Source organism: Gymnoscopelus braueri, assembly GCF_963280865.1.
Source record: "Gymnoscopelus braueri genome assembly, chromosome: 3".
Classification (NCBI taxonomy): domain Eukaryota; kingdom Metazoa; phylum Chordata; class Actinopteri; order Myctophiformes; family Myctophidae; genus Gymnoscopelus; species Gymnoscopelus braueri.
The window spans coordinates 43,557,858-43,671,880 of record NC_137612.1 but is presented as its reverse complement, the minus strand read 5'-3'; the positions used below and the strand labels follow the sequence as shown (position 1 = coordinate 43,671,880).

Sequence of the window (114,023 nt, the reverse complement as noted above, 5' to 3'; positions counted from 1 at the left end):
CGAGGCGGAAGTTTACATGTCAGAGGGCCCCGGTGTTACACCGTCTACACTCCCGATGTTGGGCGAAAGTTCCGTTCCGGGTAACAACAACATCGCTGAAGGGTTCCGCTACCACGTCACTCAGAGCGACGGCGTCTCCGGTTCCTATGGGAACGGGCACGTGCTCCAAAGAGGTGACGTCATCAGTAGCCCCCTCCGTCCCACGAGCCCAGCTAACGCTAACAGGCAGAGCTGCAGGGCGGATGTTGACATCATGGAAGGCTTCCGTGCCCAGTCACGTGACTTCCTCATGCCCGAAGAACGGACCAACGCTACCGCTGCTGCCCCTTGTGGACGCCTCTTTGATGGTCCCTGCGGTCAGATCAGAGGCGTCACCGGTTCCCATGGGAACGGGAGCACGCTCCATGGAGCAGGTGACGTCAGCAGCCCCCACCAACCCCACGAATCCCCTCGCTCGGTGCTTGGATCAATGGAAAGCTTGCAAACCGAACCCCTGGGTGCTACGCACCGTGCAGAGGGGCTACACGTTGCAATTTTCCAGCCAACCTCCGCTAACAGACAAAGTATTGTTCTCTCGAGCGTCGGGCCAAGCGGTCATGACGCTGAGAGAGGAGGTTTTGTCTCTCCTGAGCAAGGGAGCGATCAGAGAATTATCTCCGACTCAGAACCGGATGGGGTTCTATTCGGAATATTTCCTGGTGAAAAAGAAGGGGGGGGCGTGAGACCTATTCTGAATCTGAAGGGCCTGAACAGATTTCTGAAGGTCTTCAATTTTCGAATGCTGACAACGGCAACGTTGCTACGCTCAATACGACAGGGGGATTGGTGGACGAGCATAGATCTCAAGGATGCCTATTTTCACGTCCCAATATACCCTCCGCACCGGAAGTTCCTGCGCTTTGGCTACGAAGTTAAAGTGTACGAGTACATGGTGCTTCCATTTGGCATGTCACTGAGCCCTCGGGTTTTCGTGAAATGCACAGAAGCGGCCATAACTCCATTGAGGCAGCAGGGTCTCCGTCTGGCGACGTACATCGACGACTGGCTGCTGGCCGCAGGGTCGACGGAGGAGGTGATCCGGTTGGGCAGATTCCACATGAGACCTTTTCAGAAGTGGATGCGGGATCTGAAGATCCCGCACACCATGGGCTCTCGGAAGGTGGTAGTGTCTCCAAGGGAAGACACTCCGACCGTGGTCACAAGCGACCTTCCTGTCAGAAGGGGTCAGGATGGGCGCTGTGGTGTCACGGAAGGTTATTACCACGGACGCCAGCCTCTCAGGATCGGGGGCTGTCCACGAAGGCTACTCAGCCAGGGGGACGTGGGACTCCGTTCTGAAGGAGGCCCACATCAATTACCTGGAGCTGCTGGCTGTCTTCCTCGCTCTCAAGCACTTCGAGAGCCGCATCGTGGGGTGTCATGTCCTGGTCAGGACGGACAATACCACAACGATGTGCTATGTCAACAAACAAGGAGGCTTGGGTTCCCTTGTGTTGGAAAAATTGGCGCGCGAGCTGACACTTTGGAGCGTGTCGCGCCTGGCTTCGCTGCGCGCCTCCCATGTGCCGGGCCTCCTGAACAGCGGGGCGGACCTGCTGTCCAGGGGCGGACTTCGGTACGGGGAGTGGTCACTCAACCCGCAGGTCGCGGACCTGATTTGGGCCCGGTTCGGCCGGGCTCAGGTCGACTTGTTTGCATCCAGAGAGAACGCGAAATGCTCACAGTTCTTCTCGATGGGGAACAGGGACCTCTCCTTGGGAGTGGACGCCTTGGCACACAGATGGCCGAACGTACTACTGTATGCTTTCCCGCCTCTGGAGCTGATCCCTCCGACGTTGGAGAAGATCAGGCTTCAGGGCCTGACAGTTCTGCTGGTGGCCCCGGCGTGGGACGTGTGGAGGTCGGAGATTACTCCCCTCCTTTACGGCAAACCGTGGCCTCTCCCTCTGTTCAGAGACCTTCTGAGACAGGGAGGGAACGAGGTGTTCCACGAGAACCCCCAGGAACTAGACCTGTGGGTCTGGCCCGTGAAAGGGCGAGCTTGAGCTCGCAGGGGCTGCCCCCTGATGTGGTAGCCACCATACAGGGGGCCAGGGCCGTTTCCACGAGACTGCAGTATGACGTCAGGTGGAACATGTTTGTGTCCTGGTGCTTGGAGCAGTCACCATCTGTGGTGGCTTTCCGGGCGCCTGTGGGCAGCATCCTGGTTTTCCTACAAGACAGGCTGAACCAGAATTTGGCCTTCTCCAGCATCAAGGTGTACCTGGCGGCCATTTCCGCTTGCCACGAGGGGTTCGATGGCGAGACGGTGGGTCATCATCCGCTGGTGCTCCGTTTTATGACCGGTGCTAGGCGGGCCAGGCCGGTTAACAGGCCTTTGTTCCCAAAGTGGGACCTTGCAGTGGTGCTGGATGCACTCTGCCGTCCTCCTTTTGAACCTTTTGAGACTGCAGATCTGAGGATAGTGAGTCTCAAAACGGTCCTTCTAGTGGCTCTGTGTACGGCCAAACATGTCAGTGACATGCAGGCGCTCTCGGTGAGCCCGGACTGCATGTGGTTCTCAGACGACGGCAAGAGGGTTTTGCTGAAACCCAACTTGGCGTTTGTGTCTAAGACTGGCATGGTGGCTAGGGTCCCAGTTGAGTTGGTGGCCGTTCACGTCGGTGGTGGATAAGCGGTTGCACTGTCTCTGTCCGGTAAGGGCACTGAAACTTTACTGCCAGATGACAGCGACCGGACGTGGGTCGCCTCAGCTGTTCGTCTCTTTTGGTCAGTCTAACCAAAGGAAGGCGGTGGCTAAACCGACCTTGTCCAAATGGATCGTGGAAGCGATCAGGTTGGCCTATGAGAGTAGTGGGTCTGCAGTCCCGGAGGGATTGAGGGCCCACTCTACTCGGGGTGTTGCTGCATCTTGGGCCCTTTACAAAGGGGTGTCGATGCAGGAGATATGCTCTGCGGCGAACTGGTCGTCTCCTTCGACCCTTGCAGCCTTTTACAGCTTGGACGTGGCGGCATCTGCGATGGCGCGCACGGTCTTGGGTGTTACGGCTGGCTCAAGCCAGGAGAGTAATGTGCAAGCCTAGGGGCATGCTTCTCTTCCTGCTTGTTCTTCCTCTTAGGCCTCCCTGGACCGGCTAGGCTGGGTCCGGGGGAGAGGAGGTCCTGGTTCTCATGTCACTATGGGGAAAACTGGGGTCTGTCCATTAGATGCATGAGGCAGACTGTGTGGTCTGTCAGGGCCTTTTCCTTCTGGAACCTTTTCCGCATCCTGGCCCGGAGGGCCAGGGGCGCCCATGTGGCCGAGGTCTCGCCTGGGGGGCGGGTCCTGGGGCCGAGGGCGTGCGGATGGGTAGGGTCTAGGGCATGTGGCTCCCCAGGGGGCGTGCATGTGTCCCATAAGTAAGTATACTACGAAGGAGAGACATAACAACTAGGGGTTACGTATGTAACCGCAGTTTTATTATCTCCGTAAGTAGTATACTTACCAAAAACCCCTTCTGTGCGCATTTGTGGCGTGCAGAGGTGAAGTTTTTAGAGGGCGTATCCCAGTGACGCGAGGGGTTTTATACCCCTTCCGGAATACCGGATTTGCGTCACATGACCCTATCCAATAGGATTGCAACGGGAGTCCATGTATTGTGCTCTGTGCATCGCCAGGGGGCGATGTTATCCCATAAGTAAGTATACTACTTACGGAGATAATAAAACTGGGGTTACATACGTAACCCCTAGTTTTGTTTTTATTACAGATTGTGCCTGTGTACTGTTGACCGCTGTTCTTTTAACCTTTTTGTTTTTATGCTTTATGTTGCTACCTTTTTATCATTATTTGAGCACTGTTAGTGAGATCCAGTGCTACAGCTGCGGCTTTAAACGTATAAACAAACTGTCCAACCAACCACAGGTTTAATTCGGCTACGGCCTGAGACAGATACTTGGCTAATAGTTATACTGCAGATTGGCACTTAATTGATTGCTGTCTCCTTTGAGGTGTTCATGGCTTTTGGCCTTTTTGAGTGTACATTTGCAGTGATCTTTAATGCCAAATTACACATGGCTCTGAGTGTTTATATCTTGCTGATTTGCAGTGTTTACTTGTGTGTGCAGACTTCAATAAGTAGGCCTACATTTCAGTGCAACTATTTGGCCAAGCTTTTGTCTCTTTAGTAGCCCTATGCACTTTACTGGTTGACATGTGGAAATAGTTTTTAATCATTAAATATACCAATACATTGTACTTTCTCTTATGTGAATAAATATATTTTTGCATTCCAAACCGACCATAATTTGTTCACTTAAACGGAAAACTTACCTTTGGGGATGTTTACTGGATATAATAACATGTACCTCGGGTCTCCCACCCTGTAATTGGGAGTGGCGTAGTCACACTGTGTATGAAGGAGTACTTGGTGACTCCGTCTGGTTACATATAGTTCGGAGAGATTGGGCTACCCATTGAAACACCTTGTTTTTGGAGATAGAACTCATTATCGAAATTGAAGAAAAGAAAATGTAAGGACCACACAAGTCCATGATCAGGTCTGTAGGAGGACTGAGTCTCTCTTGACTCCATGTCATATTTGAGGGCTTCTAAACCTTGGTGAGGTACATTCATATATAGGCTGGTTACGCAGCATACAATGTTACCATAATGAGTATAGCAACTGCGCGCGTGCGTCAGTGCGTGACACAGACATTCACTCCACGTGGAGTGAATGTCTGTGTCACGCATTGACACGCTCGCGCACACATACACACGCAAGCACGCACGCGCACACAGAGACACAGAGACACAGAGAGAGAGAGAGACGCAGCCTGTGCTTTGCTCTGTGTCTGAGGGATTGACAGGCCTCCCTCACAGGCCTCCCTCACACAGTTAAAACAAGTGTTTTGTGGCAGCCTTGTGCCTTATCTGTGTTTTATCAGAATGCGCCTCCATTTCCCACAATGTTTTGCAGGAAGTGGGCATTCTTCCAGAGAACTTAAAATTACGTAATGTCTGCTGTGTAGTCTTTTCAGAGTTATTGACAGGCTTTTTGCTGCTGCTTGGTAACACGAAAACTATGTTACGGAGACGAAGAAGGGCTTTGGTGTTGGCGCTGTTGCTGGCGAGGAGAAAGAGGAGAGGCGGCAGAGAGAACTTGAAGTGGCCAGGAGAATGAGGGAGGAGGAGGGAGCGTGAAGTTGCCAGGAGAATGAGGGAGGAAGAGAGGGAGCGTGAAGTGGCCAGGAGAGAGGAGGAGGAGAGAGCCGGGAGGGTGGTTGAAGTGGCCCGGAGGAGGAGGAGGATTTGGGTAGATCCTCTCTTCCAAGTTAGGAAATAACTTGGGGACTTCCATCAACTTGTTTCTGAGCTACGGAGGAATGAACTTCTGTCTGTCTGTCTGTCTGTCTGTCTGTCTGTCTGTCTGTCTGTCTTTGGTTGAATATTGACACACATTTATCTCCTAAATCTTCCAGGTTTAAATCATGATATCTCCATGTCATGTTTAGACCTGAAGTCTGCTTGATCTGTTAATGTTCATAAGTCAATCGTTTATAACCAGTGGTGGAAAGTATCATCATCATTTTAAATAGGATTTTTAGGTGTTTCCAAAATATTATGTCTCTTTTTTCAACGTTGATGATTAAAGGGTATTGGCCTAATTCTGCTCTGCATGCATTGTTAGGAGTCTACTTCTGGAACCGGAGGATTCTCTTACAAAACTCTGCATGCAGGATTTTGATTGGATGTTTTTCCATCGTGTTTTGTGAGACGACCCCAAACTTCCAAACTGCCATTTAGTGCAATAGGTTCAATCACTGATTGGAATATTTTTTATAAAATCAGTTTAATTGATTTAACCATAAAATAGCCACAGAAAGCTTGGCCAAATCTCCCCCCTCAAATGTAAAATGTAAATATCAAATGTGCATGCCTCTACCCCTTCGGACCCCACTTTGACAGCCAATGGCATAAAATATATCTCAAAGTACAGGGGAAGTACAGGGGAATTCAGAACTCGAACTGGATTATCTCTCTCTCTCTCTCTCTCTCTGTCTGTCTGTCTGTCTGTCTGTCTGTCTGCATCAATTCATCATCCCAATAAAAAACGTGCAACTACACACTTCAGAAACCATGCCTCGAATATATTGAACACATTTCAAACATTTTTCCAGTTTTGTTTGAGTAGGGCTTTTAATGCAAAACAGTAAGTACTGTAAGTAAGTTTTAACTGTGTGGCTGATGTTGACAAAGGACAACTCCTTAACACTGGTCCTTTAAACTGGTTTGTATGCCAGAGAAAAGGGTCGTAGTGTGGGAAAGAGCAGGTTTGTCAATTGTCATTGTAGTATCAGATCTTGTTTTATTAACTCTATGCAGGGCCGGATTACCCATAGGCCGTTGGGGGCGAGTGCCCTGGGGCACCAGCCAATGGGGGCACCCCAAAAAAAAAAAAACGATTTCGGCGCGTGGGCGCGCGGGGGGCACCTCAACTTGAGGTCGCCCTGGGGCACCACATAGTGCTAATCCGGCCCTGACTCTATGTATCAGATCAACACAAGTCACACAGCACAGATGCATTGCATTAGACCAGTGGTTCTCAACCTTTTCAGGCCATGAACTGGGGACCCCCCACCTTCATAAGCACTTGGAATGTAGGAGTTGAGGCATTCAATTTAGTTTGACTATAGGTCCCACTGAAATATTGTGGAAAATAGCTGATCTACAAGCTCACAACGCCTCGCAATTTGACCAATGTTTGGCCAGTTTTTATAGTACAGTTTGTTTATTACTTTTGATGCAGTAATGGTCTTTTTATTTTAATTCTTTTTTTTTTAAAAGGTCTTAAAAGTCCTTAAATTGTCTCTTCACTGTCATCTGGGGATCCCTCCCAAATCTTGTGGGGACCCACCTGGGGGTCCCAACCCACAGGTTGAGAACCACTGCAGTAGACCAGTATGTGTTTTATGCAAAAGGCTCAACGCAGAAAGACAGCAACCTAAAGGAATTGAATACACAGGACCGGGTCCTGAGGACCCCCAATGGAAACAAGCCATAGTGCATTCTCGGGTTTAATCCTTTTTTTGCATCCCTTTTTAAAGAACTGTATACGTTCTGTGCTTCTTTTTTGCAAACTGCTAAATAAAGTATTCAATCAATCAATCAATCAATGTCATTAGTCATTGTCAGACGTGCAACAACAGCTGGGCCAAGAAGACAGCAATGCGCCATGCGGCAACAGCCAACAGCAGGTGAGAAACACAAGTTCAATTCTAATGCAGGAAAATGTGAACAGCTGAAACAGAACTCAAACTTAAAGGGATAGTTCACCTTCACCCCCAAAATGACTTTTTTCCCCTATCGATTACACAACCCATAGAGACTTGACATCATGGAGATTTTTTTGTTTTTGCCGCATTCGTAAGCCAATTATTTGATGACCAGTGGCGGTTCCAGTAGGAGACTGTCAACTTTGAGTCTCCTTCTTGACCACTTTGGTAGAGGTTTGGGTTGTGTAGTTACCTTGGCATGATGTAACTCCAAGGTGGACAAGAATTTCTCCATTGATTTTGGAAACACCAATGCTCTGCATTGACTTACATTGCACGGTAAAACAGCTCTCAAAGGCACTCTTTTAGCACATAAACGAACGCAAACAATGTTAATTCAGACAATATAGAACATCACAAAACCCACGGTTTGTTTTTCTTAATAAAAAAAAAACAGTACTGGGCTGGGTTGTGTGATGTTCTACAATGTCTGAATCAGTGTTGTTCGTGTTCATTTACGTGCTAAAAGAGTGACTTTGAGAGCTATTTTATTGTACTATGTAAGTCAATGAGGAGCTTATTTTTGAATTATCAATTTCTAATCAATGGAGCAATTATTTTTGATTCTGTGTCCTCCTTTGGAGTTACATCATGGCAAAATACAACCCAAACCTCTACCAAAGTGGTCTTGCCCTTTAAACGCTGTACAAACATGCAAGCCTGGGTGGCTATATCTGCCTGCACCCTGATGCCCCCTGGTGGCCAAATGAGCACACACCAGCCTTACAATAGAGGTGGGCTTTTAAATAATAAATGTGTATTATATAATTTACAAGTAGAATAATAAAACATGTTGTCTACCCAATACTTTATTTGTTATTTATTATGCAGCAATTGATATGTTTCCCCCGTGTATAAATTGAAACACCCCAACATAAATGATGTAGTTTCCAGACAACTTCTGGTAAATTGTCAACCAGAAATTGTCTCTACTGGTTGTTTCCCGGAAGACAACTTCTGGGACATTAGAAGTGATGTAACAAAACAAAAATTAGCAGACAACATTGGAACGGGAACACAAGCTGTTAATTATCTTTGTGTGATGATCTCTCACTCCTGATTGGATAAAAATCGTATCCTGACCTGAAAATGTATTTACTGTTTGCTAAAGAGATGGATAGACGGGGAGACCCCTGTTAGTGAACACACACTCTATAACAATGATTACTATCACAATATAGAGCTTTGTCTTTTTATAGCAAATCATGTACATTACGCATGTACATTACTTTCAAAGCAAATAATATATTTTGTAAAATATTTTTGAATAAAATGCAACACTCCATATTTGCTGATTTTTTTTTTTTTGTAATCATACACTCAAACAAATAATGCTCAAGTTCACAAACATTTTCATAGAACCTAAAGCAAAGGAATGTGTTTTTATATGAGTCTATTTCAGCAGTATGTGATCTTAATATAAATGCTATATTTGCTATCATAGATGTGAGCGACATCACCCGGCACAAAGTTAATGTCCATACATTATGGAACAGCACCACCAAAATAAATTGTAATATATTGTAATATATTGTAATAAACAATACATAATTGTCACTATCGGGCAGAAACCTTGTATATCCAAAACTGTGACTTCAGGAAAAAATAAACGGATGGATCCAATGCAGTCTCAAGGTCTTTTTAATACTTTTCAGTGGGTTTTTGCGCTTACATTTTTCTAAAATAAAAATAAAATAGGTCTACAAGCTGAGTTTGTAGGTTGGCAATTTTTTGCTACTTTTGTGCTAAGAAGTAGGGCGTTAATTTATAAAAAAAACACATACGATTTCTGCCCTTCTAGCATAGATGTGAGCGACATCACATGGCACAAAGTTCATACATTATGGAACAACTTAAAAATAAACTGTAATAAACGATACAAATGTCAACCATTAAATGATGAAAACACAAGTCGTACTTCCAAAACCTTTAGACTTCTGACAGTATTAAGATACAATACTAAAGTGTTCAATAGCTAGCCTGATTGTTATGTGGAGCTAGCCTGACATTGGCCAGACTCAAAACGAGGATTCACTCTCACGTTCCTCCCCGTGGAGGAGGAACTTGTGAGTGAATCCACGTTATCAGTATGGCAATGCCAGGCTAAGGCTAATGTGGAGCATCTGGAAGCACAACTTTAACATGTACATGTCAAATACATGCATTACGTGTTAATGTGATAATAAAGGGATAGTTCACCCCCAAAATGACTTTTTTCCTATTGATTACCTATTGATTTGTCACATTCCTAAGCCAATAATATGATGACCGGCGTAGGCTCCGGTATCTACATCTTCAAAAACAAAAAAGTCTGTGAATTCAAGGCTTCATGGGGTGTGTAATTGATGGAAAATAAGATTTGTTTGGGTGAACTATCCCTTTTAATGTGTTAAAATCATGTTACTAAGGTTGATTTAAACATCTCTGATACCAGGGTGACATCATGACCGAAGCCAGTCAATCACCTTGTGAATTTTATATTTCTATACAGTCAATGGTGCAAACTTTATAGGCCTTGGACATTTTAAATTAAATATTTACATTGATTAAATTCTTCTAACCACTAATAAGACTGGCCATGGAAGGTTTGTTAAAGGCTTATGTTAAAAGCCCTGATGAAGCAGCTTGTCTGGAGTCCATCCAATAGTGGAGCATATTCCACTATTCTATAGCTTAATAGTCTACACTTCTACTGTATAAAAGAATGTTCTCCAACAGATCTTCAAGCTAACAATGATGCTTTGTTAAAGTGAAGATCGGAGAGTGACAGCATCATGCAATGGAAAAGTGGAAATAAAGATTTGAGTTCATTAAAGGTTGTTGCTTAATCTATTCTGTTGATTAGATAAGAATGTGGAGCTACTGGAATTAATATGGACAATAATACTTGCGACATGAAATCTGTGCTACATACATCATAACTACTCCTTATGGTATAATGTCAATGTCGAGGGGGAAACCTTGTACGTCCAAAACCGTTACTTTTCAGGCAATGTAAAAAAAATAAAAAATAAAAAACCTGTGTTTCAATAGATGTATTATTATTTAGTCACAAGCTCTTGTTAATACTTTTATTTGTTCAATATTTATAAAACACACAGACACACTTAACCACCTTCAACCTTGCCTCTGTATTTCGGGTATGTCATTAAAGACGAAAATCGACTTTTGCTCAACGCTGTTATATGACGATGTAGGGCATTAATTTACAAAAAAACATAAAAAAGTTGAAATATGGAGATACAAGGTTTCTGCCCTACGGTGACAAAATATAACATAAAGCCCAACGTTTACACTTTGACTTCGATGCCGTGCTGCTTTAGGAGGTCATGAAGTTTACTGTTCTCTTGTTCCTAGGAGACAAAAGAGAGAAGAAACATACTTTATTAAAGAGCACGTATTGCAACAAAGTTAAAAAATAAGACAGCTGAATCAAAGATACTTCACACAGACCTTCAAATCAGATAATTAATCAATGTAATTAAGTACAGATATACAGTATTCTAGCCTGGAAACCAGACGAATTTGCCAGTGCAAAAAAAAAAAAAAAATCCCTTAGTGATATTAGTCTGGCCATGACAGGCTAACAGTATTATACTGTTAAAATACTACTTAATGCTAGAAATGTGGAATCTGGAAAGGTTTTTCATGCAAGTTACACAGTCCAGGTGAAATATGAGGTGAGTATAAATAATGATTTGTTTTTATCATTGATTGCTTTAAAATAAACTCACCAGCTTATCAGTGCGTTCTTGCAGCTCGGTGACTCTTTTGACAAGGTGGTCGTAACTTTCCTTCAGCTTGTGGACCTTCTGGTCAGAACGGTTCTTCACCGACACCAGGACACCTGTTATCACAAAATAAACACTTTGGTATGACACACATATAGATTATTTGCACGATATTCAGTTAAGTTTAGCAACACTTAACTGCACTGCACTTAACATAGCAACATAGCCTACTACATGAATTAAAAAACTATGAAGTGTATTTAAAACAGAAAAGTGCACTAGAGCAGTGGTGCCCAAACTGGGGGTCAGGATCAGACCATTAGGAGGCAATCCTAAAGCATCCCAGCCCTAACGGCAGCATGAACTCACTGTTGACAATCCTGGCCACCCTCCAGAGTCGCAGCAGAATGAGCAGGCCCATCCCATCGACGGCGTCCTCATGAGCGATGGAAACAATGTCCAACACGAACGATATGACCACGATCAGCCCGTCAAACACCTCAAACTTATGCTGGAAGAACTCCAGGCGGAAGGTGAAGAGCTTCCCTATCAGCTCCACCACGAAGAATGTGAGCACCGCCAGACTGAGGTAGTGAAACACCTGGACCAAAGAAAAGTGCATTTAACAGTTAATCAAGGAAATGTATAACCACTTGAACCCTAGCATCCATATTCTGGGGTGAACATTCGGCAAAAATAGCCGATCTACAAGTTTGCGACATGTTGTGAACTTGTAGATATGCAATTTTCGGCAAAGATATTCATTGTAGAGTGTAAACAGGAGGGGGCTTAGTATAGAGCATAGGGAGACTCTGGTCAACTAAGTATACAGGGTTTAAGTGGCTACACCTACAACCCAGGGGATGTAAGTGATATTCATGTGTTAGAATAAGTGTTAAATAGCTCTATTTCATGATACTAATCATTGCTGTAGACTAGAGTGTTTGTTCAGCAACTGGGGTATTCTGTCTCTCCAGCTCTTTAGTAAACAGAAAAAGCATGTTCAGGTCGGGATACCAATTTTATCCAATCAGGAGAGAGAACTCATACAGTATAGTCAGTCAGTGTCATGTCACAGGCCTGTCACAGGGATGGTTGTCATATCAGGCCCCTCTCACAGCACTGTGTGACAGTCAGCCCCTGTCAGAGGGCTTTCAGGCCCTGTGACAGGGCTGGTTACATGTCACTATGGTAACATGGTACCATGACGGGCCTGTGACCGGGCCATGACATCCCTGTGACAGGGTTGGTAACCTGTTACCACGGCCAGTGACAGGGCCGTGACAACCCTGCCATGCAGTGCTGTGAGAGGGGCCTGATGTGACAGGGCCTGACACCCATACAATTCTACTTATAATCATAACAGGCTATTTTACTGGGTAGTAGGATAATCATATGCCAGTCCATGTTAATGTAAAAACTGATATTTGGAGATCGATTAGATCAGATTAGATTAGATTAGATTTCTAAATCATATAAGCAACACAATACACAATAAAAAATAAAGCTTACATTATAATTAAGTGTGAGGGGCGGTAAGGGACCTGGTTATTGGATAGGGGCACTGGCCCAAAAAAGGTTGAGAAACTGCTCTTTGCAATGATTACTATCACAATATAGAGCTTTAACCTTATAACAACAAAATGCAATTACTTCTCTCTGTCGGTTCAGACGTAACACCAACATGTTGTAGCTTTAACATCAAATCATGTATGTAAAAGGTTGAGAACCAGAGTGTAACATCATGTATGTAAAAGGTTGAGAACCAGAGTGTAACATCATGTATGTAAAGTAAACAGAGTGTAGGTTGACCTCAGCTGCCTCATGGCCATGCTCCAGCTCCAGGATTTCTATGTCGATCAGAAGCTCCACCAGCACAAACACAGCGTCCAGGATGACCAGAATGACCACCAAAATCTGAAATAAAACAGAAAATATACCACCTTAAAATACAACACAACTATACCATATGTAAAGACCACCTTAACCACTTAAACCCCAGCATCCGTATTGTGGGGAATGCTGAAAATAGCCCATCGACAAGCTTACAACGCGTCGCAGCAACAGAAAACAGAAAAGACACTAGCATAGAGCCCTGAGAGGGACTCCTCTCAACCATATGGGGTTTAAGTGGTTAAAATACGTAGAACAAACATTTACAACATAAATGTACTTCTCCCTCGGTCTGTACTAACTGAACAAGTAAAATTATGCAAATCACAAAAAAAACACAAGAACATAAGTTATTAGTCACATTAATATTAATATACTACAGTATGTGTAAAACACAAGTCATTAATCACATAAGTATAAAACATGTTAATAGTTTTTTTTTAATCAGGTTTAATTATACTTACTACTAAAATTGGGACTTATCTGCTCCATAATTGCAGATACCAAAGTCATCAAGAAAGTCAAATAATGGCCGATTTATCTCATTGTATTTATTTAGCACATGGTAGTGTATCATAATACAATACAAAGTCCAAATAAATAATATCTAATTAAGTAATACATAAATGGGTGAAAAGGAGCAGGAAGAAGACATTTCTGCCCCCATAACACATTATGTGGTTAGTATGTTGTTCATATTATGTATATAAGTGGTTAGTGTGTTGTACTATGTACGTAAGTACATATTCTGTACTCTGCACATACTTTTGCACACTAAAAGTGACTAAATGTCCTCTTAGGAATTGAATTTAATGAATTCAATTGTCTCATCTTAGCTCCTCACAGAGGAAGGAATCTTGTGAAAGTATGTTTCCATCACCACTTCAGAGGATGTCCACATACTTAAGGTTTCAAAAAAGGTTTAAATGCTGCGACACTCCACTTTCAACATGTATTTTTATGTCACAAGACATTACAACAAATGTGTGGCTTTTCTGTGTTAATACTGACAAGACCCAAGCAGCCGAAACGTGTCTGTGTCATGACTGCTGCTGTGCTAAATACAATTAAATTTAAAAAAAATGGTGAGGATTGTTCCTTAAATCAGTGGTTCTCAGAAGTGGGGGCCTTGGAGGGGTTCCAGGGGGAATGTTTGATGCTATATTTCTTAATAGGCTATAGCATCAAAACCACTTTAACCCTACATCATACATACATAATTTTATAGTTTGGCTATTCAAAAAATATTTAATAGTTTCAAGATTTTTAAAAATGTTGAAAGAATTTGAAGAATTGTAACAGTTTAGAAGTATTCTCTTCTGGGGGTCCCTGGCACCAAATATTTTCAGAAGGCGGGTCTGCATCCAAATCCAATAATTATTATCCAATAATCAATTAAGAGCTGAGGGAGCGCTGTGTGAGTCTGTGATTATCAGGAACTGAAACGGGTATTCTTTGGAGAGGGTTCAATTATAGGTCAAGATTTTTAAGTTTTGTTTATTTATCTATGCCTAGCAACTAAGCCATGGATAAATAAAGGCTTTTTAACGTAACTGAACGGAGTGCCTTGGATTCTTTTTAAGTTCACCGACTGACTATCTCACTTAGCCTGGTTCCAGACCATAGACCCCACCCACTCTCTGAGTGGACTGCTCCTCTTGGTCTGGTGTCATAATATGAGCCTATGGATTTTCACGGTTGAAGAAAAACCTGTCAAATCAGAGTCGGAGGTGGGGGTGGGTCTAACGACAAGCCAATCAGCGAATATCTGCTAAAGCAAGCTGTGCGATGACGTCAGATGTAGGCGGATCCGTGGATCTCTTGTGATTGGTTTAGGGAAATTTTAATCCTCTCCCTCTTGCAATCGCCGACACAGCAGCCAATGTCAGACTGAAGCTCCACACAGCTTCAGGCTGATAATCAGGCTATATCTCACTCTGATGCCTACACAAAAGGAAGGAACTTAAAAACCTTGACCTATTATCCAAAAACAATAACACGGTAGGCGTCCAGGCACTTTTTCAGATGTAAAGAGGGAAGGACACAACGTTGGCCAATAGTAGGGGTGCAACAGTTAATCGAACTAATCGATTACATTGATATATATACATGAATAAATACAAATGTATTAAAAAAACATGCTTCTCGATTATTTGATTAATCCATTTAGACCTGAGGCCGATTCTAAAACGTCTTCTAAATCCTAACCTAAGTTCTCTGGAAAAACTTCAATTTATAATAGCGTATAGGTTTAACAGGTCTAAATGGGTTAATCATAAAAGTAATCAATAGAATAATCACTGAGAACATAATCGATAGTTGCAGCCCTATGAAGGGAGTATAGTGTACCTGGAACCGGTCAGCGGTGAAGAGTCTTTTGAGAGCATCTCTGAAGGTCAGTTTGACAGGGAACTGGCCTGTGGCTGAAGCCAGCTCATCACTGACCACATGCAGCTCCTCTTCCTCCCATTTCCCTGGCTGTTGATCGCCCACCGTGGTGAAATGCCTCAAATACTTGTCCATGATGTACACCTCTGTATACTGTACACCTTATACTGAGAGAGAGTGAGTGAGTGAGTGAGTGAGTGAGTGAGTCAGACAGACAGACAGACAGACAGACAGACAGACAGACAGACATGCAAACCTATTGGCTCCCTCCCAGAGAGGCTATGATTACAAGGTTACAAATGGTATGGTATGGTATTACAGGGAGGTTCATAACAATCCACCCATTACATGTAGAGATGCAGTATATAGTGTGGAATTGGATTCCATGGAGGGTGACTTGTCTGTGATGTTGGTGATGTCTCTCATTTAACCACTTGAAACCTAGCATCCCTATTCTGGGGCAAACGTTTGGTGAAAATTGCAGATCTACAAACTCACAGTTTTTCCTGTGCTTTTCATGGATGAAACACTATCTGATACTATGTCTTGTCTTCAACAAAACATCATCATTTGCAATATGTTTGGACCTGAGTGTGCAGCTACTAGTGCAAAATGTGTGTTTTTTTAAATACATAAATACACGTTTCACCATTTAGTTGATTTAAACATTAATTAGGCCTACCTAATTTATTATATTCACAATCATCTCATCATTTATCAAATATGAATGTAATGTAAGTAATGTTTTAGATGGAAAAAAGGTGTATTACATACATACATACATACATACATACATACATACATACATACATACATACATACATACATACATAGGCATTGTTTAAAAGTAATGATGTAAATGTAGGCCTACCATAGTGTATGTCAACTTACTTGCAGCAGTGTTGAGTGTCTGGTAGTCAGTCAGCTGTGCGATTTGGAAGAGTTCTGTATTTCAGCATTTCAGTGCAGATTTCTCCATGTGTTGAACAATCCGGTTACTTCTCCTTTTGAAGAGAAATCCTCCTGCATGTGAACAAACCAAACCCAACATAAAAAGAAAACTTTAATCATCTTAAAGTGTCTAGAACTACATCTACAATGTTTAAGAAAATATAGTTTAGTGTAGATCAATCATGTTCATGTCAAGGACCCCCAAATAGATTATTAGGCCGTGGACCGCCGTCTGAAAAGATTTTGTAAGAGAGAAGATTTGTGAAATTTATGGAATTGTTCAGAATGTTTCAAGACCTTTCAAAATCTTACAAAAATAGGCTATATTGAATACTAGCCTAAGTATAAAATAAGGTTAAAGTAGATTAAAAGATTGTACTGCTATATTAACTAATTTAGCTTTGGACCCCCTGTAATCACCTCAAGGACCCCTGGGGGTACCCGCGACTCTTTGAGAACCACTGGAGTAGATTGCAGACTGGTTTCAAGTCAAATGGGTGACAATTTAAAAATGTATATATAAATGTATATATATATTTCTATTTTATCATAATTTGAACAGACGAACATCAAAGCAGTTACAAAAATGTGTATTTAGACTGTACAGATTGGTTACCTGAGAGCCACTGAGCCGTAGATTATGTCAGTGCTTCTCAGTGTGGGGTCCAGAAGGTCCCTATAGCTAAATGACTGATAGTTAATCTTCACCATTATTACATACAAACATATACTGTAGAAAACAACAACTAGAGAACACAGACTACAACAATGTCTATTGATAAGACTTCCACTGTTATCTCTATACCTATTAGCAGGCCTAGATAGATAGGTAGGTACAGGTAGAGTAGATAGATAGATAGATAGATAGATAGATAGATAGATAGATAGATAGATAGAGTACACACACAGACAGACAGACAGACAGACAGACAGACAGACAGACAGACAGATAGACAGACAGACAGCTCTATAACTACAGTACATAGACAATAAAGGCATTCTGGACCAAATCATGTCTAACAAACAATATGTTCTCAGATTGGATTCCCAGAGATAAACATCTATCGTGGTCTATTGCATATCAAATAGGGAGCCTTTTAACTTAAAAGGGTTGAGAATAACTTGGCTGAGGAGGCAACAAAGACAGTAGATGTGGTCATACAACTTCTGTATTCATTTCATTTTCCATTTATTTGAGCAAGGTAAGGTAGCAATCAGTCAGAAAATTACTTACTCAATACCTCAAGGTCTTGCATATGCACTGCAGAAGATAAAGTAACTAAGTATATTTACTTGAGTACTGTACTTAAGTACAATTTGGAGGTATTTTTACTTTACTGGAGTAGTTTTAGTTACCGTTTTCGGTACTTTTACTTCTACTGCACCACTACAGCTCAGAGGGAAATATTGTACTTTTACTCCACTACAATTATTTGAAAACTTTACGTTACTTTGTAGATTTTGATTATTAATTATTACAAAACATACCCACTTCAGCCCTATATGTATTTGGCCATTTGAAAATAGCAGATCAACAAGCTCACATGCCATGCATAGTGAGCTTGTAGATCGGCTATTTTCAAAAGATGTTTTATACATTTTGAACTTGAGTACTTTCTACTTTTGGTACTTTAAGTACGTTTTGATACCAATACTTTTGTACTTTTTACTCAAGTAAAACTTTTAATTCCAGACTTTTACTTTTAACAGAGTGTTTCTACATTGCAGTATTGATACTTTTACTTAAGTAAAACATGCGAGTACTTTTTCCACCACTGTCAACAAGGCAAATAGAACTCATGTGAACTCGTGATCATAACAGTGATTTCTGCCTGCAAAGCATTTTCTGACACTGTCTCTTTTTAGCACATATACATTATAATAATAAAAGATAGCAGCACCAACCACGCTACATCTCTTCTTTGCGCTTGTGTGCAAATGATCAAAGTCGCACATTATAGCGGCTCACCTTTATTTATTCCAAGATCTCTTGGTTTTTAGTTAGAATAAACACACTGCAAACTCCGCCTCTGAGGCGAGGAGTAACTAGTGTTGCCATATTTTGTGAGACAAATAAGCAACCAGGTCTGGGAAAACAAGCCCAAAAGGAGCGACTTAACCACATGAGATGAAAAATAAATCTAGATCTACAAGCTCACAACGCGTCACGATGCAAAAACTCTTGCAATAAAATGCAGAATATTTAACACAAATGCTCCCTGGCACAAAACATTTTCATGAAAATATTTGAGAACCACTGGTTTTAATAATAATTAAAACATTTGGAAGAAAATTTGGAAGTACACGTTAGAAACAAGCCCAAAAAAACACAACCCGCAACTAGCAATATTTACAAGGAATTTTACAGAAAAAGAAGCCCAAAGTCGCTTATAATAAGCCGACATGGCAATCCTTGTCCAAACTAGCATTTCCTAAGTTGAGACAGAGATCCTCCACTTTCCTGTTCTTTCCCTCTGCGTGAACATACAACATCCAGCCACTAGATAGCGTACACCGGTTTGTACGCCTCTTGTTTTGATATGTCTGCACATCTTACGTATAATGACGCATGGCATGTTTGTTATGGCTTAGGGCTGAAGTGGTTACTGTGTTTTTTAATAATCTAAATCTACAAAGTAACTAGTACCTAAAGTTTTCATATACTTAAAGGAGTAAAAAATACAATATTTTCCTGCCAATAGGGCTGAGCCCAATTGGCAGGTCTGCAGAGGTGGACGAAGTACTCGACCCCAGTACTTGAGTAAGAGTACAGATACTCCTTGGTCAAATTCACTCCATTATAAGTAAAAGTAGCTCAGTCAAAATGTTACTCAAGTAAGAGTAAAAAAGTAATTGTTTTTAAATATACTTAAGTATTCCAAAGTACATGCTTTGAAAAATACTTAATACAAGTCAAAGTAAAAGTAGAAGTACATTTCTTAATTTTGATATCAATGAATTGCTGTAATGTTTTCACAATGAATTTAAAGGACCTTGTAACTCTTGTTTCAGAGAAGTACTGTAACTCTCTGAAACCACCGGCACTGCATGCACTGATGTGCTTGCTTGTAGATGTTATACAAAGCCTTCAGAAACACCTATAAAAACATAGAAATGACTGAGGAACCAGAACTAAATACTTTTACTCCTACACACCCATACAAGATGTAACAAAGAGGCGAGCGGAGGGGGAAGCCAGAAACACGGCTAGTGTGAGAGCAGAAGTAAGGCCAATTGCATTTTAGGGAAGAAAAAAAACAGCCACCCTAAAGGCCAAACCGCACCAATGCAACTAGTCGCAACTCCTTGCAACAAAACTGTTTTAAAGGAGAAATCCGGACATTTTAAGTGTTATCTTTGATGTGTCGCTTATCACTCACCATCCTTGAAAGGGACGTTGAGTTATTTCAGAGAGTCCTGTGTCGTCATTTTTTCGACCCCCTCCGTTGGCATAATGGGAGCGCGTGCCTAAGAGAAATTCGTCTATTATAACCGATGCAAAGTTATTTTTTGGGCGGTGAAACCGCCCCTATAAGTGAGATTTGGAAAAATGTACATTCTCCTGCGCTGTGATCTGGGCCCAGGAAATTAGTAGAATTATCCTGCGCTGTGATTGGCCAATCACAGTCTATTCAGGACTGTGATTTGCCAGTGTCACATGACACATGTGCATAGCCCTATATAAGCAACCATAACTTGGAAAAAAACCAAGTATTTGTTTTTTTCCAAGTTATGGTTTCGTCCATCATAAAGAGTGTTTCAATAAATGTATTTATCTTTTGTACATGATTGGTTGACTCCATTCAGTATTGTGATTAGCTAGCAAGACACCGCCCACTTCACACAGGGTGTGATTTTTTCTCTACTACTACTCATTGTAGAGTCTCATGATACTCAAACATGCACTGAAAGTTCCTGAGAGGCTAATGCTAATGCCGAACAAGCTAACGCTGGTTGCTTGTTTCTCTCCCAGAACCTGGCAACTCGGTGTTGCCAGGGAGAGAAATAAGCAAACAGCGTTAGCTAGTTCGGCATTAGCATTAGCTTCTCAGGAACTTTCAGTGCATGTTTGAGTATCATGAGACTCTACAATGAGTAGTAGTAGAGAAAAAAGATCACACCCTGTGTGAAGTGGGCGGTGTCTTGCTAGCTAATCACGATACTGAATGGAGTCAACCAATCATGTACAAAAGATAAATACATTTATTGAAACACTCTTTATGATGGACGAAACCATAACTTTAAAAAAACAAATTTATGTTTTTTTTTAAGTTATGGTTTCTTATATAGGGCTATGCACATGTGTCATGTGACACTGGCCAATCACAGTCCTGAATAGATTGTGATTGGCCAATCACAGCGCAGGATAATTGTACAAATTTCCAAACCTCACTTATAGGGGCGGTTTCACTGCCCAAGATAATTGTACAAATTTCCAAACCTCACTTATAGGGGCGGTTTCACCGCCCAAAAATAACTTTGCATCGGTTATAATAGACAAATTTCTCTTAGGCACGCGCTCCCATTATGCCAACGGAGGGGGTCGAAAAAATTACGACACGGGACTCTCTGAAATAACTCAACGTCCCTTTCAAGGATGGTGAGTGATAAGCGACACATCAAAGATAACACTTAAAATGTCCGGATTTCTCCTTTAAGGTTAACCACACTGATGCAACTCCTTGCAACTGCCATTGGGGTTAATGGTTGCAAGTAGTTGCAAGTAGTTGCATGTTGCAACTCCTTGCAACATGCATAACATGCAACTCCTTGCAACATGCATGGCGAAACATTGTTGTGCATGTGGAGTGGGCTTAAAAGTACTCAGTACTTTATAGCCTTCCTAGAAATATACTCGAGTAAAAGTAAAATATTTGTCTTGGAAATGTACTCAAGTAAGAGTAATACGTATCAAAAAAATCTAATACTCAAGTAAAGTACAGATCCTCAGAATCTGTACTCAAGTACAGTACTCAAGTACATTTACTCCGTTACTGTCCACCACTGCAGGTCTGTAACTGTTGCACGCTGCTTCTGGCTAATTTGACTGTGGGGGCTACACTTAAAAAACTGAGAAAGGTGCAGCTAGCACATGATGCTATCAATGAATGATAACCCACCTTTTGGAGTTAAAGAGTCCTGAGCAGATGTATTGCAAACTGTGGCCATAACATTGAAGTAGGCTAAGTCTTTGAGAAACACTGCATTACACCAAATCTCTTCCCTGAAAACAGCCAATCTATTGGCTGTAGTTTGGAAGTAGACCTAAATCTACTAAATCTTTTCAAAGAAACTTCAAAATTGTTCAAAATAGAAAATAGAAGATCTAGAAGTTCCTATACATGTCGTGATGCAACACATTGTGAGCTTGATCTGCTATTAATATCAGTAATCTGTCTGTCTGTGTCTGTTTCTCGATATGACCAAATATGGACATGACTGACGATTGTGGGATATATAGTTATTATTGCTGGCATCAGTGTTTATTCTGTCTAATGATGTCATAATGCCATGAAACTGCTTGTTAAAAAGTATTGTCAAATAAATAAAACAACGTCTTTTCTTTAACGTAATGATTTTTCATCTACGTGGTTTTTCATTCATTGATTGAATACTTTGTTAGTCAGAAATGTAAACAGCATGATGGTACAGTAAGACATCAAAGCTAAAACGACAACACAACAAAGTCCTGTGGACTTGTTTCCATTGTGGTCCTATGTATTGTGGAAGAAGTTGCCCCCAGTGACAACTGGAAGAGGAGAACATCCCGTTGAGGTTCCCTCCTAGCGCTACGACCACTGTACAGCTCAACTTCCTTCCTGCAAAGTGCTTTATTTTATGCCTTTGTTGTTGACACCCACATGTTTCAAGCCCAAGGTTTCTGGGACTGTTCCAGAGGCAAGGTGCAACCACTCAGCCTGTGTCTTGGGGAAGATCACATACTGTAGTATATTATTTGGAGGATACAACTGCACTGGATTCACCAATGACATTTACAAGTTGGACACCACCACAACGGTCTTGGTCTTTAATTAACACCAGAGGGCTCTCGTTCTTCTGCTACTACGATGTCTATTCTGTCTTACATTCTGCCTGTTTTAAAGATATACCTGCTCGGTTTGAAGGTGCTGCTAGCACAACTGTTTAGCAGACCCTTCAAGTTGCCAGCAATGCCCAGACAAGATGGCAAGGTTGCCATCGTGACAGGAGGATCCAAGGGGATCGGCTATGAGGTGGTCCGCCACATGGCCAGCCTGGGGGCCCACGTTATCATAGGTGGCACGGACGAGAGAGAGGGGCTTACGGCAGTGAGAAGAATCTGCGAGGAGCACAAAGAGGCCAACGTGGAGTTCCAGAAGCTGGACCTAGCCTCTTTGCGGTCTGTCCACCGATTTGTTCAGGGTTTCAAGGGGCGGGACCTGCCGCTGCACGTCCTGGTCAACAACGCGGCAGTCATGCTCGTTCCCCAGGGTCGTACGGAGGACGGGTTCGAGTGGCACCTGGGGGTCAACTACCTGGGTCACTTCCTGTTGACCCGGCTGCTCTTGGGAAAGCTGAGGGATTGTGGGAAACGCAGTTCTCGCTCCCGCGTCGTCACCATCTCCTCCTCGGCTCACCGTGTCGGGGAGGTCAGGCTGGATGACCTAAACGGCGGTCGGTGCTACTCAGCCCACGCAGCCTACTGTCAGAGTAAGCTGGCACTTCTGTTCTTTGCCACACACCTGCAGGGGCGGCTGGAGCGCGAGGGATCAGCGGTGAGCTCGTGTGCCGTGGACCCGGGCGTGGTGGACACTGCTCTTTACCGCCACCTCTGGCCGCCCCTGCGCCTGGTGCAGAGTGCTGCGGCGCGGCTGCTGTTCAGGACCCCCGCGGAGGGGGCTACCACGGTGCTGTACTGCGCCCTGGCGGAGGAGGAGAGGGGGGGAGGGGGCTACTGGGCCAACGGGCGCAGGGAGATGACATTACCGCCGACCCTCGACCTCCGGCTGCAGCAGAGCTTGTGGGACGCCAGCTGCAGACTAGTGGGTGTGGCCCAGGATTAAGAGAAGAGTCAGCAGGACCAGGAGGCAGGTCCTGAGTCAACAGTAGACTAAAACAACGATTCCCAACCTGTTGGCCGCGTTGGCCAATGGCCATGAGGATATTGAAAGTGGGCCACCAAAAAAATCACTAAGAGTTTTATTGATAATATAACATAAAAAATTTAAAACAAATATTTATTTAATTTTTTCTTAAAACCTTGAACAATGGGTTTTCATTGTGATACCGATAAATAGGAACTTATGCATTAGTTCCACTGATCCACACCGGAACGCAATCAATTGTTTGATTATTAAAATAGAATCTGAAAATGCTCTGGAAATGCACGCAACCCACCGACCTGTAGCTGAATGGGTGCTGTGCTAATGGTCAGATGCATGGGTCACATCCCTCTCCTCTCTCCCCAACACACGAACGTATGACGGTGCCGCAGCCGGATGCCTCCGCAAGTCTGCATACATTGATGTTCACAACACACAACTGCTTTGTGTTTATAGGAAACCAAACCCAAGTACTATTATTAATTGTTGAGTAGATAGCACATCTTACAGGATTTACAAAACAAAATACATTCACAATTTCACACTTGGCAGCTCCTGTCAGGAATGAGTGGCAAGAAGGACCCAAAAGCAGCCGAGTAGGAATGCAGGATAAAGTATTTATTAAAGGGGCCACACCATGAATTTCATTTTTTTGGGGGGGGGGTATTTTTTGGGCTCCCCAGTGTCTCTTGTACCCCCAAAAATATTTTTTTTTAACATTCAGTCATTCATTCTCATTTCAGAGATTTTCAGAATGGGCGTGTCTGAACAGGCCATTTCAGAATGGCAATGCAAGTGACATCACTTGCCTTGCCATTGCATTGATGATGGCCAGACAGAATTGCTCAGTAGCCCCCCCTGCCCAAAAGGACGTTTTGGTATTGCAGCTGAAAGTGCTGTATAAGCCAGAGACAATTGACTTGGGATGAGTATATCTGAGTGATGATTTAGGCTCAAACCTTTTGAAAAAGGTTTGAGGGACATACACCATATGATATTAAATATCTTTTTTTTTTTTTTTAATTCATGGTGTAGATCCTTTAAGCCAAACAGGCTGGTTCACAAAGGGAGGTAAGTATTGCAACTTCAGAATGGCTAACTGCTACACAGACTCTCCTAAACGATGGTCTACGGACCAACAAGAATACAGTGCAAACACAGGACTTAAATAGACAGGGGACTCACAGGACGCAGGTGAACTCAACAAACAAATCAACACAGGATAGGCTAACAGGCAACGAGCACAGGTGACTAGGGTTACAATAATTACAGGAGGTGAGACAAGACAGGAAACAGCAAACAAGGCCCGAACGATACAACAGAATAGTGGCCTAAACAGGCTTAAAGAACAGCCCTAAAGAGTCCAACACCATATAAGGGCAGTCAAAGTCCAAGGGCTGCGGAGCGTGACAGTACCAAGGCTACAGATAGGGCTGGGAATGGGGCTAACGACAGGGTTGGGAATGGGGCTAACGACAGGGTTAGGAATGGGGCTTACCACAGGGCTGGGAACAAACCTTGGGTCGGGGACAGCCGGCCAGAGTTCAGACAGATTGTTGGCAGGATTGGCCGACCCGAGTTCAGACAACGTCGGCGGGGACAGCCGACGCAGGAGAAGACGTAACGTCGCTCTGCAACAGGAGCACCTCAGCGTTGCTGGGTAGCAGCAGTGGAGACTTGCCGTCACCGCCACTGGACAGCAGTGGAGCCTCATAATCGCTGGGCAGTGAAGAGCGTTGGCGCGATCGGTGACGATGCCGCCCCCTCGCCCGGTTCCCCCTGAAGATGGCATTCATTAAGCTCGTTTCCGCACATATTTTGTACTTATGGGCATTTACGCACCTTTACGCATTAAGAGTCTGATTAATCAAAATTGTCTGTGGATTGTGACGGACGTACACTCTTTCTCACGTCTGCTCGGAGGCAGACTTACTGTACATGGGACCAAAGCTTGCGTAGATGTTAGGGTTAATAGAAGGCCATTCTTTATGCAAAATCATTTCAATAGTGCCAAATCGCAAATAAAATATTTATGTTTTGATTTTGTCAACACAAGACAAGAAAAAATATGTCTTTTAAACGATCTATCGCTTGGATGTACGTATATTATAGACATGATACAAATTCAAACAGATTTTTATTTATTTATCAGTTGCATTTAGAGCTGAATTATTAGGTCCCTGGTGTTTGCAACTGTCGGCCACAGTTTCACTTGGTAGTGAGAATATACTATCATGCCTTAATGTCGCAGAGGCTGTCGTGGTATTAATTTATGATATATTGATCACATGAATAGCCTAATAAGTCTCCACATGAAGTAAAGGTGAGCAATCTTCAGTAGAAAAGGCTTATATAATATCCTTTGCACGTTTTATCAGCATTTGGTCGTGTGGTTAAACTTTGTAAATTTCTTATTCCCATAGGACATAGCCGTGGCGGCCATTTTGTGGTGCCACAGATATAAAACCCATACATTTTTTCCCATATAGATATTTATTTTCTTTAATCAATCTTTGCAAATGTATCATAGGCCTAACTTTGTCCAAATCAATACTTTCAGCTAGGACTTTGCTCTCTCTCTCTTTCTCTCTCTCTCTGTCTCTCAGCGAGTGTCTATTTGCCATGTGTGCGACCCACATGAATAAATAACTTTCAATGCTCAACAATAAAGCACCAGTACATTACATACATCATACAGTTTTACAGTAAAATAAATATGATGGAAAAAACAAATAGGAATCCAGAGTAATCCATAAGTGCCATTAGTGAATGGATTTGTTGTTTAAAATGCATTTAACACTTGCAAACATTGAGTGCACACATTGTTGGCGTCAAGATCAGTTCTTTCCACCAAGCTATGCTCTTGTACTACAGGGTATAAATGAGTCAAGGCACTGTTTCTCAACATCGGGTCCAGGGGTCCAAATGTACGCTTGCAGGTCTGTAACTGAGAGTGTGCCAGTGCCAGGCAAGAGGAGAAGAGGAAGGCCTAAGAGGAGGTTTATGGGAGTGGTGGTGAGAGAGGACATGCAGGTGGCAAGCGAGGAAGATGCTTAAAGTTATCACTAAAGAAATTCAATCAATCAAGGAGATCATTGTGGAGTGTTTATTTCATCACTGGGAGGCGTTCAAGGAGATCACTTTGTGTATATTTCAGCACTGGGAGGTGTTCAAGGAGATCACAGAAGTATTTATCTTGGTGCCAGCTCTGGTAGGGCTGAAGGGTAACCTGGAGATGACACTGGCCTCCAGACTGTCAACAGCAGTGAGTGAACACACACACACGCACACGCGCGCACGCGAGCGCACACACAGGCCAACGTGGAGATTTAATCCCCCCATCTGATCATTGGTCTGCCCCATGGGACGTGCCCTAAAGACCGACCTTGGCTAACGGAGGCATGTATGCCAGAACCACCATAACTGGCTCCTTTCCACATTAGCCATGATTATGATCAATAAATGTATAATAATATTGAGTATAATTACTACTAATATCTTCTGCTGAATTTACCTCCCCAATAATTGTCTTCCTACCATATGAACTACCAGGCCAACACAGGACAGCTGGATGAGCCTTTGCGGATGGTAGGCAGTAATCTGGCCCTCGTTCAGGCACATTTGGATACTCAGCACTCAGTCATTTAAACCTTAGTTGTCCCCCATGGCTCTATAGATCCTCTAGTACAGTGGTTCTGAAACATTTTAATGTCAAGGATCCCCACAATATGTATTTATTTGGCCATGGACTTGGCCGCAATTTGCGGGCCGCGGCAGTCAGTGGGCCCATTTAAAGCATCATCATCAGACCCCCCCTCAAATGTATTTTGGCTAAAATCGTCATCAAGAGCTGGCAAAAAAAAAGGAAATTCCTGCTACGGCAGCACTGACAACAATGTAGCCTAATCACGAACGGAATTAGAGGCTACAAAAAATTTAGCTAAAAAACGTTAAGAAAAAGAGAAAGATGGACCAGGCAATCTCTTAATTGTCCAAATTAGGTGCATATTTCGTTTAGCTTCATCACCTGTTGCAACTCCAGATGAGCCTGATGTTACGATTAATCCCCACTATGTTACGTTACCTTCATCTGGGTCAGGGAGCCACATGACAGGTCATGACATTGTTACTAGTAAATTGAAGTTCAATAGACCAATTATTTGTTTACCAACATTGAGACTGGATGCACAGGTGATTGTTTCACGCAATCAATTCTCAACCTGTTGTTTCGGGGTGCGCTGGTTTCAGCACACCCCAACCCCCTCTTGTGTGTTGGCTGGTGAGGCGCGTCCTAGCGAGACCTGATAGAATGGGTTTCATTGCGCGCATACTGGTTGCACGCATACTGGTTCTTATCAGTGTGACGTCGTCTGTTAAGGGGTCTATATATCTGTCCAGTCTACTGACTGTATATCATGCCCAAATAGTGGTGAGTAGTATGAAATTGAAATTCTATTTGTACTTGTAGCCTACTTTAACTGTTGGGCTGCCGTGCCATTTACAGTTTGGCTACTGCTCATTAGTTGGAGTGAGTCCATGGTGCTGAACTCCTTCTGAAATGCTTTGAATTTGTGAGAGAAAACGGTAGTAGCCTAGGCTAGTGCTCGTCTGAAGCAGCGGGACTGTAGCTATACAGCATAGTGTGTTTTTTTTTGTGCCTTCAGTTTGGGGGGCCCGTTCATGCGCTCTGCAAAAGAACATTTCTAAAGCGTTCACGGCACACCCATCTGACCACTTAACATAGCAGCCGTTAACCACTTTACACAGAGCATGTTTATTTTAATGATCAATCAATCGATTTGAGGACAGGGAAGCATATAGGAAGCAACATAGATGACAGGGATGCACGATAGGAAGCACCATAGAAGACAGGGAAGCACCATAGGAAGCACCATAGAAGACAGGGAAGTACCATCAGGAAGCACCATAGATGACAGGGAAGCACCATAGGAAGCACCATAGAAGACAGAAAAGCACCCTAGGAAGCACCATAGAAGACAGGAAAGCACCATAGGAAGCACCATGGAAGACAGGGAAGCACCATAGGAAGCACCAAAGAAGACAGGGAAGCACCATAGGAAGCACCATAGAAGACAGGGGAGCACCATAGGAGACAGGGGAGCACCATAGGAAGCACCATGGAAGACAGGGAAGCACCATAGGAAGCACCAAAGAAGACAGGGAAGCACCATAGGAAGCACCATAGATGACAGGGAAGCACCATAGGAAGCAACATAAGACAGGGAAGCACCATAGTTGACAGGGAAGCACCATAGTTGACAGGGAAGCACCATAGAATACAGGGAAGCACCATAGATGACAGGGAAGCACCATAGGAAGCAACATAGATGTTTACGTTATACAGTAGACGTAATGCACATCATTATTGCCAGACCCAAGGGGTCGGGCTTACATGAGGCTTTGTACCTGTTTGGTCCATACATGGGCATGGTCACTTTGTCCTCCGGCCCCAGCCAAAAAAGTCTGTCCCCCTTCGTCCATACATGGGCATAGACACAGGCTGACACGTCATGTGATGTCCGGTGACGTAGTGCTCTGATCTTATAAAGTACTTATTCTGGGTCTGGCAGAACCAGGTCTCCTGGTCTTGTTATCTATACATGTTGATTTTATAACTGATTGGATGACATCACAGATTAGAATGTTGGTTTAGGAGACCAGGGGCCTGTTTCTCGACAGCAGAATTAAACTAGAAAATGTGCTCCTCGGAGCACAAGTCTCCGCCAGCAGACCCGTGCTATTTTAATATCACGGGTCGTCTTGGTAGAACGGGTCGTCTTGGTAGAATGCGCATGGTTTTGGTGTTCTGCAGGGGCGACTGAATATGTAGTGTCTGCATCTAAAAAATGTTCTTCTTGAAGCAATGTGTCATATGGGAGTCCTCGTAATTGACTGGTTTGTTCAAATGCTTGTCTGTCTTCTTCATCTTCATTGTCTTGAACAGTTTCAGCAGTTGATTGGTGTGTTTGATCTATGTCAGTTTTTTCTAGTGCTACATAATGTATTTGATCAAGGTGGCCAATTGTTACAGTATTAAGACTTCGGCCTTGTTGTGGGATCAATTCAACTCTATAGTCCTCTTCTGTGTTACTGTTGTAGATGAGTATGCTTTCTTAGCTTTGGCCTTCTGCGCCTTTGCTTGACCAATGTTAGGTGTTCTCAGAGGGACACAAGCACGGACGGATGATTTGTACTGGAAGGTACTGTTCCAATCAAGACTGATTGATCCTGTCTTACCTCACTTCAAAAGTCATAAATGGCCTTTTGAAGTGACACACCTATTTATAGGATTTTATTTCGTCATGCGTCCCTCTAGCCAATCAAAGGCATTGGTGTCAACATATTGACACGTGTCACGTGGAGCTTGACCAATGTTAGCTTGGCTAGGGGCCATGCTAACACACGGCGGGACGAAGCGAAAACATACTCTCCACCTCCGGCGGAGACAATAAGCCTGGATTTAAGACAAATCCAGGATAGCTCTTATCAAAATGAATGTTCTCCCCAGGATACTATATCCTTTACAAATGATTCCTGTATTGTTGACAAATAAGGTTATCAAGGTACTTGAGGGCTGGTTAAGCTCCTTCGTCTGGAATAAGAGAAAGCCTAGGATTAAGATGGCCAAACTCCAAATGGCTGGCGTTGATGGTGGTTTGGATCTGCCCAATATAAGGGCGGATTCAGACTATAGTCCCGGGTGCGCACCCCGGACCACATGTTGTGGTAGTGTGAATGTACAGTAGCGTACCGTTCCCCGTAACGCATCACCGTACCGTACCCGAAACCACCTGGGGAGGTAGTCTCGGGTCCGATTGCTGCGCACTCGGGAGCGGAACGCTGCAATGTGAATCCATCCGTACCGACAGGAGGAAGTGGACTGCTAATCATATATCATTTATATATTTTTATAATGACGCATTATTTTAGCTGGGTTATACCTTCTCATAGTTCTACTTGAATGTTGACAAGAAATAATAATCCCGCTAGTGTTTTAGTAGCACGAGCCGTGGAAAAACATAAACAAAAAACACGTAGTAGTGAACGTGTATATAAGGATAAATATACCAAGGAATAGTCTGTGACGTCAATGCTAAAATACCAAGGATGCATCAGTGACGTCACGATCATATTGATAATAACAGAGGCGCGAGAGACGACGTTACATTTTGAGGTTTCAAAGAACAACGCACACACTGCTTTGGTTGTGTATTGTTGTTCTGTTATTATTATAACTCAAGACAACGTCAGGAACACAGTCAAACTTTATTATTCACTCTGCACAATGTGAATGCTGGCCAGCTGAGAGAGGCCAATTGTACTCGGGAACGGTTCAAATCAATCGGACCCAGTCTGAATCCGCCCTAAGGCTCTATCAGCTGGCTGCACACCTTAAATCAGATCCTTCTTCAATTTGGCTTGATATTGAATCATCACAGTCCACTTGCCCTCTTTGGAACGTATTATTTGTTAAGGACTTTAAGTCTATAAAAAAAAAAAGCTCTAACCCCATCACGTTATGTTCAGTCAAGGCTTGGAGGTCTATTCGCACTATCGAGGGCTGTGCTGATTTACAGTAACTTCTCCCCTTGAACCAGTTGTGGGTAACCCTGACTTTAAACCAGGTCATTTGGATGGAGGCTTTAGGGTCTGGCATCTACAGGGTATGACTAAACTTGGTGACTTATTTGAAGGCCAGACCTTGTTATCTTTTGCACAGCTGCAGCAGCGATTCAAGTATTTGCAAATTGGACAGTTTATCACCAAGGACACCACACTGTTAACCAATAGCTCTGCTTCACAGGTGGAAAGGGTCCTATCTATGAAAGAAAACACATCTCTATAATCAGTAACATGTTGGTGATAGGCTACTTATTGTCCAGTGTTGGGCTATATTACTTAGGAGAGTAATATGTTACTTATTACTTATTACTCCTTTGAAAAGTAATAATATTATATTACTTATTACTTGGAATCAAGAGTAATATATTACGTATTACTTTATATTACTTTCCCCGCGCCCCCTGCAAAAGAAAAGACGTGTACAGTTTTTTGCCTTTTAGAACTGAATCCAATTTAATGGAACAATAGAAAACAGTCAACAGTCTTTATCCTTTTAAGTATTTTACTGCTGCAAATTCCATATTTGGAATTGGAACAATAATTATCCTTACAGGAACAACATCAATCTGAACTGCACACACTGGCTGCAGCCTCTCAAAAACTGAAACAATAAAGTAAACTTTTTGAACATTTCTTAACCTTTTCAACATATCTTACACCAGTCAATATTAATTAGCCAAAGTGCAAGGGGGGAGGAGAGAGGAGAGGAGATATAGAGCAGTGGTTCTCAAACATTTTCATGTCAAGGACCTCCAAATTGACACATATTAGTCCGCGGATCCCCATTTCAAAAGATATGCCAGGGACCCCCATAAGAGAAGATTTTTTACGGCTCTAGCAGTGATTCTCAACCATTTTAATTTCAAGGACCCCCAGTTTGACATGCATTAGGGCTACAGACCCCCATTTAATGGCATTTCTATCACTTGGACCGCAATTTATATTGTAAAATCTATGTAAATTTACAAATGGAACCAAATGGACTCGTTAGGGTCCATTTGGTTCCATTTGTACACTCTCAGAGTTACAGACCCATAAGGGTCCATTTGGTGCCTATAATCTATCATTTAGCTGGGGACCCCCTGGAACTCCCTCAAGGTCCCCGGACCCCACTTTGAGAACCAATGATATAGAGGAGAGAAGAGGAGAGGAACACTGTTTCCTCTCCTCATCAGCAGTTCGTTTCCCCGACCACCAGACAAGTGACGCAGGGGGACTTCTGAAAGGGCCATGCCGAAAATAGGTTGCTTTATTCGGATACAATGGGTGTCTGCCTGCCCCTGCCGGTTCTCTGAATTTTTATTTTTAAATAGGCTCTGTCATGATTAATTGACCATATATATGAAGTTAAACAACTAAATTCTATCCGAACGATATCTTATAAGTAAATTCCGTGCCTCAAAATAGAAGTTTGAGAGCTTTTTGAAGTTGAAGACGGCGGAGGAAAAACACGACGCAGCGGTCGCATACGGGTCATGCGCTACGTCATAACTGTGCGCAGGCTGCGTGCTAAAAAGAACTGATCTGCAAGCTAAAAAGCATCTCTGTTGACATAGGTTGATAGCTTGTAGATCTACTCTATTTTTGCATGATGCGACAACTTGCCTCTACGAGAGATGGAGAGAGAGAGTAAATGAATGAATGAGCAACAAAAAAGACGCTTGTCATCAGTAACGAGTAACGAGGCCTTTTTTGACCGAGTAATATGGTATTATATTACCGTTTTGAATAATACCTTACTTTACTCGTTACTGGGAAAAGTAATAATATTACAGTAATATATTATTATTAATTCTACCCAACACTGCTTATGTCTATCAAATATGGTTTTATTGAAAGGCAATCAGAGGTTAGAGCTCATGATTCAAGCCTCGGGTAGCTATAGTGTCCGACTTCGTTTTCAGCCAAATACGCACGCATTCAGGCTTGGTTATTTCAGTTGTTAGCCTACTTTGTAACATTGCTTCCACTGCCTATATAATGTAATGGCTGTTAGTTGAAAAACAAACTCCCTTGTGACTGTTACCTTGTCGTGGTAAGGAAGCTTGTCTACCTCAGTGAACCCTGAGAGCTACGCCGGTGGGAGGAAACTCCTGACAGGTTTTATCAAACTGGACAGGTCCTGGGCGAGGGATCAGACAAAACACAGTCAAACAACTTCTCTTGACAGAGCCTTTTGAGGAACCCAATAGATTTCAATGAGAAAATGTATCATTTAAAGATCCACATGGCGGGCGGCGGTCATCCTGAAAAATCTGCCATCTTGAAATTTCAAGTGGCTGTGGGCAGTTTCTTGTCAAGTGACTTACAGAGACTGCTCATACCAATGTTCATACTTGTATCACCAAATATACCATTATATCACTTAACTGCTCCATTAAGGTGTCGGCCATCTTGAAAAATGTCCGCCATCTTGAAATTTCAATTGGCTCGGACAATATTCTTGTCAAGTGACCCATGGAGACTGCTCATGCCAATGTTCACGCTTGTATCATCAACTGAAAGATTCTAACGAAAATAAGCACTTGCCGCTCCGCTATTGGTGGAGTTACCTGTTTTAGCAGAAAGTTTGAGGATCCAATGGAGTTAGCTGGTTTAGTCAAAAGCACTTTTTAATGCTTTTCATTGGTTCAATATTTGTTTTACCAACACAGACGTGAAGGGTGTTCAATGGCCCTGATTTATGGGGGGAAAAATAGTTTTTGCCGGACAGCAACATTACAGTCATTTAGCAGACGCTTTTATCCAAAGCGACTTACAATAAGTGCATTCAACATAGGTAGGGAACAAAACTACTAATCACCAGAAGTCTTAAGTGCATTTCCTGCAAAAACAAGCAACCAAGAGTATACCTAGAGCTAAGGTAAAAGTGCAATATATCAGCTACCTACTTTCTTAAACAGATGAGACAAAATAGCAAAATCAAATGAGCACGAGCTAAAACAAATAAGTGTATCGACTAAACAAGATCCAATAAAACAATACAAAAATAAAACAAGAGTTCGTACAACTAGTTAACAACAAGTAGGCCAGGCAAAGAGGAAGGGTAGTGTTTCCTGAAGAGGTGGGTTTTCAGCCTGCGGCGAAAGATGGGCAGTGACTCTGCTGTCCTGACATCAGTGGGAAGTTCATTCCACCACTGTGGGGCCAGAACAGAAAAAAGTCGTGACCGTGTCGATCGACCAGAAGGACCCTTGAGTGACGAGGCAATCAGTCGCCCCGAGGTGGCAGACCGAAGTGGCAACGACATATAGGTTAGATTTATGGGCTCGGGTTAGAATTATTAAGAACACAGTTGTCATTTTTATTTCATTATTATTATTAGAGGGGAGAAATCGCTTTGCCAGGTTCCTAGCTCACAGTGAAATGCAAATGATCCCATTAACTTGAACAATGACGGGCTCCAGGTGGTCTGGAGGTGTGAAGACCTCTCTGGCTGGGGGAGAAAGGGTGAGAGCGGTCAATTTAGCCGGAAAATAACGTCAGGTTATGATGGTGCCTAATTTCATATTTAGAAAACGTTCCAGATGAAAAAACAAAACAGATGATTTGAATCGAATATTTAGGAAACGTCATGGAAGGGGAACCTTCTGAGAGCTTCATGAGCAAAGATAATCCACTTCAAAATCTCAAAATCGAGTATTATAGCACCACCAGCAGTCGATTTTTGCAAAACACATTTTTGGAACAAAATGCCTCAAATCCTGAATGCAGCGTCCGATTGCTGTGAAAGGCCTAAGAAGAAATGGCACCCTTTTCACATTGGCCTATTATTCCTAGTTAACATTGATCTTCCTTGGTAACATCTTCAGAGGGACACTATCATCGTCAGTATAAACAGATGGAAAGAGTATGTCAGTGAAAGTGTATGTGTACATGAGTAGGTGTGTGTTAGCATCAGGATCAGAGAAGGACAGCTTTCCTCTGTTCCAGTCCAGTTGGACCTCTAGGGTTTCTGCTTCACTGAGAGAACAGGGATATCCCCTGGTCTGGATCTTGCCGTGTATGCACCATCACGTAAGTGTAGTGTCCAGTATTGACCCCTATTGTGTCCCTTCCTCTGATTATAACCTTCCGCCACACCTACACAGCAGTTTCTATTTTCTCCAACCTCAACATCCCAGCTGTGAGTCCCTGAGTTAAAGCCCTCAGAACCAAAGACACAGTACCAGTAGTCAAACCTCTCTGGGTTGTCAGGAAGCCTCTGTTCCTCTCCACATCTCACACTGGTCAGATCATCAGACAGGTGCAGTCCGCGACGAGCAGTGTTGGGGTCCAGAATCACAGGGGTGTAAAAGACAATGTCCTTCATCTTGTCCCATACACTGAAGGTCAGGTTGCCCAGGTGTTTGACTTCATCTATCAGTGCTGCTGAGTCCATCTGTGGGCCCTGCAGTGTGAGCTGAACTCTTTCCACTGTGGTCTTGTAATTCTGCAGAGATGAGATGTGTTCAGCTCTCAGCTCCTCCTCTATGGCTCTGTTTGTGTATGCAATGGTTGATATCTGTCTGTTCAGGCCCTCAATCTTCTCCATCATCAACTGACTCTTCTGCTGCTCTTCTTCCCTCAGTGCAGTGATCCTAGCCTCCTCTTCCTTTTGTAGAAACTGATGAAACTTCTTAAACTGTTCCTTCATCTGCCTCTCTGTGTTCTGGGTCTGGATTTTAATGTGTTCTGCTGCTTGGTCACATCTTGTTATAAGTCTATTAAAGATCTTCAGTTTCCCCTCTAAGAGCTTCAAAGAATCAGGGACTTCCTTGTGATCTATTTCCCTGTGTTTCTCCTCTAAAAAGGTCTCACACAGGTTCTTCAGCACTAGAACACAGGGCGGATCATCAATTGAAACTATTTTACTACAAACTGGACACGTCTTTATTTCCTTCATTTCCAGCCATTCCTGCTCATTCCTTTCCAGCCATTCCTGAAGACAGGTTTTACAAAGGCTGTGGCTACATGGCAGGAGAAGAGGTTCTTTAAATATTTCATGACAATAAGGACAGGAGAAATCCTCTTCGGTAAAAGACAAATAAAAAGCCATTTAGTCTCTGAATGAAGCTACAAGCCACTCAAGACAGGGAAGTCAGTCGTGGTAACACTGCCTTGTCTTGGATATCGCAGGAGAAGTCAGAGCTGGTAACAAAAAACTTAATTTAACACGGCCTCCTCAAGAATGCCCCCTTGAGTTTATTTCCACCTGGGTCTTATTGTATCCAAGTTGTAACTGTTTCGCTTATCTGTGTTAATATGGAGGCGATGATGTTGCAGTGATGTAAATTCAGTTGCACTGGCATCTGCATGGCAACTCTGACATCATCAATATGATATCATATTGACATCCAAATATGTATCAGATATTTGGTGGAGCGGCGGGATTGAGCATCTGACTTTATCAATTAAAAAAAAAAAAAAATCATACTGTTCAGTTTAGTGCAGCGATTCCCAACCTGTGGGACCAAATAATTGGTCAAATACTAAGATGTTATTGACAATATAACTGTAAAGAACATTCAGGGCATATTTGCCAGTATTAGCCATAGAAGGATAACACCGCAAGGGGAATCATGGCAGGATGCCCAGAAACCTATATATAAGGGGATGAATGACTCATTCAGTCCCGACCTCCAGCCTAAACCATCACATATCAGTTTCCCTACTTCGCATAAAGGCTTTCGGAAAGAAAAAGGAGGTGGGGGGGGTGGTCGCCTGTCTAAGGGATAACTGAAGAATACCTCCATCTCCTGAAAGGTGCATTTTCAGGGCTGTTTTAAAGGAAGCCAGTGAACAAATTTTTTAAGGGATGGGGTCAGGGCATTCCACACTTGGGTGACATTGCTGTAGAAGGCGAATTTACCCATATTTGTTCTATAGGTGGGTGTTACCAGATGGTTGTTTATGCTCCCTCTAGTATTGTGGCTATGGGTGTCGCTAATTTTTTGGAGGTATTTAGTCAGATATGCTAGGGTATTGAGTTGACTATTTTGAAAGCCAATCCCATTTTTTATTGTTTAACCGTGGGTCATGGGCCCCAGGCCGAGAAGTAGTCGAATCAGTTTGTTTTGGAAGGTTTGAAGCCTAGTCTTTAGTGACATTGAGATGTTGGAGTACCAGGAGGTGCAAGCATAGTCAAAGAGGGTCTGAATGAGGGCTCCGGAAAAGGTCCTGAGAGTAGGAGAGGAAATTCTGCCCATAAATCTTGTTATTTGATTTACTTATTTGATCACCTTTGTTGCCATGCTTTCACCTGTCAGGTATTTGTCAAGAATACAGCCCAAATAGGTAATCTCTTCTTTACTAGAGATTAGTATCATCGATTTTGACCTTGAAATCACCACGCCTCTGCTTTTGATATCCCCCATTCATTTTTATGTCCGGTGGCGATATGTTTTATCCCCCCCCTCCAATATTTTCTTTCCCAAAAACAAAGAAAAGGAAAGTAGCAGATCTACCAAAATCAGACCTTGTAGGTCTGCTATTTAAGATATTTGTCATACGTTGAAGTATATAGTGGTTAAGAACATGACCCCCCCACCCCCACTTTTTTTATACTGTTGTAAGTTAAGCATAACAATTCTTAGATGTTATTGTTCTACAGGTGGTGGTCTTACTGTAGATGGTTGAGTGGGTGTGGTGTTGTCTTATTGCTCTACAGGTGGTGGTCTTACTGTAGATGGTTGAGTGGGTGTGGTGTTGTCTTATTGCTCTACAGGTGGTGGTCTTACTGTCACATGGAAATAAAGACAACTTTTGAACCTTGGGTGTCGTCTGTACAATAATTGATTGATTGTTACAGGAGGATATTTTGTGCAGCAGCCGAACTGGAAAAAAGGCACAGGTAACAGACTTCACATTATTTCAAACAAAAACAATGTAAAACATTGTGAAACAACTGATTTTAAGGATAATTTGTGACTTGCAGCAAATGGATGGTCATCCCGTGATGGTCGCACACTTACAGGGACAGATAAAAGTGCTGTAATCAGATTTGGGTCAAACATGAATTACACATACAGTATTCAGTCTCAATCTTCAAATAGCGAACAATACCCCTTTGCTGTGACAATGACAATGTACCATGGCCTAGAGTGACTTATTGCCTCATGTATTGGTGTTTTGTCTATCATATTTCAGACTCATACTGTATGAGTGGTAGGCCACATTTGTTCCTATAAAACAGGTCACTTCATATAAAACCTCCACTGGCTTGCTTACTTACTAAAAACGAAAACACTTTTGACCGGCATGCTTTCTCCAGAGGAGCTTTACATCTGGATTGGAAATGTATCCGAACGTGTGTTTACATTTTTCGTGTGTCGACCATAGTCTTTACATTCTCAGTAAAGAAAGAGATACGATACGATAATACTTTATTGTCAGTTCATACTGAAATTGTCTTGCGACCCAGCAGCCATGTATGCAACAATAAACAGTACACACATTTTACATGACACAAGAAAACAAAACAAAATACATACATAAAGACATACAAAGACAAGAGCAATGTCCACCTCTCAGCCTACCCCTGGCCTACAACTCCTGATTAAGCCTAAATGTCGTCTGATGGACAAAGGACCTCTTCAGTTTGACCTTATTGTATGTAGGAACACTGTATCTCCTTCCTGAAACCTATATTCTCCATACAAAGCATGGCTAGTGTTTGAAGTGATATTCCTTGCCAACCTTATCATACTGTCATTATACGTAGATGTATAGAGCCTCTGAAGTGGTTGTCCAACAATCTTTGAACAAATGTTCAGTTGCTGCAGCAGTTGAGACTTCAAGGCTACAGACAGACATCCATACCAGGTGGTACTACAGTACTGAAGAACACTCATAATAACAGAAGTGAAAAACAAAAGAAGAATCTGTCTACTAGCACCAAAAGATCTCAGACGGCGAAGGAAATAGACTCTTTGCTTTGTCTTCTTACCCACTGATTCAATCTGGTCTTTCCATGACAGAAGGTGGTCAATTACTACTCCTAGGTATGTATACGAACATACCTGGTTGATCTGTTCACTATGATCTGTGTATCTCTAGTGGGGCACCAAAAACAATCTCCTCTGTCTTTTTTGTGTTAATGATAAGAGCGTTGTTATCACTCCACTCCACCACCTTATTTACTCTGTGTTGGTGCAGTCCAGGATCACTGGAACTATCCAAAAGAGAAATCAAAACTGTATCATCAGAGTACTTTAGAATGTATTGGTCTGGTTTGTCAGTGCGACATTCAGACAGACATTCCTCAGTACGACAGCTGTCAGTATAAAGGGTGAAAAGTACAGCTGAGCTTACACAACCCTGGGGAGCACCAACATTAGTAGTTAATGCTGCGGAGAGGGTTCTGTTCACTTTCACCCTCTGTACTCTGTTAGTAAGGAAGGAAGCATACCAGTGAATTAAGTATGGATTCAGTTCCAGCTGTACCATCTTTGACACCAGAATATCAGACTGTATTGTATTGAAAGCTGAAGAGAAGTCTAAGAACAGCACCCTTGCATGATTCTTATTAGACTTATCTAGGTGTTTTGTAATGAAGTGGACCAGTGTGACAACCGCATCCTCTGTACCGCAACCTTTCTTATAAGCAAACTGACAGGGGTCGAATTTGTCTTTAGTTATACTTACAAGATGTTGCAACAGTATTCCTTCCAGTGATTTCATGATCACTGAAGTGAGAGCTATGGGTCTATAATCCTTATGTTCTTTTGGACATTGGATTTTGGGTAGTGGTTTTATGTGTGAGGTTTTCCAACACAGAGGAATTGTGTGTGTGTCTACAGAGGTTTGAAATATTGGTTGCCACACAGGAGCCAACTCAGATGCGAAGTTTTTGAGGAGAAAAGCACTGCACCCGTCCGGCCCATTAGCTTTCCTTGTGTTAGTACACCAAAACACTTTTCTGACATCCTCTTCAGTGATGATAATTCTGTCTGAGGGGGCAGGTGTTACAGCCTTAAGTATTTCAGTGCACTTAGAGGAATCGCCTAATGATTCGAATCTGTCAAAGAAAGTATTTAGGTCATTAGAAAAGCCAAGTTCATTATCTGTCCCAATAGGTTTGGTTGGGGATGACATTCCTGTCATGGATTTCATAGTATCCCACGCCTTTTTGTGATTTTTGGCTTTGAACGCATCCTCTAGTCTAGATGCTGTCTATGTGTCAATTTTGCCTGCCTCATTTTGGTTTTTAGCTTTCTTTCCGTCAATTTAAGTGCACCGAAGTCTTTGTTTATGAAGGCTATTTTCCTTTCATTTATTACATCTTTTATGTCCTTGGTCACATATGATTTATTGTTCGGATAGATTTTGTAGGAACAACCAGCTGTACACAAAAATTAATATAATCATTTGTAACAGTGGTTATTTCGTCCAATGAACCATCTCTAAAGGTGTCCCAATCTGTACAGTCCAGGCATGCTTTTAGTTGTTCCTTGCTTTCATTTGTCCATGTCATAACTACTTTCTTCTACAGCTTTCCTCTCTTCAGTTTTGACTTATAAACTGGAGTCATGCACACAACATTATGATCAGAGGTCAATATAGGCGGCCCAACCGTGGCAACATATGCGTTTGGAATGTTCACATAACACTTGAGATGTACATGTACATGTCAGTATCAAAACGTTCAGTATCTGGACGAGTTCCAACCTCATGTAAACTTGAGGTAGACTGGCATGGAGTAATTAAAGAGGTGAAAGTCCATGCGGTAGAGGTTATAAAGCTTCTTCTGGTAGAAGGGGCTGAGGTTGTGGAAGAACCGCGCCGCCATGTCTCCTGTAGTCCTGGAGCCTTTGGAAGAGACGGGGAAGGAGACCTTGTGCTCGACACCGGCTAGCTGCAGAACGTAGCGCGCGTCCTGCTCCAGGGTCTCGTACCTGCCCACCACGTCGTAGTGAATGAGGCACGGGTGACACAACGAGTGTACCTGTAATGGAAAAAATATATATTTCCTCTCTGTGTGAAGAAAGAAACAAAGTTAATTCTAAAAAGAAAATCAGTGCAGCAGCGCTTAACAGCCTGGCTATGGGTTGCTAGCACAAAGCTGCTAAGCTCCTCTCCGACCTCATTAAATCTGCAGACTGGTAAAGTAAGCTCCATTTTTTATTGCGCTCCAATGTTTCGATCAGTTAGATCTTCATCAGGAACCAGTTCTCGAAACATTGCTAGCGCAATAGGAACAGTGGAGCTTACTGGGAGGATGTTTAAACAACTGAGTGACACCTTTGACTTACGCACACAGTAGAATACAAGGTTTAAATGGACTGAATACAGACAAAGATACGAAGTAATGTCAGCATCAAATATTTCCCTCACATACCCGCTCCCAGTGCTCATTGAAAGGCTCTTCGCGCTGCGTGGCCGGGTCCACCAGATAGTAGACAAACTCCTCAAAGGTAACGCTGTCGCCCCTCTCCAGGGCTTCTGGCTGCGGGTGTGGTCTGTGCCGGTGGATTATCTTTGCACCGTAGCGCTTGTGAAACGCTGTGTTGTAGCTCTGCGTGAACTTGTTGCGGTACGCTGACACCAGACGCTCAAAGGGATCACGCACAAACACAAACTTTAAGTAGGAGTGCAGGCGGAGGTTGATCTGAGTGGTTGAGTATTCGGACAAGGTGCGGAGGTTCCCTGCAACGTGGGCCTTGTTTGCAGGGATGGCCAACGGGTCTTGGTGGGGCGCAGAAACACCGGTCAGCACCATCAGAACACGTTTCCAGTTGGTGCAAGCTACCTTTGGTACGTAACAGTATAACAACCCATGCTGGTCGTCCACTATGACATGCTTCAGGTCCTCAGGGAGAAGAATGTGGCGTTTACGTGTGTATGAGCGGCACGCTTCCTCCAACGACTCCCTCCGACCTTCGTGAATCGCCTGCACAGACGATTCAGCCTGTAGACATTAAGAAAGGAGAATAAACAGACAACATTGTGCATCCATAATGAATACATTGACTTATTATTAAATACATGTATTAAAATGTACAACCTCTGTTGTTGGTCAGTTATTATTAAATAAAAATAAGAAACGCAAATATAGAAAGGCATGCCCTATCAACCCTTTTGGGTTGTGTTGTGTGTAATTGCGTGTGTATGAAAATGCATGGAGCATAGATAGATGTTGATTAGACAACTGGATATCCGAATTACTCGACGACGAGCACCACACCGCGCCTCCTTGCTGCTGCGCACACCCAGTTTGAAGTATGTCGGTCCCATATATGCACATGACCATATACTGTATGGGCATAACTCTGTATCTGTTAGTCCTTGTCCCTTTTATGCCCACATATGGACATCGCTGATGTCATCAGTATATGCCCATATGGGCATTCCCCCTTTTGTGCCCATATACGGAGCTGTTTGCACCTGATGCCATGATGACACATGGAGGTTAGACAACACACTCCATATTTGGGTGTAGCTGCATTGGGAACTCCTTATATGGTTGTGGCTGAGTCATAGTGACATGACTGTGACGACGACGTAGTGACATGAGCGTGACGACGCGGTCCGCTGGCCGTCCGGCCGGGTCCTCCCTTAAACATATTTTAAGATAAGATTGGAATTGCATGCTGAGGGCCGTGGCCTCTATTGCACACCTTCAAAAATGTTGCACTGTCTATCGTACAAGCTCTATTATCTCCGCAGCTTCCTTGTTTCCAGATGGCTTTAACCCACGACTGGTACAGCCCTGGGACTGGCGGAGATCTGTGCTCCGAGGAGCACACTTTACCAGTATGTTTATATGTTTTATTGGCTGTGCTCCTGCATTTCTCTCTTACTGTTGTTGTTGCTGCTATGACACCTGCATTTCCCCCTGGGGATCAATAAAGGTTTATCTTATCTTATTTGTGTTCAGTTGATGTGTCCATGTCTACAATAAAGACTTGGACTTTGTTGTTTGCACTCAGTGTGGGGTCTGGAGACCCACAGGGGTCCTTGAGGGGGTTCCAGGGGGTCCCCAGCAAAATGGGGAACAGTTTAAATACTTAAGCCTATTCAAATCTTCGGCTTTCGAAAATAGCCCATCTACAAGCTCACAACGCATAGCATTGTGATGTGTTGTGAGCTTGTAGATCGGCTATTTTCGAACAATGTTGACAAATCATGACAAATATTCTCTTATGAGGGTCCCTGGCACACAATCTTTTCAGATGAGGGTCTTCAGCCAAACACATATCAATCTGTATGTCCTTGACGTGAAAATGTTTGAGAATCGCTGGTCTGCAGGAGACTGACCTGATGATGAGCATCATAAAGGGTCTGTAATGGACTCCTCCTGGATTTGTGACCGCTGCTTATTTCTTTGACTGGTTCCAACGCTAAGGAGACAAGAATCTGAATCATTTATATAGTCACATCACAGGTTTACAGGTGTAAATCAGTGGGAGAAATTTGGCTTTGTGCAAGCTCCATCATTTCGTTGTTTTCAGGAAAAGAAAAGAAACGTGGTCGAAGAAAAATCTATTATATCTACATTATGTACACATATCGCATAAAAAGCAGCAGGTATGTACATGAGGTTAGACAAAAAACATTAATCTGTTAAACACCTGGACACAGAGAGGCACTGGAGCGCTAAATGGAAACATCTGTTGAATCAGTCAATGCAGTGTTTCCCAAACATAGAGTCTGCAACCCATTTTTTGTCACAGATTTAATGGATCACAAGTATCTCATTTTCTAACCTTTCTTAAAGGAGAATTTTGGACTAAGTTTTTCTTACCTTTTCTATTACGTTATGATATCTTAGTACAGTAGAATGGTACAGTAGAAACATTTCATAACTCGATCCCGGGTCCGCCACAGCTTAAAACGTTCGCGGATAGGCCTTGCGTTAGATCGCATATTTTAACTCTTTGACTGCCCTTGACGCGATAACGCGTCAATTGCTACTTTGTCCAGTTGGCCGTCGACGCGTTTGACGCGCTGGACGCGCGTTCATTGTTTAATCTCTGATCGCGCTATGCTGCTTAATATTCAATGTTATTTTCGAGTTCCACTTACTTCACCCACATCTGCATCCGGTTTCATGACCTGGGTTCCGTTTCCGGTTTTTGATTTTTTTCCCCCGGTCATTTTCGTCCAGGATAGGTAAACAAACGGTTTTTCACACGATATAACAGACAAACGGACAGGTTCTCTTCTATAATCTATGGTCTGGGTGACGATCAGTCATCGCCGTCGTGTATCACATCGTAATTTTGGACGATCAAAACAATCTGGGACTACGTCACATCCGTTTTCATGTTTTTCCCTGTCTAATCTCCCAAGAAGGGTGACAGTGACCCAACGACCTGATCAAGCTGTCATGTGCTGCTCTCTAGTGGCGGATTTGTGCTGTGCCTTTAAATTATGTGTCTTTGAATTATTTTCATGAAAAAAATTCAAAATATAAAAATAAAAAAACACGAAAATTGCTGGCACTGGGGGAGTACTTTATGAAAATACTCTGGCAGTCAAAGTTTAATAGCTTTTTTTTTTCTTTTTTTGTGTGAGATCTGACGTTCATAGTGACAAAACACTATGCAACCAACAAAAAAAAAAAACTTGAGATTTCAATCTCGTCTAGTGCAACTTCTGTTTTTTTGGGTTTTTTTTGACAGTGTTCTGTCACTATGAACGTCAGATCTAAAAAAAAAAAAAAGCTATTAAAATATGCGATCTAACGCAAGGCCTATCCGCGCACGTTTTAAGCTGTGGCGGACCCGGGATCGAGTTATGAAAATGTTCTACTGTACCATTCATCCTAAGATATCATAACGTCATAGAAAAGGAATGGCTTAGTATAAACCCGTTGGTGACTCTGGTAAATGAAGTATAGGGTTTAAGTGGTTAATGTTCCACATTATAAGAAACACTGTCTGAATATCCCAAATTTAAAACATTACACTTGCTTCACCATAAAGTTTTTTTTTAATATCCAGCATAGCTAAATGTGTTACTTTCAGGAAATACTTTTTTTTTTTACTTAGAGTGTGCAAATGTAACCATAACGGTCAAATGTATACACTTTCAGAGTTAAATGAACACATTTTACAGTGAAGCAGAATGAAATGGAGCTGGAAGGCTTTTAGGCTGCAGCTATAATGTGGTCTTGAATGAAGCTATTATGTGTGGCAGAATGTTTGACTGTGATTAGTATACATACAAAGTTCAGGATTGTGTGTCATTTGATTCCCAGTGACATACACTGAAAATGTCAATTAATCGTTTTATTTTTATTTTTATTGGGGTCCCCCAGGAGTCTTTACAAGATCGTCTGGTTCTTCCAAATCTCTTTGCCGAAAATAGCAGATCTACAGGGTCTATATAGATATGGTTCAAATGAAGTGCATGCACACGCACACGCACACGCACACGCACACGCACACGCACACGCACACGCACACACACACACACACACACACATCCCAAGTTGTCGAAACCCTCCAACAAACAGTCCGTGGGTATAATGTCCTAGGCTGGACCACCAGAGGAAACAAAGTTCTTAGCATTGCACTGATGCTTGGTGTTAAAGCGCTCTCTGTAGTCGTTCTCGTGGGCCTGGAAGACACACACACACACACACACACACACACACACACACACACACACACACACACACACACACACACACACACACAACACACATTTGACACCCCCCCTGGTCATTCAGGGGTGGGGATATATTCCTATCTTTGCTTCTGGTCAGACTGAATTAAATACATGCATTTAAAAAAAATAGATGAATAAATGTATAAATTAACCGTAATAATAATAATAATAACAATAATAATAACAATTTCCCTCCAAAAAACATAAACATGAAAAATAGCAGATGTTATCATTAGTTGTTATTTGAACTGATTCCTTTATTGATTTATTGATTGATTGAATACATTATTAGCAGTTTGCAAGAAAAAGCACAGGAAAGTACAGTTCAATACAAGGTCTGTTAAGAGGATTATACCCAAGAAAGCGCTATGGCTTGTTTCCATTGGGGTCCTGTGTACTCAATTCATCGAAAGATTAACTCACCTGCTGTCTGATCGCTGTGGAAATAGATGATCATGACCAAACATCCCACACACAGCATGGACACAACCAGCCGAGTCACTTTAGATCTCCTCATCCTTGAAGCTCAGCAAAGTACATTTAAATCCACATGTGTCAGAGACAATCTAGCAAGCATTGTCTGTTTCTGCTTGGAAGGACTGATGACCTTTGGTCTAACTTTGAAAAGCCTATACATCATTACATATCTGGTCCATGGTAAGAAGCTCCCAACGGAAAATAAAACAACAATATAATCCTCAGTCCGCAATATAGAAATAGATTGACTATACAATCCTGGGTCAGAGTGGTAAGAATAACTGTTTATGTGTCCATTTAGTTGCATTTGTACGCTGTCGTGGTTAAATGAACACAGAGGGTGTAGGTCCATGAACCAGCAGTCAGTAGGGGAAAAGATCAAGAGGGGAGGCGGGGGTCTTGTATTTCCTAATGTTTTTTTTGTTAACTCTTTACTACCTTCAACTTGGTGCAAGGCAGACAGCAATGATGGGTTTTAGCACCTCCTAGTGTCAGACCAAAATACGGCCACAAGTCTTTACATCTGAGGTAGTCTACTAATAGGCGGCCATATATGACGACTACATCTGACTAAATAAAACTCTAACTTAAATGTAGTTGGTATAGCCTACCTTCATATACCAGGGCCAGGATGGCCATGACATGACGATGGCAAATTGATTGATTGATTGATTGAAAATTTTATTAGGCAAAATAATGTAAAACAACACAGTTACATTTATAATGCTTTTGTCTAAAAGGTCGGGCCAAAAAAGTCCTTGCGGACTTGTTTCCGTTGGGGTCCTTGAATTAATTTCATAGACATATATAGTAGCAACCAAACAGTTCAAAAATCAACATGAAAATACAGATAATACAGAAAAAATACCACTATTTACAAAAAAAAAGCATGAAAAAATAAAAAAATATATATGTACAAAAAAAAAGGTGGGGGGGGGGTGGAAAAATAAAAATTATATACAAAAAAAGCATGAGGAAATACAAAATATGTACAAAAAAGAGGAGGGGGGGGGTCGTCTGTCTACAGGGAAACTGGTACTAGCTCCTCTTTCGGCCTCCAGAAAGATGAGTTTTTAGGGCTGTTTTGAATGAGCCCAGCGAACTGCATTTTTTGAGGGATGGGGTTAGACTATTCCATTCCTTGGTGGCTGTGCTATAGAAGGAGAATTTGCCCATGTTTGTTTTATGGGTGGGTGGTACCAGATTATTGTTTACGCTCCCTAGTTTCGTGGCTGTGGGTGTCACTAACTTTTTCGAGGTATTTATACAGATATGCGGGTATGGGGGGCATTTCGGGCAAATCTGCATTTACAATTTTAAAGACCAGACCCATTTTTTGTTGTTTAACCCTGTCTTCCACCCTGAGCCAGCCTAGGCTGGCAAAGTGAGTGGGAGAGAGGTGGGTCATGGGCCCCAGTCCGAGAAGTAGTCGGATCAGTTTGTTTTGGGAGGTTTGAAGCTTAGTCTTCAGTGACACTGAGGTGTTGGAGTACCAAGAGGAGCTAGCATAGTCAAAAAGGGGCTGAATCAGGGCCCCTGAGAGGGTCCTGAGGGCCTGACCGCAAGACCGCAAGGACTTTCATGAACGACCTGTTAAAAGGAATTATCCTTATCCTTATCCTGAGGGTTGACAAAAGAGGAAACTCTGCCCATAAATCTGGTTCTCTGGTTTACTCCTTTGACCACCTTTGTTGCCATGCTTTCACCTGTCAGGTATTTGTCAAGAATACATCCCAAATAGGTAATCTCTTCTTTGCTAGTGATGATTGTGTCATCTACTTTGACCTTGAAGTCATTTACCTTCATTTTACTGAGGGAATGTTTGGTCCCAAAAAGAGATGTTAAAGGGATATTTCACTTTCAAAAAAACTTTTGGTCATTTTATCATCTACTCAGGCCTTTGTGAGCCCCCCAGACAGTTTTTAAGTTGCTCGATTCAGTATTTATATATCTGATTAAATTTTTGGGCGTTGGGCGGTGAAACCGCCCCTATAAGTGAGATTTGGAAAAATGTACAAATACTTTGGCCAGTGAAACCGGCCCTGAAAGTGAAGTTTGGAAATTAGTAGAATTATCCTGCGCTGTGATTGGCCAATCACAATCTATTCAGGACTGTGATTGGCCAGTGTCACATGACACATGTGCATAGCCCTATATAAGCAACCATAACTCGAAAAAAACCAAAACTTTGTTTTTTTCGAGTTATGGTTTCGTCCATCATAAAGAGTGTTTCAATAAATGTATTTATCTTTTGTACATGATTGGTTGACTCCATTCAGTATTGTGATTAGCTAGCAAGACACCGCCCACTTCACACAGGGTGTGATTTTTTATTAGACACGCCCCCTTCCTATACAAACGCATTGTAACTTCAAACTCCATTTTAACCATGTTAGATTTGTCGAAAACACCCGTCCTTGGTTCTGGTGACTCACCCTGCCCTCCTAATGCGTGAGGGGGCCGTGTTTTTCCGATATTTTTTTTCATTTATTTTATTTTATTTTTTTATTGTATTTTATTGTTTTTATTTTCCCCAAAAAAGCTGTTGTGTTCTAAAAACACACTGCCAATGGTAAATTACTTTAAAATAGTACTTTTCCAGTGGTCTGTTCTACCGGTATACGCTATATACGCAGTATGACTTAAGTACTTGACTTAAACCCTTTTGCTCTTTGGGGAGCATAGGTCATTTATGAATTTCCTCCAGCTAGTTCGGTGTTGGGCGATCTTCTCTGCTTCCTTCCAAGATGTTCCTTTTTCCCTGAGTTCCGCCTCGACAGACCTTTTCCAGCTGTTTCTGGGTCTTCCTGGTTTTCTTTTCCCCTGAGGGTTCCATGTTAAGGCCTGCCTGGTTATGTTGGAGGATGGTTTCCTCAGGGTGTGCCCAATCCAGCCCCATTTCCTGCGTTTAATTTCGGTTTCAATTTGTTCTTGTTGTGTGGTTTGCCAGAGCTCTTCATTTGTGATGGTGTTAGGCCAGTAAATTGCCAGGATGTGTCATATGCATCTGTTGATGAATGTTTACAGTTTGTTTGATGTTGCTTTAGTGGTTCTCCATGTTTCCGCCCCGTAGAGTAGAACTGACTTGACGTTGGAGTTGAAGATGCAGAGTTAGATTTTTGTGATTTTTGGGTCACTCGACAGAGACTGCCCTCCTGGCAGTGACGGAGTCGCTCCATGCCGCTAGAGCAAACTCTCTCTCCTCCGTCCTGATACTCCTGGACCTGTCTGCAGCGTTCGACAAGGTGAACCATCAGATCCTCCTCTCCACCCTCGAGGGGATGGGCTCAGGCTCTGCACTCTCCCTGTTTGCATCCTACCTGATGGGTCGCTCCTACCAGGTGATGCTGAGAGGGTCTGTGTCAGAACCACACAGGCTCACTACTGGGGTTCCCCAAGGCTCGGTTCTGGGTCCTCTTCTTTTCTCTCTCTACACTACATCTCTTGGTGCTGTCATCCACTCCCATGGCTTTTCCTACCACTGCTATGCCGATGACACCCAGCTGATCCTCTCATTCCCCCCCTCTGACACACAAGTGGAGGCACGCATTGCTGCTTGTCTGGCTGACATCTCGGAGTGGATGTCGACGAACCACCTGAAGCTCAACCTGGACAAGACCGAGCTGATGTTCCTCTCGGGGAAGGGCTGTCCGCACCGAGACATGGCCATCACCATTGATAATGCTGTGGTGACGTCAACTCGGACTGCGACGAATCTGGGTGTGACCTTGGACGATCAACTGTCGTTCTCGGCTAACATCGCATCAGTGACACGGTCCTGCAGATTCCTCCTCTACAACATCAGGAGGATTCGCCCCTTCCTCACGGAGAAGGCAGCCCAGGTGCTCATCCAGGCTCTTGTCATCTCCCGCCTGGACTACTGCAACTCCCTCCTTGCTGGTGCTCCGGCATCAGCCATCAGACCTCTGGAGCTTGTTCAGAAAGCTGCGGCTCGTCTGGTGTTCAACCGCCCCAAGTTCTCCCACACAACTATCCTTCTCCGTTCTCTGCACTGGCTCCCCGTAGCGGCTCGCATTCAGTTTAAAACCCTGGTGCTAGCCTAGGCTATAGGGCAGTGAAAGGAACAGCTCCTTCTTACCTCCGGGCTATGGTCGATGCCTACACCCCTGCCCGACCACTTCGGTCTGCCACCTCGGGGCGACTGATTGCCTCGTCACTCAAGGGTCCTTCTGGTCGATCGACACGGTCACGACTTTTTTCTGTTCTGGCCCCACAGTGGTGGAATGAACTTCCCACTGATGTCAGGACAGCAGAGTCACTGCCCATCTTTCGCCGCAGGCTGAAAACCCACCTCTTCAGGAAACACTACCCTTCCTCTTTGCCTGGCCTACTTGTTGTTAATTAGTTGTACGAACTCTTGTTTTATTTTTGTATTGTTTTATTGGATCTTGTTTAGTCGATACACTTATTTGTTTTAGCTCGTGCTCATTTGATTTTGCTATTTTGTCTCATCTGTTTAAGAAAGTAGGTAGCTGATATATTGCACTTTTACCTTAGCGCTAGGTATACTCTTGGTTGCTTGTTTTTGCAGGAAATGCACTTAAGACTTCTGGTGATTAGTAGTTTTGTTCCCTACCTATGTTGAATGCACTTATTGTAAGTCGCTTTGGATAAAAGCGTCTGCTAAATGACTGTAATGCAATGTAATGTGGAGATGTGCTTTGAGTTCCATACTTGCCTTAGTATTAAAAATGCTGTTCTAGCCTTCCCTATTCTTGCTTATATGTCGTTGTATTGTCGCTGCCTCCGTCCTTCCCATTATTGGGCCTCATTCAGCAACGGTACTTAAGAGGAAATTTCTTCTTAAACCCACTTAAGAAGTTTTTAAGAAGATTTTGGTATTCTCCAATGTTTTCTTAGCTGTGATCTGTTCTTAGGTAAGAACAGAATCTACCCACACTTTCTTAAGAAGATATTTTTTCTTAGACCCATTTAGGGCGCGCTCCCACCAAGAGTTGGCTGGCCGCTGTTAAACGCAGGTTGTGGGCGGCCACAGTTTTTAGCAGCCAGCGGATTCTAAAAAAACGCTGTGACGCTCTTGTCACTCACTTTCAGGACCGTCCCCGTAGCCCGCACCGCTTGCTGCCTTGTGCTTCCTGAGTCTTGGGACGGTCCGCCTTCGACTCACCCGATTGGACAGAGGGAGAAAATCAGCGCCTGCCTCCAGCAGTTTTATGCTTAGTCGCGGAGAGCAGATAAACGCAAGGTCTGCGCGACAAGCGGAAAAAACTGCTCTTGCGTGAATCAACGCATTTGCATTGACAATGCATTGGCAGATTCTGCAAACAGCGGCCAGCCAAGTCTTGGTGGGAGCGCGCCCTTAACACATTGACCGCCGGGCCCGTAGTTCTACGGGCCGTTAAATCCAACGGTTAAGCGCCGATCCCGTAGCCTACGGGCTGTGGTGCTTTTTTTTTTTTTTCTAGGGGGACCATTTTCAGTGTAACACCACCCGATGTCGACCGGAAGTGCGATCACGTTTTTTGTTTCCCGTCTGTCTCCATTCTAAGTCGTACACAAAAAACCCTGTAAAAGCCCCTGTAAACATGTAGTTTTTCATCCTCGCATTTCCCATGTTAACATAAACGATCAGAACTCAAACATGGCGGCTCCGTTTGACACGTGGTTTGGACTGGTAGACGCAGGGAGATGTCCGCGATGTTTACAAACAGTGCACAGCTCAATCTTAAGGATTTTAACAAGATCTATGGCGACGTGAAAAAAACAAAAAACAACAATAAAACGTTGGCACTGGTGAGTACATTATGAGATTAACCTCTGGCGGTCAATGTGTTAAGAGGTTTTTAAGAAGATTTTGGTATACTCCAATGTTTTCTTAGCTGTGATCTGTTCTCAGGTAAGAACAGAATCTACACACACTGATGAGCACTCTTAGGCTGGCCTTTGAGTTCTTAAGTGTGACATATTTGTGCAAAAATTATTAATTCTCGAAGTTTCTTCAATTCTACAGTTGTATAATATAGGATTTAAATTACAATAATATTTTTTATCATATCTTTAGAGTAGTGGTTCTCAAAGTGTGGTCTGGGGACCCCCAGGGGTCCTTCAGGGAGTTTCAGGGGGTCCACAGCAAACGAAGAACAGTTTAATCACTTTAACCCTATTTTATACTTTGTTTGAAAATAGCCGATCTACAAGCTCACAACACGTCCCATTACTGGCCATTTTGAGCTTGTAGATCGGCTATTTTCGAGACATTTTGATAAATCTTGAAACATTTTCCCTGGCAGAAAATATTTTCAGGTGGGGGTCTGCAGCCAAATGCATGTCAATTTGGGGGTCCTTGACATGAAAATGTTTGAGACGGGTCTGAAATTACAATCTAACCCAAACGGACCCGGTTGAGTTGAAGCCCAAGCCCCATACCTACCCCATAACCCCCCACCCAACCCACCCTCATCACCCCCCATACCCCCACCCCCATATCCCCGACATTCGCCACACCCCCATTTTCCAGTCCCCTTCCTACCTGAAAGCCCCCCTATACCCACCCGTCATACCCATCCCCATACCCCCCACATAGCCCCCTACACCCCTCCTTGCACCACCATATCACCCACCACACCCCTATTTCCACCCCATTACATACCAAGCAGCTGCTACATTAAAGACCCTCCATATCCACCCACCAGCTTTCAGTAATAAAATGTTTTATATCCACTACTAACGCTACTTCTGAACATGAAATATGGATAACATTTTTAACAGCTAATTTCAGCAAATGTACATTGATGTCTAGTGGTGATATGTTGATTAATGTGAGAGAAATAATAAAATACATTAATTTATTAAATAAAATAATTTGCTGTTCACTTCAGAAGTACCTCCACAGAACTATTAATTTATTTATTTTTATGTTTGGAGTCTGGTGTTCCACCATCTGTAGACTTATAGTTTAGGTATTCTTTACTTCATTCTCTCAATTGTATTTCTGTGTGTGATTTCCTGTGATTTCTGTGTGCAGCAATCACACACAGGTGTGACTGCAGGCAGAGCCATGCAGTCATGCCTTATATGGGGATTGGTGGGGCGGTGAACTGGCACACCCCTTCAAGTTACGAGGATTGTGATTCATCATCATCAAGAACATAGTTACGAACAATTCTGCCTTTTAAGAACGTTTCATGAATCGGACTCAACTTCTCTTAGGAATTCACTTAGGAAGAAATGTAAGAGGAAACATTAGGAACTTATTGCTGCATGAGGCCCATTGCTTCCCAGGTAGGTGTTTGTGTCCACCTCCTCTAGTGCCTCTCCATCCAGGTTAATAGCATTGTTTGTTTTGTGGTCTATAGTCATCACCTTGGTTTTGGTTTTGTTCATATGAAGTCCTGTAGTGTCTGCTGTTATGGCAGACACTACATGCTGTTACGCAGTATATAGCGTAATACTCTCACTTCCCAATGCCGAAACCCTGGTCCATGCTTTCATCACTTCAAGAATAAACTACTGTAATGCCCTCTTCTCAGGTTTACCATCAACAGAAACGAATGGCCTTAGACTAGTTCAAAATGCAGCAGCTAGTACTAAGTAGAAAAAGGAAATTCGATCACATCACACCAACACTCATAGCACTACACTGGCTGCCGATACAGGCCAGAGCCGACTTCAAGGTCCAATCCTGACCTATAAAGCCTTAAATGGACTTGCTCCATCCTACATGTACAGTTTAGTAGAACCTTACATCCCTGGACGACCACTACACTCCCAGGATGCTGGTCTCCTCACAGTCACAAAATATAATAAACTAACAGTTGGGGGCAGAGCATTCACACACCGTGCCCCCTATCCAGTGGCGTAACGGAGGGGCAGCAAGCGATGCGGTGTGGGGGGGCCACCAGCAGGGGGGGCCCCGCCTCCGCTGATACAAATATTTTTACAGCAAAAAAAAAGAAAAAAGTTGATTTATATTGGTCAAATAGAACCGAATTAGACCCGAATTAGACCGAATTAGACCCAAATTAGACCAGAAGTTTTTCTCCCGCGATTCTGCGTTACGCCACTGCCCCTATCTCTGGAATGCTCTCCCTCCAGCTGTTAGAGATGCCGACTCTTTGGACATTTTTTAATCTAAGCTAAAAACTCATATTTTTTCCCCCCTAGTTTCATTGAATTCATTGCTATGACCACTGTTTAAAACCGCCTGCCTGTCCTCCCTTAAGCCAATTTTAATATAGGCCCTGCAGGGATTAATAATTAGTCCCGCAGGGGTTCTCAAACTTTGTTATCACGACCCCATTTTATGGGGAACCCCACACTTTATTTATAGTGCAATTTGAAAGTGGGAATAAAGAATATCTTAAAATGAATGCATACATTGCTGGCCTTATATATGAATGTTTATTAGAACATTTTATTACAGCACTGATTCCTGCTGATTTGTAGGCCTATCTTATCAATGAAATTAATTAATAATACTAGTGATCGTGACTCGCCCGCACGTGAATTTTCTTGAGGCAGAGTGTGCTGCTGAATGAGCTGAGCTGAAGAACAGCTCGGGGCACTAAAACGCTACAATATGAGCATATTGAGCATATTTAGGCAAAATGTGTTGCCAGAACCACCGGAGTTTCTTAATCCAACTGTCAGTTTTATCTTTGGCCACTGACCGTGTGTCAACAGCTCCCTGTTCCTGGTCGGGTTGCTGATCAAACTGATCAAGTGGTAAAACTGGTCGCTTCTTTTGGGCTCGTTTTCATAGACCTGGTCGCTTGTTTCACTCACAGAATTTGGCAACACCGGAGCCCTCAGTTTGGACCAAAACAAAGCACGTACAGAACCCTCTCTCCCCCCTCCCTATCCTAAATTGAAGGGTTTGTTGACTCAAATGCTTATTCACACGACGCAGCGCGAGTACGGGTGTGCATCTGCGGCTTGACGATGTTGTAGGTTGACTGTTTGTTTGTTGTTTGAGTGTCCAGTGAGTTAAGAGTACTGCACTAAGCAGTGAGATCAGATTACTAAGAAGGGGAGGGTCCGTTGGAAACGTGAGGAAAAATAACAGATCTTCAAGCTAACAATGCGCCGAGTCGCGACACGTTGTTAGCTTTAGATCTGTTCTCCAAAATGGTGTCACGTCTGCTACGTGAGCAGTCCTAGCCAATCACAGATCGGAACGGCGTCTACAGCGACGATAACAGATAGATGGTCCAGCCCAATCACACTGGAAGAGCACAGAACATCACCAGGTAAATGTTAAGCATTCAATCAAACTTAAACATTATATCTTGCCCTTTTCCTCCATATTGCACTCAAACATATTACACTTAGTATTGCACTTACCCTTCATTGCACTTACAGTAGATGTATTGCACTTGCCCTTCATGATTCACCACATTTGTATGTATCTCTCCACAGGTGGAACTTGTCAGGGCTGAGTGGCCAATTCAACTAGACAGGACAGGGAACAAACTCAATGCTATTGTATTAATTCACTCTTACTCTGTCCCAACAGTTCTTAAGATCCACAGCCAAGGAGACATTTAACATTTGTACATTTTCTCATTGCTATAGTTTTCAAGAATGTGGTGTATTTTTTGATGTAAACAAACAAAACTACAGCTTAGTCCTGTGTTTAGATTCCTCTCAGGTTCTGAATCAAAGAAAATGCACATCCATAAAGTAAAAAAAACTTTTGGGAATGGGAATGCCTTTCTTTCTTTTTTTTTAAAGGAGACAATAAATAGATAAATACTGGGCACATGAACAAACCTTCATACTTTCATAATAGATATTTTCAGGCAACTAAAATAATATTGATATCACAATGTGGCTTTAAGCAGCTTACAAATTGTCCACCAGGTGGTGTCTTTGTTCATGTTTTAACCACCACATCAGCTAGTTGACCTGCTGTTGAACTCGCAGATGTGACTATAGAAGTCTTGTCTTGTCATAGTCTTGATCCAAGGCCATGCACTCCTTCATAATTCTTAAAGTAATACTAGGTAACCTTTAAAAAAAAACTAAAATTAAATTGTATATCTTTTGTGAGTGGCAAATGTTTCACAACACCCACTCCATGAATTTCACCCCCGAAAGCCTTTTAGAAAACATATTTTCTATTGAAAGTGGACAGGGGCTTCTTTCCTGCGAAAATGACGTCATCCGGCCGGGAAACGGAAACGGAAATGCACCGGTTTCCTGTTTGGCCAGGAACTACCGCACCGGTTTCCTGTTTGGCCAGGAACTACCGTGCTAATAACAAAAAGGAATCTCACGCTGTTTTTAAGGCATTATAGGATTTGAAGATGGAAAAACAACAGCAAAAGAAAACACAGCTCACAGTAACTAATGCTCCACTGGCTAAGAGAAAAGATCCGCAGATAGTATAAAACAATTAAAAGAACGCTTTTTGAAACGCTTACGTCTTCCGGTGAAAACAAATGGAATTCTGGGTAATGCAGGACTACGCTAAATACATGCAGTGACGGTAGTGACCAGCAGAGGTTGCTAAACATCGTTATTTGTGGACCTGCCTTGTATTACTTTAAATCCATTGATTTTGCTAAATGTTGTACATTAATAAAGGGTATCATAATTGAAGTAATGTCCCCTCATTTACTGTGGTAACACATTGCATGCAATATAAGAATAGCACCGTGCTAAGGATTCCAACAGAGGTACATTAGAACCACAAGGTAATATGTAAGAGGCACCTCAGAGTCTGGGAAGTTGACGAGGGGAGAAGTACCATCATCTTACAGTTACAGATGCATGAGGCTACCCAGTCACTTGCATTGTCAGTCAATGCAAGTTAAAATGCGCCCCTGACGAGGAGCGAAGTAAGTATCATCACCTTTGAAATCTGCACCTGACAAGGGGGGCATTTGAAAATACAACACCCTTGGGCACTTGGCACTGAAGCTCCCGAGCCCCCCCCCCCCCTGACGTGTTTCTGTTTATTGAATCATTGATAGTGGCGCTAATCACGGGTGTGGTCACCTCAACAGTTCTCCTCTGCAGTTCTGGCAGTCCTAGATTGGAGGGTGCCAAGTACTGTAAAGGAGGAGGGGTGGGTGGTCTGTCTGTATTCAAGAGCAATGATTGAATGGTCTTTTGAATATAGTGATGGGTGAGAAATGTGACTTATATTATGTTGTACAACCTCGATTGGAATGTTTAGATCAGTCATAGGCTATGGGAATGTGTAGCTGGGTAAATGACTGTTGATAAATTCTTGCCAGGTAATAATAATAATAATAATAAACTTTATTTGTATAGCACCTTTCATGACATGAAATGCAGCTCAAAGTGCTTTACAGAGCAAGAATACAATTACAGTTAGAACCAATTTAACAATAAAGCAAACAAAAATAAAATAAAATAAAATGAAAGCAAAGGCATAAAACAACATTAAAATAGGCAATACAGTGAGGAATTAAAAATCAACCAAAGAATCAGCTAAAAGCAAGAGTGAAGTAATAGGTCTTGAGCTGTGCTTTAAAGCTATCGACAGAGGCTGCCTGTCTTAAGTGTAATGGGAGTTTATTCCACACTGTCGGTCCGTAAAAGCAGAATGCTGCTTCACCGTATTTTTTATATGTCATTGTAGGCACCTCGAGCAGGTCAGCACTTGAAGACCTGAGGGCCCGGTTTGGAACATATCTCTCTAGGCAGTCAAAGAGGTAGGAAGGTGCCAGACCATTTAGAGCTTTATAAACTATTAAAATAATTTAAAAATCAATCCTAAAAACAACCGGGAGCCAGTGTAGTGAAGCTAGAACTGGAGTGATATGTTCTCTCATCCTAGTTTTAGTTAAAATTCTGGCTGCCGCATTTTGAACAAGTTGTAATCTGTCAGTTGTTTTCTTTGGCAGGCCAGAGTAGAGTGCGTTGCAGTAATCAAGCCGAGAGAAAACAAAAGCGTGGATCAACGTTTTTGCATCGTCTAACGACAGATAGTTTCTAATTCGCGCAATATTTCTAAGATGAAAGAAAGCAATCTTGGTGACATGATTAATGTGTGTATTAAAATTCAATTCAGAATCGATAATAACCCCCAGGTTCTTTACTGTGGTGTTACTTTCTACAGCCAGGTTACCAAGTCTACTTGTTATTGATTCTCTCTGCTCACTGGAGCCAATTATGAGAACTTCTGTTTTATCCTCATTTAGCTTAAGAAAGTTCTCACTCATCCAGCATTTTATACTGGACAGACAGGTCAACAATGGGTCTAGAGCGCAGGGGTCGTCTGGAGCTACTGAGAGATACAGCTGGGTATCATCAGCATAGAAATGGAAGTTCACTCCGTGATCGGCGATGAGTTCTCCCAGCGGTAGTATATACAGGGAGAACAATAAGGGACCCAGAATTGAGCCCTGTGGAATACCAGAACAGATGTTGTGTTTGTCTGAGTCAAAGTTAGCTAGACTGACAAAATAGCTTCTGCCTGTTAGGTAAGAGTAAAACCAAGACAAGGCTGTGCCTGACAAACCAATCCAGTACTCCATGCGTTGTAGTAGAATTGTGTGATCAATCGTATCAAAAGCAGCGGTTACTGTAAGTCAAGGAGTAAGAGAACAGATACATTTTTGTCGTCAGCGGTAGTAGGATCCACTCGCTATAAGAGGCTTTAAGGGCAGTCTGAGTTACAGTTAGACTTGGAGCGACAAGCTGTAAGCACCTAGGGGAGCGCTCCCATTGTCCTTGTGTAAGGGTGACGCATGTTAAACGGTTTCTGAAGTTCCTAGGTCGTTTTCTTTAGTTTAGTTTGCCGTCAAGTGTTTTCATTTTCCGTATGTTTTTAAAGTATTTTTTTGATTTTTGTTATTTAAAGTAATACTAGGTAACCTTTTCAACAAAACTAAAGTTAAATTGTATATCTTTTGTGAGTTTCACAACACCCACTCCATGAATTTCACCCCCGAAAGCCTTTTATACATATATTTTCTATTGAACGGTGATAGGGGTGTCTTTCCCGCGAAAATGACGTCATGTAGCCGGAAAACGGAAGCGGAAATGCACCGGTTTCCTGTTTGGCCAAGAACTACCGCGCTAATAACAAAAAGGAAACTCACGCTGATTTTAAGAGATTGTATGATTTGAAGATCAAAAAAAAAAAAAAAACACAGCTCACGGTAACTAAAGCTCCACTGGCTAAGAGAAACGATCCACAGATCGTATAAAACAATTAAAAGAACGCTTTTTGAAACGCTTCCGTCTTCCGGTGAAAACGAATGGAATTCTGGGTAACAGAGGAATAAATGAACAGCCTGCAGACTAGGCTATCTGAGGTCAACAATGGGGCAGAACATGTGAGTAAGTGGAGAGTAAGTGGAGATATCAGCACTGTTTGTGTAGTGGGTTGAGCTTTCACTGGTTGCCCCTAGCAACGGAACGCCCCCGTAATCACCAGGCTGATTAAAAGGCAGCTGTACGCGGCCGCTAATTAGTTGGCGTTTGTCCGTCTGCCTGGTCGTGGGTTGCGTGCGGGAGCGTCTCGGTTCAGCGTCTTGTTTAAGGTACCGTATGTGACTGTGTGTTAACTGTATTTATGTGTGTGCTTGGTAAAAACCTAAGTGTTGTCCTGACTCTGCAGGCGCTCACTGCTCCCCCTCCCCGACCTGTTTGTTCCCCTCGTAAGCGGAGGTGCTCCCTATGTGCGTGGTGTCCTGTCCGTGTCTGTCCAGTCTGTGCCGCTGTATCTATTTATAGAGGTAACGCAGTCCCGTTGCGCACATTGTAGTTTTTGTCTTAAGTCACTGACCTGGTTATTAATTGTCCTTTTGTTTTGTTAGGAGAAGCTCTGTTTGCCTCTGCTGTTTTTATCCTTGTTGCTTTGGTTATTTGATTTGGTTATTTGATTTAGGTTTATTTTTGTTTATTGGGTTGTGCAAACCAGCTGTTAATTGTGTAACACATGCATATCATAATAAGGTATATTTGAGGTATATTTGGCTCCAGCCGTGCCAGTAGTACGGGTGGGCCTAGCCCTAGAATGTCTGTGATCTTACATACATTTAATGTATTCCAAATACAGAGAGTCATAGCTCGGTCTAATCGGTCTATCGATAAATTCGATCCTTCACTCAAGTCTGGCCCCTCGCCCGTAGGGAGACCGGGGACAAAAGTAACAGGGGGCAAAAGTAACACACTCAATAATTCTAATAGAAATAAGCTAGAGGGGTGAGACTTCTTGTGCACATGCTCAGTAGGATCCTCTCTCTGCCTATGGAAGGATAGAATGATCATTTCATCTCAGCAAAAGTTTTCAACAAAAAACTAATTTTGAGGTGTAAACGTAAATTTTTGAGTGTACAGTATTTTCCTTCTGCTGTCTAAACATAAGATGTCAGCTAATTTAAACTTAGATGAATTGTATCTCTATGTTATTGGTCACAAATTAACGTCAGCAGCCATGCTAGTATAGGTGTTTCTAGCTAGAATATGGGATTTTATCATGGTTGCCCCATCGGGGGCAGTTTTAACAAAGTGACCGGGGTCAATTGTAACAATGTGTTTTCAATGCAAGCAGATTTTTTGTCTGGGATTACATACTTTTATGTTAGTAAATGAACATATTTCACTAAATGTCACTATATTTCAAAGTAAAAATACATTTAAATTAAAAAAAACAAAATTGAAAAATAAAATAATTTGAATGAAAATACAAAATAATTGTAATTATGTATATAAAACATTCGTAAGTAAAGATGTTAAATTATAACAAATACATATTACTTAGTGATGTGCTTTTATTTGAGATAAAGTATGTTAATATGACTTATTTTTACAGTGTTACAATTGCCCCCAACTGCCCCCGTCACGGGGGCAATTGTAACACTGTGACTCATTGCATTCAAATTAATATTTTAGTCTTGTCCTTATTAGTGAAAGCTTAAAAATTGTATTATTAATTAGGGCACATACATATGTTTCTTATAGCAAAATATGACTAGAATATTTCAAGTAGTCTGTGAATTATGAAGGCAAATAGAAAAAGTGTTACTTTTGTGCTCTGTCTCCCCTACATAAAGTCATCCCTGTGCAGCTCCTGGAAAAGTGGAGATATTTGACTAAACACACGTTTTCTGACCAGAACTTTCAAATGGATATGAAACTAGAGGACAATATCTGACTCCATGTCTTAGGAATTAATTATTGGGTGAGTACAAACGGAGTTTAGAGCAGTTTTACGCCGCGTAGATCGCGCTGCTCATGGCGCGGCGGTTAGACCGAGCTATGACTGTGTATTTGGAATACATGAAATGTATGTAAGATCACAGACATTCTATGGGCTAGGGTGGGCCATGGTTGTAGTCCCGACAGGTGGTTGGTCATACACAGTGGTGGCTTATCCAACGGGCCTGAGGTGCTGAAGCACAGGGAACCAACCTTGGGGGGGGCACCAAACGGCGTGAAGAAAAAAAAATGGCGAAAAATGACCTTTTCTGCCTGCATGCTTATTCATATTGTGACGAAACCTATGTTGTGTGTATTTTAACATTTTTCTCGTGTCTTACAGTGAAGTGTGTGCCTTTCTCCTCACTCCCTCCTGTGTGCAAGGACACCTGTGGTACCCCCAGCTACTGGTATAGTAGGCTATTGCCCTTTTAACCCTTTTGATACCCTTTTGACATATTTTTGTAGTACATTTTAATCTAGTCTTTGAAAGTGATAATATTTCTAACCTCATGACCTTGACCTTCTTTTCCAGTTTGAAATATTATTGATAGTTGCTTTTACTCTGCCTTTAATTATAAATAAAAACAATATTTTTTTTAAACTGGAAACACACTTCTCTGCTCCTCCTTATTATCACCTGTGGTATGGTATTCATATCATTCACACATCATCCCACATCACATAAATACAAGGAGTTCAGATGCACAATTTTAAAACTGTGTATCAATAGGCTTGAATATCTTTTTTATTCTGTAAATATTTGGTAAGATACTCTTACAGGCCGGGACTCACATGTTCCGAAAACATCCTCAGCTTAAATTAGACTAACACATTTGGGGAGAAAGATATCTGGTTGATATTAGCAGTAAGTTTGGAGAATATACATTTTTAAGCCTCTTCACTCTAGCTCTGTGTATTTTATTTTTAAATTATGATTTTATTCTCCTCTAGAAGGCCCATTATGCAACAACCATTTATTTCTCCCTGCTAAACTGGATGCCAGCTTTTTGCACTGGCAAAGATCAGGCCTGTACAAATTCACGGAACTTTACATAGAATTTCGCCATTTCAATGACCTTTTACTCAAATTCAACCTACCCCGTTCACATCTATTCCGGTACTTTTAAATCAGACACTTTGGTCAAACCCAAAGCTCAACCTTTCCTAATTTGGAATCAGACTTTTTGATATTTATTTTACAGACCTCTGCTCAACTTCAAGGTCTCATATCAAACATTTACAGTTCTATTTCTTCATTTAACGACTCCTCACTCAGCAAGATTAAGGGGGAACTTGGTGTAGAGATACCGGAGGACACTTGGGGCCGGGCAATGAGTGCATGGGATTACTTCCTGTGCCTGTGTCAATCTGATACAGTTTAAAGTGCTCCACGTGCCCATTTTAGCAAGGCTAGATTAAGCAGAATCTTTCCTGACTTGGATGGGAGCTGTGAGAGATGTCAACAATACTCAGCCAACTTGACTCACATGTTCTGGTCCTACCCCAGTTTAATTGTCTTTTGGACATCTGTGTTTAAAACTCTCTCAGATGCCTTTGAGGTGACTATTCAACCTAGCTTTGAAGTCGCTATTTTTGGGGTGTCGACCCTCCATCTTGGAAAAAAATCAAGAACCCTATATTGCCTTTGCGTCCTTGTTAGCCCGTAGGAGAATTTAACTAGAACGGAAATCGGCCACCCCACCTATCACTCTGGTTACAGGACCTTATGTTTTTTTTTTAATTAGAAAAAATAAAGTACTCTATCAGAGGTTAAGCTCAAATGTTTTACTCTATCTGGGGACCCTTCCTCTTATATTTCCAAAACCAAAATGTGGGGGGGGGGGGGGGGGGGGCGACTCTAACGGTACAATCGTAATCTTTATCTTATTTAATCATCTTCCCTTTATGGTCTGGGCTACCCCTGGCCGACTGACTAGAGGGCTTACTTCATGGTCTGTGAACCCTGACTGATTGGTTTGACTAGTATGCTCTTATTTTGGCTACATGTATGGTAAACTGGCACAGTAAATCTGTACACCACATATCACCCACAAGGGTATATGTTACAACTGTATGCATTTTTACCTACAGTAGTTATCAGATATTTGTTTTTGTTTTATTTTTATGCATTTAATTGTCTCCGCCTAGTCTGGGAGACGTCACCTCAGAGCCTGTACAGCAGGGGCGCGGCCACTGCGTTCTGATTCAAATCAACAGCCAATGAAGAAAAGGGAGCGGGATCCACATGCAGTGGGTGTTGCATGTAAATAGGAGCGACGGGAAGAAATTGCGGCCGCCATTGTTGTGTACTGCTGTTTGCCTCTCGTCGGACTGTTTAGACGAGTTGCACAGCTCTCAGACCGGTAAGAGGCGTGTCCGCTCAGATTCTGAGCGTAAGTTACATCCCGCGCACAAATACCAGGGCTCTGGCCCAGAAGTTCCTCGCCCCTCCCGTTTGTATGCGAGAGCTGGCGAAAACTTCTGGGAACTCTGATTAGTCTCCGCCAGGCCGAAAGGCATGGCGAGAGAGTATGTTTTACCCCCTGTCCGTCGGTCCGTCTGTCCGTCCGTCTGTGGACAGCTAATCTCCCGCACCGTTGGCTTGATCGCAGCGAAACTGTGCGCACACACTCCCTGGATGCCAATTCACAACCTCTGCCTCAATTCTTTCACATGACCCTGTTATAGCGCCACCAGGAGGCCGCTTTTTGCAACAAAAAAAAATTCACAGTACTCCTACAGATTTTGTCCAAACATCACGCAAATCGGTACACAGTATCTCTATAGTCATTAAACTAAACGGGTCTTTCAGATTTTTCTTATTCCATCCTGATTGGCTAAAAATGGCAGGACTGCTCCGTTTTGAACAAAATGCCTCAAATCATGAACACAGCATGCAATTTCCGTGAAACTTTGCACGCACATTCCCACTATGCCGAGGAAGAAAGAGATTTTTCCAATCAGCCTCATGGTGGCGCTATAACAGCCCGATTCGTGTCTCTACCTATAACTGCACCAATCTGTGTAAAACTTTGTATGCGCACTCCCTAGAGGTTAAGGAAAAACCTTTGCCCTGCATTTTTCTCATCTGCCTTTTATAGCGCCACCAGGAGGCCGACTTATGTAAAACATATTTCCTTACATTACTCCTTCCAATTTTATCCAAATTTCACGCAACTTGGTACACATGATCTCTATAGTCATGTGACCAAGACAGATCTGTTTAATTTTTCATATTCGATCCCGATTGGCTAAGATTCACATCTAAAGTTTGCAGGAGTGGCCCGTTTTGAACAAATTGCCGCAAATCATGAACGCAGTGTCCGATTGCGGTCAAACTTTGAACGCACATTCATACTATGTTGAGGAATAATGCTACCCTTTTAACATTGGCCTGTTATAGCGCCACCAGCAGATCTAATTTAGTAAACCACATTTCTTTTACAAAATGCCTCAAATCATGAATGCAGTGTCCGATTGCCGTGCAAGGCCTAAGAAGAAATGGCACCCTTTAACACATTGGCCTATTATAGCGCCACCAGGAGGCCACAATAGCCTACCTGTCCTGGCGGAGACCTGTGCTCCGAGGAGCACTTTTTCTAGTTTCTACTTGTTTTCCCTTTACTTAGTCCTTGTCATAATTCAATGTTTGTCTGGTTGACAGTATGGACATAGTCCTCCTCTGGTGTGAGTGTGTGTGGGGGGGGGGGGGGGGTGTATGTAATAAAAATGATTTAAAAAGGAGTGGGTAGTCTAATCAAAATAATGATGTGTCAATCTAATTATTACCTCACCAATAAACTGTAGGCAGAATTAAAAGAACGGGGGGGGGGGTTTGACCAGGTCGTGTTTTTCTGTAAAGTTGCTTGTAAATATTGTGGGTTGCGTATTAATTATTAGGGCTTGTTTCTAAAGTGTAGTTGCTTATTTTGGCTTGCTTCCAAGAAATATATATTGTTTAAACCAGTGGTTCTCAAATATTTTCATGTCGTGGGACCCTCAAATGAATATGTTTGTTTGTCCCCCTAACCCCACATCTGAAAATGTTTTGTGCCAGCGAGGGAGCTCTGTACCAGAGTTATGATGTTCGAAAGAATGTTTCAAACATATTCCACAATTCATTTCAAGATTAAAAAAAAAATTAGATCTACAAGCTCACAACGCGTCGCATTGCGACGCGTTGTGAGCTTGCAGATCTGCTATTTTCAAATAGCCGACGTATAGGTTTGAAGTGCTCTTGCGGCCTATAGTTGCTTCTTTTGGGCTTGTTTTCATAGACCTGGTTGCTTATTCCTCTCGCAGAATCTGGCAACACAGGCCGTCCTCCGCTGGTTCATTCTCAATTGCTTCTTGTTCTTCTCTTTCTTGTTCTAAGATCTCTGAGGGATCCGAAGACAGTAACAACAGTCTCAATGTCTTGGACCTGGACGGACATAGCTGTCCATCCACTATGGACAGTGCTGTTGGGATGGATCCTAAGGTCTCAGAGGAGAGGTCCATGGAACCCGATAAACTGTCCGACCAGACTGAATGGAAAGACTGCCATAGTGACAGGAGCCAATACAGGTAGATATGATATTCTATTTGGTAATCCTGAGTGTTGATGTCAGTGGTGTACAGTATCTGAAATACTGTTCACATTTAAGGATTTAAAAAAAAAACTTTACTGGATTATTTAAAAATGTCAGTATTTGACACTATTTTTGAATATGTTTTCTAATATTACTTCTGTGTTCTGGTTCTTCATTAGACTTCATAATAATAACACAATGTAACACATATATTTCCCTCCCAACACATTCCCATGGTGAACAACAACCTCATTAAATGACAAAATGAAAACCAAAAATGTGTGTGCACCCGAGGCATGCTGGGAAGTCCTTCCCCTGCACTATGCACACCCTGGAATTAAACGATACGATATTGGACACACAACTTCGATACGATTTCGATACGATACGATACGCCCTTTTTTATTATGAAAATATATGGGGGAGAAAAAAAGCAAATGCAAGCAAATATTTCTGTTTTTGCATTATTCAGACATGCAAACTTGTAGCTTTTCAGTTTCCACTAGCCGTTTTGAATCCAAATAGGGCAATAGTGTGACACCTGACCCGAAAAAAAATATTTTGTCACCCTTTTCACATCGGGGCTGTTTGCATGCCTGATTATTATTACTGTAAAAAAAAAAAAAAGAATCAAAACGATATTTATTTTCCCCAAAACGATACATATCGTCACGAAAACGTATTTTGCGATATATCGCGGGACGATATATCGGCACACCCCTACCTGGAATGCTACAATATAATGTTTTATAATTATTATATTCTTAGTTATTATAGCTGCAATTGTTAAAAGTGGGGGGCATGGCCCCATTTGCTTACCTCAATAATAACTTTGTCAAATGTTGTTAGAACTGTGTTTATGAATTCCTTGACCTCAACTAGTGATGTCATTTTGAGGGCGTATAGCCAGTAGGTTCAAGGTTGTACTTTATTGTTACATCTTGTGCAGGTACATGAGAGTATTTTTGGTTGGCTTCCTTCAGACTAGAAGCATACTAGTAATTGATGATGATGATGATGATGATGATGATGATTAATAATAATAAAACAGTCAAAAAGAGTGCAAAAAAGAGAACATCAGCATATGTACACGTGCATATGAGCTTGGTATATTATATACACCAAGAGAAGCTACCACTTTATGTAAACAACTTCACAGTATCTCATATACCGCAGATGTGAGGGATGGGGGGGGGGGGGGGACAGCCTTTCCTTTTGACCTGATTGTCTCCGCCAGGCCAAAGGTATGTTTTACCCTCTGTCCGTCCGTGTGTGTGTGTGTGTGTGTGTGTGTGTGCGTGTCCGTCTCAGCCAAGCTAACATTGGTCAAGCTTCACGTGACATCACAATATGTAATATAAATAGGTAAGACAGGATTAATCAGGAACAGTACTCGCCTGGCGGAGACCTATTCTTGTCAGATTGTTCATGTGCCTGATTGTATGGGGAAAGAAGCTTTTTAGTGTCTGTTGTCAGTGGCTCTGAGACTGCGTAGTCATTTTCCATGCGGCATCATCTGAAACAGTGGTTGGGATGGCTTGGATCGTTGATGATTCCGTCGTATAGGGCTTGGATGGGGAAGATCACATCCACTGATACTTTTGGCTGTCCGCACAACGCTTTGCATTATTGCCTTGTGATTGAGGGCGATACAGTTGCCGTACCAGGCAGTGAAGCAGCCAGTCAGGATGCTCTCGGTAGGGCCTCTAATAGGAACCTATGGTTCAAGAGTTATAAGCCCAAACCTCAAGTGGGCTGTTGTATGGCTTCCTTGGCTTAGTGGGAATGTGAGTGCAAAATTCAGCAATCGGGCGCTGCATTCATGATGTGTGGCATTTTGTGAAAAACGGGCCACCCCCCACAAACCTTGGATGGCAATCGTAGCCAATCGGAATGGAATATGAGAAATGTGACAGATACGGCTTCATCACATGACTACAGAGAACATGTATACTGATTTGCGTGAGGTTTGGACACAATCTGTAGTAGTAACTACTACAGATAAGTAAGAGTAGTAACAAAAGATGTGTTTAGTTAAAAATCTGTCTCACAGTGGCGCTATAGCAGGCCGATTTGAAAAATCAAATGTGGTGAATATTCTTCCTTGGCCTACTGGGAGTGTGCGTGCAAAGTTTACCACTGATCGGTCCAGTGGTGCTTGTAGCATGATGTGCAAAAAGGGCCCCTTCAGCAAACTTTGAAAGCCAATCATAGCCATTCGGAATAGAATCTGACCATTGATCACATGACTGTGTAAAGATAAGTTGTACCAATTTTTAAAAATACAAAATGGCATTAATATTGTCTGGTGGAAATGGGCGTGGCCTATTAGTGGAGTTGTGTGATGATAAAAAATACATTTTATTGTATAAACTACGGTTCAAGAATTATAGGCCAAAACGTGAATGGGCCTGTTATAGTGCCACCATGAGGCCGATTAAAAAATGTTTCATGAACGTGAATGTGCATGAAAAGTTTCACGGCAATCGGATGCTGCGTTCATGATTTGAGGCATTTTGCTTGTGCAAAACGGGCCAGTCCTGCAAACTTTGGAAGCCAATCTTAGCCAATCGGGTTGGAATATGAAAAATCGGACAGATCCGTCTTGATCAAACGACTATAGAGATAAAGTACTGATTTGCGTGTTGTTTGGACAAAATCTGTAGGATTAACAAAAAAAACAGGTTTTGCCTCGGCCACGCCTTTGCTCTGGCGGAGACAATAAACAAATAAAGACATATATGAATACTGATAGCGTATGTGATTGTAGGGATATACTGTACAGGATGTTTAGAACATTATTATCATATGCAGGTGTGTACATGTTCTTTTAGAAACATAAGCATATTATGCAGGCATGTACATGTTATTTTAGGAACATTAGCATCATATGCAGGTGTAAACAATACATAAAAAGCCACCATGAAGCTGAATTTAAAAAAGTACAGGAAAGGTAAAACCTGCATATTTCACATAGTTACAAAAAAACAACCAGGTAGTGTGATTGTGATAGAATAAGACGTTTATGATGTGTATTGTCATTTAACATGGCCATTTCCCTGGCTGGCTAAATAAGTCTCTCACTCACTCACTCACTCACTCACTCACTCACACTCAGCAGTTGGCTCCATTACAACTCCCTCCCTGGAAGGCCAGAACAAAATACACCCGAAAGTAACTTTTTTCAGCAATAATTGACCTGAAGCAGCTAGTGACAAACAATTTTGTATAGTGTCCCATGTATGCCAGTGTGTGACAGAAATTGAATTTCCACCATGCCCCGGGGTGCACACCAACACTTATTGTTTATGGTTTTGTTATTGCATGTGTTATTTGAGTTAAGAAATGGGTTACATGTCTATTGTGATTAATGTCGTCGGTTGATTTAGCCATTTATTGTACACACACACTGTGTACACATTGAACTGATATATACATTGTGTACACACAACATACAGTGCCTGATAACATTAACAATGTGCATGACATGGGTGTGTCAGGTTGCTGAGTAATTATAACTGAACTAAAATGTAACTGATCTCCCCTCTTTCACTTCCCTATAGAGCAGTGGTTCTCAACCTGTGGGTCCCCACATGACTTTGGGGGGATTGACAGTAAAGTGACAATTTAAGGAGTTTTAAGACCTTTTTAACTCTCTCAGTGCCAAGAGTTTTTTCCTAAAGTACTCCCCCAGTGCCAGCAATTTGCGTTTTTTTAATTTTTTAATTTTGTAATTTTTCATTCAAATAAATTATCTGATTGGGTGTTTAAACCCATAATACAGTTCTACCAGTAGAGAGCAACAAATCGACACATTGATGACCTCGCTGGCTCACTCGCCCCCTCCCAAACAGGCTCACGTCACATCCGGTCATAACCGGATGTTGACATTTTTGACAATCGTTGATCGGGCTAAATTACGATGCGATACACGACTACGATGACTCGTCACCCAGACCAAAGAGAGTAGACGTGGACCTCTCCGTTCGTATTTTATACCGTGTGAAAAACCGTGACTTTCCCTATTCTGGCCGAAAATGACCGCGGGAAAAAAATGAGAACCGGAAACGGAATCTGCGTCATGAAACCGGAACCCAATGAGTCTGAAGGAGTCAGGAAGCGAAAGTGATCATGAAAAATAAACAGAATAGCGCGACCACAGTCAAAAGTAAAAACTCGGGATTTCTCGTGCTGGCACGGAGGGTACTCGGGAAAAACTCGGGATATCTCGGGGCGTGGCACTGAGAGAGTTAATACCTAAAAATAATAATAATTGAAATGAAGAAAGACCATTACTGCATTTAAAGGTAATCGACAAACTATACTATAAATATTGGTAAACATTGGCCAAATTGTCAAATATTTATCTGTGGAACGAGTCAAACTAAATATAATGCCTCAACTCCTAGTGCTTGTCAGGGTGGGGGTTCCACAGTTCAAATATGATTATTTTGGGGGGTCCCCAAATAAAATATGATCATTTTTGGGGGTTCCCAGATCAAAACATTTTTTATTTTATTTTTGTGGGGGGGGGGGGGGGGGGGGGACCCCAGTTCAAATATGATTATTGTGGGGGGTCGCGGCCTGAAAAGGTTGAGAACCACTGCTATAGAGTACTGAAGTCCTGACGTCACTCCCGCCACCCTTGGGTCACGGCATTATTTTTTGTATTGGATTTCCTATAGGGAACTTGTACTTGTACTACTTGTTTCCTTTTTGGGTATATGCTCCTATCCACGTATATTGGTTACTTACACATGCGATCTATGTTATTTAGTTAGATAATATATATGCTGCCAGCTTGTCCACAGATACTGAGTAGGCCTATGTTATTTAGATGGTATGCTATGATGATGTATGCTATTTAGACACATACTAGGTTTGATATTTACCTGGTATGTAGCACTTACTTGTTTTTTGGCACTCTAATGAAGAGACCAGTTGCCTGATCATTTGTTGACTGAATGAGAGAAATAGAGTATCATTTCACAAGAAGTGACACAATATACACTAGGCCAGAGGTTCTCAGCCTTTTCTGGACCAGGGCCTTAAAATCTTGCGAAAGTGTTCGTGGCCCACCCATCTGACCACTTAACCAGGGCCGGTGCTAGGCAATTTGGCGCCCTAGGCAACATTTTTCCTGGCGCCCCTCCCCCCCCGCCGTGCCACCGTTTTCTGCCACAGCGCCACCTAGATCCTGCCCCTAATGGCGCCCTAGGCAACTGCCTACTCTGCCTAATGGGCGCGCCGGCCCTGCACTTAACAGTGGTTGGTTGTGTGCATGTTTATTTTAATGGTCAATCGATTGTTTTCGGGCTTGGATCACTGGGTTTGTTTAGAACTATTTTTTTTACATTTTAAAGAAAGTATACCATGACTTTATTTTTTACATAAATCTAATGTTATATTATCATAAAAATCTTAGTGTTTTGACAATTAGTTGGAGGCCCACTTGCAGTATCCTCACGGCCCACCATAGGGCCCCGGCCCACAGGTTGAGAATACAGGAGCTGCCCCACTCCCCTTCTGGAAAAGTGATTCTGATTGATCCTTTTTCCTCCCATGCAACCATTCCAATAGATTTTCTCTCCCTCTGCCCCCAGGGATTGGGAAGTTCATTGCCCTGGACCTTGCACGTCGTGGGGCGCGTGTTATCTTGGCGTGTCGTAGTGAGGCGCGTGGGAGCGCAGCACTGGAAGAGATCCGACAGCGGACGGGGAACCCGGACGTCCACCTACATCAGGTGGACACGTCCTCTCTGGATTCTGTCAGGGCTTTTGCTGAGAAGGTCAATGAAGAGGAGAAGGCTCTCCACATTCTGGTGAACAATGCTGGAGCAGCAGGTGAGAATCAACCATGGATAGACAGAGCCGTCTGGGAGAAATGCGGGGCCCTGTGCGAAGTCGCGTGCGGTTTTGGGCGGATATTTCCGAGTTTTTGGTGGTTATTTGCGGTTATTTCTTTTTATAACTCTTAATAAATGTGTTCTAAATTCTGTTCATTAAAAACAGGCCCGGTGCGGCCGCACCGCTCGCACCACCCTTCCTGCGGCCCTGTGGATAGAAGAAGCTGGCATATAGCTAGAATACTCCACACTTTGTGTAAAATACAGTCCGCTATCAGGGCTGTAATGTACTCCTTACTGGGGGCTTACCTACAGGGTGCTTGCCTACCAATAATGCAAAACTATACATAGGCCTACAGTACCCGGCATAAATACGAGTCGACATTGACTTAATTTTTTTTATTTATAGTTTCAAATCTCTGAATGGCTTATTGTACTCTACCACTGCACACGTAATCTCTCAAGACAGCCAATGGGTTCCCAGATTGCTGCACACGTAACTCATATAGGTTTATAGGACAGTAGTTGGCATAAGGAATAAATCCACATGAAGGAAGTTAAATCAACATAACGTCACCTTCTTGAACTAATGGCTTAAGTAATTTTTGTACGTTTTTCAGAAAAAGAAAAAAAATATATCCAAAACAAAACTATGACTATGATATTTCTTAATCATTTCACCCAAAATGTTTATAAAAAATTATGACTATATCATAAAAATAACACTGTCTGTCAGTTATGTAACATTTAAATAGGTTTAAATAGGATTAAACCTGATTTAGGGACTGGTCGTTATTTACCGGAGGTTGGTATGGCCCAGAAGAGGGGGGGGGCAACAAACTTTTTTCTGAGCCCAGGGGGGGCCATGTTTTTTTATTTTGGCTTTAGGGAGGGTCATACAACTTTAATTTATTGAATTTTGTATTTTAAAAATGCTTCGTTTTCTGTTTTTCATATTGTTATACTCCCCTATCTATATCGCGTTTAATAACCCTGTATGGTGACTTGACATGGTATCTCCCACTTCTGTTTTACGTTCCAGACACAGTTAACAAGAGAGACAGTGTTGCCAGATTGGCCAACTTTTTAAGTAAATTGGGCTGGAAGAAATAGCATTGGGCGGTCACATTCGCTTGCTTTTAAAACATATTTATATCTGGCGTTTTTTCCCCCACGTAGCACGCAGCAGCGGCAGCACGTTGGCAGCGGATGATTCAAAATGAGTAGGCTACCTATGTGGAAATATCGCAGCCGTGGCCAAAGCAGCTAGAACAGCAGAGAAAAAAAACTAAATATAGCAAAACTACTGAAAATGTCTTCAATATTTCAACCAACACAAACGGATGCTACTGCAAGTAGTTCAGGCCTTCATGTAATGTATGGTTGGACATTGGGCAGCACCGACTGCAGTCAGTGCTTTCTGAGAGAATGTGACAGCTGATGGTGTGTGTGTGTGTGTGTGGTGCAGACAGAGGGCTTATAATGATGATAGCACTTTCCCTGTGACGACGGCTCAAATAATAATATATTATCATATTTTGATCATGTCTAATAAACAATGTTGTTGTCTAATGTCTATCAATGCATGCGCTCATTACGCACATAACGCATGCGTCTGCTGACTGCTGGTGTTTGTGAGAGAGAGAGAGAGAGGAGAGAGAGAGAGAGAGAGAGGAGAGAGAGAGAGAGGAGAGAGAGAGAGAGAGAGAGAGAGAGAGAGAGAGAGAGAGAGAGAGAGAGAGAGAGAGAGAGAGAGAGAGAGAGAGAGAGAGAGAGAGAGAGAGAGAGAGAGAGAGAGAGAGAGAGAGAGAGAGAGAGAGAGAGAGAGAGAGAGAGAGAGAGAGAGAGAGAGAGAGAGAGAGAGAGAGAGAGAGAGACTTTTACCAGAGGCGGCCAATGTCATTAGGAGCTGACTTAATTTTTTTAATAATTTTCCTCAAAGAAATGACATAGGCCATTACGATACGATAATACTTTATTGTCAGTTCACACTGAAATTTGTCTTGCGACACAGCAGCCATGTATGCAACAATAAACATGACATAAGAAAACAAAACAAAATACATACATAAAGACATACAAAGACAAGAGCAATGTCCACCTCTCAGCCTACCCCAAGCCTACAACTCCTGATTAAGCCTCAATGTCGTCTGATGGACAAAGGACCTCTTCAGTTTGACCTTATTGTATGTAGGAACACTGTATCTCCTTCCTGAAGGCAGCAACCTATATTCTCCATACAAAGCATGGCTTGTGTTTGAAGTGATATTCCTTGCCAACCTTATCATACTGTCATTATACGTTAGATATACAGGTTAGATTAAGAAGGTGACGATTAGGGAAAAGCAGTCCATCATAAAGGAAAGTGTTCCAGTGTGGCACGCCAGAAACAATATATCATTTAAGGCATGTGAAACACAGCTTTGGTTTGTTTTTTAAAACGTGAGAAGTTTTTCATCCAAAAGTCTCAAGAGGAAAGCTGACAGTGAAAACAACATTCAAAGAATGGAAATAGAACTATTTATTCATCCTACCTGACTTTATCAATTCAAAGCTATTGCTGTCCATATCCTAACCTTGACTGTCAGTCAGCTTTTGTAAATTATTTACAAAATAATTTGTCGGGCCAGATATTATCGCTAGTCCATAATATCTGTATCTGGTGGTGTATCTGGAAATTGTATGCATCGGCTTCCTTGATTGGCCAACCCAAACCGTCGGCTTCTCGGATTGGCAGAGCCAAGTCACGTCACGTTTGGGCTGCTTAGTAACAGTAAACAATAGAAATGCCTAATTATATTACTATATAAAAATGGTCACAGGTTTGGGACAGACAGACTTTTATGAATCTTAAATGTTATGTACTCTTTTATGGCTCTGTTATTTACCTGCATAGCCTGATGTAATTTTTTTTATATTTATTTGCGGTTAGTATTATTATTTCTAATACTTTGATTGTCTTCTACAATCAGGCTTACCCAGTGAGATAACCAAAGATGGGCTGGAAGTTTCTTTTGCTACAAATCATTTGGGTCCCTTTCTTCTCACCAACCTGCTGCTGGGTAAGATCCACGTGTTAAATGTTAAACTACCTATCTAATAATTTATGTATCTATGGCTCTGTTATTGTTACAGAGTAAATCCTTGATAATATATGAATGCCTTGTGTGGGTTCATTTATTGGTGCATTTATATGCCAGCCAAGTAGCGCCATTATCCAAAGCACTTTACAGTGTGCCTTACATTCACCCATTCACGCACACATTCACACACCAACGGAGGAGGAAACCATTAAGACGCCAACCTGCTCTTCAGGAGTAGGGGTTCAGTGTCTTGCTCAAGTACACTTCGACCTGTCACTAACCTAGGGATCGAACCGGGAACCTTTCGATTCCCAAGCGGCCGCTGTACTCCCTCCGCTAAAGCTGGGGAACGATAACCTGGGTGGGGGGGGGGGGGGAGGAGCTGTGGATCGAAAGGTCACCACTTCGATTCCCGACCGGAATATCTCTCTAACCCAAGGTCTTACCAAGTGTTATGAATCTTTCAAATATCATTTAAGTAGTCACACAAAGAGGTCAGTGTCTTATTGACCATACAGCCAAGTAGTTATATTTTGTATTGTTAAATACTTTACTGTAGTGATATTTTAATTGTATGATGAACAGAGCTGATTAGAGTGTGTGTGTGTGTGTGTACACTATATTATAATTGTGGACTGAGTCATATGCAGTGTAACACACACACACAGAAATAAAGTGCAGATTTATTGCAAAATATACACATCTTCTTTTCAAACATACAAAGACATGAATGAAATAATTGCTGTTAAACTCTGCTTTACTGGAAGAGAGGTTTCAGCTCAATCGGAGCCCCTTTCTCCAAAATTCTTTATCTCCATCTCCATCTTTTCCACAGCTAATTAGAATCGAGCATTTCCATTAAATGGAAATGAGGAGGTGTGATTTGAAAACAGCAGTCAATGAGAGTGTAGCTTTGCCATCTTATGGGGGAATTAGGAAATGCTGAAGCGTGATTGCACGTTAGGTAACCAGACTATCCTTCTCCCGGCACCGCTATTGCCGCTCTAGTGTGGGCCCCGGCCCACAGGTTGAGAACCAGTGATTTATAATATTGTCATCTGTCCGTCCATATGTATCTATCTGTCATTCCAGAGCTGATGAAGTGTTCAGCCCCCGCTCGCATTGTCACCGTCTCCTCTGTCATCCACCAGAAGGGTGAAGTGGACTTCTCTCATTTCCATGGTGAAAACCTTACCAACCTGGACGCTATCTACAACCACACCAAGCTACACAATGTCATCTGCACCAATGAGTTTGCACGTAGACTACAGGGGACAGGTACAGTAGGTTGAAATCAAAATAGGCATGATTGGCATGATACTGTGGACCTTGTATCCCAGACTTTATTCAAACCATATTATTTCCTTTTATTTAAAATCTTTCCCAATCATAAGATTCCTTGAGACTCTAAAGGCAATAGAGGCCTTTCATGGAATGTTAAGAATGGCCGTTAAACCTCCACTATTTGAAAAAGAACTGCTTTGTGTTGATATATTTTTGTTTGTTGTTTTATTGCTGGATCTTGTAAGTCACATTGCAACAGCAATTCAATGTTTTTCTAATTTACTCTTTTTACCTAGAACGTTGTTTTACCTACACTGCACAGAAAATAGGTATTGATTGATTGATTGAATATTTTTTTAGGCAGAAATGTAAAAACAGCACAAGTACAGTTAAAACACTTTGTCTAAAAGGTCTGTCCAAAAAAGTTCTTGCGGTCTTGTTTCCATTGAGGTCCTTGGTATTCAATTCATAAACATATATAATAGCACCAAACCGTACAATATTATCACAAAATACAGAAAAAACACTATGTACAGTTCAATATCATCACAAAGTACAGAAAAAATCACACCCAGTGTGAAATGAGCGGTGTTATCATCACAGTGATGGAAGCTCACTTCAAAAAAATTATAAATTTTTTTTGGAAGTGCGTGGTGCTATTTATAGGTTATGAATGTCGTCATGCGTCTCGCTAGCCAATCACAGTACCCCGCCAAAGGGTATGAATACTTATCAGCCAATCACAGTACATCGATTCCAACCCCACTTATAGGAGCGGTTACACCGCTCAAAAACACTATATGTACAGAGTCGGATGGGGGGGGTGAGAGTCAAAGAAGGGGGGGGGGGGTCATCTGTCTAAGGTAGAAGTGGTACTACCTCCCCCTTTGGCCTCCTGAAAGGTGAATTTTCAGGGCTGTTTTAAAGGAAGCCAGCGAACTGCATTTTTTGAGGGATGGGGTCAGACTATTCCACACCTGGGTGGCAGTGCTGTAGAAGGAGAATTTACCCATGTTTGTTTTATGGGTGGGTGGTACCAGATCGTTGTTTACGCTCCCTCTAGTATTGTGGCTGCGGGTGTCGTTAACTTTTTGGAGGTATTTAGTCAGATATGCGGGTATTGAGGGCAAATTTGCATTGACAATTTTGAAAACCAAACCCATTTTTTGTTGTTTAGCCATCCTGGCTAGCAAAATGTGTGGGAAAAAGGTGGGTCATGGGCCCCAGGCCGAGAAGTAGTCGAATCAGTTTGTTTTGGGAGGTTTGAAGTGACATTGAGATGTTGGAGTACTAGGAGGTGCAAGCATAGTCAAGAAGGGGCTGAATCAGAGCTCCTGAAAGGGTCCTGAGAGCGCTTTTGTTGACAAAAGAGGAAATTCTGCGCATAAATCTGGTTCTCTGATTTACTCTTTTGATCACCTTTGTTTCCATGCTTTCACATTTTCTTTTGAAAGAAGTTACCAATGTTACAGGCAGTCATGCAGGAACAAATAGAACTATAAAAACATTCCGTGCGAGGCCTCTATTGAGTTGGTAAAAGAAGCCTTGCAGAAAGGCCACAGTAAAGCACATACAATGCAATAGCCCTCAACTTCCTCAAGTAACCTTCAGGGCTTTCGTTTTAGAGTACTTTTGTTCCAAAAATGAATGAATGAAAGCCTCCCAGGAGCCAATGTGTTTGAAAGGACTCTATCTACTGCAACTCACTGACACAACGGCTTAGAATTGGCTATTAATTGGCAAAGAGATTTAGTGTAGATGGGAAAAAATGGTCCAAGTACAGAGCCAACTCAGGTCCAGTTTACTAAAGTGTACTAGAGTGTTTAATGATGTTTCTGTTCAGGGTAATGCACCAACCTCACCCAGACAAATGCCTTGTATGTGCAATCATAAACTGGCAATGAAAATAATTTAGGTTTTTACTATTTTGTTCCAAAAAGAAAATACAAAAATTGTGAGGGAGAGCTTGCAAAAGCCTTGCCAAAATTGTGTTGGCAAGGCTATATATCGAGCTGATGTCTGCTTTCATTACATGAGTTTGTATGCAAGACACAAAAACAAATATACTGTACATTTCAGAATGAAATCCCAGTGTTAGAAGTGTCAATAAAGGATAAAGTTACAAAACGTTATTGCAATGGATATTGCAATGTGCTGTGGATAAGTATAATGGATAAGAAATTTAATTCTGTCCCTTTAGGAACTTGGGGATATTCTTGTGGCTTATAACCCCGATCTCTATCTCTCTGTGTCCTTGTGGGCGAGATAGGTGTGACCGCCAACTCTGTTCATCCTGGATATGTTTTGACAGGAATCATGAGACACTATAGTGTTGCGCTGCGATGCATCATCATATTGATCGGATTCTTCTTTTTGAAGGTGAGTGCTTTTGTTACACTTTAACCCATTAAGACCTGAGGCCGATTCTTCGAATGCCTAGCACAGAATTGAAACACAATTGACAAAACGGGTGTGTTGCGATTGGTGTGGGGTAATTAACAGAACAACAATACACAACCAAAGCAGTGTGTGCGCTGGTCTTTGAAACCTTGCAATGTAACGTCGTCTGTAATTATCGATTGACAGTGATGTCACTGACGCATCCTTGGTATTTTAGCAGTGACGTCACGGACTAGTCCTTGCTATATTTGTCCTAGCAGCAGCACTCGCTACACATGTTTTTGTTTATGTTTTTTCACGGCTTGCGCTACTCAAACACTAGCAGGATTATTATTTCTTGTAAACATTCAAGTAGAACTATGAGAAGATATAACCCAGGTAAAATAATGTGTCATTATAAAAATATATAAATGATATGATTAGCAGTCCACTTCCTTCTTTTGGTACGGATGGATTCACATTGCAGCGTTCCGTACTCGAGTACGCATGATCCGGATCCGAGACTATCTCCCCAGGCGGTCCCGGGTACGGTACGGTGATCCGTTTCGGGGAACGGTAGGCAACCTTCACACTCTGCCAAGTGGTCCAGGGTGCGCACCCGGGACCATAGTCTGAATCCGCCCTAACAGTTCACTGGCGGGCAGTGGCGGCGACGCATGAACATCATCATTTAGTACTTTTAGTACGTTATAAAATCAATAAAGTTTTTCACAAAACCATTTAGTACTTAAAACATAACTGAATTAATGAAATAATAAACTACAAGATTAGTTTCAAAATCTGTTGAAAAGTCTTGAAAGTGTTTGAATTTATTTTATTTAAATTTAACACAAATCTTCTCTTCTGGGGGGTCCCAGGCACAAAAAAAAATCAGAGGGGAGGGGGGGTCCGCGTCCAAATACATATCATTTTGGGGGTCTTTGGCACGAAACAAGTTTGAGAACTACTGATTTTGAAGCCATTCGTAGAATCAGCCTCAGGTCTGAATGGGTTTATGTCTGAGGAACACTCAGACACTGTGTTGTTTGCTCCCCCCATCCTCCCTCTGAAACCCACTCCCCCCCACTCTTCAGTCTGCAGAGGAGGGTGCGTTCAGCCCCATCTACTGTGCCGTAGCAGAGGAGACCGACGGGATAACAGGGAAGTACTTTGACAGCGACTGTGCCCTGGTGCTCCCCGCCCCTTTAGCCAGAGACTCCGCCCTGGCTGTCAAGGACTTTGAGCTCTGCGAGAGACTGACCTCCCAGCCCTGAAACAGAGCCCTCCACAGAGCCGTGACAACAGATTTGTGGTCCTGTGTGTTGAATGCTATATAACAAAATGCTTGATACTCATATATAGTTTAATGTATAATCATTGTATTACATATTGTTGATTATACTGTACATGTAATGCTTATGTATATTTCTATTTAGCACATATTCTAAAAAAACAATAAGACCATTTACACATACAAAGGTTTAATACAATAAAAAAGCCCCCAAAACACTCAAGGGGCTTGACAGTGGGGGGTCCTCATTGGCAGGTGAGTCAGTATAGGATACAACAGCAGCCAATGTGTGTTGGGAGGAATTGATTGGCATAACGACTAAATTGGGGAGAAAAAGGGGGTAAAAAAATATGATCTACTCTAAATAAAAAATAATAATAAAGGGACAATTGCAAAAACTATAAATCAGACCAGGAAATTGTAACAACGATCAATGAAATTTGTAACCAATGATGCAGGTGATGCTGAAGTGATTGCTTTTGATGAAGCCTTATTGTGATACATGCTCATCTGTACAGTATGTAGCCTCGGTGAAAGCTTAGGGGTTAAACACTTTTAATTTGATGAGGACATCAAATCCTTTAGAAGGGGGAGAGCGTAGCCCAGGTGATAAGTCACTAATTTCTTTAAGGGTTAAAATAAATTAGTCCAGGAAACTGAAAATAATTTAGTTCCAAAAATAAGTGGTTAACCTGTTTGACTCCTTTATCAATTAGCAGTAATATGAATGCTTAGTTCACGTTTTACATTCAATATGAAAACCAAATACCTTAACTGATAAAAGACTACAGAGTGTGGTTTTATGTTGTGTGAATGTGGGTATGAGTGGGGGATTGGATGTGAGGGGTTCCAGGTAGTATCACCTGCGGTCATTGGCCGCGGCCCACGGGAGAGAGGAAGAGGCGGGGAGCGAGAGTGAGGAAGGAGAGAGGAGAGAGGAAGAGGAAGAGAGAACGAGGAGAGACTTTGTGAGAGAAAAAAGAGAAAGAAGAAACATTTAGACTGAAATGTGAAGACGCTTTATTACAGTTGTTGCTGAAGTTAAAAACAACAGTTTAAACTTACTTTGGACACGCAAGTGTTGGTTAGAAAGACGTGACGGTAACGTGCGTAAACACTGGGTACGAGTGTGTCAGTGTTTGTGAGCGGAGCGCTTGGTAAACCGTCTGGAAAGCACCGTGATGGTCGAGACGTCGGCTGGGACTGTTCCGGACTGGGAGTCCAGCTCTGTTGCCGTTTGAAACGCAACCAAGTACAGTATCCACGAACTGTTTCTACAGAGTGTACAAAGAACTGTGAGTTGAACTGTATCTGTTTGGAGTCACTGAGGACCGGAATCACCGCATCGCGGGAGCGACGCACAGGCCTGCAACGTAGTGTGCGTGTGCGTGCGTGCGTGCGTGTGTGGGCCCACAGTGTTTATGTTTGACGTTATTGTTAAGTTCATGGTTGATTAAGGTCATGGTATCACTTTAAGTTTGAAGCTATATTTAAAAAAGGTTGAATTAATAACTAGGGAGAGAGATAGGGAACCAGGGTTTTTTGAAAACTACTGAGGGAAATTTATCTTTGTTTCAATTTCAATGTAATACTTTTCAACAGGTATAATTCATTGATTTGCTCCAGTGTTTTTATTTTGGGTAAAAGAGAATTGGTTTGTTGTAATTTTTGAGTATTGTGCTCACAGCTAATTCATTTATTCTTAAACAGGTTTTTTAAGCCTTGTGGTTATTTTTTAGTAGGTCCAATATTTGTTAGTGTGTCATTTATTCATTTGTTAATTTCATTTATTGTTTATTATTTCATTGCAAGTTAAAAGGGGATTTCTTCTGTATAAACTAAAAAGACAAAAAACATAAACCTTCAGTAAAGTTGATTCCCTGAAATTTAAACAACGTTGTCTGGGTCAATTATTTAAAACATTAAGGTATTCACCTAGATTATTCGAACTCAAACACCCCACATAGACTGTTGGGGTGCTACAAGTATATAGGATGCCTTATTGCTTTGACTGTGTAATGGGAAGACTGACGCATTTTTAGCTGGCTCCTTTCCAAGTGAAGGAGCAGCGGCTCTACTCTTCTGTCTCTTCCGGGTGACTAAACTTCTCACCCTATGTCCCTATCCCAACCATCCGTCTGAGAAAATTGTGGCTGCTTGTATCTGTGATCATCTTCTTTCAGTCATGTCCCTCACATCATGACCATAGGTGAGAGTAGGAATGGACATTGCCCGGTATATCGAGAGCTTTGCCTTCTGGCTCAGCTCTCAGTTCAACTCAACAGTTACAGTACTACACTCGGGGGAAATTAAGAAATATAGTGAAATTCAGGCACAAACAGGATCAAAACACCTCTTTTATTGAACAATATTGATTTCAGAACACTATTTTGACAGGTAACATCCATGTTTTGAAGTTAACTCATTCAGTGCCATTGACGTGTAACACGGCCATTTTTCCCAAAACTCAGAGTGCCAGAGACGCGCAACACGTCCAAACCGTGTTTTCAGTGTTTGCGCTAGATGGTGCTGTTTCGCCAACCTATGAGTGATCCTATGACTTCTGGAGAAAAGTAGACCCTGAAATAGTGTGATCCCAACAAACCCAGCCCCGTCCGATCTAATGTTAAAGGATTTAGAAAAATACATGCGTCTAAAGGCCCGTTCAAAGTCCCTAGATGGGTCTGAAACGTGCGTCAGGGGGTGAGGGATTCCGTCCGTTCTTTACGTACACATGCATAGTCGCTCACGTTATTTAGGGGTTATTTTATTTATTTTAAAGTGTACAGGCGTAATACACCTATTCATCCACTAGATGGCAGTTGCGAGAGTATGTACCATACCCATAATGCATCGCTACATTTTGAGACGGAAGTAGGAAGTAGTCAAGTAGCAGCGTTCAGCGTTGATGTTTGTTTACTTCAGTAGTAATGGATTGTGTTGCAAACATGTCGGACGCTGCTTTGGTTGCCGAAGAGGAACTGTTGTTGCTCATGCTTTTGAGAAGAAGGATAAGAAGGAGACAAGAGAGGGAGAGGAGGCGCAGACAATGGTACGTCAGGCCATTAAATACAGAGCGACGCTCAGATGGGGAGTTTTTTAGAATCATCCTGCGAATGAGACGAATAGACCCCGAACGGCACCATCAGTACTTTAGGATGTCCGTCGCTAAATTCGACGACCTGCTTCGTCGGGTGACGCCGTACATCCAACATGGAAACAACCACAGCAACCCTGTGAGTCCAGCCGAGCGCCTTGCTGTCACACTGAAGATTATTGCCCACGGCTACAGCCATCAGTCTGTGGCAGGAACCTTCTTGCTTGGCATTTCAACGGTGGCTGCGATTGTCAGTGAGGTATGCCAAGCAATATGGCTGGCACTGAAGGATGAGTTTGTTGCTTTTCCTACGGGAGCGGAGTGGTTGAGGCTGAAGGCAGAATTCTGGGAAGACTGGAATTTTCCCAACTGTGTCGGGGCTATCGATGGCAAACATGTCCAAATCCAAGCACCAGTCAACAGTGGAAGTGCCTACTTCAATTACAAAGGTAATGTAACTTGAGTTAAAATGTATGAGCTTGTAGATCTGCTATTTTTGAATAGCCAAAGGCAGTGGCGTTTGGTGGATTCTAACGTTGACCGGGCCAGAACCGGTTTGACGGTTTTTAATGTCCACTCATTAACAATTCGGCCGAATGCAAATGAGCCCCATTTGAAAACAAAGACGACTTTCTGTGGTCGGCTACAACAGAATAGGGTGAGGGGCTGCTAATGTTCATTTTTAGTTTTTTAACCTTTTATACTTTGGCTTTTCAAAAATAGCAGATATACAAGGTCATAGCTTATATCTGTGATGATATTAAATGTTTGGTGCTATTTTATATGTTGATGAATTGAATTTTTACATTTCTGTCTAATAAAATATTCAATCAATCAATCTAGGTTACTTGAGCTTCATCCTGATGGCCGCCTGTGATGCCAGGTACAAGTTCACCTACATCGACATCGGTGCGTATGGACGAGACAGTGACGCTGGTGTCTTCTCAAGGAGCGTCTTCGGATCACAGCTAATCAATGGACAGCTCCCTCTTCCACGTCCATCGTTGCTGCCAGTAAGTGAGGTCATCGCGCCGCGCCGCATGTCTTCGTCGCTGACGAGGCCTTTCCCACAAAAGTGAACCTGATGAGACTTTATGGAGGTGAGACTGCATTGCATCTATTGCCAGTGGTTTAAAGTAACTAAATACATTTACCCTAGTACACAGTTTTGAGGTACTTTTACTTTACTGAAGTATTTCCAATTGTCTATACTTATACTTCTACTCCACTACATCTCAGAGGCAAATATTGTACTATTTAAAACATACATTAACCACTTTAGCCCTATTTTATACCTAGGCTATTTGTAATGACAATATATCAGCTCCTATATATATAGTCTTATGTTATGTTTTCTTTCTTTTACAGGGAGGAATCTGACAGGTGATGAGCGCATCTACAGGCTTTCGAGAGCACGGCGGGTGATCGAGAATGCCTTCGGTATTCTTAGGGCAAGGTGGAGGATCTTCGGGGGTCCCATGGAGTGTAGCATTGAAAAAGCTGAAGACATAACCAAGGCTTGTGTGGCGCTACACAATTACCTGACAGTCACTGACAGTGACACAGCTGTAGGGCCACGCTATGTGGACAACGCACTGGTGGACAGTGCCAGTGCTGATGGAGAATGGAGAGATATTGTTAGGGTTGATAACAACCTCCTTGGTCTAGCACGCAACACTGCAGCTCGAGCAACGAAAGATGGGTTGGCCGTTCGGAAAGCTTTTAAAGATCACTTCCAGACGCCAGCAGGTAGAGTTGCATGCATGGCAGGATAATGTCCTCCAGCAAGGCAGACTTAACCGCCGCTAACTGGAAAGTGGTCTATACTGGAGTGTGACTAAATAACCACAATGCAACACTTTTTTATAAATGTCCTCTATTTTAGTTTTATCGTTTATAGTTGCTACTCAAGTGCCTCACTGTTGCTTCAGATTCCTCAGTTATTGTATCTTCTGATTGATGACCGTTCTTGTCCCTTCCCCACTTTTAGTGTGCAGTGTTATTTTATCAGTGTGCAGTGTATTCTGAAAATGTTCTTATTGCCCCCCGGTCAATAAGTGGTGATACTTTGATCAGACTCTTCTGCTGCTATCTATTTAAATAAAGTGGTCATGATTGTACACACGAAAGCCTCTGTCCGTCTTGTCCAACTTGTGTGGGGAGTAAATGCATAGTTTGTTCAGGGTCTCTCCCCTTAAGAGAGTGGCATAGTCACTTTGATTTATCCAAAAGTATTATCAGTGTCCATCTGGTCACATTTGGCGTGTTCCCAGTTGTTACAATACTTCTATACTTTACTTGAGATTATAGCCTATTCATCACAACTTTCACTTCAATACATTTAAAACCAGAAAATGTTTATTTTACTCCACTTTGACACCTCATTACTCAAATCAGAATATAATCGCAAGTCTCATCATCATGGATTATTATCCAGACTGTTCATATTCACAACAGGTGCTCTCATCAAGACAAGATACCTGCTGTCCATTGTTCTATGCTGATGTATAAAATAGGTTTCAGGGGTTAAACTGATTTTGATGCTAAGCTGTTTTGCTGTGATGTCCATCTGCTGTGTATTTTCCACATTCATTTATCAACAAAGAAGTTGTATTGTAGATCTCAACATGAGTGGAAATGAAAACCCTCTTTGTAGTGAAACAGACCTGAGTTGCAAGTGTACTTATTTTTTTTTAATACAGAAGAGACTCCCAAGTCTCCCAGCAGCAAAGTGATAAAACACAAGATAAAATACATAAGAGCACAAATTAAAAATATTTAAAACTAGATTAAATGCAAACAAATGTTTAGAAAACAACACAAGACAAAATACAAAATTAAGAGCACATGAAAAATATTAAAAACTATATTAAATGCAAACAAATTAAAACAAGCATTGAAAAGAATCATTGTGTGTGATCTCAGCAGCAAAATCATGTGCTAGTACTGCGGTGGTTCTTGCTGCCAATAAGAAGCCATCAGTCGGTGGATCGACCGCGCACATTTTTCGGCCTCTTCTGGCCCAACACTACTGAAGAACTCACAGAGACAAACCACAATTAAGGCCTCGTTGCATGTGCTGGCATTCCTCTCTCTCCTGTCTGTCTGCGCTCTGTCTCTCTCTCTTCTCTCTCTCCTCGGCTATGTTCACAAGTCTTTCAAAAAGGGCAGAATCTTCCTCTTCCTCTACGCATGGCCTCTTCTTCTTCCTCTTCTGCTTGGGAGTGCTTTGGGAACTGGAAGCTGAGGTTTGTATGCCAGACGGACAGGGGAGAGGCTCTCCTTGGCTTGGGGTGGCCCTGGGCTGAGCCGGGGTTTCTTGCCTGGAGTATGTTAGGCTGCGGGAGGCTGCTAGTGCTGGAGTTCCAGGTCGAGAAGCCCTGTGCTGGCCAGAAGGATATGGTCGTGCAGGGGTTTGTTGGCTGGAGCGTGGTGGGCTGCTGGAGGCAGCTGGAGTTCCAGGTTGCGAAATGAGAGAATGTTCACCTAGGCTGAGGCTCTCAGATGCTCCCAAGCTGCTACTGTCCTCCTCATCAGAGTGTGCCTATAAAGAAGTCAGATAGTGGAGAATGTTAATTTCAACTGTATCTCACTGTGTTTAGTTTTCAATAGTGTTTTGGATTGATACATTGCACCACAAAAACTAATGAATGTTTTTTTTTGGACTTGTTTCTAAAGTGTAGTTGCTTATTTGGTGCTTCTCAAATATTTTCATGTCATGGACCCCCAAATGAATATGTATTTGTCCCTAATCCCCCATCTTTAAATGTTTGGTGTCAGATGAGTCAGATTTGTGTTAGAATTTTTCTAAATATTCCACATTTCATTTCAAGATTATTTTTAAATAGCAGATCTACAAGCTCATAACACGTCGCAGTGTGAGCTTGTAGATCTGCTATTTTCAATTAGGTTTAGACAAAAACAATGCTTGGCACCCTACATGTATGTCTATTAAAGTATTCAGTCAATCAATAGGCTCGATTACTTTTTGTTGTTGTTGTAAAGACTTAAAGAAAGACGACGTCTGCCAAGTAGAAAAGATGACCGGAATGTTAGTTTTGCTGCTTACCATGTCGCCGCTGACCGGGAAGTTTGTGGATGTATCTCAGTGCGAAATGTAGGTCTTTAGCCATGCCAGATCCGTGAGGATTTGCGGGACATCGGCGAGGGAAGCGCCAGCACCACTTCGCTTCGACAAGTTGTATTTCTTTAACTTTCGTGTGAAACGGTCTCGGACGTTTCTCCATTTTCTTTCTACTGTTATTGCGTCTGAATTTAATACCTCGGCAATCTGCCCCCAGCTGCCCTGGACTGTGTTTTTATTCTTGTGCTCTGGGCTTGAACAGTCATAGAGCCATGGGTAGTCCCGCACTAGTAAGCAAAGTTGCTCTTCGAATGATGATTTTGTTGTCATCTTCGCGTTCTGAACATGACACAGACACTGTTGCTTTAAGACACTTTGAGACGTCACTTCCAGTAGGTGGAAGTGATGTCATGCACCAACGTGGGTCTTTTTTTGGAGAAAGAGGGGTAGAGGAAAACTTTTTTCCCCTTATACTGCCAACGGTCGCCAGTGGTACTACAGTCAACGTGCACGTCGGCCTGACGGTGAATGGCGACTGCACGGACGGAAATCCTGGAGCCGTAAGTGACGGAGGGGGAGACAAAAACGACAACGTAAGGAGCGCTGGTGCTCGTTACGTATCCTTACGTCCGACTATGAATGATACTTAACATGTGCTTTATGGCAGGCCCCATTAAAACACTGGGAGATCCCCCATGAGACTAATGGCCCGGTCTGGTCTCATGATTACATCAAACGGTCCAGCCTCTCATAGAAAAACAGTCTAAGATGTTCTAAGTACATGCTGAAAGTAGTATTACATAACTGAGCAAAGTAATATTTATCTAGAACAGGGGTCTTCAACAGGCGGTCTGGAACCCCTAGGGGGTCCTCAGAGTAACTACAGGGGGTCCGTCAACGCTTTGTGTGATGGTGTACATAAGCCGAAAATAGCAGATCTATAAGCTCACAATGCCTCGCGCTGTGAGGCGTTGTCAGCTTGTAGATCTGCTATTTTCGGCGAAGAGGTTTGGTGCAGAAGGAAAAAAGAAAAGACCAGGTACAGAGCCAAAGGTCAAGTTTACACTGGGGCATGGTGCTGCCTGCTGTAACTTCTTTGTCGAGCTTGGGTGGCCAATTATGGTCCTGGATTCACTGTTTCATTGACAAAATCCCCCCCAACTCCCGCACCCGTCTGCCAAAAGGCAATCCAAGGTGCCTGCCACCCCACAGACTGCCAATCCACGTTCCTAAATGCGGAAGAAGAACGAGGAGGAAACTGCAAGGATTGAATACAAAATAAAGTGTGATTTGATTGATTTTGACACTTTGTCAGCTTGTTCTTTTGTTATTCTATGGCATGTCATGATCTAGTAAGTATAGTAGTTTTTTTTTCACATGACCCGACCCGTACGTCCATTTGGAAATCAGTTGGCTGTTCATTGCAACAAGGAAATCTTCATTACAATCTTTTCTAGTTTGATAAGCTTACTGCTTTTTTGTTTTCATTGTCCAGCTCCTGCACCAGACCTGCCAAACTACACGGACTGTGGGCCTGCTTTCTTTAATATACAATTTGATTGACTGATCTGATCTGATCATCGCATAACGTTACAGCCAATCGCTTTGATTATGTTGATTGACTGCCCTTATCATCGCATCTTAGTCTGAGGAAAACACCGGTTGAAACATCACCCCTGCAATTGGAAAGTAATAAAACGTGCAGACCCAAGTGCTCCAGTATTTTATTTATTTTGGGTAATCTATTTGAGAACGGCGAAGCCGAAGTATGCACAAGCTTAGCCCTGAGAACATGACTGTCATGGATGAACTTCAACCTGGTGTTTGCACTTTCTCCCTTTTTGGTCCGTACATCTACATAAACGTTCATATTTCAAATATAAAGTGCTGACCTCATGGCCACGGATGTTACAATTATGGACGTTCCTTCATAAGCACCCATTTTCTCCATGCTTTCACCTATGCGACCCTATCGGTTGGGAGGTGTATTGCATTCTGAAACATAACTACTGTATGAGAAAAAGGCCACCAAAGCAATGTGAAGCCGACTAACCACATATTGTCACTATGGTGACAAAATGTATGAGGCTAATTAGAATACTCACAATTCACCTGTGTTGTCTAGAAAGATGAAGTAAAGTAAATTGCAAACTTTTGTCATGATAACAGAATTTGTGAGTTTGAAATCTGCATTATAAGCAACACAATACAGTTGTGAGAAAGTGTTGGTGTTGGCACATGCTGTTATCACGCATGTACGTTATCACGCATAGCGCGCACACATGCGGGCGGCGGGGGGGCGGGGGCCCGAGTGGTGGTCAAGTTCAGCCCCCATGGCCACGCACAAAAGCCGGCGTCCCTGGTCCATTTGGTTACATGTGTGCGCTATTTGGAGCGACACCAAAACGGAACGTGAGGGTCATGTCGTCACCACTTGGCCACGCCCACTATGACGTCATCACTGTCCCCCCACTATTTAACCCCTTCCGGCGTGCCTGCGTCACACTGGTTGCAAGCGTCATACTGCGCAAGCGTCAAACCCATTCTGTCAGGTCTCGCTGCGAACAGCCTTCTACCATGCCGTTAAAGGCACAAGTATTGGGCGGACTTCTTTCCTCTACAATAGAAGAGTCAGAACGTCACATTCTAGTATAACCCGAATACACACGGCCTCAGTGGCGCACCTCGCTAGTCATTGGACTATCGATCCAGCACCTCTGGGAGTCTGGTTTCGACTCCTGCTTGGGACAATGCTTTTTCAAACAACCGCAGACTATTTTTTTCGCCGATAGAGTATAGTTTTGGACCATGACGGAGGCGCGCCGACTCAGCAGACCTTGAGGCCGAGGAGTCGCGCCCGAGCGCCTCCAGGCGCGAGTGCCCACGACGACCGGCCGATGGTCTGCTAGTCGACTAAGCGCCGTCCGAGTTATGTACCGATAGGCACAGAATCGTAAATAATATTGGTGGGGACTGCGTTTGCCCCAACTGCCACTCACTGCACTAACTTAGCCCGCCAGCCCCGCCCCCTTGTGCCTTCAACGGCATGGTAGAAGGCCGTTCGCGGTCTAGGGCGCGCAGCACTAGCCAACACACAAGAGGGGGTTGGCCGTTGGGGTGTGCAGTTCATAGACATATAAAGGTAGACGCCTCCTTCGGCTCTGAAGCGTTCGTATCTCGGGCGCGCTTCCTGCTTCCGCAGGGCTGTCGTGTGCGTCACAGAAGCGGAAGTTCGGTAGGCCAATCAGAGGCACGTGGGGGCGGGTCTTTTTGTAACCCAGCTCTTAACCCTTTGAGAGGCAGCAGCTGCCAGCTGTGCGCAGCATCTAGTTAGTTGGAACTTGGCAAACTCCACACTCTATTTGTGAAATTCAAATAAGAGACATGGTCCTTTTTCATATCAAGGTCCATTATTTATTCAGCATTTGAGTCACGGAACACCGTTTGATAAGCTTTAGCCTCTCACACCCAAAACGTAGAATATGTTATCGTTCGATAAGATGTTGTCAAAATAACAATTGTTTACGTTCTCTAATTGTGTACTTGTTTAGTAAGTAATGCAGATGTTTAACAATTTGACTCTTGACAGTGTGAAATGTTATACTCAAGATTTAAAGATCTATAAGGGTCCATTTGGTTATCAACTCTCCATCATTTAGCTGGGTACCACCTGGAACCCCCTCAAGGACCACTGGTGGTTCCCGGACCACTGGTTGAGAACCATTGCACTGACAAGTCCCGGAAAAGACACACTGTGATTGGCCAGTAGTCAACGCACTGTGAGCGCTTTGATTGGCCAGTAGTCACTTTGAGTGACAGGTTCCCTGCGGAAGACGGAAGAGCCGCCGTGTATTGCGATACCAGTCGCCCCAATGAACTGCAGAGGCCAATGAGGTATCTAGGTTTCTAATATCTATGGTGCAGTTAGTGTCTTGCTCAGGGACACATCAGGAACACATCTCTGGGGCCAGGAATCGAACCTGATAAATTCTGCTAAATATTAATTAAATATTAAAATCGGACACCACGATGGTAAAAGTTATAAAATAGTTTATTAAGTAAAGAAATGTAAACAAATCTAAGCAACAATGCATTAACTTTTACAAAAACACACCCAAATGTAAAAAGTGGCACACTCTTTAGTAGAGAAATATCAGCAAATCCAGTGCAAAATATACATTCTATACAAATAAAACCCCAAATGTACAAAAATCACAGCAAACTGTGCACATAAGTTGAAGATCTGGGCAGAACATACACAGTCCAGACCAAACATTCTAATCCACTCAACGTTGTGCAGTATGTATAAATGTATAAGCACTAAGGATTTTACAGTGTGGATTGGGGTCCCAGGTATCAAAAAAGGTATCAAATGTGGGTCCGTGGTGGTGTTTCGTTGACTAAAACTATGACAAAAATGTGTGTTGACTAATATAAAAACTAGATTATGACAACAACTATTGTAACCAGGTAGACCTGTTACTAAGGCAGCCAGGTGCTCCTTGTTTCTAATTAAGGGTGGGGTTTATTGGCAGACAGGGTTTAAAGGGGATGGGCAGCAATCATTCAGGGGATGCCCAGGTTCAGGTTGACGTACCTGAGGACGACAAGAGCTGCAAGGCATGACTTTTCTAAATGTATCGGCATATTGGCCGCCTGGTGAATTAGTAAGTAAAGCAAAGCATGGTAAAGTATGCCCTTATTCCATGCTGTTGTGCTCCTGAAATCATTGATGTCTTATTTCCATGCTCCCTCCTTGGTTAAAAAGAACCTGTGCATTGTTAAAGAGGACCTTCCCTCTAGAAAAAGGTGGGGTAGTCTCATAGGCAATTCTATTTATGACATGCGTGTTTTACTATTATCCCCTTTAAAGCATCCCCTGCTAGAATTTTTAATTTCTAGATTGGAACTGGTGGCTGTTTACACCAGCCACCCGTGATGTGCACAAGCTGGATCGACGTGTCCAGGAAGCCATTATTAAAATCAGCGTTTTGTGCCATCTCGTGCCTCCTCCAGGCAAATGTCTGATCCCCTCTTTGTCGTGCAGCATCCATGGCCATAAAGACAATCTTGCGACGATCTTCCCTGCGCTGATAGCGTTGCTCTAAAACAATCGCATGCCTCTCCCTGTAGACGTTCACAAGATCATCTTCCCACAGTCCTTTCCTCCTGCCTGGACAATAATGCAAAAACAAAGGGTTAACCACTGAATGGTGCCCCCAGGGGCCCAGCCCCCTAACGATCTACACCCGGGCTGGGCACATTGCCTACCTGCACTCTCACCAGTAGTATACCGTAAACTCTATCACTCAAATAGCCCTCATAGTCACATATTCAAGTTCACTTTTACACTCAACAAAACAACAAAAATAGTAGCCTACCATTGATCCAGTGCTGTGTCTGCTTTGGATCCGGTGCTGATGTCTGTGTTGCTGGTACTGGCTTCCAATTTATCTGAAATACACAGGACATATACAAAACATATTCATTTGTATGTTAATACATAGATACTAGAGGACGTTCAAAGCTCATTAAATACTTTGGAGAACTCGTACATAGTGATCATGACCTTAAACACATGCTGACGTCAGCTACAGCCAGGTTAGCTCACCAAATCGATGTAGTAGTTGTCCTCCTCTTCCTCCGATTCGTCATTGTTATGCCCCAGTCTAGGGGTGCCTGAGACACAACCTGAATATGTTCCCGCCTTCCCCAACTCCCAAGTAGCCACACAAACAAATAATTGAAGTGCAAAATATAACAATGGTTTATTTATAAATATATAAAGTAATAACAGAGTAACATAACTTTGGGTCATAAGGGTGTAGAACTTCACTGAGGAACAAAAGTAACAAACCAAAAGAACTAACTGGAAATAATATCTCTTACCTATCAAAAGAACTAATACAATATCTTACCTTCCTATCATAAACAATAAGCAAAAGAAATCACCTCAGGATCAACTTATATCAACTAAACATAACTTCAGATCATAGAACTCATAAGTAACAAAACATAAGGTGTGGTGGCCAGTTGGAAGCGGAGGAAGACGGGCTCCTGCCCCTGCGTGCTGCACTGTGATCTGTGCTTCTGTTATATAGGGAGCCTCCACCCTATTAGCCACTTGGAAGGCAGCACTCCCATGAGCTCCCCACCAATCACTGGCCGGCTTGGATGTGTTACAGTCTGGCTCAGAGACCATAACAAAAAAGGGGAGACGACACGGAGGAATACATAAATAAGTGTAAAGTTTATTTACTAACTAAGGAAATAATGGTAAATCAGTAATAAATCAAGTTTCCAAATCATAAGGGCAGGGAAACATGCTGCCCACTGGAACTGAATCTAATAATTCAACATAAAGAACTCAAACACAAATGCTCTCCTGGGTGGCCACACGCCTGTGACCTGGGAGGACTGAAGAGAGAGAATTGTTGCAGAGTGGGGCTTTTATAGAGTGAGGAGACAATTGGCCAGGTGTCTCCCCTTCCACTGATCATCTCAGCCTCCACCCTCCAACCCAGCACTGCAATGGAATGTTAAAGGTACACACACACATAACCCTATAGCAAAGGCCATGGGGGCCGTCACACCCCCCCCCCTACAAAACAGGGTCCCACAGGGAACCCTGGCCCAAACTTTGTGTTATAACTAAATCAACTACAAATGTGCAAATATTCACAAAAAATTAACCCCATTTTAAACTAACCCCCCCAGTTCACATCTCCATTCTGCTTCAGCCCCACCCCACCTCAGCAACTGGTACCTTGGAGCCTTTAAGAGAAAGGTTAAGGCCTATGCAAAACAGATTTATGAACACAGAATTAATTTATGGGCCCCTAAATAAAGCATCCACATAATTCTCTTTCCAATGACTTTTTCCATGTTTTTCCTTCCTGTGTGCATTACAAATGCAGACAGGATGAAAATAACTCCATGGTGTATTCTGCACCTGTGGCTGTGACCCACAGACACATGGTTTCACCAAGTTGCCATGACTTTTGCGTCCATCACGCTTCGGAAACGTCATGACACCTTTTGAGCTGAAAACACGCCGCTCAAAGCCACGGTCACACAAATCTGTCCTCTCAACTTTAATAGTTTTGGGCTGAGAAATTTCCAAATTGGGGACCAAATAAGCCACTTTGATGGGTTGACTTTGTTTTTCAGTTTTTTGACCAGTACTACAGACTTTGATGTACATTGCCACGCTTCTTTTCACACGGGGCCAAAAGAACTTTTTCAAAACCTCATCATAAGTTTTACGCACTCCCATATGCCCCGACTCATAGTGAGCAATGCGCAAAACTGACTCCTGAAATTTGGAAGGAATGACAATTTGGAAAATTGAGTCTCCAATGAACCCTTGGCCCTTCGGCACACACTTGCGCAGTAGTACTCCATTCTCAATGAAGTACCCCTGTGCACGATTTTTCACCTCCTTTTTGGGGAGAACAACATTGAACAGCTCCTTCAGTGTGGGATCGGCTTTCTGCTCTCTCACCAACTCTGAGTGTGAAATAGACTTAGGAAGGTTGCACAGATATTCATTTTCATCCTGGTGTTTCCTATCCTCAACTGCTTTTTGTACAGGTTGAACCACAGACTGATCAGAAAAGACACGCTCCCCTGCTACATCATTCCCCAGTACTATGGTCACCCCATTAACAGGAAGAGCTGGACGCACCCCCATCCTAACTTCACCTTGGAACAGAGATGAACAGAGCATGAACTTGTGTACAGGAACATGGAAAACTGACATCTCCATGCCCAACACAGGAATGAACGACCCAGTTTCAGTCGCTCCAGAAAATGGCAGAGTAGAGGCAAGGATAAATGAATTAAATGAGCCTGTGTCTCGTAAAATAGTTACTGGCACCTTCTCCGGATTACCAATCAAGGACACATGTCCCTTTGACACAAATGGTGAAAAGGCACTTATCATTACCTCAGCACTCGGCTGATCTACCATGCCACCCGAAAGTGACCCTGCAAATGCAGACGGACTCGGCCTAGCTGAGGTGTTGTCATTACGTGACTGAAGCATAGGGCATTCCTTTTTCCAGTGTCCTGGCTGGTGACAGTAATGGCAGACATTATCGGAGTCCCGTACAGCCCGACCACTTGGTCCACTCTTATGCTCCGCACTCCATGTCCCACTGGTCCTGCCAGGGAAATACTTTCCCCCAACAACCTGGCCAGCTTCTCTGCCACCCCCAAACCCACCAGTAAAGCTACGGTTGTCCCCACATCCCTTATGTGTTAATGAGAAGTCATCGGCGAGCGCCGCGGCGTCAGCCGCAGTCTGTGCCTTCTGCTCACTTATGTACACGGCCACTTGCTCAGGGACTGAGTTTTTGAATTGTTCTAGTACAATCAGATCTGCCAGATCATCATAGTCATCGACTCCTGCAGCTACACACCAACGAGTAAAGTGTGTGGTCAGGTCACGGGCAAACTCCAAGTAGGATCTATTGCCTCGCTGCCACGTTCTAAACCGCTGGCGGTAAGCCTCGGGTACTAATTCATAGGTACGAAGCACTGCGGCTTTCACCTCTGTGTACTTTCTACTGTCCCGTGCCGACAGTGAAGCAAATGCCTCCTGCGCACGACCAGTTAGTACACACTGTAATAGGACCGTGCGGTCCACATCACTCCAGTCCCTAGCGTCTGCCACCCGCTCGAACAGTGTGAAAAACACCTCCACCTCCTTCTCATTAAACTTAGGGACTAACCGTAAACTTTTCAGTATTTGGTCTTTGTCACCTGATCCCTCCTTCTTCACCTCACTCAACTTTCCCTCTCTCACCAGCTTGAGCCTCGTGTCCTCAATATCTAATCTTGCCATCTCCGCTCTGTGCCTCATTTTCTCCATCTCCAAATCCTTCTCCTTTAACTGTACTTGAAATTGCAACAACTCTTTCTGCTGCTCAAAAGTCAAGCCCGACCCAGATGGTATACACTCCTCAACAACCACTTTAGCTTGCACATTTACTGTCGGAGGCGGGGTCAACACCTTTTGCTCATATAAGCTGTCCATAATCATGGCTTTGATATTGTCCTTCCTGGACCTTTTATCGCCAATTTCAATTGCATAATGCTCTGCAATTAAAATGAGCTGATCTTTGGTGCAGGCACCTAACCCCTCCTCCGACGGAGCCAAGAAAAAAATCAGTAACCTCCATTACTTGTTGAAACTTTTCCCCAAAAAAAACGAAACAAAACCAAATTAAACCAAAACCTCTAGTAACAAGAGAACGTAACAGACACAAATCAATTAAATTGAGCCTCCCCACTGACTGCCTATACCAAAAACTTCTCTAACTGCGCTCTAGTCTTCAGAGGGTTTCTGCGGCCGGGTACTTATGCACCAAAACCCACTAGTGTGGAAAAAGCGACCAGCAAGCTGGCAACCCCCCATGACTAGGGACATGCTCCCCGCCACTTTCACCCCACACTACTTTTTTACCCGCACACGAATCCCAAGGGGAAACGCGCTATACCTACTTGAGTTGGCTCAATACAACCGATTTGCAAAATAAATATACTTACGTTCTTAAGTCACCAGACCCTTAACAAAATTCTCCGACCTCCGATCGTTCCCCCAAAGAATTTGGATAGGGAATCCCCAGCACTGACATCACCAGGGCTTTCCCAATTCCCACGGCCCCACCCCCCTGCTGCCACCAAGGGTAGGTGCGAACCTGAACCCTGCTTGTTGAACACCAGCAACCTAAACTACAATAAGCCTACTCAAACTTTGTAGTTTACCAAATTTTTCCGTTTTAGACGAGCCCCCATTTGTTACAGTCTGGCTCAGAGACCATAACAAAAAAGGGGAGACGACACGGAGGAATACATAAATAAGTGTAAAGTTTATTTACTAACTAAGGAAATAATGGTAAATCAGTAATAAATCAAGTTTCCAAATCATAAGGGCAGGGAAACATGCTGCCCACTGGAACTGAATCTAATAATTCAACATAAAGAACTCAAACACAAATGCTCTCCTGGGTGGCCCCACGCCTGTGACCTGGGAGGACTGAAGAGAGAGAATTGTTGCAGAGTGGGGCTTTTATAGAGTGAGGAGACAATTGGCCAGGTGTCTCCCCTTCCACTGATCATCTCAGCCTCCACCCTCCAACCCAGCACTGCAATGGAATGTTAAAGGTACACACACACATAACCCTATAGCAAAGGCCATGGGGGCCGTCATGAGCGCCCCACCAATCGCCTTCCGGGAATGGCACACCTGAATTTGCATACATTCCTCTCATCTCCACCATCTCACCTCTGACCCACACACACTTCCACACTAGGACCAGACCAACTCATAATAACAACCTCAAATACGACCCCAGTCGTAACAGTCATCTAGGTTATCTAGGCGTTCCAAAATTATCCTCTCCTTTTCTTCGTTCCTTTGTCTAATTTTCCTCAGCCTGCTGCTAAAATCAACGTCTCTCTGTTGTTTAAGATATAACCAAAAACAGAGAATCTTATGTCTGAGATACAACCAAACACAGAGCATCGCTAACAACATTCCTTCAAAGTTATCCATCATTTGTTTCCGCGCTGAGATGACGTCACAACAGAGGAGAGAAGTTCAGCTCTTAACAACAACACCAATTTAAGTGACGCAAAGCAAAACAGAGCTCTGCTAAATACTCATAGAGGGGGTCTGATGGTCCAATCAGAGTGGGGGGTGGGACACACAAACAATAGACAGAAACTGTACTGGACAGCTGTTGGTTAACAGCCCCCACTTTGCATTCCGTGCAAAGAACTGGTCTTTCTACTGGATTATAAATAAATCAATGTATTTATCGTTGGTGGTCACTAGCAACAATATCAGACAATATGAGCCATGACCTCTAGCCTTTTTAGTTGCAAGAAGACTGACTGTTCCCTCATTCTCATAAAAGCAGTGGACACAATTATTACACCTCTATTTGCAGGTTTGAGGTTTCATCAAGTAGTGTAGTGACATTTATATATCAGTCAGACAGTAGTAGTGAGAATTATTTATAGAAGCTGAATATAAAATAAATGTGTTGAATTCAAATAGTCTATGCCAATAATTTCACCGCTGTTTGAGCCAAGTCATCCTGATTCATTATTGGGTGGGTGTGACACATATAGATTGGCCAATAGCTTTACCATTCACATGTAATTCAGTCAGTAAATAGTTCATATGAATGGTGCCAACTGGAACAGAAGGAGGTTCTTGAGTGATGCTTGAACTTTTCTTTTTTTACACATTTGCAGCACAATGATGATGGCTCACTGGTCAGCTTGGTCAATAGGTGATCCAGTGACTTACAACACAGTCAGTATAAGTACAAACTTGTACAGAATCTACACGACAAGTACAGAATGTAGGCCTACATCGTTGTAGTTGTAGTACAACTTCCTGCCAGCCATTTAAAGATGCAAATGAGAAGAATGTCATCAATATGCATGAAGCCCCACACCCTACTGCACGACAAACCATTGTTGAATACCCTTAATACCTTAATACCTTGACATGATTCAAACCTCCATTGAAAGTGCATTAACTGTATGCTTGAATAAACCCATATGCCAAGGTCAAATAAAACCAAACTGAATGACAAGAGATAGTTTAAAGTTTCATTAAATTACACCTCTATTTGCAGGTTTGAGGTTTCATCAAGTAGTGTAGTGACATTTATATATCAGTCAGACAGTAGTAGTGAGAATTATTTATAGAAGCTGAATATAAAATAAATGTGTTGAATTCAAATAGTCTATGCCAATAATTTCACCGCTGTTTGAGCCAAGTCATCCTGATTCATTATTGGGTGGGTGTGACACATATAGATTGGCCAATAGCTTTACCATTCACATGTAATTCAGTCAGTAAATAGTTCATATGAATGGTGCCAACTGGAACAGAAGGAGGTTCTTGAGTGATGCTTGAACTTTTCTTTTTTTACACATTTGCAGCACAATGATGATGGCTCACTGGTCAGCTTGGTCAATAGGTGATCCAGTGACTTACAACACAGTCAGTATAAGTACAAACTTGTACAGAATCTACACGACAAGTACAGAATGTAGGCCTACATCGTTGTAGTTGTAGTACAACTTCCTGCCAGCTATTTAAAGATGCAAATGAGAAGAATGTCATCAATATGCATGAAGCCCCACACCCTACTGCACGACAAACCATTGTTGAATACCCTTAATACCTTAATACCTTGACATGATTCAAACCTCCATTGAAAGTGCATTAACTGTATGCTTGAATAAACCCATATGCCAAGGTCAAATAAAACCAAACTGAATGACAAGAGATAGTTTAAAGTTTCATTAAATTACATTACATTACGGTCATTTAGCAGACGCTTTTATCCAAATCGACTTACAATAAGTGCATTCAACATAGGTAGGCAAGAAAACTACTTATCACCGGAAGTCTTATGTGCATTCTCTTCTAAAACAAGCAACTAAGAGTATACCTAGTGATAATGTAAAAGTGCAATATATCAGCTACCTACTTTCTTAAACAGAAAATTTGTTTTGCTAAACAGAACATTTGTTTTGCTAAATTAGACCTGCTGGTGGCGCTATAACAGGCCAATGTTGAAAGGGTGGCATTTGTTCCTCAACATAGTGTGAATGTGCGTGCAAAGTTTGACCGCAATCGGACGGTGCGTTCATGATTTGCGGAATTGTGTTCAAAACAAGCCAATAATGCAAACTTTTGATGTCAATCTTAGCCAATCAGGATGGAATATGAAAAATCAAACACATCCATCTTGATCACATGACTATAGAGATCATGTGTACCGATTTGCGTGAAATTTGGATAAAATTTGAAGTAGTAGTATAAAATAATGTGTTCTACATAAGTTGGCCTCCTGGTGGCGCTATAAAAGGCAGATGGGAAAAATGCAGGGCAAAGGTTTTTCCTTGACCTCTAGGGAGTGTGCATACAAAGTTTTACACAGATCGGTGCAGTTATAGGTAAAAACACGAATCGGCATGTTATAGCGCCACCATGAGGCTGATTTGAAATTTTTCAAATGGCATTTCTTCCTCGGCCTAGTGGAAATGTGCGTGCAAAATTTCACGGAAATTGCATCCTGTGTTCATGATTTGAGGCATTTTGTTCAAAACGGAGCACTCCTGCAAACTTTGGAAGACATTTTTTGCCAATTAGGATGGAATATGAAAAATCTGAAAGACCTGTGTTGTTTAATGACTATAGAGATATTGTGTACCGATTTGCGGGATTTTTGGACAAAATCTGTAGGAGTACTGTCAAAAAATATGTTTTGCACAAATCGGCCTCCTGGTGGCACTATAAAAGGCCCATGAGAAAGATTTGGGGCAGAAGTTCTGAATTGGCATCCAGGGAGTGTGTGTGCACAGTTTCGCTGCGATCAAGCCAACGGTGCCGGAGATAAGCTGGTGACGGACGGACGGACGGACGGACGGACGGACGGACAGGGGGGAAAACATACTCTCTCGCCATGCCTTTCGGCCTGGCGGAGACAACTATGCTATGACAAAAACTATGACTAAATATATTAGACAATTTCACCATTCCGTTTACACCAGCCACCCGTGATGTGCACAAGTTGGATAAAAGTGTCCAGGAAGTCTTTATTAAAATCAAAGTTTTGTGCCATCTCGTTCCTCCTCCTCAAGGCAAATTTATGCTCCTGTCTTTGCCGTACACGCGCAGCATCTATGCCCATCTGGAGAATCTTGCGACGATCTTGCGCTGCGTGCGTCGCTCTACAACAATCGCCTGCCTCTCCCTGACGCTCACAAGATCATCTTCCTGTGGTCCTTTCCTCGTGCCTGGACAATAATGCAAAAACAAAGGGTTAATCACTGAACGGTGGCCCCCAGGGGCCCACACTAACCCCCTAACAATCTACAACAGGGCTGGGCACATTGCCTACCTGCACTCTCGCCAGTAGGCTAGTAGACTGTAAACTCCATCACTCAAATAGCCCTTATAGTCACATATTCAAGTTCACTTTATAGCATTTACAGAACGACAACAAAAAATAGTACCATTGATCCGGTGCTGTGTCTGCTTTGGATCTGGTGCTGTGTTTCTGGTTCTGGCGTCAAGGTTATCTGAAATACACAGGACATACACACCATATTAATTTGTACGTTAATACATACATACCAGTGGTAGTTCAAAGCTCATGAATTACTTTGGACAACTCGTATAGATCATGATGTTAAACTATATATTAATATATATATATATATACATATTTACCCCCTCCCCCTCTCTCTCTCTCTCTCACACGCACGCATGCACACGCACACACAGACACACACACACACACACACACGCGCGCACGCACGCACGCACGCACATACACACACATACACACACAGCTCTCTCTCTCTCTGTCTGCAAGCCCTATTCCTCTCAAATAAACAGCCCCATCCTCGAGCAGGCTCGCTCACTCTCTCAATCTGTTTTATAATGTTTAACTTAATACATTTGGACTTGGACATGATCACCACAGATAGATGAGTTGAAATGACACAATAAAATATTTACGGCTCCCAATGCAAGAGAATGCATCTGTGTTTACAAAATAAAACCAGACCCAGAATGAAGTCCTAGTATGTAACACACCTACAAACCACTTTATAACTGAAGTTCATGATGTCATGAATAGTTTGTGACGAAAGGGGACGTCACAAACTTTTTTTTGGCTGGGGCCGGAGGACAAATGGCCCCTGCCCATGTATGGACGAAACAGGTACAAAGCCTCATGTAAGCCCGACCCCTTGGGTCTGGCAAAAAAACTAATATTTGTATCCGCTGTAATCTATGACCTTCATATGAATAGGATATAAATTAATGAATAATTTACTATTATTACACTTATTTGAGTTTAAGAGGGTTTTTTACATCTAAGAAAATATATCTAAATTAAATATACTCCTGTTGACTCCTGCTCACCAACAGTACCTCGATAAAGAATGATTAGAACAACACATTGAAAAAGACACCTCTATTTGCAGGTTTGAGGTTTAATCCTTCCTCTTTGCCTGTTTAATCCTTCCTCTTTGCCTGGCCTACTTGTTGTTAACTAGTTGTACGAACGCTTGTTTTATTGTTGTATTGTTTTATTGTTGTATTGTTTTATTGGATCTTGTTTAGTCGATACACTTGTTTATTTTAGCTCTTGCTCATTTGATTTTGCTATTTTGTCTCATCTGTTTAAGGAAAATAAGTAGCTGATATATTGCACTTTTACCTTAGCGCTAGGTATACTCTTGGTTGCTTGTTTTGCAGGAAATGCACTTAAGACTTCTGGTGATTAGTAGTTTTCGTTCCCTACCTATGTTGAATGCACTTATTGTAAGTCGCTTTGGATAAAAGCGTCTGCTAAATGACTGTAATGTAATGTAATGTAATGTAATGTAATGTAATCAATAGTGTATGACATTTATACTGATCAGCAGTGGTTCTCAAAGTGGGGTCCGGGGACCCCCAGGCCAGGGTTATTGGGGGGGTACCACAGGATCCCCAGCAAAATGTGTTAATACAGCATCACAATCATTTTAACCCCTTTATCCATATTTTATACGTTGGCTATTCAAAAATAGCAGATATACAAGTTCACCGCGCATCACTTTGTGCTGCGCAGCGAGCTTGCACATCTGCTATTTTTGAACATTTTTGAAAAAGATCTTGAAAGTGTTTGAACATTTTTGAATACTTTTGCATTTTGAACACACATCTTCTCTTCTGGTGGTCCCTGGCACAAAACATTCTTCAGATGGGGGTCTGCGGCCAAATATATATACATTTGGGGGTCCTTGACTTGAACATTTGAGAACCACTGAGCAAGACAGTAGTAGTGGGAATCATTTAGAGAAGATGGATTTAGGCTACTGTAAAATAAATGTGTTGAATTCAAATTGTCTATGCCAAAAAAATCACCAGTGGTTGAGCCAAGTCACCCTGATTCATTGTTGGGTGGGTGTGACACATATAGATTGGCCAATCGCTTTACCATTCACAATTCAGTCAGTAAAGTAGTGCATATGGATGATAGCTCGTTGTCTTCTCATTGTCATTAAAAGTATCTCATTGCTTTGTCTGAACACACCAGAAAAATACAGGTGCCAACTGGAACCGAAACTGGTTCTTGAGTGATGCTAAAGAAAAAAACATGTTTGGATCCTCTAAAAACCTTTCAGACTTTTAATAGTTATATAAAGAACCCGTAACAGTTGAAGTATATTATACTCCATCGACCAGTGTCTCCACTGGGAGACTATATACTTGGTCCGCTCTGCTCCTTTTTCCCTCTACACCAAATCTCTTTGTTGAAAATACAGCGGTTCGTGCTGTGAGATGGTGTGAGATTACAGATCAGCTATTTTTGGTGAATGTTGCCTATTCAAACAATGTCCAAAGTTGGGATGCTGTTCATTGACACAAAAGGCTCGTTAGAACCATAGGAAGAACATAAAGAACATTCACTTAATAAAATAGTTCTTCAGTAGCCTAGGTGAAGGTTCTTTTTGGAACCACACTTTATTTTACCATTATTTTTCTGTGTGTAAGAAACAGTAGTGTGTAATGATTTTCTTTTTTTTTTATTTAACTTGTTTTTAGCATATTTTCAGCACAATGATGGTTGCTCATGGGCCATTGCTTTGTCTATACGTGATCCAGTTGATTGATTGATTGATTGAATACTTTATTAACACGATTACCGGTATTAACAGTACAGGCACTACAGTCACAGGTGAATCATATAAGGTATATTCACAGAAATGTAATGGGCAGAGCTAGAGGTGGGGACTTAAACAGGGATGCACAGTGAGTGGACTTTTTCACACTGGAAGGACATTACTTACGTATAAGTAAACTGTAAGGGCTGCTTGCAGACATTCTTGACCGCTAAACTGCTAACCCCTATTTGAAAACATACTGTATGTGCCAGGGACTGAGGGACCCCATAAGATAATATTTGCCAGACCCAAGGGGTCGGCCTACATGAGGCTTTGTCGGTCGGTCTGTCCCTCTTTTCCTGTCCTGTCCCTCTTTTCCTCTGCACACACGTCATGCGAAGTCCGACCATTCAGATTTCAACCACTAGGGGTCTGGCAGTACCAGGTCTCCTGGTTCCCTTGTTTGTCACGTTTGTCAAAAAACAGCCGATCTAAAAGCTCACAATGTGTTGCATTGCGATTCGTTGTGAAAGCCGGGGAATAAAATAGGGCTTAAGTGGTTAAACTGTTCCTCATTTTGCTTGGGACCCGGGCCCTGGTGGTCTACATTGAGAACCAGAACTCTAAAGACTTCTAAAGACTAGACAGAGAGGACAATCTCACAGCTTTCTTTTTCTTTTACTTGGTGGAAACAGTTGTAAAAAAAATAAAAAATAAAGTCTCCGCCAGCGGGTCGTCTTGGTAGAACGGGTCGTCTTGGTAGAATGCGCGTGGTTTTTGGTGTTCTATAGGGGCGACTGAATATGTAGTGTCTGCATCTAAAAAATGTTCTTCTTGAAGCAATGTGTCATATGGGAGTCCTCGTAATTGACTGGTTTGTTCAAATGCTTGTCTGTCTTCTTCATCTTCATTGTCTTGAACAGTTTCAGCAGTTGATTGGTGTGTTTGATCTATGTCAGTTTTCTCTAGTGCTACATAATGTATTTGATCAAGGTGGCCAATTGTTACAGTATTAAGACTTCGGCCTTGTTGTGGGATCAATTCAACTCTATAGTCCTCTTCTGTGTTACTGTTGTAGATGAGTATGCTTTCTTAGCTTTGGCCTTCTGCGCCTTTGCTTGACCAATGTTAGGTGTTCTCAGAGGGACACACACACGCACTGGAAGGTACTGTTCCAATCAAGATGATTGATCCTGTCTTACCTCACTTCAAAAACGTAAACAGCTTTTTGAAGCTTTTTTCACAATACAATATTCTCGTGATTTATTTTTACAAAATGAGACTCCAGACAAATTACGAATGACTTTTTGACTCTATGACCACAAATTATTTCTCACACAAAATGTAGAACATTAAGTATCTTAATATCCCCCCCAGGCCAGGATGGCCGGGGCGGGGATTATTATTACAAACTCTATTTACCCCCAAGCTTTCTCGTGTCCTGATGACTGCACCCCACGACTGGTAGGCAACTAGGCCTGTCGATTACGTGCGCTCCGCACACACGGGGGAAATAGAGTTTGTATGACAGACGGTGCAACTGTTAGTATTTGTTGTGGACCCTATGGGCCAATGGGATTGGATGTTGTGTTCATGATATATGGCATCTTTTGTACGAAATTTGTTAAGGCAATTACAGTCAAATCGTTTGGAGTATCCTTGGCCTACGGGGAGTGTGGGTGAAAGGTTTCTCATATAGACAGTCACATCAATTATACATCTTCATGTGCCACAATCCGTCATTAAGATAGTGAACATTCTCGATTCCGATTCCCTTGTTGACTTTCTTGATGTTTTCTGCAGACATCTTCATCAGTCCAACACAGAGGGCATGCTGTTTGCCCTCCGCTGTGATGCCAACTACCGTGTCCACAGCGGCGGGCTGGAGTTTAGCTCCCTGGGACGTGAGTCCCGGGCACATGATGTTGGCTCCACTCAAGACAAATTTGATGGCCCCTTTGTCTACTTGCTGGTGTGGAAGTATGAATGGATATTTATGCAGCAGTCTGAGAGTTGGGCAGAATGGTCCTTCCCTCTGTCTGAAGAAAAGCAGCTCCCCGTTCGCTGTCAGGACTTCGATGTGTTCGTGGCATCTCACTATTTTGACGGGGTCCTTTTTTGGCATTATGTGGTTGAGCCATGCCTCGATGTTGGGAAACTGCTCCAACAGCTGGTTCTTGATTCCTTTGATAACTGACGACTTCAGCTGAATGCAGTTGGAAACGTTTTCCTTCTCGTCAAACTTTTTAAACATCCTCAGTCGTGTTCAACGCGTTCAATCGACTCCTCCGTAGCTTCATCGCACTTAAGCATCTGCTATTTAAAGATGAAGTTTGTCAGTGGGTGTGAGTCCCAGATTACGCCCAAATATGGACATGTCTCATGTGACATTACTGACATCATAAACTATTGGCTGCGAGCTACCAGTATACACACAGTGCTGATGTCATAATAATGATGCCGGTGTGTGACTGGGTGAATGTGACATTATAAAAGTGCTTTTGAGACTTTACACTGTAAATGCAGTCCATTTCCACGACAGACTGACTGACTGACGGACGGACGGACGGACGGACGGACGGACGGACGGACGGACGGACGGACGGGCGGGTGGACGGGCGGGCAGGCAGGCAGGCACTCTTACAGGTGGCTATCCTCCTCCAAAGCCACGCCGTAAAAATGTCATGCAGAGTCCTTACGTTGCCTTCTATGATCTTTCCAAATAGGGATGGCTTCAACTGCCGTGCCAGGATATGGATGTCTACATCACAGTGTCATCACGTCTACATCACGGCAAAATCGTATAAAGGGAACACTTTGTAGCCGAACGCAGCGCCATTAGCTCTCGAGTAGCAGAAGACAGCTATCTATCTATCTGCTTAGGATAACCCCTCTCAGCAGACGATAACTGACAACAGCGGAAGAACAATCATTGCTGTTGGAGCACACATCTGTACAAATAGCCACAGTCTAAACTGAATCCTGAGGATGGTATGCTGACTCTCGACAATCTGAAATGATTGCTGCCACGACCTATTGATCTAAGCACCTTCTACCCTTCGAACGTTAGTATACAGCGTCCACAAGCGAACTTATTGTCACATCACATGTTTACAGGTGCTAAAAAGAAGTGGGTGGAATTCTTTCTCGTACAAGCGCAAAAGCGTAATGTGAAAAACGTGTCAGAGCCAAGTTACGCAGCGTGATGGGTCCAATCAACAGCGTCAGCGGCAAAACAACAGAAAACCATGTAACTCGTTACACTCTTGAAGAAATCCGATCCCACAACGCGAGCGAGGACACGTGGCTTGTCATCCACGGTAAGGTGTACGACATCACAGACTTCCTCGAGGAGCATCCTGGGGGTAAGGAGGTTTTGCTCGAGCTGGCGGGCACGGATGCCACAGAAGGCTTTGAGGATGTCGGCCATTCCACCGATGCTCGAGAGATTCTGGAGCAGTACTACGTTGGGGACATACGGATGTCGGAAAGGACAAGCCGACACAAGGAGAGTCCAGAAGTAGTAGTAGCTCCTCTTGGACTGCATGGTTGATATATGCTATCGCTGCAGCTGCTGCGGCTCTCATGTATGGCTACTACGTGCGTTAGCGTTAGAACCAGCCTCCACGTTGGGGTTCGAGGACCCCACAGGGGTCCTTGGCAGGGTTCCACGGGGGTCCCCAGCCAAATGGACCCTTATCGGGGCTGTAACTCTGAGAGTGTACAAATGGAACCAAATGGACCCTATACGAATGGAACCAAAGTTCTCGGAGCCTCCTACAGCCAGCTTGGCGAAGCATCCAATTTCGTTGTTGAAATGCTGCTCTCACAGCAATGATGGTTTTGGTAAGGCGAGTTTAAAGGGGGCTTAATCACAGATGTCGAACCCAAATTAAGGACATATAATTAACAATGTTTTTTGTTGTTTTTCTTTTCATTTTTTTTTGTCTTTCTTTTTGTTTTTGAATTTGGATTGTCTTATGAACAGTGGTGGAAAGTAACTAAGTACATTTACTCAAGTAAGTACATAAGTACAATGTTAAGGGATTCTTTTTTACTTTATTGGAGTATTTCCAAATTTCAATACTTTTACTTGTACTCCATAACATCTCAAATGTTGTACTTTTACTCAACAACAATTATTTAAAAACTTTAGTTACTAATTACTTTGTAGATTTTGATTATTATTACAAAACATACATTAACCACTTCCGCCCTAAAAATACTTAGAAGCTATCTACAAGCTCACAACGCTTTGAATCGTGGCACGTTGTGACCTTGTAGATCAGCTATTTTCAAAAGATTTTTAATACATTTTGAAAACTTCTGAAATTGGACATTGTGCATAATGAGTACTTTTACTTGTTTAAGTATATCTTGATGCCAATCCTTTTGTACTTTTGCTCAAGTCCATTTCAAATACTAATATATAATGCGTTCCCAGTATGCAAAAAGTATTGAGGTTCTAAAAAGGTTAGAACCCTCAGGCACCTCAACTGCAGAACATTCTCCCAGTTTTGGTCTGTGAAGCAGACACACTCTGTATAGATAAAATATATATATATATATTCCAAAAGATTGTCAAAAATGAAAAAAAAACATTTAAGAAATCGTGGACGTAGCAGACCTTCAAGGTTTAGGTTAAAATAAAAAAGTACTGTTTACAGTGAAGATAAGGAGTCTGGGGTTTAAGTGGTTCCAATGGTTTTAGGGCACAGCCCCAATCATCTTGATTGCATACTGTTAGCCTACAGTGTTGATAATTAAGCTCACAAATGCTCATATCGTATCAATCAATATAATTGACATGGATAATTGATTTATAATATAAATACTATAGATAGATATAAATTATATCTATCTATAGTATTTATACTATAGATAGATAGATATAGAGTATTGAGTATATGAGTGGCTTCACTGTCAGTAACTTATTTGTTTCTAAACATTAACTAAATTACAACATTTACAACAGTAAATGTTAAGCTTCTGTTAACTACTCCATTCCATGACTCAGTATTTAGGCTACATGGTAAGTAGCTTGTAAAGTGAAGATACACCTATCTAATCCCAAAGGGGAAATTCAGTTTCCCACTTCAGTCAGCTGAGTGCCTTTCAAGTGAGCAGCAGTGGTGGAAACGCATGGCAGCGCGTTGTGTGAGCTTTTAGATCTGCTATTTTCAAACATTTTAGTACTTTTACTTCTGGTAGGCTAAGTATATTTTGATGACCATGCTTTTCCACTTTTACTCAAGTAACATTTTGAACACAGGACTTTGACTTGTATACTTATATTGTATTATTGCTACTTTTATTTAAGCAAACTATGTAAGTAGCCTACTTTTTCTACCACTGGTGAGCAGTTATTCGTGTCTTGTTCAAAGCACACCTCGACATAATTGCTCGGGCCGGAAATTAATCCCTGGAAATCTGATTCACAAGCCTTAAAGAATATGCGTTGACCGGAAATCGAACCCGTGTCAACTGCTTGGAAGGCAGCTATGCTCACCACTATAGGGGCCGGGCAAAAGGCGTGGCCAAGCTTAGGCGGAAGTAGTTCCGGTGGCCATATTAGGGGAGCTCCATAACAACAGCTCGTATCAACAACATTGACAGTTACCCACGAGTCACGACGTGTGCTGAACTACAGCGAGTTTATTGGTAAAGGACAGAAGATGGACCGGGCAATGCGTGACAGAGAGATACCATACAGAGAGAAGCTGAACGCAGACGCAAAGGCACGCTACCTGGAAAAAAGTCATTACATCTGTGCCCTAGATCAGATGTAATGACAGTGCCCAGTCAGTCACAATCATTCATTTTACCTGAAAAGAACAACGTTTTGTTGCTTAGTTGTGTAACCAAAATAAAATATAGTCATCTTGAGTACTGATTATTTATATATATATTTATAATATTATTATAGCGAAGTATTATTATAAATTTTATATTGTTCATTGATCATTGAGAAAGTGCACAACGGACCTGTTGCGATCAGTGTTGCCATATTTTGCGAGAGAAATAAGCAACCAGGTCTATGAAAACAAGCCCAAAAGAAGTGGCTTAGTGACATCAGCTACTTGAAAATAGCCGATCTACAAGCTCACGTGAGCTTGTACATAGGCTATTAAAAAAAACTCTTGCAATAAAATAAATAATATTTGGAATATTTTTTTAAACATTCTAACAACACAAATGCTCCCTGGCACAAAACATTTTCATGAAAAGATTTGAGAACCACTGGTTTTATTTTTTTTATAAAGCCTAAATAAGCAAGTACCTAAATAAGCAAGTGCACTTGTCTTTGTAAATAAGCCACACAAAACTACTAATTTTACAAGCAACTTAACAGAAAAAGAAGCCCAAAGTCGCTTATAATAAGCCGACATGGCAACGCTGATGCTCGCCTCGCCCTTGCCTTTTTTAATTTAACGTCTGAAACCTTGGCATTGCATCCGATAATGCAGCGCTGTCGTACCATTGCTAAATTAGAGCAACAGACAAGTTAGAGATAGATAATATGTACACCGTCTACTTGCTGGACAACAAACACAGGACTACAGACTAGGCTACTACACTACTCTACACTTGTGGCAGCTGTCAATCTACTCACTCACAATGGCGGCGAAAGTGGGCTGATTTAACGGCGTCTCGACCCTGTGACATCGCTATGCCCGGCCCCTATACCACCAACGCTATACATCTGTCGCGGCTGCTTGGTTGAGTAATAGCATATCACCATGTAGCCTGGATCATCAATACAATAATTCCCGGGCTCATATTAAAACCAATCAATCAGCTGGTTTACTTTATAAACTTTAACACATTACTGACTGAGGATGGTTTGCACCGAGGTCAGGTACTGGATACCGCCGCTAGATGGCAGCATTACACAGTGCACGTTGAGGTAATAAGTTATTTTTCGTTACCATCGCTAGATGGCAGCATAGCACTGCAATGCACCGTTTGTAGTGTACAGTGGTGGAAAGTAACCACATACATTTACTGAAGTACTGTACCTAAGTACAATTTTGAGGTATTTTTTACTTTACTGGAGTATTTCTAATTTTCTTTACTTTTACTTCTACTCCACTACATCTCAGTGCAAGCTTCGCAACGCATTGCGAGCTTGTAGATCTGCTATTTTAAAAAGGTTTATTAATTTTGAGTACTTTTACTTTTGGTACTTTAAGTACATTTTAATGCCCATACTTTTGTACTTTTACTCAAGTGAAATGTTGAACACAGGACTTTGACTTGTAACAGAGTATTTCTACATTGTGGTATTGCTATTTTTATTTAAGTAGCCTAAAACATGTGAGTACTTCTTCCACCACTAGGGACATACATAGATTATGTATCGTTACCACCGCTAGAGGGCAGCATAGCACTGCACATCTTAACTGTATTGCGATGATGATTCTAGTGCTAGCTATAAGGAAATGCACATTTTGTAGTGAATTATCCGTTATATTATACCTCTATGGAATTATCAGACTGATATTTATTCAAAGTAGTGGACTTATTATTGTCGTACCTATTGTATGTACAAGCTCAATCACGCTTAATCAAGTACATTTAGAATTCCTGACTTTTACTTTACTGAGTATTTCTACCTACTTAAGTTATTTTTTTTAAATTGAGTACTTTTCCCACAACAGATTCTAGGGCTAGCTATACACGAATCCACAGAGCGCTTCCCTGTAGGTATGGCGCCGCCCCTTTTAGGTAGCGCCGCCATTACTGCGGTGTCAATATCAGTCAGCTGCTACTACGCTGAGTGCGGTGTCAGTCAGGTGCAGTCACTGACTGCTCAAGTTACTCTTTTTACCTGCTTTTTACTACTAACTAAAGATGTACAGAAAGTCGGGACGCACTTGTGTTGTTTATGGCTGCTCCAACAGCAGTGGACAAATGCAACTTTGGAGAGAAACGGAATGTGAAACACAAGCCTAAAGTTCATGACAACTGTCTGTGCCTCAGGCCCTATGGCTTGCACAGATTCCCTGGGCGTGAGAGTGGAGAGGACCAAGATGTTAGCCAAAAGTGGATAAAAAATGTGAAATTAAAGGACTTTGTTCCCACAAAGAACAGCGTGGTAAGTTTTGGAAACTTTTGGTTAGTTACTCACTCTTAATGTTAGCATGCAGCAGCTGCTAAGTAGCCCTAGCTCTGGCCCACAGCGTCAGAAGGAGTTCTCCTTAACGCTATGGGACCTTCTAGCCTTTGCCCGAACACCCGCGGTAGCACAGCCTCTCCTCTGTAGTAAAACAAAAAAATACACTTTCGCTAGTCACCAAAACAAAGACGGTTTAAAGATGTTGTAAGCCTACTTTCCTTAGTGGGAACACTCTGAGCCCCCCACCTCACGTCTAAAATACACTTTTTGCCCAGAAAATAAAGTATTTAACCAAAGGAAAAATCTGGTAAATGGAAATATTCCATTGACCAGATCTGTAGGGGGCGCGGTGGAGTAACTAAAAAAAAATTTTCCTTCCGGTGAAATATTTATTTTCTGTCCAAAAAGTGTATTCTAGACGTGAGGTGGGGGGCTCCAAGTGTTCCCACTAAGTAGAGTATGTTTTCAACATCTTAAAACTGTCTTTGTTTTGGTGAGTAGCCAAAGTGCATTTTTTATTACTCGAGACGAGAGGCTGAGCAGCCTGCGATCCCGTTGGTATGCGGGCAAAGTACCATGGCGTTAAGGAGAACTCCTTCTAACGCTATGGACCAGAGCTACATGGTTGAAACATGTTATCTTATCTAAGTTCAGCTAACGTTAATAACATCATTGTTAGTAGTATGCTAAGCTGCTGCTCTTGTGTGTGCAAAAATAAATCACCTGTGGCGTTATTGTGATTAAATAGTACCTTATTTGGTAAAACTATGGCAGTCTAATGAACACAAACACTACTGTTTTTATGTTGTATTCAGCCACTTATGTAACAGGGGATACACAAATGCATTTAGTGTACACATTTTAAAAGGTCTGTGGAGTTGAAAATAATAATAATAAAATAATATATTATTTTCAATTTTATAAAACGTTGCCCCAACCTACACAACTCTGTCAGGGTGTAAATGGAACCAAATGAACAGAGTGACTGTTGACTCAGTCACAACAGTGGCTGAATGTTGATGAGCTTCCTATGAAAGTCTATGACATGAAACCATTTAGTGGACAATAGTTTATGTATTGTTGAGTTATATGTGGTACCAGTATTTACTATTCATTTTCTTTATTCCATCTTAAGGTTTGTGGAGTACACTTCCCAGATGGTAGGCCAACCATTGAACACCCATATCCAGTTTTGCAACTCGGTTTTCCCCTTCAAATTGATTTGTTTTTGGTTCAACATGTTGTCATTTATTTTGAAAATAAATTTAAAACAATGTAGCACTGTTTCTTTTTCTTTTGTTTTCATAGGGGAGAATGCAGTCTGGTAGAGCCCCCGCTAAGAGAAGATGCCTTCAGCCATTATGCAGCAACACATTAAGAGTAGTGCCTGAAGACACCACATCCAATGTGGAAAATGTCGATCAAGTACGTTAGATCTTTTTCCCCTTCAAAATGATTGTGTTTGGTTCAACATGTTGTGTAATTTATTTTGGAAAAAAAAAAAAGAATGTAAGCACCGTTTCTTTTGTTTTCATAGGGGAGAATGCAGTCTGGTACAGCGCCCCCCAAGATAAAATGCCCTCAGCCATTAAGAGCAGCACCTGAAGCCACCACATCCAATGTGGAAAATGTCTATCACGTACGTTAGATCGTTTTCCCCTTCAAATCGATTGTTTTTGGTTCAACATGTTGTCATTTATTTTGAAAATAAATTTAAAACAATGTAGCACTGTTTCTTTTTCTTTTGTTTTCATAGGCGAGAATGCAGTCTGGTACAGCCCCCGCTAAGAGAAGATGCCCTCAGCCATTATGCAGCAACACATTAAGAGCAGCACCTGAAGACACCACGTCAGCACCTGAAGACACCACATCCAATGTGGAAAATGTCATGCCTCTGGCTGTGAAGCGTGACATCGGCATCCAGTAGCCCGATAGGCCTACTGTGCACAACTACTCAACTACCAAGACAAGGCGCAACAGGTCAACACAAACTGATCCTACACCATCATTGTCAGCATATGACCTGGATGACAAAGATTCAAAATTTTACACAGGCATAGGGATTGAAAGTTTTTGGCAGCTTTTGCATGCCGTCATAGATTTTCTCCCACCTCCAAAGATTACCTATTTAGCAGTCCACGACCAGCTCTTACTTGTTTTAATGAGGCTACGTCTTTGTTTGATGTTCACAGACTTGGGTAAACGATTTGGAGTAAGTAGGAGCTCAGCATGTAATATCTTTTCACTTTGGAGACCAAAACTTGCTAGGTTTATGAGGGAAAAGGTGATTGCGTGGTTGCCCAGAGATACTCTCAAAAGAATTATGCCTTCCTGT

The 114,023-nt window shown here is 42.4% G+C and overlaps 5 protein-coding genes across 9 annotated transcripts; 2 read left to right on the top strand and 3 right to left on the bottom strand.

Annotated features, from left to right (window-relative positions):
- Window positions 1-8,252: 8,252 nt before the first annotated feature.
- On the bottom strand, window positions 8,253-18,310 carry hvcn1 (hydrogen voltage-gated channel 1). 3 transcript variants are annotated; one of them, XM_080423225.1, is made up of 8 exons: window positions 18,247-18,307; window positions 16,894-16,959; window positions 16,218-16,349; window positions 15,288-15,493; window positions 12,858-12,962; window positions 11,415-11,646; window positions 11,049-11,161; window positions 8,253-10,667 (listed from the first exon to the last, which is right to left on the bottom strand). In XM_080423225.1, the coding sequence occupies exons 4-8, from the start codon at window positions 15,459-15,461 to the stop codon at window positions 10,605-10,607; spliced, it is 687 nt and encodes a 228-aa protein (XP_080279351.1). In that variant the 5' UTR covers window positions 15,462-15,493; window positions 16,218-16,349; window positions 16,894-16,959; window positions 18,247-18,307; the 3' UTR covers window positions 8,253-10,604. The 3 variants fall into 3 exon arrangements, with proteins under 3 accessions (XP_080279351.1, XP_080279353.1, XP_080279352.1); XM_080423227.1 differs by lacking the exon at window positions 16,894-16,959 and having other exon boundaries at window positions 18,247-18,310; XM_080423226.1 differs by lacking the exon at window positions 16,894-16,959 and having other exon boundaries at window positions 18,183-18,277.
- Window positions 18,311-22,345: 4,035 nt separating this feature from the next.
- On the top strand, window positions 22,346-23,320 carry LOC308081956 (polyprenol dehydrogenase-like; the record flags this gene model as incomplete). Its single annotated transcript, XM_080423571.1, has 1 exon — window positions 22,346-23,320. One exon carries the CDS (start codon window positions 22,346-22,348, stop codon window positions 23,318-23,320), a length of 975 nt encoding a protein of 324 aa, XP_080279697.1.
- Window positions 23,321-40,652: 17,332 nt separating this feature from the next.
- On the bottom strand, window positions 40,653-43,359 carry LOC308081649 (carbohydrate sulfotransferase 11-like; the record flags this gene model as incomplete). The annotated part of the gene is made up of 3 exons (XM_080423223.1): window positions 43,241-43,359; window positions 41,322-41,891; window positions 40,653-40,928 (listed from the first exon to the last, which is right to left on the bottom strand). Exons 1-3 carry the CDS (start codon window positions 43,346-43,348, stop codon window positions 40,653-40,655), a joined length of 954 nt encoding a protein of 317 aa, XP_080279349.1. The 5' UTR covers window positions 43,349-43,359.
- A 16,115-nt stretch (window positions 43,360-59,474) lies between these two features.
- On the top strand, window positions 59,475-80,234 carry LOC308082422 (retinol dehydrogenase 12-like). 3 transcript variants are annotated; one of them, XM_080424164.1, is made up of 8 exons: window positions 59,475-59,577; window positions 61,581-61,647; window positions 65,616-65,806; window positions 71,415-71,654; window positions 74,629-74,718; window positions 75,832-76,017; window positions 78,293-78,402; window positions 79,497-80,234. In XM_080424164.1, the coding sequence occupies exons 3-8, from the start codon at window positions 65,653-65,655 to the stop codon at window positions 79,674-79,676; spliced, it is 960 nt and encodes a 319-aa protein (XP_080280290.1). In that variant the 5' UTR covers window positions 59,475-59,577; window positions 61,581-61,647; window positions 65,616-65,652; the 3' UTR covers window positions 79,677-80,234. The 3 variants fall into 3 exon arrangements, with proteins under 3 accessions (XP_080280290.1, XP_080280292.1, XP_080280291.1); XM_080424165.1 differs by lacking the exon at window positions 59,475-59,577 and adding an exon at window positions 61,127-61,220; XM_080424166.1 differs by lacking the exon at window positions 74,629-74,718.
- A 24,915-nt stretch (window positions 80,235-105,149) lies between these two features.
- On the bottom strand, window positions 105,150-105,823 carry LOC308081734 (malignant T-cell-amplified sequence 1-like; the record flags this gene model as incomplete). Its single annotated transcript, XM_080423352.1, has 1 exon — window positions 105,150-105,823. One exon carries the CDS (start codon window positions 105,821-105,823, stop codon window positions 105,278-105,280), a length of 546 nt encoding a protein of 181 aa, XP_080279478.1. The 3' UTR covers window positions 105,150-105,277.
- Window positions 105,824-114,023: the final 8,200 nt, after the last annotated feature.

What these genes read in the sequence shown, in the direction of transcription:
- hvcn1 (XM_080423227.1), bottom strand. Translation starts at nt 15,461, where the DNA reads ATGGACAAGTATTTGAGGCATTTCACCACGGTGGGCGATCAACAGCCA. An exon ending in GGTGGCCAGGATTGTCAACA is followed by an intron (nt 11,162 to 11,414) that starts GTGAGTTCATGC and finishes TTGTGATAACAG; the next exon opens with GTGTCCTGGTGTCGGTGAAG. An exon ending in AAGAACGCACTGATAAGCTG is followed by an intron (nt 10,668 to 11,048) that starts GTGAGTTTATTT and finishes TTTGTCTCCTAG; the next exon opens with GAACAAGAGAACAGTAAACT.
- LOC308082422 (XM_080424164.1), top strand. Translation starts at nt 65,653, where the DNA reads ATGTCTTGGACCTGGACGGACATAGCTGTCCATCCACTATGGACAGTG. An exon ending in AGTGACAGGAGCCAATACAG is followed by an intron (nt 65,807 to 71,414) that starts GTAGATATGATA and finishes CTCTGCCCCCAG; the next exon opens with GGATTGGGAAGTTCATTGCC. An exon ending in ACGTAGACTACAGGGGACAG is followed by an intron (nt 76,018 to 78,292) that starts GTACAGTAGGTT and finishes TGGGCGAGATAG; the next exon opens with GTGTGACCGCCAACTCTGTT.